A 140,712-nucleotide genomic window follows, 5' to 3' on the forward strand; every position below is an offset into this window, starting at 1 on the left:
ATAAATGCCATACAAATAAATTCAATATAAAACTCGAATACATTACCTATCCCTCTAGGTAAAATAAAATCCTAATCAATAAAGGCGAGGGAACTCTATAAAAACAACTTAACTTTTAAACAATTCCAACTATTCGTTCACGGCCTCATCCTGAGTCTTCGAACGTGTATCACTAAAAGGGTGGAAGATTTTGAGGTGAGAACAAACCACACGTTCTTAATGGGGAATGGGAATGCCGTAAAAGTAATGAATAAAATGCGAATAATTAACATACTCAAGGAAACTATAGTTTTATCAAACTTTTTTAAAATACTCTTGGTTTTACTTTAATTAATTAATTACCTCTTTCAAAATTTCTAAACCCAAAACAAATTTTAAATCTAAGACTAGTCAAATTAACCATTTCTCAACCACATAATTAATTCTCAATCAAAACATCAGTTCCTAATCACATTATTAATAGTACAAATAGGAGCTTCAGTTCAACATACAGGCAAGTCGCAATAAGACAAGCAGCATAATCATAACGAAGTAATACAAGCAAACACAATCAAATGCATATGCGCAAACATTATGATGCATGTCTGTCCTAAGCAGGCCATGAGCTCATGTGTCGGTTGCCTACCCGCTCCCGACATTACCCGGGCACAAGTCCCAGATATGGCTTTCCAGATGCATACAGTGTGCTTATAAGTCTTACGGCTAGGCCGCATACAGTATGACTTTCAAATCAATGAACTTACATCTGGAAAACAGTTCTCAGTGTGTGGGCGTCCCTACTATACATTTGGCACTAAGGCCCAAACAAAATCGCATCTGCTCTCCTGTGGCAGACATTCCTTTAATTAATATATTCCTTTAATCTTTGTTCTCTACTCTCCTGTGGCAGAGATTCCTTTAATTATCTCTCTTTTCTTTACTTTTCGTTCTTCTTCTTTTCTTTCTTATCAAACCAAAATCAAAACATAACTTAAAGCAAAATTCCTTCTCAAAATATTGAGTTTAAAATATTATACTTTTCTTAATAAATCGAATTGAAAACAAAATTCTTTTCGTAATAAATTGAAATTAAATAATATTCTTAAATCAGATTTGCTTTTAAATAACACTTTAAATAAAATTTTAGAGTTTTATAAAAATTTGGCAGCATTTCCTCTAAAATTCGGGGTATGCCACCCTTTCAAGATCCTAACTAAACAATCTCTAAATCATTTCGAATATCAAATCCTTTGCTCTTGAATCAAACCAATAGTTACTAACGAATCAAACCAATATTTTTCTCAAACTCTTTTCAACAGTTTCAAATTCAAGTCACCCTGTAATATAATTGTATAACTCAAATTTTGAATATAGAATTTTTTACTCAATATAAGTAAGTGTAAAAACTAGGTCTTTTCTAACATAGAATTATTTTTCAGATCAACAATCCAACCAAGATATTGGCATAACCAGAATTTCTAACATCAATTACAACCTCAATTCAAATTTAGTTTATATTTTTCATTCAATAAGCAATACCAAATTTATCACCATTCACAACCATAAAATTTTTTTAGAGAGAATTAGTTTAATTATTCATTTTAAATATTATATTTTTAGAATTAAATTTGTAGGCACGCGTACAAACGATTTTATTATCAAATCTTGTATCCGGTGGAAATTGAACCCCAACACAAAAAATAATCATGACTTTTTGTTCTTGTTTAGCTAGCTAGTTGATCTCCTTGTATAACATAACACATTCTCCTTAGAATAATCTCAATTTTTTTTGGTAGCATGAGTATACTTCAATTGGGAAGAACACATACAAAAAAAAAAAAAATCTATGGTCACGGTGAAAAACCGTTACCATAGCTATAGCTAGTGAAAAGGTGATCATAGGTCTATGATCACGGTTTTTGACCTATAGTCACGATTTTTTTACTATGGCCTATTCTACCGTGGTCATAGACCTATGGTCATATTTTTTTTTTATCTATGATCACAGTTTTTATTGTCACAGTTGTAATATTAAAATTTTGGCACTTTAAACTACATTTTTTTACCGTCATCATAAGTTAATCTATGGTCACGCGTAAAAATCGTGACCATAGTCTCTATGGTCACCCTATTTTAAAATCGTGACCATAGCCTCTATGATCATCCCACCTAAAACCGTGATCATAACCTTATTTATGGTCATGATTTTCACAGTGACTATAGTCTCTATAGTCACTTCTTCTTAAAATCGTGACTATAGATAAAAAATAGATATTGTTATTCTCATTCTAATACTTGAAACAAGTTTTCAATTAAAATATTAAATTATGATATACTTATAAAAGAATTAATACTGCTATATTAATAATGTCATTTCCTTCCTTCTCACTTAAGAACCTCATAACAAATAGAAAATAAATAAGAAAAAACAAGAAGAGAAAAGTATAGCCATCATATACTTAACAAAATAAGTAGTTCACAATAAGTTAGGATTAGGATTCACATTCTTCCACTCCGATCCCCGGGCGGAGTTCTTTTTCCTAGCTTTTTTTTCCATGCTTTGAGAATTGATTCAATTTCTCCAAATAGATGGGAGTATAGGACTTCAGCAGCATTTTGAATAATTAATTTGCCACGAAATAAGATAAAAGTGGGTGATTTGGTTACTATAATTTGGTAACTATAGGTTATAATTCGAAAATTTGATAAAAAAAATGTTAGAATTTTCATGACTTATAAATAACTACTATTTATGTTGTTAATATAATTCGACTGTTACAACATGATCCATCCCGTATTATTTGATAATTGTCACTTATTATTTGAAGAACAAAATTTGATCCATTACTTATAATTCAGCTAATGAAACTTTTAATTCGGCCCAAAGAATTGAAGTTATAATATAACTCGTCTCATAACTCAAAAATATGATAATACTTAATACAACGGTATAATGACTCCATCATATGTCGTTATCAATAATTTAATAAAATAGTCAAAACAAATACTAAGAATATTAAGATAATCATATGTTAGTTCTGATCACAACTGTAGCTTATGATTCACTAAATGAGCATATTCAAAATGTTTAGTCTCTATTCAGTCTATATAAAGTAACATGTGACGGATTTAAGGAAGGGCTTAAGGTGGCTATGGTCCCCCAAATTTTAAAAAAAAAATAGTACTATTAGTTTATTATTATTATATAATTTATATATATATATATATATATTATTAAATATATTTTTGTATATTACACACTAAAAAAAGTTTACACATTAATAATTTAATATATATAAATTATGATGTGTATTATAATATATTAGTAGTAATTAATAAATAGGTTTAAAAAACAATAAAAGCCTATAAATATATAAATAATTAAAAAGTTATTGAAAAATATAGGTTTAGATTAATGTAAAAAATAATAATTATAAAAAAAATTATTATTTTGACTCTTTCTATAACAACAGTAACAACTGAATAGATTTTTTAAATAATAAAAATTATTAAAACAATACTTTAAAACAAGATTAAAGACAAACTTTTAGCATATTATATGATTGTATATGTTAACAAAGAGAATGCTTTAAAATTTATTTTAGATAGTAAATTAATAATTTTAGTTATATGAAGTATCGCAGACCAAATTCAAAAATACTAAAATTCTAAAGTACGTAGTTGAATGTTAATTTTTATATAATATAATTATTAATTTTTATCTATATACTATAAATTATATTTTGTTGACTTTTTATTATGTTATATTTTAATTTATTTTGTATTTAATTTAGCTTCACTCTTATAAAATTTCTGGATTCACCACTGGTCATGGCAAAAGATATCCAAAAACTTAATACTCACTTAAGTTATTATCATTCTCTTCTTTAAATTATTACTAATTTAAGTGTTGGAATATTTTTTGTAGATGCTTATCCGAGTGTTCTTTGAAATCCGATATATAATTCATTTGTGAAAAAAATAGGATGACATTTCTCCTTTTACAAAAAACCATATTTTGGACAAATCTCTTAACTGCAAGAAGAATGGATATATATATTGGAATGACATATTATCACTTAAGTATTGAATGTAATCACTTTTTTTTTGGATATCAGTTAAGATTATATGTTAAAATAATGGTAAAAACTCATATATGGCTATTTTTACATAAAATTAATAATTAAAAATTATTAAATAATAATTTAATTAAATATATTAAATTATTTAATAATTTTTAATTAATAATTTCACATAAACATAACTGTGAGTTTCACCTAAAATAATCGGACACTATTGTTTATAGCCAACATTTCGTAATTCTTGTTGTACCAACTTCATAATTTAGACAAATCTATCATTTAAGCTTTACTTGTTTAGTTGTATTTCAATTTGTAAATTTAGATGTTTTTAATAATAGATATATTCAGCACTTCACTCTGGCTGCGTCATGTTTCTAGTTATAGGAGAGATTCTATTCGTATCTGACAGCACATCTTCTTGTTTTATTATTTATTTTTTTTCGTCGGTAAGCGTTGGAATCATAACGAACTAATTATAAGTAGTTTACAATCATTTGAGACATTATTATGTTATTTTGGTATGATAAATACTGATGTGTAAATGGATTATTAATGATGCAGGAGAATTTAAGAATGACAAATTGACAATTTATTAAGACTACATTAATATAATTTTGTACTATCATATTATATATAAAAAAGCAACTATATAATAGATTAACATTTTGACATAGTTAATAATTAACATCTGCATTTGATATAGAAATTTCTTATATATACATCCACTCTTGCCATATGTTTATGAATATTGGCATCTTCTGAGTTGGTAAACTAATTAAGATATAATTGAAACTTTATATGATTTGTTGACGCTACCGGTACATTATAAATTCTACATATTTACAAGTCAAAGGTTTTAACTTTATTTCAATACATCAAAATCTTTTAAAATAAAAAATTAATAAAATAATAAAATAAAAAATTAATTACTCTTATAACCGTTAAATTAACTCAAATAATATAATCTCTCCTCTTCATCTAAAAATTTAAGATTTGAATTTTACTTCTAACTTAAAAAAAAATTGAATATACAAAAAGAAAGAAATATCAAATGCGATTTATGAAGATAATAAAAAAAAAAGTGGCAGGTCCAAATCATTAATTAATCAATGCACCATCGTTATATTCCATCAATTACACTTTTTATTTTAAAAAACAATGAAATTTACAATAAAAAAAAATTTTTGGTCTCTAAATTTTAATTTTTATGTGTGAGACTGTTTAACATTTCTATCAATATTTTTTTTCATATTAATGAAATAAATTTATATAGTATGTTAAATTGTTAATTTATTCATTAAGAGCCAATTAAAATTGATAAATTTTTTTGTTAAGAATATCGTTGTCTTTTAAAAATAATTGTTTGTTTTTTTTTATTGTTTTTTGTAAATACATTATTAACTAAATTTATTGTGTAAAACTAAAAAATATTAATAATTTTTAAATTATTTTTACTTATAAAAATTAAATAAATGATATATTAATAATTAACGAGTTTTATAAATATATTCTAGTGAGAAATCGTTGACAAAAAGACTAATTAATCTCACCAAGTTAATTATAAGGAATCAAAATAAAAATTTGTTTTTTAAAAAATCTCATAATCCTTCAAAAAATTATTAAGAACCAAAATGGATATTCATCCTAATATAATTTTATGTTATCTAAACTCCATTTTTAAAGTTAAATTGCTACTGCTAAAAATTCACGCAGGAATATTAGCATGTATACAGTGGCGAAATTTAGTTTAGACAAGGGGTCATGCCCTTTCCAAATTTTTTAAGTTTTTATAAAAAATTTAGTAGTACTTTTTTAAGTTCAATTGACTTAAATATTTTACAATGACTTAAAGTATCTAATAAGTTTAATAAACAACATTCTCTCTATCTTTAAGTTTAAATATAAAAAATTAGATATTTTTTATTTATTTAATTTAATATTATTTTATATTTTACTATTTATTTAATTTAATTTTTATATGATAAAAAATAATAAAATATTCAATAAGTATTAATATTATTGTATTTGTATAAATTGATAAAAAAATTCAATAAATATTATAAATTTTAATATTTATCCTTCTAATTTTTTCTTTATATATTTTATAGGATATATATTCAAATTTTTATATAAAATAATAATAAAAAATCAAAGAATTGATACATTTTTTAAGAGAAAGACTAATATTTAAGAAGGAGAACATATAACTTTTACAATATCAACATCTGTAGATAGTTCTTCTACTTTAATGAATAACGAAGAAAGTGAGATATAACCTTCAAAAGTTCAAAAAGTTACATCTGATGATTTTAACCTTAACTTTTTGGAACGAGATCTTGAAAAATGGTTTTAAATTTGTCAATATCACCCAAATCAAAAAGATGAAATTAGACGAACTTATCTTAAATGGAGTTCATATCAAAAATATTTTAACAATTATTTTCTATCTGTCCTCCCTAAAATTTTGTTTCAAGTTCCGTCACTGCATGTATATATTAGTTTACTTATTTGTTCACAGACTACTTTAGTCCTTTTGTATTGCAATATAGATATTAGATGGCATGTCCATTGCCGTTGACAGTAATATAGCAATTAGTAGTAGAACCAAAGACAACTGAAATCATTGACAAATATACTTCTTTTAAGTTTCTCTCACCTAACAATTTAAGTGGCTTAACTCAATAATCTGTGGATTATTAGTAACAAAGCCAGCTATTAGTTAATTAATGATCGATAATTCATCAGTTGTTATGTTGACCTTATTCCACATTGCCCCCACAAACTTCTGTTATGTCTCAAGTTTTTTTTCTTTTGCCCCCCTTTTTTGGTGTTCAAGCTTCGTACTTATATCCACATATAAAATATTATAAAATAGCATATGCCTTACTAATATAAAATTTAGTTAATGATATAAGAATATGTTAAGACTATTAATATTAAACATTTAAATTTTATATATTTTTTATAAAAAAAATGTTTCAATTGATAATCTTAATTTATATTTTTAAAGTATATTAATTAAATCCAATAAAAATATATTAATTTCATGGGAGTAAATGAAACCTTAGGGTACAAATAAACTAATTAGGACATATCACTTGTTTAAAGTGTCAAGCTCACCAAAAATTTAGGGTTGTGAATTGTGAGTTGTGACTGTGATTGTTCATTTGTTCATAGCTCGGGAGAGGGCCAGTTGGGGCTGTAGGCGGCGGCGCTATCCTTTAGACGGTGTCACAGATTGGCTTTGGTTCGTTTATTGTACCTGATCAAGTCTAAAGTTTTTCAAGTTAAATAATTGAATTCTAATAGATAAAATATAAGTAACCAAATTCTTTTTATTCAAGATGTAAGCAAAGCAACAACATGAGTGTTCCAATCCAAATGGACTCGAATAAAATTGTTCCTCCAATCTAATTCAAACTAAAAATTATTAAAATTGTACTAATTTAAATTAGGTTAGATTTTTTTTTTACCAATTCCATAAATTTGATCGAAATATTATTCTTTTATTATTAAATTAAAATTTATTTATAATATATTTAATTTCTTACATATTTTTATTCATATATTATTATTATTTAGTGAGTATTTATTAAATATAAAATAAGACTTATTTATTTCACCAACTTAAAATTATTTTTGTTTTTAATAATAAAATTTAAAATTTTTATTTTTTAAAAATCAAATAGACCGATCTAATCCAACTACAATAATTTAGATCGAATTGGATTGGCCTTAAAAATAAAATAAAACCGATCCAATATAACTACAACAAATTATATATTCAGATCGGATTGAATTTTTTTTTGTCAAAACCGTTTCAAATTATATTGCAAACATTCCTAGTGAACAACAATTCTTATTTTTCTTTTTTTTTTAAATATATTAATTACAAAAATTATTGGTTACTATATCATTTAATCTTTACAAAAGTAATTGATTAAAAAAAAAGGTGAAAATTTACCTACAATTATCTTCATATGAAGTTGCTAATGAAAAATCTTTAAATAATAATTTAGTTAAAAATATCAAATTATTTAACGATTTTTAACTAACAACTTTATCAACTAACAACTTTATAAAAGACTTTTATGTGAGTTTCCACCAAAAGAAATTGATTTGTAGCAAAACAGATTTGAATAATAGAATTTTAAAAAGGTTGAATTATTATGCTGGTTCTATAGTTTTGCAAAATTTTCGATTGAGTTCCTATATTTTTTTTCTTTTAATTGAGTCTTTGCACCAAATTTTTTTTTAGTTGAGTCCCTATACCTTTTTTTTTCCTTTTATTTAGGTCCATGTATTAAATTTTTTTTTAGTTGGGTCTCTATAAAATTAAGCCAATTATTACTAAGAGTGACTTAATTGAAAAAAAAAGTTGGTGCAAGAACTCAATTAAAAAAAAAAAAAAAGCATAATAACCTAATTAAAAATTTCACAAAATTATAGAACCAATAGAGTAACTAAAGCTTTTAAAAATGAAATGTTTAGCATGCGGAGGCGGAGACGGAGACGGCATAATATAAAGTATAAACTATGAAGTGATAGTGACTAGTAAGCACCCCCTCCAGGCCTCCACCATCCTCTAACCATAACCGTAATCCACCACGTCCTCACTTCAATTAAACCAATGTGTTGTTCTAGTCAAATTCAGTTATTTTTAGAATCTCCCTTGACTTCATCCTTTCATTCATTCTACGGGTTTTGCAGTCCTGCTTATTACTTAATTTGAAGTTCGGAATTGCTCTATGCCTCAATATATAATTTATTGTGTCAGGTAAGAAATTCAACAAATTAACGTAAGTCAATTACTAATACCTGTACATGTTGCCCACATTCATGCAATTGAAGGGTCTAAATTAAACTTGAACGCAGACAACACACAAAACTTGTAAGCAAAGCTACGAACGGTTCAAAAGTTACCGCACTAACCAATAGTAATAACCATGGTCCTCAAATATCAATATTATGTATTAGTTGGCAGAAAGACCCATTTGCTTTGTAATTTGACCTTTCTGGAGTCTGGACCTGTTATCTCCCTCTAAATAAGTTTCAGCTAAATCGATCAATGCCTTCAATTTTATATGGTAATATTTTTAGTTAGTATATTCCATTGCTAAATAAATTTGATTTTGGCTTTGTATGCAGAACTTGAGGCGTTACCTTTTTTGACACTGAATTTTGGGTAGGGAGATGCCACCTTCCTTAGCAATGAGATTCTCTCCGGGGAAAGAACCAAGACAAGACATTCACAAGCGTGGCCACTGTCTCGGAGGCGGATTGCTATTCAGGGAGAGACGAGATGATGATGATGATGATCTTGCTTTGTTCAATGAAATGGAGTCCAAAGAGAATTTTCTACTTCAGCCATCGGATGACTTTGAAGATCCATTTTGTAATCTTCTATATCTTTTTTCTTTTTAATTGGTTTATTTAGGTAATACTCATGAATTCGTTCCTTTTATCTTGAATTTTAATTCATACAGCTATGCAGTTGAGGCATTTTCCGGATACCAAGGTTAGGATTTCCATTCATGGCCAAGGAGAAACCAGTGACTTGCTCAATGCAGATGATGACAAAAATGACTATGACTGGTGTGTTGTCTTTTCTTCTGCTATTTCAACTCTACTTGTTCTGTTATGTGAACATATGTTGTGATTCTGGATCCACCTTGTGCAGAATTGGTTTTTCTTCCGAAGAAAATATTTAAAGCTAATTTCTTGATCACAAGGCTTTTGATACTTAACATGTGCATAAGTTGATTACTGGTATTGGCTCATTACTAATGTGCTAAATGTCTGTTTTATTCATGTATAGGTTGTTCACACCACCTGACACACCACTGTTTCCTTCATTAGATGATGAACCACAACAAATAAATGTTGTAGGCAGAGGAAGTCCTCAGAGTAAACCCATTTCCATATCAAGATCTTCTACGGTGGGACTTTGAATCCATTTATATAGTAATGCTTATGAATACTTATGCAAATTCATCTAAACTTTGTTTCATCCTTTTGAAAAATGCAGTAGTTGTTATTCTTATAATCCATCTTATGTTGGATAGCCTTTTCTTTCAGATGGAGAGAAGTTATGTAAGCAGGAGAAGTTCAACTCCTACCCCTCGGAGGACCAGCACTGGCTCCGTTGGTCCTGCAATCTCATCAGGGATTAGAGGAGCTTCGCCTGTTAAGACAAGCCGTGGGAACTTTGCTTCACCAAAGATAAGAGCATGGCAAACTAGTTCTTCCAATTTCTCTTGTGCTGCTCCTCCCAATCTCTGTACTTCTTTGGCTGATCGACCAAAAATTCCAGCATCCCGAAATGGTAGGGATTCAACCAGCAAATTCAGTAGGCAATCAATGTCTCCTACTGCTTCTTGGAGTAGCAGCTCTTTTCTCAGTCAAGATCGAGATCAATTCAGTTCATACAGCAAGGATTCTGTTGCATCATCTGGCTGTGATGATGTAGACTCTCTTCAGTCTATCCCAATGGGAAGTTTAGATAGAGCAAATTCAATAAAGGGGGGTTCACATTCCAATGTCAAATATCCTACTTCCAAGAAATCGTCCAGCATGGCGTCCCCAAATTCTGCTCCTAAAAGATCATTTGATTCTGCTCTCCGGCAAATGGTATTGTATTGTCTACTTCTCTCAAATTCCTCTTCTCAATACTTGTGTGATTTACTGTCTGTTTGTAGCGATTATGCCATTTAGACCTTGATTTGTCTTAATAAGGTTGTCATTCTTGCTTTACAATATCATATTTGGAATTAGTTTATCTCATTTGTGCACTTTACTTTGAATCAGCCGTCTTAGATCATTCTATGCTGTTAACAACCAACACTTCAATATAATATTTGCTATATCTATCTTTGAGTAATATGTTGTACAATGCTTTTTTGGTTCTTTTCTCCTCAACAAAATTTTAAATTACTCTTGAATATACAACTCTTCCAAGTACATAGTTTCATGTTTTTCATCCTTGACTTTGTCTGGATACTGCTAATAATGTTGAATGCTTGTACTAGCATGATTGTTACAAGTTATAACCAGGTTTTTCTTTCGATTGGTTAACACATCTTCAGTTCCTAGTGATAGAGAATATCAATATGTGGTTATGTATGGTGTGCATACTATTGTTTATAATCCTCTGTTTTCCTAAGAGTTGTGCATTCCTCCCTACATATCGCCGTCTTTTGCTATTGTTTTCTTTATAGTCTCTTTTTTATCGTTGTTTATGATCACTCTACAAACTCTTGTTAATTACCTTGTAATGGCATGCAGGATAGAAAAAGTCATCAGAAAATGTTCAGACCACTTCTATCTAGTGTGCCAAGTACAACTTTTTATGTTGGGAAAGCAAATTCGGCAAAATGTTCCCTTGTATATAGCGATTCTTCTGCTACTTCAACCAGCAATATGAGCTCTGATCATGGAAGACGTTGTGCACAAGATACCAAAGGGAGTGACCAAAATCAAGATGACAGGGTAAAGGGAACTGAGAAGATATTATATTCTGATATTCATGAAGAAGTATTTTCCTTTGATGAAATCGATATATTAAATGAAAATATTGGATGTGTAATCAAGGATGAATCAATTGATCTCCTGCACAATGAAACTATACAGCCTAAGATTAATTTAGATCCTGCTGAATCTAAAGATTCTACCCATCATGATATTGATACAGAATTAAATGTAACTTCAAAAACTTCCAATGTCAGAGGTGATATTTCTGAACCTGCCTGTTTTGAAAATATAGCAACTTGTTCTAGTTGTGGTTGTTGCTATGAGGTCACCGAACAAGCTGAGAAGTATATCAAGCTTTGTCCGCAGTGCAGCAGGGAAAACACCTTATTGAGACATAACATTGCAGAGACAAATTTGGAAGTTTCCAACGACTCTTCAGAGAGTTCTACAAATTTCCCTGCAGAACAAAAACCATTAGCTGAAATAGATCAACAACCAGTTGGGTCTGAACTGCCTCAAGAGTCTGATGCGGGTAACATGAGAGTTTTTCTTGATGAACAAGAAGCCAAGGGAAGTCAATCTTTGTCCCCTGAAGTAATTCAGGGTCACTTGCAACAAGGTCCTACTCCAAGTTCATCTGTGGAGGAAAGTGCACAGATGCACTCCTGCCAGCCAGAGGTGGATCAATCAGGGATTGATTACAAGAAGCCAGATAATCATCATACGGATCAAGAGTTATGTCATTCCCAGGATCGCCCAAATTTGAAAGTGAACCACCTCTTGGAAGGCAATGGCATTTCTGTATTGTTGAGAAGGTCAAGGAGCAGCAGAGGAACCATAGTTCAGGGCAGGACTGTCACTGCCGCAACCTTATCTTATGATGATCTTTATTTTCCAAGAGGCAGTGTAAATGGTATAAGAAGATCAATTGGGCATCATAGTTATTCTGCCTTATCATCTGTTGATTTCAGCCCAGCAAAACATTCTGAATTTCATGTTCAAAGGCAGTCAATTGGCAAGAAATTCGATGTTGACCGCAAATATGACCCAAGGATCAAGTGTCCAAGCACTGCTTCATCTATCTCTGGAACGTCAAACCATTCTCACCATGGTTTAGATTTTATGGTACCAGAAACTTCTATCAATACAGATTATAGCAGAGTAACTGATGCTTCTGAAACAGAAATGTTAAGCCAGGTTATTGGTGTACGGTCAGATGACAATTCGGTAACATCTTTTCGAAATTATGGAGATTGTATTTCATACAGTTATGTTGACGACCATCCAGATCATGCTAGCAGCATCTCAAATACAGAAGCATCGCTTAAGGATCCAATGTCATCTCTTGATGAGAAAAATGGTGTCAAAATCACCAATGTTGATGGAATGGATGCTTTGGTTAGTACCAACAATTCTGCAATTATAAAATCAGAAATAGAAGGAGAAAACTGTTGCCAGAATGATAGTGGTGTGGCAGATGGGAATCTGTCAATGGTATCAAAGTGCACTGTGGATAAATCTCAGGAACATTCTGTCCTACATTCTTCCAATGATTCTCCTAGAGATTTTGTTTCTGAGCTCAATACGGCAGAATATTCCCATGGCATAGGTATGAATATAGCAATTTAAGGACCTACATGAATTCTTACAATGACATTCGTTTGTAGCTTCATCTGATTTAGAAGGCTTTTTCGTGGATCAAGTTAAGAATAAGAGTTCTATTAGTGTAGTTTCTAACTTTATTATGACATATTTTTAATGCTTTATTATGGCAGAGGGATCAACAATTACAGTGGAGTGTCAAGGTGCTGGCAACACTAGAAGCCTTACACTTGAAGAAGCAACAGATACCATACTCTTTTGCAGCTCTATAATCCACGATCTTGCATATCAGGCTGCAACAATAGCAATGGAAAAGGAACTCTTAGACCCTCTTGAAGGTTCTGAACCAACACTGACTATATTGGAGAAGGCCAATTCTGATAAAAAGGATTCTCGAAACCCAATGGATAGCAAGCGCCCTTCCAAACCCCAAAAAGTGAAGCCAACACCACCGGAAACTGATGTAAAATCTCTTTTTGCTAATAAGACTGAGAACGATGAAAACGTGCACAAGTCTTTGCCACGCACCATTGGGCTTCTCGATAAGGTAGACGGCCTGAAGCCACCCCCTAATAAGCTTGAATCAAAGTGTAATTGCATTATAATGTGAGTGCAAAGTTGAGCAGCATTTTCGGAATTTCGGCTCTTCAAGTTTGACTATATAATATACAATTATACACTAGAGCTTAGCTAAGTGCTTGTGCAGAATAGCCATTTGGTTTTTATGTTGGTTACATTACAACCCTGTTTCACACAATTGTAAAGTTAATTATTTTCTTTTCCCCATTTTTATTGGAAGGCCGATCAGTTAGAGGCATGTAGATGATTGCTTTCCCTCCGTGTTCTGCATATTATTGTTTGATTTGATTTCATTCTCAATTAAGTGATCCACTATTGACCAGTGGAAGTGTGCATTACAAACTCACTTGTACATATTCATTAAGATTGTGATAAAAGTTTATGTTTTCCTTCCTTTTGAGTTATTCTTCATTATTTTTGGCATTATATTCTATATTGTATATAACTATATATACATAACATAGCACAAGTACAATATCAGCTGAAATTTAATTTTGTTCGCAAGTATTAGTAGCTGTAAGAAGAAAAAAATTGGATGTACTTTTTGTAAATATATATTGGGGAGAAAATAGATATACTAATTGTCTAGTTTGGATAAATTTAAATATTGATAAGAGTTTAATTTTTTATATGTAACTCTTAAAGAAGTCATTAAGATCTTAGGGATGATGATTAATGAATAAGAAATTTTTTTATCCTATTTAATTTGTAATTAGTTTTTTTTTTTTGAATTTTTTTAATCCTGTTATAATACCAACAAAAAAGATAATTTGTACCTTTTGAAAAAAAAAGGGTATCTACCATAAATATGAATGGCTAAAAAAGTGTATGCATAATTGTTTTCTAAACAATTTTAGTTAAAAAATTAAGATTTATATATATCTTAGGAGAATAAAGCTTTTATACAATAATATATTTATAGCCATTAAATTTTTTTTTTTGGGTTAATGTAGATGATTAAGATTAGGCAATTACCTTTTTGGGGGCCGGGGGGGGGGGGACAGGAGCAATTACTTATTAATGGGCTTAGTTTTGAACAAATGCACTAATAAATTTGGAAAGCCCGATGTAGCCCATAATTTAAGCCCCAAGGGAGTTAAGTCCGCTAAGCTCCCGGTAAAAAGGAAAAGATCCGACCAAAAAAAAGAAAGGGCAAAAACGAAAAAAGCAAGAAATTGGCGGGAACGTGCCCTGTGAACATTGAAAATTCTGGCTCGCCTGAAACAATGGTATGGTAGTATGGTAGAACTACCGCGTAGGGCAACGACAATCACTCAGAGAGCTGAGTCATTCAGCCCATCCCGCAGCCGCTCCCCGCCTCGGCGCCTCCCCTGCATTCTTCTTCTTCGTGCTCCAGCCGCCACCATCCACTCACAGGTAAACGTTGATTGCAATTTGCTGAAGTTCAAGAATTGTTGAATCTGTTGTGCTTACTCCATCAGTTAATTGATTATGTTGTACTTTAGTTCTTACTCCAGCAGCTGAAGATTTAATTTGTATGGGAGGAGACCCTGGTTGTGTTGCAACCCTGCTATTTAACTTCTTACGATTGTGCTCCGACCCTACCAACAAAGATGGACTCCGATTCTGACTCTGACGGATCCCATGTCTCTGCAACCCCTCCACGACGAGCAACTCCATCACCGCCGCCACCACAACCTCCGCCGCCGCCACAACCACCTCGTGTTCCTTCCGGAAAATCTAGAATCAGAACCAAAACCTCGAGCTCCAAGAAGCGCCCTTCTGCACCCGATAAAACCCAATCCAAACACGATCCGCTACCCGAACCAACCCACCAACTCCAAGACTCTTTCTCCCTCCCGACCGCTCTACCGTTTCAAATTCGTCGGTCCTCCGAGTGTGACCCCACACCCCCTTCCACTTCCCAGCCCCTCGAAACCCTCCCGGCGGGGTTCTTCTCCAAATCCGCTTCCTTCTCGAAGATCCGAAGACATTCTATAAGTTTTGAAGCTTCTGGAAACGAACCGCTACTCAATTCTACGTCCAATCTGGGCACCAATGTTGGACTTGATTATGCTCGTGCTTTCCCCGAAGGGGAAAAGGGGAAATGTGGAAGGAGAGAAGAAGAAGGACTCGGGTTTGGTTCCAGAGATAAGAGGAAATTTGGAAAGATAGAAGAAGAGGAAGAAAGAGGAGGACTTGGAGCTGTTTCTAGAGAAAAGGAGAACTTTGGAAAGAGAGAAGAAGCAGAAGACAGATTTGGAGTTGGTTCTAGAGTAAAGGGGACATCCGGGAAGAGGCAGCATCCTAACCTGATAGGGGCAAATGCACCATTGCCAGCCGTGAAGCTGCGAAAATGTGGTGGGGAAGGGAACTTTGTGAAATTGAACTTGAGTGGTGGTGGTAAGAGGAGGAAGTTTATGAACAAGGGGTACAAGAAAAGTGGGAGATTTTCTGGCGGTAGAAGGTACACAAGAAGAAGTAGAGGTAAAGTGGGACGTCAAGGGAAGGAGGATCAAGAGGAACTTGGTTTTGATGATGAAGAAGGGTTGGTTACAGAGAGTGGACAAAAGAAGCAAAAGCGGACTTGCAGAGCTAGTGAGGTTCAGTTGAAATTGGTGGACGAGGCAGTGTCTGCTGCTCAAGCTGAGCCTTCGGATGAGAATTTGGTGAACTTGCTGAGCTTGGTTTATGGCTATGATAGTTTTCGAGATGGGCAGCTGGAGGCAATCAAGATGGTTCTTACCGGGAAGTCTACCATGCTTATTTTGCCAACTGGTGCAGGGAAGTCACTCTGCTATCAGCTGCCTGCCTTGATTTTGCCTGGGATTACCCTAGTTGTCAGTCCATTGGTGGCCTTGATGATTGATCAGCTAAGGCAACTGCCCCCTGTGATTAGGGGTGGTTGTTTAAGCAGCAGTCAGGTATTTCATCTGATATAATTTACTTATTCTGATGGATGTATGGGACGTGGTTATTTAATCTTTTTGTTTGGTTCGTTGTTAAACAATTGTAGACATCTGAGGAAGCAGCTGAAACACTGAACCAGCTTAGACAAGGTGCAGTGAAGGTGAGTTTCTGCAACTGAATGCTACTTTGGTTTGGTTTTGATAGTGAAGAAAAAAGTTGAACTCTTGCAGTGTGGTTGCTTTTATTGCACAAGATGCAATAACTTTTGTTTTTAGGCCATTGCAGATGATAGATTTGCATGCCAGTTTTATTTACTGGTGATGGTAGTACTTGTTAGTTGTTACATATGGCTAATGTTTGCAATTCTAATTCATATAGGTGCTTTTTGTTTCCCCAGAGCGCTTCCTAAATGAGGAGTTTCTGTCTGTTATTTCTGGTATGTCAGGCATCTCACTTCTTGTTGTTGACGAAGCACACTGTATTTCTGAATGGTGAGGGGTTCGGATGTATTTTGTTCATATTAATGTTTCCTCTTTGATCTGCTTCCCTGTTGATCTTGTGATTAACGTTTCTACAGGTCTCACAATTTCCGACCATCATTCATGAGACTTAGAGCATCTTTGCTCCGTAAAAGGCTTAACATAGGTACTATTCTTGCAATGACAGCAACTGCTACAAACACAACTTTAGATGCCATCATGTCTGCTCTAAATATTCCTTGCACAAATCTTATTCAAAAGGCACAACTAAGGGACAATTTTCATTTATCGGTGTCTTTGCTGAAAAATAGGCAAGTTAGATGCTTTGATTTTCTGCTTTAACCTGCATTTTTTCCTTGCCTTATCTGAACTTTGGTTAACTTATACATACTTACTGAACATAATAGAATGAAAGACCTTCTGGTTCTCATGAAGTCTTCTCCTTTTGCCGAAGTTCAAAGCATTATCATATACTGCAAATTTCAGGTGTGTATATGGATTGCTTTATTCCAACTTTCAACTCCAGGATACTATGAATGTCTTGAACCCATTTGTCAGTTGTAAATTATCCCTTCTTCCATTCAGTATTGAAAATGTGTAGTATTGCTTGCTGTTCCTAATTGTTCAGTTAGAAGATAGTTAATTACATAAGTTCGCTTTCTTTAGTGGTGATGTTATAATGCTTTTCTTGTTGGAAATCAATTATTTCTTTTCTTGTTGCAGTCTGAAACTGATATGATTAGCCGATACTTGAATGATAACAATATCTCGGCAAAGGTTAGCTGTGCATTTCTCTTTCAATATATAGATAATTCTGTTAAGCCTTGCTGCTGAATTATAAATCTGATGCTTGACTTGGATTAAAATAGAGTTATCATGGTGGTATGAGTTCAAAGGAACGCAACTATGTCCAAGAGTTGTTTACCTCCAACAAGATCAGAGTGGTAAGATAAAAATTTTTGTTCTAATTTCCAGTTTTGTCAATTTTGTGGTGCTTAAATTCATTGTTCTATAATATTTTCATCATGTTTTCTCCTGTTGGTGCTTCAGACACAAATTTATTTGCCAACTGACTCCTTGTGACTTTTTATGAAGGTTGTTGCAACTGTGGCATTTGGTATGGGACTGGATAAAAGTGATGTTGGAGCTGTAAGGATTATTAACATATTATGCTTTTCTGCATCAATTTCTATGAATATTCACATTCCTATATAAATATCTTGTATGTCAAACTAAATCATTCTGGAAACCCATGTCATATTTGTGTTCAGGTAATTCATTATAGTCTCCCTAAAAGTCTGGAGGAGTATGTGCAGGTATATGATTTTTTTTTTAAACTAGTAAAAATATAGCAAAATGTTCTTTCATAGGTCTTTTTGAATATTTGGATTGGCCTTTTTAGGAGATAGGCCGTGCTGGAAGGGATGGGAGGTTGTCCTATTGTCACCTATTCTATGATGATGAAACATATTTCAAACTTCGCAGTCTAATGTACAGGTAATAAAATTATTTTTTCTTTCTTTCTTATTGTCAAAGTGTTCTTCATTTAATCCAAATCTTAATCCTCAGTGAAGGAGTAGATGAATACACAGTGAACAAATTTCTGCATGAAGTGTTTCCTGCTGAGAAGAGCTCCTGTGGGAGAATATGTTCGTTAATTAAAGAATCTTCTTCACGCAAGTTTGATATGAAAGAAGAGGTCTCTCCTCAGTACTATTGTGTCTTTCAATTTATGAATTTGATACTTCATAAGCCCATATGATTGATTTTCTGTTAAAAATTAGAAAGCATTCTTGATAGCCTGTTGCAGAACGAATTGTGCTAATAATGACACATCTTTTTATATTTTTATTTTTTATGCACATACTTATAACAAAAATGGTTCTTGTAGGGCTTGTTATTTATGCATTACCTTTGTCGAGTATTAGTCTACAGCTTATCCGTCTTCAATATTTTCATTTACCAGGTGATGCTAACAATTTTGACACGCTTGGAGTTGGGAGATGTGAAGTACTTGTATTTACTTCCACAGATAAATTCAACTTGCAATTTGACATTTCATAAGGTGTGTACAGACTCCCCTTTGACTGCACATAGATGTCATATGAGACAAATAATAAAACATGCTTTTTATATACATTAATTTATAAATAAATCCTGTATGACCTTCTAATCACATGGTTACTTATTTTGATTTTTGGCCATTAATGCAGACTCCCCCACCTATGCTTGCCCAAAGGAATTCTGCTGTTGCTGTTATTCTGAAGAGGTGATAAGAAGCATATTCGGTTTCTTGGCTTTTCTCTGTTTCAAATGTTTTCCTGTTTCTACCAGATGGTCATTGCATTATTTTAATGTTCATAACGTCAACTCTCTAGATTGAGTTTGATTCCAAACGTTCAATTCCCATAAAGTCCTACTCCTACCTGCTGATGGCTCTTGGTTGTTGAAAACAGTTTTGCAGTTGTTCTCTGCTTTCCCTCATGCATTTCTTGTTTATCTGAATTATTGCTGTCACCCTTTCAGATCTGAATATAAGCAAGGGCTGTATGTTTTTGATATTCCATCCGTGGCAAATGACGTGGGGGTTACAGCAGTTGAGTTAACAAATCAGTTGTACAATCTCAAGGTTTGGATTAGTGGTTATATTTTTTCTTGTGTTCACATGCACTCAGAAAATGTCTATATTGTGTATGAGGGAGCCTTCTTTGTTTTTATTTAAATAAATTTGAGTATACTCTAAAGCAATTATCTTATTTGGTTCTAGTTTGGAACATAAAAAATGCAGTAATCTTTGTTCTCTATTTAGTTAGCTCTGGCTGTTGTATGTGTATTGAAAGCAATGTATATATTTGATCTAACCATGTCATTCGTGAAAAATTTCAGTTAACGGGAGAAATAACTTATGAAATGAAGGACTTGGCCTACTGTTATAAGATTGTTCAAGTCCCGACGGACTTTTTCTCGCTATCAACAGCTGTTACCCAATGGTTATCAGATGTTGAAAGTTGTAAGGTATGTAAACTTTAGTACTGACAGATCAAGCTTATCACACATTTATTCCTCCGCATGGTTGTCTTTTGTTTTATGGGATTCAAACACACAGATTATGGCATTGACTCGTTGTGATGTCCCATGTTCTTCTCAATAATCACATATTCTGAACCATGCATTTGTTGTAGTTTTACCGTCTGAGTTATTACTGATTGATCATTTTCTGGCGGCTTTACTATAGGTACAAAAGATAGATGTAATGCTTAATGCTGCAAATTTTGCCATAAATTTATGTGACAAGATGCATGGTTGCAGTGATAACAATCACACACCATGCTTGCAAACGAAAATATTGGATTACTTTGCTGGAGTTGATGATAACAATGATTCCTGCAAGAAAATTGGTCAAAGCAGGTGCTTATTAATTATTATTACTAAATTTTTTAGTATTGAGCTTATGTAATGACAAGGTTATACTTCTTCCTTGGGAGGACAATGAATTTACACACTTAAAAATGTTTACAACCACTCATTTTAATTTATAATGTTAAAATATTGAATCAAAATGAGTAGTTTTAGATATTTTTGGAATGAATATTAGATATATTACAAGAACATATGAAAATCGAAAATTAGATACTAAGATAAGATTGTTATATGTGACAACATACTTACTGATTCTCTGTTTACGTGTGCAGCCCTTTCCTGCGGGCTGATATTAAGGTAAGTTGTCATTTCACTGATGGCATCAACCATCAGGCATGGGCATTCTTTGAATCTTTGGTAAAATTTTTGGAGAAAAATTGTAAAATAACTTGTTTTTTGGGAATCATCAGGTCTTTCTTCAGAGCAATTCACAAGCAAAATTTACACCAAGAGCTTTGGCCAGGATAATGCACGGAATTGCAAGCCCGGCATATCCTTCTACCATTTGGTGTAGAACCCATTTTTGGTACATCGATATTTGAACTTTTAACTTGGATGACTTTTTAATACTTTTTATCGGTAGTAAGTGGTAACAAATAAAACAAGAAAGTTGGCTACTTGAAATGGTGTGTTTTGTTAAATTTCTGTACAGACACATGCACCAATAGCAATGTAGGTAAACCTAATTCGATAAAGGTATAGTTAACAAGTTTCTCTTCGTTAACTGCAATATAATATAGTTTCTTTTTGTGACCAACTTCAGTGACGGAGTCTATTTTAACATGCGCTCACATGCAGAGTAATAAATATATAGTGTTAAAAAAAATTCCTCCTAAACCTTATCCTAATAGTAAATAAAATTCGTGAATATGATTGATATTTTTGGAATCTTAGAAAAGAGGGGTTTTAATTTGAATACACTGGTAATGTTTGTCATCAATAAACTTTTAATTGTGAATGCAGGGGAAGGTATACACATATAGACTTCAAGGTGGTGATGGAAGCAGCAAAGGCAGAACTGAAGAATTTGGTTGGAAAAGATACGCTCTAGCCATTTAGCCTTATACTTTAGATTTGGGGTCTTAATATTAAATCGAATCCAATCCAAGGTGGTCAGAAAAAGCTCCTTCTTTATGTCCTGTCCGTGGCTTAATGTTATAGTGGAGTGTGGCAGCACCTCTACTCTGTTTCCACTGGTTGAGACAGAAGGCAAACAAAATTTGAAGCTCTACCTCATTTATGATACAATTATCTTCCTAGGGCGGGAGGAATCAGTGATTTGCAATCCTAGAGAGTGAACTCTCAGGCCTAAAGAAAAAGGAAAAGCTCTTTTAGGATTGTGTGTTGGAAAATTATCAACTGTGTTTGCTAGTGAACAGGAAAAATAAATTCCCAGTCATGTATATAAGCTCACTTGAAATTGTCCCCATTATTGTGGGAGTATAATGGTCCCTCTTCATTATTATCATAGTCTTTACATATAGTTCAACCCTTTTCTTAGATTTGAAAAAGGCTTTAAAAAATGTTCCATTATTGTCACCGCCATGATTATTACCACTGTGCTTGTCTATTTGTCCTTTTAAATTACCTTGGACATCAATTAATATTGTATTCTTTTCTAAGTGACTACTTATTTTATTTATTTTTAAAATATTTTTTTGTGCTTAAAAAGATAGAAATATAAAATAAATATTCTTTTTTGTATTTTTTGAAAAGCAATTGAAGAGAGATTTTATTTAGAAAAAAGTTACGATTACAAATATATTTATTATCCTAAAAAATGGTATGTGATTTTTCTATTGCATTTTTCTAAAAAAAAAACGATTAAGTTATGTTATGGACTTATGGTCAATATTTATTAAATCTAAAAATTTTATTTCATTTAAAAAAAAGTGTACTAGATTGTGTGTATACACTCAAGTGGGTGTATACATACAAATACAATAATCTTGGTCGAAACACGTGTACTAGATAGTTTTTTCTTGATCCAAAAAATTTCAGTTTTCTTGCGAGAAAAATAAAATTCGTGATATTTTTCTTCACGAAAATATTCTTTCATTTTAAGAGAGCAATCAAATATAGATTTTTTTTTTTCGTCATAAGAGCCGGCTCGGCAGTTGGCGGCTATAGACTTATGAAAGAGAAAATAATTTCCAGAAATAATATTCTAGAAAATCCAATAAAAATAATACAACACTATCGAGAAAAAAAAAAGAAAAAGAAAAAAAGGGGAGTGGATTCAGTTATGATGAGAAAGGTAAGGTATGACCGTTAGTTAGCCTTTGATGAATGAAAGAACAAGTAACAGAACTAAACTCTGAGAAGGCGTTGATCATCGATCATCATCATGAATACGATTTTAGCTAGATCCCTTATCATATAAGAAACCTCAGTGCATGCAATGCATTATTACAAATTCCCAATCATGCATTCATCAATCTTTACCAATTATCCTCTCATTTCCTCCATCGTTGCTTTCTTCATTGCTCAATCCATCAAGTTTTTCACCACTTGGTTCGTTTCTTTCACTCTCTCTCTCTCTCTCTTGATCCGTTAAGTCCTCAAGATCCCCTCATATGTCTCTCATATTCTTGGACACGTGAATTTTTCTTTTAATTTGAAAACGGATTACAATTGTTAATTAATCTGATATCTCATATTTGATAGATATGCAGGTACAAGGAAAGAAGATGGGATGTGAAGCAATTTGTTGGGTCTGGTGGAATGCCATCTTCTCATTCAGCAACTGTCACTGCTCTCACTGCTTCCGTTGGCTTCCAAGAAGGATTTGGAGGACCTCTTTTTGCCACCGCCTTGGTTTTAGCTCTTATTGTAACAATCTCTTCTCTTCCCCTCAAACAATTAGGGTTACGACCATTCATGTTTACTAGATAGAAAGGTTAATTGTTTTATAATCCAAATCTCAAAAATGTTAGTGTATAGTTTGATGTAAAGAAGGATCAATCTATTCTTTATTATGCATAGCTCTACTTGCATGACTAGCTAGGCATGTATGTTTAGAATATAAATCAGTTTCTAAGTTAGGATTAAGAAATGTTTAAACAAACAGGTTCATATTTTGGCAGGTGATGTATGATGCCACCGGTGTAAGATTGCAGGCAGGACGCCAAGCAGAGGTTTCATTCATGTCTATTTCTTCTTTCTTATTTATTTGTTTTGAATGGTTTTAACTTTTAACTGAATTGAAATGGCAAAAACTTTCACAGGTTCTGAACCAAATTGTATACGAACTTCCTGCTGAACATCCCTTGGCCGAAAGCAGACCACTTCGTGAGCTTCTTGGACACACACCCCCTCAGGTTCATCATCACTTTTCATTTGATTTCCCTGTAACCAACCATTTGGTGGATCCTAACTTAAAGGAATTTATGCCACCATTTCAAAATTAAAGGCTAAGGTTCACGGAGCTTATATATTTAATTTGATTGATTCCTACACAAGTACACATTAAGGATTCCATCACATTCAATGCTGCCAAGAGAATGAGACATTTTAAGTTATAAATAGAGTTTAATTTTGATGCACTGATAGTATAAAGTATTTTACACAGTTGTGCAATCACATTCGTTATTTTGAAAGACTATTCACGCGATCAATGTGAAAGATATTTATAATTACTCATGTGACATTATGTAATTGGATGCACATGTAAAACTATTTTATACTCACAATGCATCAAAAAAAAATTTTTGAATGAAAAAGCTCAACACAACAAATGGAGCAACGAAAGCAAAGAAACAGGAAAAACACCAGTTAAAGGCATAAACTATTCGGCAAAACTACATGATATCCCTTGTCATCTTCGGAATTACCATATCCACACCTAATCACTCCTTAAACTTCATGAAAGACTGGTGAATAATATCAAAATTAAATTGTTATAAATATGTGTTCATCCTAGTATATAATTATAATTAGGTTATAGCATTTGCTAGATTATACTTTATTGCACAGATTCCACATGTGTCACTGTCTTTCTTAATTCATTGTCTATCATTGAAAGAAACAAATATAAAAGACCAAATAGGCGTTTCTTTTAATTTTATGGTAAGTAATGAAAGAGAGAAAGGAAGAGAGGGGGGGGGGAGGTTTTAGAAATAAACATTAAGTTGGAATAATAAAAAATCTTGGTTCTTTTCTTATTACTTTTGTCTATCATGGTGCAGGTCATGGCCGGTGGGTTACTTGGAATATTAACTGCAGTGGGGGGGGGGGGGGGGGGGGGGGGGGAGGTTTTAGAAATAAACATTAAGTTGGAATAATAAAAAATCTTGGTTCTTTTCTTATTACTTTTGTCTATCATGGTGCAGGTCATGGCCGGTGGGTTACTTGGAATATTAACTGCAGTAATTGGTCACCTAATAACCGTGGCTAGTAGTTAAAATTCAGGTCATGCCATAGTATAGAAATGGAAACGCTACTCTCTAGTCTTAAACCGTCTTCACTCAAAAACAAGTCACCATTTTCATACACTTGACATATTACAGTATTTTCATGTAATGGAAATATCTGTTATGGAGCCATTTTTTTTTTAACTTCTCTTCTATTTAGTGTGTTATGTTTCATAAATTTACAATGGAACTTTGTGCTTACCTTGATTAAGATTAAGTAGTCCCTCTTGTATTCCACTCTGGTTACTTTGATTAAAGACAGAATGTAGTTGTTTGCTTCTCCACAAAACTCATTTCAGTATTTTGTGGTTAAGAAAATGTGAAATTTGGATACAAATTGGAAAACCAGCCCATTAAACGGTTCAATGGTTCATGGTCCTTACTTTTTATGTTATTTCAATTAGTATCAAAGATTGTAAGGTGTAATATTCAATCTGACAAAACAACCATGTGGCTTACTTCAGTAACTTCATGTATGAGAAATTTTACTCATTATTCTATGTGATGGAAAAGGACTATAATTGGCTAGACATATAACAAAATGACCAAATGGATCACCAGTTTGGTAAGGTCAACAAGAGACAAGCATTGTAAGGTGAAAGAATAAAAACAAATAAATAAAACAATAGAAAGGTCTTTTCATCATGGTTCTTAGAATTGGAATGAATGAACCAATTCAATTGGATTAACTCAACTGAGAACCAACCATCAAACCGATCCGACTTAAGGTAAAAACAGTTGCAAATGAACGAATGAAAAATCAATAAAACCATTTTAAAAATTGGTAAATCTAATGGAATGGTCTGATTTTTTAGCTGATAAAATAGTTTAAATAATAAAAAAACAAAAAGTTCTTTTAAAAAAAAACATTATACATATTATTTTATTATATTCGATTTAATCTGATTAGATGTTGAATATTGAATATTGAATGTTGAAAATTTAGCTGATACCTAACTATGCTTTCTTCCACATGTCCTTGCCGATGCTTAGTAACAAAGAATGGTTCAACCTTCATATGATATTCCTCTAGCTCAAAAACAAAATAAAGGGAAAGAAAAGTGCTACAGTTCATTGTAATAACATAATAAGTAATGCAATGCAATGCTAATCTAGTTTTAACTCAGGTGGTGGTGAACAATTTCACTAACCTCACCCATTTACATGCAATAAAGGGAGAATTGTAGCATAGATATGTATGTACCAAATAAAAAAGTGAAGAGACAATTGTTGTGGAGTCCATCTTTCTAATCTAACATGTAAGTGGACATATAATCTTAAGTACAAATTTAGCATTCTCCGTACTTGAATGAGTACATACTACATAATTAACTCGTCATAAGGACCAGTCATAATCCGTGGCACTGTGGCAGTGCAACTTCTACTAGACATGGAACTGTCCTCTCTCTATCACTTTCGCCATAAATTAAATATTGTTTGGTATAAAATAATTATTTTTTATACTATGAATGAAACTGTGTAATATATATTAATATAAAATTAAATGTGTATTTTATAAGTGTAATGCACAATAAAATTATGAGTATCGATTTGTATAACAAGAAAAATTAAAATCGTGATTCATAATTTTTTATCATTTTTTGTCTTATTTAAAATTATAATTCATAATTTTGAATTATTTTTTAATTTTTTTTTGTGTTATTTAAAATTGTTAGGATTTTTTTATTTCATATATTTTTTATATTATTATATTACACAAAAACATCGTAATATTAACAAAAATCACCAATAATATTTTAATATAAAAAAATAGTAGATATTATTATAAAAATTTTATAATTATTTTTATATGAAGATACATCTTTTTTATTATTAGATGATAAGTTGTAGACTTTAATTTTAATATGTTATAAAAATATTAACTATTTTTAGAGTATGTCAAACAAACAAATACACTTTTAACACATTGCTCTTTATAAAAAAATATTTTTAACATTTTTATTTAAATAAATGTCTAAAAAATAGCCGCATACAATTATATACATTAATTCACGTAGCATAGAAATAAAGGATTGGTTGAAAATATTAAAAATGAAACAATTATTACCCATCTATGATCTATTATGTGCTGCTTTTTTTTTTTCATTTATTATCTCAGACTGACATCAGCCTCAAAAGCAGATTTAGCAGTCAATTCATACAACAAAGTAATAACTTCATTCCATAAATTTCACAACTACCGTACCTTAATAGAACACAATCTTGGATCTCTTCACCATGGCACCATCAAAGCATGTGCCCAATCCAACAGAAAGGACATTGCCCCATGTTAAACGAAATATAAGATCAATGGGAACTCTTCCAATGATCTCTTAAACTTCTCTTTTTTTTTTTTCATGCTCGAATGATTGTAGGTGAATGTTAATGTGAGGCTCAAATGATCGTAATAAAAGTTTTAGGAGAGTAATTAACATATAAATGAGGAATTTAATTAAATTATAATTTTTTGGCTAGGTTGGTAATTTAGAGGGTTATTTACCTATTTAAAATAAATAAAAAAAATTTACTCAATTACAACAATTGAGAATTAGTTATTTATACAGAAATTATTTTTAATATGAAAATAGAGATGGTGTTTTGGTTAAATATTGATATTTGAAGTGTATTACAATATGTTGTCACGTGTTGCACCACGCCCCCACGTGTTGGCTAGGATGTTGCCACGTGTCCAACACGCTCCCATGTGTTGGCCAGGATGTTGCCATGTGTCTAACACGCCTCCACGTGTTGCACCACGCCCCCACGTGTTGACCTTTTTACCTATAAAATTCACTCATCTGTAATTACACCAAATAATCCCATTTCCCAAAAAAACACCAATATTTCTTCCATATACAAAAAAATCAGCCTTTATTTATATGTCCTAATTTATTTTTATATAATACGTTTTACAACTAATACATAAATCGTGGTAAGCTCCAACGGTTTATAAAAGAAGCATCATAAACATAAATCGTGATAAAACGGATTATGAAGTGAACATTAGGAGGCGTAAACCATGGTAACCTCTCACGGTTTATGAAGAGATCAGTTTGGACATAAACCGTAGTAACCTCCTACGATTTTTCTTTCATTTATTTTAAATAGGTAAATTTTTCCTCCATGTTATTATAAGGGATAAATACTTTTTCGTCCCTAAGGTTTGAGGTCAAAATCAAAATCGTTTCCGATCTTTTTTTCTTATTAAAATCATCCTCAACATTACAAAACGTTATAAAATTGTTATTTTCTACTTCAATTATATTTTTTTGACCAAATTACCCTTAACTATTAATAAAAATAATATTAAAAAAAAATAAAACCCCACCCCACCCACACCCAGCATCTCTTCGTCTCTCCCTCCACCCCAAACCCACCCCCAATTTTCCTTCCTCCTACTCTCTGACCCTCCACCCCCAAATCCCATCCCATTCCATCATCATCATCAGTTTTCACATTTCATCTTCTTCTTCTCATATCTTCTTTCTTTTTCATCATCTTCTTCTTCTCATTCACAACAACAACCCTTCATTTTCTTCTTCATCTTCTTCATCTTCACTTCCATGCGATGCAGAGAAGATCAAGCCCATTCACTATCGGAGCGGCCATGGCCTAGGATGCAGATCTTCTGAAAGAGCCAACGGGTGTCGGAGCCAGATTCGTGGGTTATAAAGACGGTGGCGGTGGGTCCCTTCTCCTCTGCTTCTTTCTCATCCTCGCATGGATCTCCTTCACCATCCACTATTCCTCTTCTTTCTCCACCGTCCGCGTCCAACACTTTCCGTCGCCACTAATGGAATCAGCCCGCGACGCCAACAGAGATGGAAAAAAAGAAAAGCAAAATTGGAAGGAGAAGAGAAAGGAGGGAACGACAGGGAGAGGGTCTGGAATGAAAAATATAACTTCTGAATAGTTGTTGTCATTGAGTTGTTGCTGCCAAGTTTTTTTCTCCTTTTTCACTTCAAAATTGAGTTGTTGTTGCTATTGATGCAGTCAAAGACCATAGAATCATTCCATTTTGCTTAAAGCATGCCACAGTCTTGTTTGAGTCGCATTGCCCATTGGCATCTTCGAGTGTCTACTTCCAGCGGATCTGTGGGTATTCAAAGTAGAGTTTCAGGGTTTCGTTCTTCCAATTTTGCAAGCTTTCTTGATATCCCTTCGTTAACCTTTTTTAATTCAGCTACCAGTAAATCCTATTGTTTGAGGAACTCTGCATCTTTTTTTGTTATAGATGGATGAAGAATGGTGTGGTGGTGGCAGTGGTGATGACTAATGATGCAGGGGATAATGTCATAGTGGTGAGAATGGGGAGGATTTTTTTATTATTTTTGTTCAAGGGCAAAATTGTCCGAAAAATATTATTTATGGACAAAAGGACGATTGTATAACGTTTTGTAATGTTGGGGATGATTTTAATAAGAAAAAAAAGTCGGAGACGATTTTGATTTTGACCTCAAACCTTAGGGACGAAAAAAGTACGTATCCCTTATTATAAAGTTGGCTATATATAAATACGTACTATTATTTATGTTGTCACAATATTAACTAGTGCTTACATTGCAATATTATAGAAAATTCAAGTGTCATTAATTAGTTAAGAATGATTTTGGTGTCTCATTTTATATATTATCAACACATGAGTAAAACTAAATGCAAATAGTCACCAAAAACAAAAACTAAATACAAATTATTAAATTTTTGGGTTCACCAATCTAATAAAGGTGAATTTTATCTTATCTTCTTTCAAATAAAAGATAAATTATCTCTTATAATAAGTGGTTATTAATAAATTATCTTTCAACCAAAACTCCAAAACTCCAAAACTCGAACAAGATCGTTCAATCCCATCACCATCTCAAATCAAGAGCAATGTAGTTCTAAAAGTAAGAGACTAACATGGAATCCAAAATGCCATTTTTGATTTGCTTCAATAGTTTGAGTCTCATCATCAATATTCCTATATATATGTCTCGGCAATGAACATTCAACTGAAGATTATTTTCTAAATTATTGATTATACCAACGATGACTGTGCCTCCGAGAGGTGGGATATTACTCTCCCAATCATTAAAATTCTAAGAAAAAATCAGGGTTAATAGCATAGGAATTGATAATACAGTTTTATATTGGAGGCCATTATTAGAACAATTTATTTCCTTTGCACAATAATGGTTCGTTTGATTTGTACAATATTATTTTATACAAGATTCTCGTTTCTCCTTATATATTATGACAGGAAGAAAATAGAGTTAAAAAACTAATAGACGTGTTCGTTGAAATTGAAAATTGAGAACATATGAACAAGTTTAAAACCCTAATGTACAAGAAGTCACCTGCACAGGTTGTGAAAAGGGTTGAGGATCCGCCGGTCTTGATGGCGATGGGTTGAATTCTTGGAGCGATGGGGGTAGTACCTGCAAAGACATTCTGACACTCAAATTAAAATGGATCTGAGAGATATGAATATAGATTACGATTGTGAAACGTATCTGAAGGGAGGCTCTGGCCTCCTTTTATAGAGTTTGGGGTAGTTATCTTATCTTAGCTTATTTTATTTAGCTAAGATAAGGGGGAGATTTGAATTTGAATGTTAGGTTAGGATATTGGTGGTTATTAAGTTGTTTTGGACTGTGAGGGTGGCCCAACTCAGGATAACTGGGTTTGGTGACCGTTCTGAGGAGGCACCCAGAGATCGGATCCAGAACACCTAACTTAATTGATTGGAAATAGTGATTAAATTTGGGAGGATTAGGGTTTTAAAATTGGGAAAGAAGAGATGTGTTTTGTGGGAAGAAGAGGTGTGTGCTTAAGCGGTCCTCGGACGCCGAGTCCAAGGCTGCCGTTCTACTGGCAGAGGCGAAGGCTTTGAGGGTTGAGGTAGGGAAGTTGAAGAAGGAGAAGGGAGAGCTGGTGGAGGATGTTAAGGGCGCTATCTCGGCTACCGAAGAGACGATGAGAGGCCAAGCTCAGGTCCTGGCCCCGGGTGTGGACGTGTCTTTAATGGGAGCATTTCGAACCGTTAAGGATGGTCAAATCGTGGACTTGGAGTGACTTTGTTTGTTTGTATTCTTTTCCTTAAGTTTGTAAGCCGTTTAGGCATGACATTTGCTGTTTTGTAAGCTGTTTGTTCAGCATCTATGTTTTGTGAATTTTCGTTTAGAAAATTGTTTGGCCATTTTCTCGGCTTCTTTGGAAGTGGCCCCTTGGTGGGGCGTATTACTTGTTTAATTTTTTGTGGATATTCGTTTGCTTTGGCCTCGGGAGTGATCGGTCCCCGAGGTAGCCATATTTTGTTCGTGCCATTGGTTTGGTTAGAACGCGTAGTTGGTGATTTTGAAAGAAAAGATGTATAAATAATTGTATTAAAATTTGGGCCTCGTTAAAACCTCCTGTTGTGGACAGGAAAGAGTACTCGTAAAAGAAATCACATGACAAATAATAAATCAAGCAATGAAGGAAAATAAAGAAAAATATAAAACGACTTTGGTCTTATGTCTCGGGTGTCCGCTTGGAAGGATGTACCTATTTTTAGTAGCGTCATATGTTAGTAGCATTCCAAGGCCTCGGAAGCTCAGTTTCGTTGTAAGAACCGAGACTAATTAATTGTTTAAGTAAATAATTAATATTTCCCAAAATAGGATCCGAAAAGTTAGAATGAGAATTTAAGGATTTAAATATGATTTTTGGACTCAGTGGATTTTTCTGAGTCAGAAAATGTAATTTATGCGAAAAATTGAAAAAAACCGCGAATCGGTAGCTGAACCAGTCAAACCAGTTTAAGTCTGTCCAGTACTGTGCGAAAAAAATTAAAAACAGTAGAAAACCTCAGGAAAATATTTAAAGTTGAAAACCGGGCGTTAATTTTAAATGTTTGGCCCAAAGTTGGGCCAAACAGGCTAAAAACGCTAACGGGTTAGACTGAACCCAAGTTGGGACCAAGCTTAATATATAAATACACTCACATGAACCCTAACACAGCCCATAACCTCATTAAACACCAAACTTGCAGCTGCATTGAGAGGAGAGGGAGAAGAGAGCTAAAACACTATTCACTCATCTCTTCTGGTGGTCATATCTTGAGCTACAGTGTTCCGATTCACATGCCGTCAGCGGCTACGCAAAGCTCTCGCTGAGTCCGTCACTTCTAGCTAAGTCTTGTGGTAAGTTTCTTGAAATTCGCTGCCCAATTTCCTGCCCTAAGAAATTCGAGTTTTTGGGTTTTGTATTGAGTCAAATTTTGTGATTTTGGGTGTTTAAATACACTCTAGCACTTGATTACTATTGGGTTTTGCCCCAATCATCATTGGGTAAGATGAGCAATTCAAATCTCTTGTGGTTTTATGGATTTGATAAACCCTAGGTTGAATTATTATAAATTATGTGTATATAGATTGAGATTGTGATTGTTGGCACTTAATTGGAGTTTTGAAGTAATTGTTGATGCTTGTTGGAGTTGAATGATGGTTTGATTGAGTTTGAAAACTTGTGAAAGCTTGGTTGAGGTCCATTTGGTGATTTAGTGCATATTGAGAATCGGCCAAGGTATGGTTTCGGTTTCCTCTATGTAATATATAATATTTCTGGACACTTAGACTAGTGACCCATAGGATAGGCTTGGATTGATATGATTGTTGAATTTGGTTGGTTGATGATGTATGAGGAATTGATGTTGTTGATGTTGTTGAATAATGTTGTTGATGTATGATGTGTGATGAATTTGAATGAGAAATATTATTGATGTTGTTAAACAATGTTGAATTATTGATATTGAGAATGAATGAGGTTGATGTTGATGGTTGAAAGTGGTAAAATGATTATTAAGTTTGATGGATGAGAAGAGGTTTTAGTGTGAAATCGTGGATAATTGGTTTGAGAATTTGATGATATGAGTAGTGGATTGTAGCATAAAGGGTAAAATATGATGTGGGATGGAGTTAATGTGGTTTTGGTTTGGTTTTGGTTGTGAATTTAGAAAATTGAGAACCTTGTGAAATTTTGGTAAAAATGGACTTTTTGTAAACTTTGACGGATCATAACTTGAGCCTCAGTTTTCAAAATTTGTTGAAATTTATTTTAAATTAAAGTTCATTGAAAAATATTTAAATGGATATAAAGTTTGTAAAAATTGGATTTTTGTAGTGGAAGTTATGATCATTCAAAGTTTGGTGTCAAAATCTGAATTCTGTGAATGCTGCAGAATTTGTGATTTCTGGTTTGTGTGCGCACGCACACCCCTGTGAGTTTTTGAACCTGTGCACATGCACAGTTTTGTGCGTACACACACGCAGGGGAAGACTTGCTGTTGAGAGCGCTAGCACGACCCGTGCGCACACACAACCAACAAAGTTTTGCAAGCTGTGCGCACGCACACGTTGGAAGGTGCATTCTGTTGAGGGCGTTCGCATGCCTTATGCAAATGAACAGAACTGGAAAATTTTACACCTGTGCGTACGTACACCTCTATGCGTATGCACACATTTTGAAAATCCTCCTGGGCGTGCCCACGCACACCCCTGTGCATACGCACATGCCCTATTTTTCAACTAAATTTTTGTTTTTAATTATTTCACCTTCCCAACAAGCTTGTACACTTCTGTGACACCTATTTAAGACTCGTTGGCTCATTTTCAGGTATCAAAATATGGGAAAAGATCCTAGGAGATTTAACTTGGTTATACCTTAGAAAGTTAGAGAACGGAAGCTTAGGTTTCTGGTGTATTGAGGATGGGTTGGTAGAGTGAGAAGGGAGAAAGATGTATGAATTGAGAATTGATGAACTAATGAGTTCGGAAAGGAAATTGTGAATTGACAGTGGTTGAAATGAGTCGAGGACTCAGAGTTTGAAATGATGAATCATTGATATCATGAAATAATAAATTTTTCAAAACCACTGATGTAACATTTTTAAATTGAGATTATTGAGATGTTATGCGCCCGGCAGGGACGGCGGTTGGATCCCGCCTGTCGAGGTAGCAGCGGCAGCGTAAGGGCGGTGGTTTGTCCCGCTTGCGTTGAGATGTGAGATCCGTGGCAAGAGTATCCCGCTCGCATCCCTTCGGATCACTAGAGTGTGCAGGCACAAAATCCTGGACGGTGTTCCGAGCACCATATCTCAAGGGTTCCCATTATGATTCCGAAGGGCGACATCTCCATGGAGATGTGTCGGGTTGGCAGTTGAACCGACAATATGATATCACAGCCAGTAAGACATGCATTCATCATATGCATTTTCTATCTGTTTGTATGCTTTGTCGACTTGAAATTGTTTGCCTAATTGTATAACATGTCTAATTGTCTATTTGAATTACTTGATGTATATGCCTATACTTGTGTTTTACTTACATTGTAATTAATTGTGTTTTCTACTGGGATTGAGGAGGTTCGGAAGGCAGTGGTGATGGAATTGCATGGAGGATAGGTGGGTGAAAGCTGTGGGACAGTAGAGAACTGTTAGATTAGAAAATTCCCTAAGTTAGATTACCCCTTTTTAATATGTTAAGGTTTTACGTTATGCTTTACTATTTTAGTTATGCTTTAAGATGAATCTTGTGATGGATATGAAGTTCTAGGATTGCCTCTGGCATCCTTGAGTCTTATATCTTACATCACTGGCCACTGTTACCATACTGAGAACCTCTGGTTCTCATACCATATTCTGTTGTTATTTTTCAGATGAAGGTCACAACCCACCTCGGTGAGTTGCTTTGATGGTGACAGAGCGGAGGATCCTGGATATATTTTGAACTCTTTTTGCTTATTTTGTTTATATCTCTCGTCTTTTGTATTTAATTTTGTCTAGAGATTTACTTTGAGAGAAAAACTTGTATAAGTTTTTTTAACTTTTAGACTTCTGTATTGTCTGTATATAGCTAGCCGGCTTAAACTCCGCGAGCTGTGGCTAGATCTTTACATTATTATACTCTAATATTTTGCAATATTACATCTATATCTTGTGTGTTAAGTTTGTAGTTTCGTGTGTACGTTTTGCGCTTTTCAAATCCTATTTTTTAGCTGTATCCTTCATCGGGCTTCTAGAATATATTATTTCTTCTATATATGAATATGAATATGTATAAGCTTTAGAATTGTCGTAACCTTTGATTAACCTTTGCTTTACGACGCGAGGTAAGACTTAGGCTAATTAGGGTGTTACACCCGTCTAGTCGTTTGAGCTTGTAAGCTCCCTTCCCGATCATGGACTTTACTCGGTAAGGCCCCTCCTAGTTAGGCATGAGCTTTCCTTCCCCCGAGGCGGGGGCCCGTGATGATGAAGATTTGTTGTGATGGTATAGAATTTCTCAAAATTAACTCTCGTTCCAAGTATAGTTCTATACCAACAAACAATTCTCCCAATCAAAAATTTGGTTTTGTCACATGTACAAACCCCAATAAGAATTAACTGAAGTATTTAGACTCTGGGTCGTCTCACAAGGAATTGCAATGAAGTGGTCAATTATTGGCTATGAAAATGCAAGGGGATTTGATTTGTAGTCAACAAGAAAAGTAAATAACAAGAAAGTAAATGACAAGAATTAATAAAGAAAGGCAAACAACTCTTGGCTAAGACATGGGAAGTTGAGATCACCATCCTTGTCCATAAACCATGTATTGACAATTATGAGGAACCAAACTCATTAGGTCTACTCACTAAAGCCTTAAGCACGTAATATCTACCCCTAGGCTTGGAGTACGTCAAATGGCTTGATCAACATCAATCCATAGGTCCTAACCTAGCTATCAATTAGCTTAGTAGTGAGTTAGTATCAATGGATATCAAATTGATCACCAAGGGTTTTCAATTCATCAATTTGATGAAACCCAATGGCTCAAGATCACTTAATTTCCTTAGCCTAGGCCAAGAGTAAAAGAAACTACTCAAAAATCAAAAGAAACGTTCTATCAAACACCTAGTGTGCAATAAAAGTAAACATCACAAAATGCAAGAATTAACAAGATCCATAACTAACATAAGCAAGAAATCAACAAGAGCAATTAAGATGAACATAAAAGAGATATGGAAACATAAAATTGCATTAAGGGAAATCAAGATCCAACAATTTTTCATCAACATAAAAGAGAGCAAAATGAAAATTTAACAAGAGAAACTAAGAAGATCAAGACAATAGAATGCTAAAATGTAAAGCAAACAAGATGAAATCAAGTAATCAAATCTAGATCCAAGAGAAATTAACCTAACCCTAACATAATTCTAGAGAGAAGAGGGAGCTTCTCTCTCTAGAAAACTAACTAAAGGCTCATCATGACTAACTAAGTGCTCCCCCTTGCTCAATCTTCAATTCTGCATCAAATACCCTCAGAAACAAGTTAGATTTAGGCCTGGGCAACTCAGAAATTGCCCCCAGCATTTTGCCTTTAAGTGAGTCACGTGCGAGCATCGACGCGTACGCGTGGGTCACGTGTGCGCGTCGCTTGGCAATTTTCCTATCCACGCGTACGCGTACGCGTCGCCATGCAACTTCACTTCCACGCGTGCGCATCTGTTGCGCGTGCGTGTGGATTGATGTACTCCAAATCATTGTTTTCTAATGCATTCTCCACTTTGTATACTTTTCTCTTCATTTCTTCCATCCAATACTTGCCTTATGGACCTTAAATCACTCAACAAACACATTAAGGCATCGAATGGAATTAAAGTGAATTAAAATCATCCATTTAAGGGCCTAAAAAGCATGTTTTTACACTTAAGCATAATTTACGGGAGAATTATAAAACCATGCTATTTCATTGAATAAATGTGGAAAAAGATGATAAAACCCCCCCCCTAAAATAAGTACAAGATAAACCACAAAATTGGGGTTTATCAGCCCGATGTCGTTGCGTCGCAAGATGAGGTCTCAAGAAAAAAAGATATACCTCAATCAAGAATAGCTATTATCAAACACTCCTTGTGCCTGATTAGCGTTGTTTGTGGGCTTGGTTTTCTTCAATTACTACTGAATTGAAGTACACTTTTTGTATCCTTTTTCAGGGCTTAATAGTATCACATATGAGAGTTTATGCTAGGGTAGAACCTTTGGTGGACGAAGAGGGCGTTGAAGCACCGTATATTACGATCTGTAGTCAACGAATATCATAAAATATTTCTTTGCTATAGTGCTATTATTAATATGTTTTATTGTGCTATTATTAATATGTTGGGTCTCTCCTATTAATCATACTTAACTTTCTTATTTCTTTCTTAGTTATGATTGCGGAACATATGTGATGAAATGGCTGGAAAAAATTGATCCTGAAAAGATAAAAAATGGAAAATATAAATGTAAAAACTGGAAACAGTTACATAATTTCTGAATTAATAAATTTCGATTCATTTCTTATTTCATTTGGGTTCAAATTAAGTAATTCCTTTCAATTGAATTGTAGGAAGAAATAGATGCCTTCAGGTGGGAATATGGTCCAACCATTCTCTTGGAAATAAATTGAGAAATAAAGCCATTGAGGCATTTGAAGCAATAAGACTCCCAAAGCTATCCACTGCCCTCTCAAGCTCTTTTTGTAAATTCTCATATGGAGATATAGAAAGTAAATAGGTTATAGCTTCAATCTTTGACTCGTTGTAAGGAATTATAATTAACACTAATTTATAAGGAATTGTAAAAAAGCAAACACTTTTTCTTTGACTCGTTGTAAATGTTAATGTATATATTTAAAAATCTTTTCTTTAATTCCTTTTGATTTATTTGTTAGAACTGTATGGGCTGTATTGAATGAATTAGGTTCACAGGGAATAGATTCAATGAATTTATTAAAAATTAAGAACGCCAAAAACACAAATGAACCGAAGTTATTACACGAAATGAACCGAAAAAAATGTATATATGACTATTCAATTTCAGAAACACCTAAACTGTTTGACATAACACAATTGCAGAAGCTAATTTAAAAAACAAAAAAGTGACTATTCAATAAACGTAACATAAATAAAAAATCAACCCTCATTATATGACCAGAACCCAAATGAACCAAAATTTAGGCATACATGAATCGAAATTTATATTAATAAAAATTGAAACTTCTAAAATCCTCTCCGAGATAATTTATATCCTGTGCTTTATAAAGGTTGGAGCTTGACTGAATCATTGATCCATCATCTAAAAGGTTCAACTGCAAAAAGAAAATAAATCATATATTAGCAAAATGTACAAACGAATTTTTCTCTAATCAAAAGTAAATCAATGTTATCTCGCTTAGAGCTGGCTTTTTCTTTTTCTTTGTTGCATTTACGATCTTTTTTACCATATTTGATTCCAATCTGTTCTTAGGACGTCCTCTTGTTCTAACACGTGGGGGGCTTTGAAGGTCATTAAAAGCACTCAACGTAGCGTCTTCGTGAGATAACAAACTTTTACCTTTGCTTTTCACTTAATATTCTTGCATCTCAACCATGACATTATCAAAAGTCCGATGCAGAATTCCAGTCAGCTCTTCAGATTTTGACGCAAATTTGCAAATATAGTGCGACCGAAACACCAAAATTGTCGAATCTTTTACTTCTCAGCTCCAATAGAGGCTCGTCTTGACTGCTCTTGATATGTGTGTGCCTCCTCTTTATGTTCTTACTCCAGCGTTCCAATATATATTTTGGTGCCACTTTATCTACTCGCTCAAAGTTTAAGACACTCAGAGAATGACGGTACAGTATACCCCTTGACTCAAACAACAAGCACTGGCACTTTACTTCGCGTGATATTGCGTCGTAAGTAACAATAAACTTGTTGAATGTTGAGTTAAAACCTCCTCTACAACTTCATATGACGTAAAACCAAGAGTGAAATGCATTGATCTTGTGATGCACTTCACCTTTCCTCTAGATTGTGCTTGAACTTTCCTGAACTTTTCATGAGTATACACGTGCTGAAATTGAGCCTCTATTGGTGATTTTGTTGCACACGGTATCACGGTGTAAAAATCTGCAGCATCAAATTCTCTCTCTCTCTTTGCTCTCTGCTTCCTAGGCAATTATCATATTGCTTCACAAATTGAATTAAGGAGCTATTGCGTGTGATAAACTTGTTAAGAAAAGCATGCATGCTCTCGCTCCTTTGTGTGCTTCTCATCCCAACCCAAAAGTGGTGATCGAGATAAACTAGAATCCATAAATGACGATATTCAAATAGCTCTGCAAATGAATCAAAAATCAGACACAAATGAACCGAAAGTTATATTCGTTTTCACCGAAAAAGTAACAACATCAATTAATTCGAATGAAATCTCGGTTACCTAAAAGCCACTTATTGTCATCCAACACCATACTTGGTGAGAAAATCATTCCAATTTCTGTTAAATGCGTCTTTTGTATACGAGTTCCAAACAACATGACTCATCTCTTGTTCGATTTTTTCTTGTCGCTTGTAGCCATTTAATTTGCTTGGGATCTTCTTCATGGTATGCCAAATGCACCACCAGTGAATTATTGTTGGTATACAGGTCTCAATAGCCATTAGTATTGATGCACATTGATCGGTAAGAATCCCTTTTGGTGCCTTCCTTCCCATGCAACGAAGCCAACATTCGAATAATCATTTGAATGACTAGATGTCCTCATTTTTCATCAAAGCACATCCGAGAAATGTCGACTGACCGTGGTAATTCACACGCACAAAAGAACCAAAAACCATATTGTACCTGCAAAAATGGACACTCACAATCTTTATAAACCGAAATTTGTTAGCTATATGAACCGAAAACTATATTGCAGTGAACTAAATACCTATTTGTGTTGTAAGTGGTATCAAATGAAACAACATCTCCAAAATACTTGTATGCAGTCTTGCTTCTTACATCGGCCCAAAATGCATTTTTGATGGAGTGATCAGCTTTAAGATTAAGCTCAAAAAAGAAATTTTGATTCTTCTCTTTCATTCTTAAAAAGTACTTGCCAAATTATTTGGCATCGTCTTGTTCGGAAACATTCCGTACTTTCCTTGTAATGTAATTTCGCACATCTTTTTTCAATAAAACTTAGTTCCCGATGACTCCTATAAATGACTGATATGTTTTACTTGGTCTGGTTCTGGCTTTCTCATTGTTTTCAGTGGTATGACACACAAACATGCTTAGCTCTCTGTGTTGTTTAAGCATCTCTACTCGATCTAGACAGCAAGAGTGTGAATGATTCAGAACAACTTTCGAAATTATCTAAAGACCAACGTCCTTCAATATATGTGTATATAAATCCTGGCTGGACAGTTTATTCCAGCTGAGGGGTTTGTCTTCAAAGTTGGAGATATCTTGGATTTCCACTTCCCCTCTTTACTACATGTAATTAGTTGATTCTTAATCTTATCTCCCTTCCGAGTGGTGTTCCTTATTTTCGTAAAAAAAAAAAAAAAAAACCAGCAAATTTGGAATAATCTTTGTAGAACTTTCCAGCTTCTTCCAATGACTTAAAAGTCATCCCAACTTTTGGGACAAATTGTTCATCCACAACACATCTGGACTATAAAATGAACCAAAATATTATCATAACAACACCATTGTATAATAACCAATAAACCGAAACATATGCATTCTGTAAATTCAGAAACTTCAGCATTCTATCCAAATTCTATTTATTATCATTTCATTCAATTGCATTCCATTGTATTCAATTCAAAATCATTGAAGAATGAACAGAAAATATTATCAAACCGAAATCATTGTATAAAACTAAATGAATCGAAAATTGTTCATTATATAAATTCAAATTCAGAAACACCTGCGTCTCGAATGAACCGAAAATATTATCAAAAGAAACCGTTGTATAATACCAAGTGAACCGAAAATGGTGTTCATAAACAACTTGATTTAGCAATTGTATTCCATTCAATTCAAAATTAAATCATCCAAACCTCGTCCACTTTATTCGATTCAAAAGAATAATCCAAATTGCTCTCATTCAACTGATTTATATATATCAAGAATGTTATTCGTACACTAAAATCAGCCACTAATATATTTATGTATGAATATATGTATGGTTAATGTATATTTATATTTTAACATATATTTTATATTAATAACTAATTTTAGTGACTGATTTTAGTGTACATGTAATATATATATATATATATAACATTTCAAAAGAATATACTTTCACAAAAATATATGAGATTTGACAGAAAAAAAAATTTAATAGTAACCAAAAATATATAAAAAAAAAAACCACCACGTAAATAAAATATACTCTCACTAATTTACTAGACGCGCAGATCTTATTATCACGATTAGGATGTTACAGTTAGGTAAAAGATACTGATAACGAAAGAAAGAAATATTTTTGAAAGAAAAAGATGAAATAAGTTATCAAAACATTATAGACATTAAAAACATCTCCTACTAATTGTGTTTTCATCTTGTCACACAGGAAATTTCCCATTTTAATGTGTCAGTATTGTCCGTTGGCGCTTGGCACACTCTATGACAGATTCGCAGTTGTCAATATGGGTTAGGGACCCATGCAATTCCACGTCCTTGGCTCCTTGCATTTGCAATTGCCATTATTCCTCTAAAAAGATCTTAGAATCTTTTATCAAAGAAAATAAGTACCAGGGTCCAGGGTACTAATTATGATATTATTATCACTAATGAATGACCACCGTTGGACCAATGACCAAACTCATATCATTGTACTTTATCCCAACCACCATGACTCCCATATTTATAAAAAGTTTTGGTCTCAAAATTCCTATATTAAAGTAAATACTCATATTTCTTTAAATCAATTTAATTTAGGATCATGATACGAGTGTCAAATGCAATAAATAACTGAGGATAAGCTCATGTCTCATGTATGTCCAATTTTATGAGTTAATTAATTTATGGCCAAAATGGGGTCCCTAAGAAAAACAATCCTAATTTATGAAAAGTGTCCGTACTATCGCAGAAGTATCGGTAAGACTGTAGCCAAGCCTTAAGGCCACGTGAAAAGGGTCAGAAGCCTCCATTATCAAATATCGATTCAGGCCTTAGTCCAAGACAGCATCACAGCTTCATCTATGCGCTAACTATAATCTCCCACCGTCCACGTGTCAAACTCTCCCACAGTATCCATAACTAGATCTAGTAGCCGTTAAAAGGACAATAAGAACATTAACACCCTCCTTTCTCTCTTCGGAAGAGTACAGTACAATAACGTTTTCCCATAGTAGCAATTATAGTGTATATTTTACTAACTAATTTGGTTAGAGAAATTACAGTATAAACTTTTCTATAATTTGAACAACTGGATAAATATCTTTATGTATATTTTTTTTAAAGTTAGCTGGTTAGTATCATAATTACATGAAATGTGATACGTTTTGGTACGAGAACAAAAATACGGTATACTTAAAATGTTTCCATATATAGATAAATTGTGAATTGTTAAGTGTAAATTAGAATACTTAGATTAGTACAGTGGATATGTAATGTACACATAAGCCAAGAAACTGCTTGGAATCCATGATTCCTCTGCCGACTTGAGAGTGAGGATGAAGTGTGGAGTTGCACCCCACATGGCACCTGCATTACTCAGTAATAATAAAAACTCTCCCCGGCAACCATTTCCCAAGGTAAAATTTTACTTATTCTATGCCTCTTTCCCTCTCTTTCTCAGCTTTTCACCACTATCTATTGTTGTCATATTCTAAGGAGAGTGAGAGATCCTTTTTTTTCCCCTTCTTGAAATCTGAATCATGCAAAGCATGTTGTATTGTTGTTAGTATTATTATATTTTATTTTAATATACTTTTTATGTTCAACGGATCTGGAATTCACCTTTGCCTCTGCGACTCTCAGAATTTCACGGTTTGAATAAGGTATTATTCTCTGAAATAAGCTTCACCTCTCTGAATTCCTTCTCTCTTGTTGTCTTTACTTGAGCTACTGTGTTTGACTGCCTCTAAATTACTCTGTTTTGCATAATAAAGGTTCATTATTTAAAGTTTAAACCCTCATTTTCAACTTAGTCGAAATTTCTCAAGGATTTCTCACACTTACTAGTTCAATTTGTTTGGGGGAAACAGAGTTTCAAATATCTTTGCTTCCCTAGCTTGTTCTCTTGATTGTTTCTTTGATGTCATTGTGATTTTTCAGTATATAGGATCTGAAGCAAGACCTTGTGTAGACCCTGAAATTTTCTGTTTGTAGAGATTATTGAACAGGTTTCAGGTCAAATTAGTCCTTGTGTGAGGGTGAGGCACATGTTTGAGGATGAGATACTTGGAGGATAAAGGGTGCTACAACAACCATGGACCAACGGCACAAGATACCCCAAATAGCAGTGCAATGTACTCAGATTTTCACAAAGGAAACAATGCTGCCGCCGCGGCTTGCGGTTCTTCCCATCAACAACACAGAACAACCATGGGGAAACCAACACCTTCTAAGTGGGATGATGCACAAAAATGGCTTGTAGGATTGTCGAAAGGCGGAGGCGAGAAGAGCCACCAATCGAAATCAAGCAAGCCAAGAGACTCAAATGCAGATGACCTTAGATTGATAGCACCAGTTCCACAGAAGGAGAATGGTTATTCAAGCGCTAGTGAGAAAGAGGATGAAGATCAAGAACATGATGGAAGAGAAACCATGAAGATAGAGTGTTGTGATGAGTCACTTTGGAGAACCAACTACAACAATAACAATAAGGGTTCTTCAACCAACAGTAACAGCATAGCAGTGCAGTCAATATGCTTTAGAGATATGGGGACTGAGATGACACCAATTGCTAGCCAAGAGCCTTCAAGAACTGCTACGCCGATTCGAGCCACTACTCCGGCAACTAGGAGTCCAATTCACTCTGGGGCTTCAACTCCGGTGAGGCCCCAAAATGGTGGGATGGAATCTCATTCTGGTGAGGGTCATCAAGGATCATCAAACCCTTCTTGCAAGGTGTCTGAGAAGAAGGCTGAAGATCATGCAAGGAAGTTGAGCCCTCTTGAAAGCCGAGCATTGGCTTGGGATGAAGCAGAACGTGCTAAGTATATGGCCAGGTATATTATTATTTACATCATATGATCTGAACTTGTTTTGCGGCGATGATTCTACTAGTTTGTTTAATATTTCAACCCTTTAACTTGATATAAACTTTTCAATTTTTTAAATTTCTCTTATAAAAATATTCCTTAGTCTAGGTGAGTTTTCAGAAGTAGCCAATGAATTGATACAGTTTGTTTGTGAAAAATTGAATGTGTAGGTTCAAGCGTGAAGAGGTGAGGATTCAAGCATGGGAAAACCATCAGATAAGGAAAGCTGAAATGGAAATGAAGAAAACGGAGGTACCAACTTTCCTACTTTAGTTCTTGGCAGCTTGTTCCTTAGAATAATAGCTGCTACTATTTAGAATTTCACAGGCCCAAATGCTGAATAATCTCTTCACAGCTTTTCTGAATGGTAGTGGTGTTGATTGGCACTGTACTGTAGAACAATGTTTTTTTCCATTCAATTGTTGCCAATGATTTTAACCATTTACAATGCTGTAGAATAGTGACACCTCATCTTTTCACGTGCTGCTTTTTCTGTTAGTGGCATAGCACATAAGTGTATAGTTGAAAGTTCTTTGAATCAGACTGACGGAGCAATATTCCTGAAAAGAAAAGAAACATGGGCATTGCAGGGATCTTTCATGTTTTCAGTGTAATTCTTTCCCAGTGTAGCGAATAGGAAGAATATTTACACTGTAATGCGCTTCATGGTCAAAAGATAAAGGGCCAAATTACTCTTATTGTGTATTTTGATCACTTCAAAACGAGGCATTGGAGTAAACTAGTTATGCTCTATAAAGTAAGAAAGAAAAATAAAATTGTAGATAGATATAGTGGAAGAGGAAATTGATTTACACCATGGAGCTAAAGAATTTTACTTTTAGAACAGTAAACCGCTTGCACATGTACATATAACATGATTGATGTTGTATAGTGATACTTCATCCATTCCCTCTTATATGATATTATCACTTTTTTGGTACTTTTGCAGATCAATTATTAGGATAGCATTCTTGAATCAAATGTATTTAAATATTATATCTAGATACATAGAATTAAAAATGTATTAAATATTGACAATGTCAAATAAAGAGAACAAAAAGAGTATATCATTCATGAGTTGGCTCCTATGGCCCAAAATTTAATGAGTGAATCTTGTCATTTAATACCTACAATTTCACGAGTATAGTCATAAATCTTGTGACTCTTAAGTACTTCTAAGCATTGATACTTAAATATTATTATGATTACTAGGTGAAAGCCGAGAGAATGAAAGCTCTGGCACAAGAAAAGTTAGCAAATAAACTTGCTGCAACAAGAAGAATAGCTGAAGAGAAGAGAGCTAATGCACAAGTGAAGCTGAATGAGAAAGCATTGAGAACTACAGAACGAGCAGATTATATAAGAAGAACAGGACAAGTTCCATCTGCGTTCTCTTTCAGTTTCAACTGCAAGTTCCCTTCCCTTTGTTGCTGCTGGTAGCAACTAGGAACCAACTATATGTGATGTATAATATTAAGGGATAAAATATCTTATGTTAAGTATAGAGCCTTCTGATTTTAGCTCATTATACTCGTGTTTCTTTGTGAAATGATTTTATTACCTAAGTGATGTTATTCTTCCTCTATTCCGATGTCCTGAGAAAAAAACAAAGTACTAATGTTTACCATACATGGTACAAAGCTAGCTGGGAAATAAAAAGATGCCCTTCTTTCAACATTCAAGAGATATTCTAGGCATTTTTGGTTTATGTTCATGTCACGGATTTGTTATTACTTGTGTATCTAGATTCGCGTTTGTCAAACTGAAGTTTAAATGAAAGTGATTTTATATAATTAATTTTGGATAAAAGTGGGTTTGTGTCAACATAATTTATGTTTGGTAACTCTATACCTAAATTGATTTTGATAAAATAAATATTGTTATATAATTGGTGCGCGAAATTAGAACTCGCTCAACTTCTCCAGCAAGTGCACCGGGTCGTCCAAGTAATACCTCAGGTGAGTGAGGGTCGATCTCACGATGATTGTTGGATTGAGCAAGCAATAGTTATCTTGCTGGACTTAGGCGAAAAGAGAATTGTTGTTGTTGTAAGCGCATAAAACAAGAAAGTAAAGAAAAACAATTAAAGGTTGTTGTATAGATAATATATGAAAGCAGTTAAGGTCTCGGAGATGTTTATCTTTCTGAATTAATACTTCATACTAACTACTTTAACAATGAATGATTCATTCCATGGCAAACTGTAAGTGATTAAACCCTAATTCCTTAGCAATTTAATCTCCTCTGATTCTCATCAAAAGCCAGGGTCAATGGTCATTCAATTTGAACGAGGGTGAAGCTCAGCATTCTAGTTTATACCACAAAGGTCCTAATCACCCCAAATCCCGGCTGAACAGATGTTCACATGTCCCCAACGAGTTGTAGATTAGCTGTCTAGGAGATGTAGTCTCAAGCTGTAGTTCAATACTATCCTTTCAGGGACTCGCAAGAACTCATGTAGAAAAAGGGTCATACTTCCGTTCCACCCAGTTTCATTTAGATTGAAGAACGAAAATACATCTTAGAATGGAATCAAACATATATTAAAATAGAAAAGTAATAATATCAATCCATAGAAATAAATAGAGCTCCTAACCTTAACCAGAGGGTTTAGTTGCTCATGACTTACAGAGAAAACAGAGTTAAAAATAAAAGAAGATCTGAAGTAATGTGTTTGTAAACCTAAGTGATCTCCCTTTAAATAGTAAATACAAACCCTAAAAGATGTTAATTTTAATTTAAAAGTTACAAGGATAAGATAAAATAAGTTGAGGAGTGCTAAAATCCACTTTGGGGTCTACTTGGTTATGTGCTTCGGTTGATGCCTGGCGTTCCACTTTGGTTCTGGGCGTTGAACGCCCATAGGGGGCGTGCTAGCTGTTTCCTTGCTCTCTGGCTGGCGTTGAACGCTAATTTTGGGCGTTCAACGTTGGACTTGCTTCTTTTTGGGCGTTAAACACCAGGTATGGACGTTTAATACCAGTTTTGGCAGTGATTCTGGATAAGAAGTATAGACTATCATATATCGTTGGAAAGCTTTGAAAGTTAGCTTTCTAACACCATTAAGACTGCGTTAATTGGATCTCTATAGCTCAAGATATGCTCATTGGAATGCATGGAGGTCAGGATTGACAGCATCTGCTATCCTTTTTTCGTCTCTGAACAAGATTCTGCCAAATTCGCCCAAAATTCACCTAAAATTATAAAAATAACACAAAAACTGAAAGTAACATCCAAAGATGAATTTTAAACTAAAACATGGTAAAACTTAATAAAATATAACTAAAAACTACTAGAAAATGCTATGAAAAAGGGTATAAGATGCTCACGCATCACAACACCAAACTTAAACTGTTGTTTGTCCTCAAACAACCAAAAATAAGATAGGACTAATTGGAAGAGAAAAATACATCAGGTTTGAGTTGTCAATAAAGCTCAAGTCCAATTACTGAATGGGGCTATTAACTCTCTATTTTTGAATAGTTTTGGCATCTCAGTTTCCTTTGAAGCTCAGAAATATTAGCTTCCTTTTAGAATTAGAATTCGGATGATATTATTAATTCTATTTTTTAAGGTTTTCTTTATTCTTGACCACAACTTTTCTTTTCTTTTGGTGCTTTACACCTTTGAGCCTAGTCGTGACTCTAATTATTTTGTTTGAGGTACCAAATCGGTACCTGAAAGATTCTGACGCTGACAAAATGGTACCTGACTTTTGTTATTGACAAAATAGTTCTTCAAAGATTTTAAAATTTGACAAGCGTACCCACAAGTTCGCCGGAGTACATCTCCGACAAGTACAATGCTGACATGACCACTACGTTTTAATGACATGGCAAAAACCCTCCCCAACCCTAATCCTTCCCCTTCAACGCACTTCCCCTTTCCCTTCTCCTTCCCCAACGCACTCCCCTCCCCCCTTCTCCCTCCCCAACGCACTCCCTCCGTCCCCTTCCCTAACCCTAATCCCCCTCCCCAATGCACTTCCCCCTTCCCCAATCCAAAATCTCACCATCTGAATTCTAATCCCCTTCCTTTGTCCCTTTGAACCCTAATCCCCTATTCCCAATGCACTGTCTTACACTCTCAACTCACTCTCCCCCAAAACGGTAGTGGAGCTCAACCTTCTCAGTCTTACAGAGCTAGTGTCACCGACACCTTACTGTCGCCATCTTGTCGTTCGGGTTTTCTGCGTCTGCCAGCGTCGGTTGTCTCCTTCATCGGCCTCGTCTCCATCACCTCTGCTCGCTGCTCACTGCCAGTTGCTGCTTGTATCTGCTTGCTGCTCGCCCCCAGTCGCTGTCCTGCCTTCTCTGTCTGTGTTCCATCTTGGCTCCGTCGTGCTGTGCCTCCTCTGTCTCTGGTGTTCTTCTTCTGACCTTGTCTAAATATGCTTCTTGCTCTGTTGGTGTCTGTATTAAGTTTTATTTTATTTTATTTTGATTATTGGATATAAATTTGTTTGCTTTCTCTGAGTTTTATTGTTATTAATCTTTTTAAATTATAAATTAATCTAAAAATTTGGGACAATTCATGATTTGGGACAATTCTGTTGATGTTGAGGTTATTGTTGCTGCGAGTGGTGGTGTTGAGGAAGGAGAGAGGAGTGTGCGTTGGGAAAGGGGGAATAGTGGAGATTGTTGTTGCTGTTGATGTTGAGATTGTTGTTGCTGCTGCGAGTGGTGGGGTTGAGGGAGGGAGGGGTAGTGTACGTTGGGGAGGGAGAGTGGTGGAGGTTGTTATTGCTATTGATGTTAAGGTTGTTGTTGTTGCGAATGGTGGTGTTGAGGGAGGAAAGGGGAGAGTGTACGTTGGAGAGGGGGTTGTGATAGGGCGGGGGCTTGCGATGGGGGGAGAAGTGTGCGTTGGGATGGGGGTTGGGACGGGGAGGGAGAGGGAAGGGGAGGGAGTGTGCGTTGGGAGGGGGATTTGGGGGTGGTTTGCCAGGTCACCAAAACACGGTGGTCACGTTAACATTGTGTTTGTTAGAGATTTGCTCCGGCGAGCTTGAGGACACGCTTGTCAAATTTTAAAATCTTTTAGGGACTATTTTGTCAATAACAAAAGTAAAGTACCATTTTATCAGCACCAGAATCTTTCGGGTACCGATTTAGTATTTACCTCGTTTTGTTTTCAGGTATTACCACTTGATACATAAACACCACAAGCACTTAACTAGGGGAACCCTTTGAATTCGAATTTAGCTTTGCTTAAATTTCCAGATAGTGGTGCTCAGAGCCTTAAGCATACTCTTTATAGCATTAGGAATACCAATAGAACGATTTAAACGTTAGAGATATAAAAAGAACTTACCCTAAACGTTTGGGACAAAAACAATATTTTACTCATTTTTTATGTGAAACAAATAAAAAATAATGATTTAAACTCCTTTGAGAATTCTAATTCTCACTTTTTCTTCGTTTACAAATCAGACCAAAAGAAGTCTGATTTGAAATCATTTTTTATACTAATTTAACTTAACATGTCAAATATAAAAAATATTTCTATTTAAATAAATGAATGTTTAATAAAATAAATTTATTAAAAAAAATTAAAAAAAAATTAATTCATGTAAAAATTATTTTAAATTAAAGAATTAAATTCTATTGTATTAGTATATTAAAATCATTCTAAAGTATAGAATTAAATTTTAAATAGAAATAAATTCTTTTTTTTTATAAAATAGAATTTCTTTTTTTATCCTTAAATACTTTTTAAACAAATTCTTAGAATTAATGACTGAATCCTAATTATTGAAATGGAGAAACTAAGCATGATTGCTTTCTGTGAACGTAGTATAAAACCTCTTATGCATTAATAAACCAAAAAAAAAAGAAGCTAAATTAAAAATTAAAATTTTTAAAAAATTTAAAGGTACTTTTTTATTTTCAAATGTAAAAACCAACACATCCTTAATTCTTACCGATAAAGTTTATCGATGAAACAAAGTAATTTGTCAACTCGGTGAATAATCCAACGTATGGTTTGCAGAGCCATTTTTTGTAGGCCCAAGTTATGGCTGATGGCATGTGAAAAAATAGCAGAAATCATATCAAGTAGGGATGTCAATAGGGCAGGGCAAGGGTGGGGAATGTCTCCCTGTTTTCTATTTCCGTGGAGGAATATTGCTCCCCATCTTCATTCTCTACGGTCCCATTTTCTGCGGGACCCTATTCTCCATCTATATAATAGTTCAAACTAATTATTAATTTCCATATGAATAGAGCTGTAAGTATCTATCTTATACAAAAAGATTTTATACAAAAAGTCTAAATAACACGATGGTAACTTCTTTCGAAATAACGCAATGGAGGAACGCAACGACGAGCCAAAGGAAATAGCAGTGGACGAGGTGGGAGACGCGGCAACAGAGAAGAGAATAGACATGACGGTAGAGTTACGAAAAGAAACGCCGCAAATAGAAATTACGACGCGGTAAGGGTGATGGCACGGTGAGGTGTGACGATGTGGTGAGAAGGGTGACGAAAGGATGACTACAGAGAAGTTAGATGGAGTATGGACAGCCTTAGGGATCTCTGAATTGAAGAAGGGTTATGCAAATAAAGATTATGTGTTTTGGATTTCTATATATATATATGTGTGTGTGAGAAATGACTAAAAAACATATATGAGAAATAAACTATTAAGAATAATTCAAGAAATTCATAAATTTCGGGGAATAGCGGAGACGGGACGGGAACCCCCGCTCGGGTCCCCACACTTGCTTCAGGAGAATTTTGTCCCCCATTCTCATCCCTGCAAAAAAAATTCTCCACAATCGGATCCTCGTTCGGAGCAGTCCCCGCAGGGATCACCGCGTCTCGGAAAATTTTGCCATCCCTAATATCAAGTTTTCTTCGCCAAATGTTATTAGTCAAAAGACTAATGTATTGGATTAAATTATTATCTAATAATTTTTAATTGTTAATTTTATATAAAAATAATTATATATGAATATTTAAAAAAAATTAAATTAAAAAAATATTTTATTACAATCGAAGAAAAAGAAAACGGTTTTTTTTTTTTTATGTTGAATGCGGATATTTTATTTATTAACAATAAAACAATAGTCTAAAAAAATTATCTGTCGTTTAGTCAATTGGGGGCATCTGTTTAAACTTTAAATAGGTGTGAGAAGTTTAAAATATATATATATATATATATATATATATATATATATATTAATTTATAATAGATTTTTAAATAATTCGATAAATTTAATAAAATATATATTAATATTTAAATTATTATTTTTATAAATAATTTTTTTTTTCATTTCCCATGTTTTAACAAAGATATTGTAAGATAGAGAATAAAGATATTATCCGTAAACAAAGTTATTTATTTAATCAATCACCTAATTTAAAATTAAAAAATAAATTAAATACATAAAATATAAAATTATAATTAAATTTAAATCCTAAAATTGTTTGATTTGAGACAAATTTTTATAAAATTAATTAAATTATTTAAAATTATAATATTAAAAAAATTTTAGGAGTTAAATGATGAATGAAAGAAAGAAAGATCTTCGTTTTGTCAATTAAATGTAGTTGCTATCGAATTGAGGCAAATCAAGCACGTCTTTACACTCTTTCGTTCATTGTGTTCTTTTTCCTCCTCCCCATACCGTCGCGCTATTTTTTTCCCCTTTTTTTTTGTGTTTCTTTTTCTCCCTCCTCCTTTTTTCTTCTTGTCATCGCGTTGATCTATCGGTTCGCTATTTCCCTTTCAATATATCAAATTCGTTATCGGTAAGCCCCTTAAATTCTCTATCATCAATTCTTCTGCCGTTTAATTTCCCCCTTTTGCTCTTTCAATTTTGACCGTCCTTAATTTCTAGGGTTTCGTTTCTAATCCCCTCTGTACCCTCCTATTTTCGTTTCTAGCCATCGTATCTCTCGTTTACTTTGTTATTCGTTATCGAATTGTCGTCGGATCTTACTTCATTCGTGTCTAGGGTTTGTGCTTGTTTTCTTCGAATCTGAGATTTGGGGATTCGTTTTCGTATTGGGTTTAGGGTTCTATAAAATACACAAAAAAAAGCTTCTGTTGGTATTGGAGGGGATTAGGTATTTTTCTTAGTTGGATTTATAGTTTGTATATGGCGGCTGGTAGGCATGGCGGCTATCGTGACAACGAGTTTAGGGACCGTGAGTCGAATTTGGATGTTTCAAGGCGCGGTTTCGCGAATTCGAAGGAAGATTACGATCGGGTTAGGAATGGAGGCCGTGACGTTGTGAGGGGTGGGAGCAGGGATGCAAGAGATAGGATTAGGGTTAGGCAGAAGGATATTAGGGAGAGAGAAGCTTCCAATGGCGGTCACCGGTCATCTTCTAGTAGGAGTGATTCTGGCAGCAGCGGAGGTGGTGGTAGTGATGGTGGCGGGCTTGGGCCCCGACGGTGTGGCTTTTCTGCCAAGACCATGGATAGGGAGCCTGGTGAACTTTCCAGTGAGAGTGGGTCTGATGGTGCTATTGAACCAGAGTCAATGATGAAAGACAGCGAGGTTGCGAATGTTGAACATAATAGGACTCGATCCCCGCCCCCACCAGAGAAGAAAAGGAAGTTTTCACCGATTGTGTGGGATCAGGATGACAAGGAAGTGAGCGAGCCATCTAAAACTAAATCTAAGGTTTCCACTGCTCCAGTGACTGCTCTTCCACCTCCGCCTCCACTGCCAAAATCATTTGTGCGGTCACCTAATGTTCCATATGGTGGAGTTGAGATACATCCTGTTAAAAAGAGTGAAACTAAGGATGTTGAATTACCGGAAGCTACTAGGGCCACTATGCCTTCTCCAGGATCGCATTCCATGTCTCCAAAACAGGCTTGGCATAATGATCGTGAAGCTGAGCAACAAGAAGGTGAGGATTATGTTCCTAGTCATAATATATCATCTTCGAGATGGGCAGCTGTAGATAACTCTCCCGGTGATGAGGGTGAAATCATCGATGATGAAGAATTGCCTAGGAGGAAGAGGAGGCTGTCTCCTGAGTTATTGGATACAAAACTACGGAACAAACTATTAAGCCCAGTGGAAGCTAAAAAAGAAGGATTTGATGGTGGCAGAGCTAAATCATCTGAATCTGATGAACGAGGTAGCCATGGGAGAACGTCCAGTGGGGATGATCATCCCGGAACTGCGTCGGAGAAGGATGACTACATGGAGATTGATGCTCAAGGTGGAAAAAGTGATACTAGTATTAATCATTCTGAGACGGATTCTGAGGACGAGGATGATAGGAGGGAGACTCCAGAACCTCCAGCGCCACCACAAAGAATGGTCAACATGCTTCAGGGTTGTAGAAGTGTTGATGAGTTTGAGAGACTTAACAAGATAGATGAAGGAACTTACGGTGTTGTATATAGGGCCAGAGATAAGAAGACTGGAGAAATTGTAGCATTGAAGAAAGTCAAGATGGAGAAGGAAAGAGAAGGATTCCCACTGACTTCACTTAGGGAAATAAACATTCTTCTTTCTTTCCACCACCCATCCATAGTTGATGTTAAGGAAGTAGTGGTAGGGAGTAGCCTTGATAGTATTTTCATGGTTATGGAATACATGGAGCATGATCTTAAAGGTCTGATGGAAGCAATGAAGCAACCATTTAGCCAGAGTGAAGTAAAGTGCTTAATGATCCAGCTTTTAGAAGGTGTTAAGTATCTTCACGATAATTGGGTGCTTCATAGGGATTTAAAAACTTCTAACCTCCTTTTGAATAATAGAGGTGAACTAAAGATATGTGATTTTGGTTTGGCTCGACAGTATGGGAGTCCATTGAAACCATACACACATCTCGTGGTTACTCTTTGGTACAGGTGAGTGTGATTTGCTTGTCATTGTTTCACTTGTTTCTATATTTTCTTTCTTCCCTTTGCATAGGCTAATTTATGTTACCCTATTCGTCTTAGTTGTTTTTTGGGTGAACTTACATGTATGCTGTAATGTATAGAGCATTGAAATTGTACTTCATTGTTGTTTCAGGCTATTATGCCATAATCATTATTTGTTGATTTTGTAAACTTGATGTTTATTATGTTGTCTTCTCCCATTTAGGTGGACGTATTATCCTTTTTATTTGATAGCAATGCTTTTGGTGAGGACATCCATCATCTTACTAGTTAGAATAATTTGCATTTACCTTATTTACAATTGATTTGTCTCCGTGTGACCTTTCCTCAAGGTCACGGGTTCAAGCCGTGGAAACAGCCACTGATGTAATTATCGGGTTAGGTTGCATACATTATGCCCTTTGGGTGCGACCGGGCTGCCCTTTTTACCTTTATTTACAATTGGATTTTAACACGAGTCTTGCTTCATTTGCTTGCAGTGATAAGACATCATTGTATTGATGGTTGTGTATCTGTTTCACAGGGCACCTGAACTTCTTCTAGGGTCAAAACAATATTCAACAGCCATTGACATGTGGTCTCTAGGTTGTATCATGGCGGAACTTTTGTCCAAAGAACCACTATTCAATGGGAAAACAGAATTTGATCAGCTTGATAAGGTATATATTAGATGTCATTTTCTAATGTAGCAGGTCATTCTTACTCTTGTATTTTTCTATCCTTTTAACTTCTTATCCCTTTTTAACTTGGCCCTAAATGTGGTTGCTAGTCCGTGGTTGCTAGTCCAATGATATTTTGTCTCCCTTTTTGAGCAGATTTTTAAGATTCTTGGCACACCAAACGAAACAATTTGGCCTGGGTTTTCAAAATTACCTGGAGTCAAGGTCAATTTTGTTAAGCACCAGTGAGTACTTTTTATTTCCTTTATTTAAGACATTGTTTGTTTGATTACACTGTTCTTATGTTTTGTCACTGTTTTCCCAGGCTTCCAACTTTGGGTGGTTCTGGTCTGGCTATCTGGCCTCTCTTGGTGATTTGTCCTATTTCTGAACTTTCTGGTTTGTATTGACAATTGGACTATGCCTTTCAGGTATAACCTCCTGCGCAAAAAGTTTCCTGCCACTTCGTTCACTGGTTCCCCAGTCCTTTCTGATGCTGGATTTGATTTGTTGAACAAGCTTCTTACTTATGACCCTGAAAAGGTAACGTTGCATGAGATGCTCGAGTTAATCTGACAATCACATTGTTTCTAAAGTATTATAAAACATGAACAAAAAACCTGTTTTTATGTACAGCGGATCACGGCTGAAGCTGCTCTCAATCATGAATGGTTCCATGAAGTTCCTCTTCCCAAGAGCAAAGAATTTATGCCAACCTTTCCTGCTCAACATGCTCAAGACAGGTATTTTGCCCTCATAAGAAACTAGTTTTGCAATTTTATTGTGGCTGCCCCAAAGATGATCATAGTAGGCAATTCCAGTTACTGTAAAATCCTTGTCAAGTTTTGGTTACCATTCATAATCATCATTCATTTGATGCCTATGCTTTATGATGCAAACAGGCGGATGCGGAGAGTATTAAAGAGTCCGGATCCTTTAGAGGAGCAGCGCCGTAAGGAGTTGCAGCAGGGTGAATCAGGCACAGGTGGAATTTTTGGCTAGTAATCGTGAACTCTAAACTTGTCACAACAATCATTCTAACTCACACCACTGAAATGTTTGCATGTATGAGGTGAGAGTATGAACTGAAAGGAAGTTGCAACCATTGTTTGTTAGACGATCACTTGTGCTGTTTTTTAGCAGGGATTTGTTGGGTTGTGAAGAGATTTATTCATTTTGCCAGATTAAATTCAGGTTAACCTTCATGCTTGGTCATTATATACAAATGCATCTGGGACGCTGCTTTCAGCTTAAGGTGTGGCATAATTGCCTTCTGAAAATAGGAATAGTCAATGTCTGCTGAAACTTGTTATGTAACATATTTCCATTGGCATATTGTTGTAAACAAATTTTATCTGATTTTGAGTATTAAAATAGTATGGATTTTCTATCAACTATTAGTTCCTTCCTTTTAATATTCACATTGTGTTTGCAAGAGGCGGTTGGTGTGAAGTGGATGATGGCTTTCTGTGCATTTCATTGAAGAAATTGACAGTGACTTAGTGCCTTAAAAGGTAATTCATTCCTTTGATATCTTGGATATTAAGGAATGAGGATAATGTTGTGAGAGATAATGTCTAGATTCTAGAGACAAATGTATCATGATAGCTTAGACTGATGCTTAATGCCTGTTAATTAGTTTTGTATTTTGATTATCATTTCTTTTTTCTTTTTTTAAAAAAAAACTTGTAGGGATGTAGGCAGGGTCAATTAGATGGGTAAATTGTTTTCATAATACTAGTTCATGCACAAATTCTTGTTCTTGTATAGGAAGTCTTTAATTGAGATTTATTTTTGGAAGGCATGATTTGTCATGGATTTTTTTAATAATAATTTGTAGACATGATCAATTTCTTGTTCTCAGAGCTCTAGTACTAGCTCTTCCAAGGAATTACGCTTTCATTTTTTCTTTCTCCCAAAAGAAATATTTCTGAAGTCATGAGTACTGCTGGAAGGGTATTATGTTGAACTGAAATGAATTTCCAAGAATGGTGGAACTTGTGTAAATTAATGTAGGCTGACGGTATAACATTGTTGACCTAGTGTTTTTTTCATTTTATGGGCTATTTGCCGTTGGTTTTTTATTTGGGCTCTAGATTGTGAACACACACACACACAAAGTGCTGGATGTCAAATTCCTCTCTCGCGCTTAATGTAATAACTATTAATATTTGATATCCGTTGCACCAACATGTGTAAGCTTTTTTGTGCACTTAATGATCTGAAAAATACGATTACTATCTGATGATATTGCCACTTTTTTTTTAATAATTTTATAATGCCGGGTGTATTGTGGTCAAATTGTCAAAATGAACTATTTCTAGTTTCCTTGAATTTGTTGCTTCATTTATTTTTATTTTTCATTTCCAATCCATTTGGTAGTGTATTTTTGAGTTTTTCTTTCCAAATTTTATTTTTAACGCAGTGTTCTACTAACATTTTTCTTCTCCATGACAAGAAAAAATGTGCTATCCACTTTTAGCTTTGTTACCATCAATAGACTGGTGTCTTTGTAAAACACAAGCCTAAAACCCATCTCAAAAGCAAAAGAGAAGGAATTATATAACGTGCCACTTCTATATATATATTCATCATCTGAAGATTGAAGTTTTGACAAATACAAGAATTCTTTTATGACATTTGTCTGCAAATGTCACTGCAGTATCAAAGCAAGCATGTTGAGGACGTTAGCAGTGTATCCTAAAGTATAAAACTCACTTAGTTGTTGCTTCAGGCTCTCTAGAGGTACAATGCGGCCCTTGGTTTGTTATAATGTGTTTCCGATGTTCTTTTATCCCTGTGGATTTTAAGATCATATTTACATTTCTTATCCGTGCTATAGTAATTCTTTCTTATATGTATATATTTGTCTTCTCCATAAATTTATGTGGGATAGATTATGATTCTTGTTTGCTGTTATGTTTTCTTTTAGCATTCATGATCAGGTGCATTATTAAATAAATAACTTAGCTTCGAGGGCATATCCTAAGTCCTAACTCCTAACTGTGTTTTCCTGGGGAAGTCATCTACCTCCCCAAGGGTAACGGTGGTGAGAATTAACCTCAGTATTTCGGTGAAAACTGACCTTGGTCAAATTTAGAATGTCACTCCTTGGGGCTCTGTCAGTAGGTAGATCGTTCATCTGATTCAGCAGTTTGTTTCAGCCACATTATAATCCATACCTAGGGTCATACAAGTGGCTGATCATTATATCATTATCATTATCATATTATTAATTTGCAACACTCTAGTTAGGTTTCGGTCTTTCGGACTCATGTTTCTGGCCATGTTCTAGAGTTTTAAAATAATTCCTGTCCAAGAGTCCATCCATACGTGTGCTCTTGATTGCAAATCACTTGGAGCCTTATACCTTTCTCCTTTTTGTGATGTGCCTAATTTTTGGTGATTAAACTGAGACTTGCATGCAAAGTTGAATAAAATGATTGTTGTCATGTTAGCTGTGATTTTTTTTTCTCTTGTTCAGGTTACTTTTTACCCCTTAAAGCACTCAACATCTGTAGCAGCTTCTGTGCATTTGCTGTGGTAGAATTAAAATATTTTAGTTTGAATATACAGGTGTTGTAGATGTGTAAAAACCAAGTAACTTTTTATTACCACCACCTTGATCTTGTGGGTTTAACCTAATATGGGCTAAGGTTGCTTCCCTTGTTGAGTTTGCAAATATTGATGCATTTTTATAATGCTCACTATTGAATAATTTATAATTCTATTAATTGGTACAGCTGGGAGAGATGGGTTTGCTTGGAGTTGCAAAGCATCCACTTCCCACTCAACACCATTAACTGGATCCAAGATTTAGTAAGCAAGAGCTGTGTAGCCTTTTGTTACTCTTCTTACCGTTGCCATTAAGCAGGTGCTGTACGTTAGAATGTTCAATTATTTTTTACTCAAGTGATCTTTGGGCATTGAGATATATAGTCATATGGGAATATGGGATCACATTTGATAGAAGATGAGAACTGTTAAATTATATTTAGGACTTTTGGAGTTGGATAATTAAAATGGACTTGGTAGTTCTGTTGAGTTTGTTGTATCTTGCAGAATTAGACTGTCGATATTTGCTTTGCACATTCTCCCGTGTGCTTTCCTGCATCTGACTTTGAGAGTTGGGTTAGGATATAACCACGTTACTCGTCAATCCAAATAGCGGTGCCCTGAACATTGCCAAATTGTTGTGGTGGTGATGATGCTTGCAGAGGCTGTTCAGCATATCGATGAGTTCTGTTGTCTCTTCTCTTAACTGCTTTATCTGTGTTCAATTTTCTATTTCGGAGTCCATGACGGTTTTATGCTTTTTGCATATACTATGCATGTCAATCGACGAAAGGAAGGGTGTCAACGAGCACACGTGTGGACTGAAGGAGCTAATGAATTATGGGGAAGCACAAATAAAGGGTGTATTAAAAAAAAAAGGAGGAAATGCAAATATTTGTAGAGTAACTGAATTATTTTATCTTTTGAACACTTATAGTTTTTGTTCCCCAACTCTATACTCTAAGGTGCTGGCATCTTTAACTGAGATATAAGATAACACGAGCAAATAGTCACTTTGACAAAATAGAGTTTAACATTTTCTTTCGACAAAATGAACCCCAAATATATATTCGGTTTGACAAATTGATCCCAACGTATAATTAACAGTTAATTTATGTACTCAATCATTAAATTTTTATAAAATTATTACATTGTTCTTACTTTTTATTATAAAATTACAAATATCTTCTTCAGCATCACACTACTTTGTCAAACCATCATCTTACCTCCACCTTTATCAACAATGGCAACCCACAAATCAATGGATTTGGATTTTCTAAAGTTTGATTTTACTTTAGAGAGTAAAGTGTGATTCACCATTGATTTTATAGGTGGGACCAATAATAAATATAAAAGAGAAACTATTTAAGGGGAGAAGATCACATTTTACTCTCTAAAGTAAAATTCAAACTTTAGAGGATCCAAATCCAATTGGATAAGCGCGCCATTGGGAAATGAAGTAAACGGTTTGAAACTTTGAATTGAAGTTTAAGTTATTTTCTTATTGAATTCATCTTAACATCAAGGGTTTTTCGTGCTGAAATACTACATAGGTTTCGCAGCGAATTGTGTCATTGCAAATTTGTTTTTGCTAAATGTATTCTCGCAAATTGTAGAATTATTTGTGGTAGAAAAATAGAGTGAATGCTTATCTCAAATCTATAATTTGTTTGAAGGACTACAAGATATTTGATAAAAAAAAAAAAAAACTCTTTTCGGTGTTTGATATTTAATTTTATAAGACTAGTTAACTCTTTTGTCAATGATTTTTTTTTAGAACATACTTATGTGATATGTTAATCATTAATATATCTTTCATTTAATTTTTATAAGTAAAAATAATTTGAAAATTACTAATATTTCTTAGTTTTACACAATAAATTTAACTAATGTATTTGAAATAGGTAATAAAAAAATAAAAAACTAAATGGCTTTGACAATTATTTTTAAAAGACAACAAAACTCTCGACAAAAAAATTTGTCAATCCTAATTAGTTCTTAATGGATAAATCAACAGTTTAATATGTAAACTTATTCTGTTAATACAGAAAAAATATTGATAAAAGAGCTAATCAGTTTCATAGAAGTAAAGATCAGAGGTCGAAAAAATATTTTTATTAGGAGCTTTATTGTTTTTTGAAGTAATTGTGAGACTTTTTAAAATTTTTTCTCTAGAAAAATATTAATCCAAGCCGTTCATTGAAACTTTAATAGTCTAAACTCTAAATTTTGGAACCAAATTGGTATATAGTTCGAAGAATATTATATATATTATTGTATATATGTTTTTATACTTTAATTTTGGTATTAAAAATTATTAATAAGAATTTTGAATAGATAAAATTGTCTTTTATATTATAAAAAAATTGATACAAAAGAGATCTATACAAAAAATAGTATAATATATATTTTTCATTTATTTAGTTACAACACCGTTTATTGAGATTTAAATATTAGCACACTGAGCTCTTGAAGTGCGTATGGATCACGGAAGAAAGCAACCTTTTTGTTCTTAGTAAATAACTTAATAAACACATGGCACGTGCACTTCAACATGCGAAAAAAAAAAGTGAAGAAAAGGGTGGAAATTCTTCGAGAAAAAAACTGAGATATGTACATCATCTAACTTCTCAGGTCTTTGTTCAACTTTCTCATTTCAGCAAACAGGAAAGTTTCCACTAGGTTGGGTGGGGAATCCTATTCACATAATTCAAACTAAGCCTTCGTCTAGTAGTCATCTCCTATGCCTTGCAATGAGTCACATGGGTTCAAAACTTGGCTGATGCCAAGTAGTGATAGAACCCTTAATATTGTGAGTGAGTATGGTGTGGGTGAGTGGATAATGCCTAGGATTGAGGGTTGTCTAATCCATTTGACCCCAAAAAAAAAAAAAAAAAAGACTAAGCCTTAATTAGATGCATTCTACTTCTTTCGAACTCAACTGCACGCACGCTCTTAAACATGCCTGTTCTTCTGAGACTGAAATCTTCAACACAAAAGTAGGCATGATCAGTTTCTCAAATTATTCCAGTTTTATGATAGATATGCAACTTTGATTACGTATTAGGACAATATTAATACTGCTGCTCTGGAGAATTGGAGCTCAAGTCGTTAGATGAAACCCCCCATCAATCTTCAAAGCTGAGAATAAATTCAGGGAGAGTCGTTAGCTTGCACCATGAAAAATCCCAAGACCACTGATGGTGAAGAACATGAATGACTGATGAGAGGAATGAAAATCATGAACAGAATTCTGGAGACATGACTTACTTGGGTAGAAGCAAAGCACCTTGAACAGAAACGTCACAGAGCTCAGTTCCATAGATTGACAGATATAACTTGGTCCCTACCTTTCTACCTTCATGCATGGTTCGCTGCCGTGTCCGTGTTACGTGCTGGCATGGCTTGAGCAAAGTTATTAACATCAGTCGCCAGAAAAAGTTATGGCTATTTGTGGCCATTTTCCAGCAAAATGATAACGCTAAGCCAGAAGAACTAAATTTAGAAGGTTTCTTCTTGTTCTTGGTGTCTGCTTGCAATCTTCTTTTCCTCCTTAAATTATTGTCTTGCTGAGAACAAAGGTAACTAGACTTAATTCAAGGAAAAAAATTGTGTTGACAAGGGACCGATCAACTGTCCATCCAAATATAGTGATTCCTCCAGGATTAGTTTGCAAGTACATCACTGCATATTCAAAGGAATGAATGAGCATGATATCCCAGTATATATAAAACATGCTAGCAGTTTGCATAACTATTCCAACCAGAACTCCAGAAGTGGGTTCCACAGGGCAAGTCTCATTAAGATGAAAGATCAATATGGAGGTAAATGAAGTCAGACTAATGATACGTTCATGATTCATCAAACAAGAAAACTTCTTAGGACTAAATCTAGTAAATTCAAACGTTCACAGACAGAATGTGGTTGAATTACGTACCAAAGGCTTGCCTCTTGTGGTGTGAGGACATATAGGAAGCCAACTGGGTATTCGTAGGCATTCCAGCATAATCCATTGACTCCAAATCACTCTCAGAATAGTCTAATTGTATCGAGTTTAAATGGTTTACAGCCTCCAAGCTCCCTGTACTGGCAGAGCTTCTTAGTTGAGATGCATCAGAAGAGCATGTCAACAGTGCATGCCACCTGCTTGCTAGTGAAACAACACCCTGAGCTCTGTGAGATATTCTTGTTGCCGCATGCAGACAAATAATGATGCCAACAACTTGAACAAGTGTAGATACCTAAAAGAAAGCCCAGTAAACGGGAAAGCAAACATAAATAATGTAACTTAGAGCCATTTGGTTTTCAGATAGCTGTTAAAAGGCGGAATGGGGTGGAATATAATGAAATGACTAACTGCATCTTTTGAGTTTTTGAGGTAATAATAGAATGTAATGGTAGGGCATTGCATTGCATTCCATCCCCCATTCTTTCATCGTCGAATTTCTGGAAATGGAATGGAATTTGAGTGAATAACTTCAAATTTTCCCATTTCCCCCTTCAACAATATTCAAACTAAGGGAGTGAGAAATTAATTATTCCATTCTTTGATATTGGAAAATGGCATGGGATTTTTGTTCCATGATTCCATCTCATCCCATTCTATGCCAAATGAAAGACTGATAACATGAAAGATCCATCAATCTAAATGCATAAACTCCAAAGACAAAGAATTGAACTTACAGCAAAATCTCCACCATTTAAGAAAGTGAGCATGCCACCGTATCCCGTAACCTGCAATAGAGTGACAAATTGGCTTGCTGTGACAACCAAGAACTGTAGAAGAAGATATATTCTGAACCTATGGCTTATCTTGGAGAGATGATAGCGCAACCGAATGTGCTCCTCCATGAAAACTAGAACGTCACTCTCCCTTTGCAAGAGTTTCCCATAATCATCAAAGTGGATAACTTGCAAATTGCAGACCAAGTGAAACATAATAGTAGCCGACAAAGAGACTGCACTCACATAAGTCCAAGATATAATCAAAGCAAAGAAAATAGCAACTGAGAGTATCCAGGACTCATGCTGCACATTTGAAATGCGAATGATTTCTCGCGCTGTCTTCACAAAGAAGCACGGCAACATCCATATAATGAGCAAACGCAAAGATCCCTGAGAATAGAAAATTGAAGGGGGGAAATCAGCACTCCCAGAAGTAGAACTCCTTCTAGGTATGTTTAAATAGTCAGAGAGCAATTTAATGAAGACAGTGTAAATTTTTTGCACTTTAAGATAACCTAAAACTGTAAAATCATTGCAAGGGCATTGAAGTGCATGCGAACAAAACAGAGCAAGTTATGGCTTACAGTGAGAAGCATAAAATACTAAAATAGTAAAATATTTTCTATAAAATAACGCCAATCATACTCTCAACACCATCGATCGCTGCACACACTACACTAGCCTCAGATCGGAAACAGAGCAACCACAACAACATATAAAAACTTAACCAAATATAATTGAAGTGAAAAAATGAGGGTTTAATCACCTTAGATAGTAGAGCATAGAATGAAACTTATTAATTCAACGTTGATTTACCAATCCCCTCGCACATGAAAATCAAATTGAAATAAAATCCTTAAGCAAGAATCTGGAAGGTTCCCTCACCTGAATCTGGTTGACGTAATCGCGGTGAAAGCAATGCAACTGTCCGCTGTGGCGGTCAACGAAGAGGAACCTCCTGACGCCGTACTTCCTCAGGTTGTGCGAGAGGCACAGCAGTGAGACGGCAGCAAGGCACGCCTGGAACGCCACGATCGCCATCTCGAATGCCGGAACCTGGTATTTCTCGCAGTGGCTGCGGCCGTCAGAGCACTCGGAAAGAGCCAGCGCCACCAGCGGCATCGTGGTGCCAACCACCGCGAAGACGGTCCATGAGACGGCAAAGCTGAAAACGGTTCGCTGGTTGAAGCCAAGCAAAGTGAGAAGCGCTTCCAAACTCGCCAGCGTTCGATCGAACTCACTCTCCTCATTACCATCATTATTATTGTTGCTATTTTTAGTAATACATTGATTTTGAGGGTTTTGATTTGAATTGGAAGTTAGTAGAGGCGTATGAGCGGGAGGGGGTTCCTCTGTTTGTATTTGGAGATTGCTGTTTGACATTGCGTTTTCTATTGTCAAGGTAAAACAACAAAATCAGGTTTTCTCTCAGCCTCTAATATACTTGTGATTTTGATTTTGTAGACAGGCCTTTTTGTCTTTCCCTTTAGCAAGGAAGTAGTGATACAGTGTGGCATGGTTCATGGGGCGAGGGGTTCCGTGGGTAATATGAAGCGTTGGATGAGCTGGGTAGTTTATGGTGGACCCGGGAGGTAGGTAGTTTATGTTTTATGTTAATTATATTCCTAGTTTGCTTGTTTAAGAGTATTTTCTTAATCTGAAAGGCTGGGCAGAGGGTGACATGGGAAATCGAATCCATTATTTTCCCAACTTTCGTGGGGAATGCAGATGCCTGTCCAAATATATATATTTGGTGAGAGATAGGTGTGGATGCGATTAAATTTGGTGCCGGTTGTCCTTTTCCCACTTGGGGTTTCTCTTGTGATTACTTAATTAGAATTTACAAGTCTGAGAGCGGTAAGTCGGGGACCACACCATGAGTTCAGAACAACAGAAGCATCAAGCATGTGCATGCTTCGGCTTCGCGATTTATGCGCATAGTGTCTCTATCTGAGGGCGATGGATCAAGTTGCCCTTTAGGACATACAGCTATCTGATGATCGGTATAGCAGTTCTTTTTTTTCTTTTTTTTAAATTAATTTGGGATTTTATTCTTATTTTTTTATGTATTATATCCTTACTTGCTTCTTTGTTGCATCCAATCACATAAAAGGATTCATCAATTTCGACTATCCATAAAAAAATTATGCATGATTAGTTGATTACATACATAGCATATACACGGTTTCTTTCAATATAAGACATGATAAGCAACAGAAGATTATGGGAACCAACCCTATAAATTATTCATATAGATATGCTGTTGGGAATTCCACGACCAGTTACACCTGGACCTGACGATGGAAGCAACAGTTCATAGGGTGGGACACCTGCACCGGTTCTGTTTTTCAATTTTGGCTCCTTATTCCTTGCATTGATTATTTCCTCTATCTCCACCAATCTAGCAGAGAATTTGTTGAACATTTTCAACACTTGATGATCATTGATCCAATGAGAGTGAAGAGGGTTCACTTGCCCCAAGTACTCTTCATCAGGGGAATGTGTGGAAAGTGTGTCCTGAACAGCCATCACTTTTGTAGCTTGGAGTTGCGTAGGCAGTGATGACAAGAATGCATGCTGAGGATTTTCAATGAACTTTTTGTATTCAGGGTCATTCTCTTGAGGAATGAGTCTTCTCATTAGGGTAGGACGGTTAGGAACATACCCTCCAAAAGGGTATTGCCCAAAATTTATTGCAGCATGTTGACCTGAAGCAACCCATATCATTATGGTGAGGATACCTGACAGGTCCTCCTTTGTATCCAGTTTAGGCCACCAGGGTTCATTCCTTTTGTCATAGTGACCCTTGAATTTGATCTCATTCCACCATGCTTGGAGCTCAACATCAGATGTCACGGAATTCGGATCTGAGTAGAAGTGTACAACATAAGACTCTACCCATTCCTTTATAGCAGACCAGATTAAGAGTCCATCTGAGGCATAAGGGTAGTCATCAAGCACAAGTTTCAGACCAAAGGGCATTGAAGGGTCTTCTTCTGCCATGCCCCTGAAAAGAAAATTAAGAAATTAGTGAAATCTCTTGTTAATGTAGCCGGGGAGGATTTGAAAAGCTTGGGGGGCTTCAAACTCAAAGCCTTGGGATCAAAGTTACCTCCGAATAAGATCTGCTGGCAATGACTCCATATCGAAGCGCCACATGCTTTCGTAAGCTGATGAACTAAGCTCCATGGCATACTTTCCTGGACTGAAAGATGCCTCAATTATACCACCTCCATTTATTAGACTTTGTCGAGCAAGTGCATTGATTTCTAATGTATAGCGCATATGAGGGTGTAGCAGCTTGTAAATGGGATGCATTGAGCTCAGTTGTCTATGAGTAGCAATTATATATGGCTCCATGCATGCATGAGTCCTTAACCTGAACATCACAAATACAAAAGTATTCTTTCTCTCAGCCAAATGTGAGAAAATTCATATAAGTTTGCTCAAATAAACTGCATGATGAATTGTCTTACCAGTGATTTACTAGTTGATGGACGCCAGCATCATTTGAGCAAACATGAGCTTTTGCTAACTTCCAAATCCAGTGTGTCGTGGCATCATGACCGTGTGTGTAAACTCGCTTATTTTGCGCAGATGAAGGAGTTTGGGGAAGTGAAAGCTCAATAGCTATAGGACACAGCATACCAGTCTTTGCATAGAAGAGAATAGTCCTGGATGCATAAGCTTTCCTCCCAGGCAAGGAGTTCATCTTCTTCATGAATGGCAGAAGCATGTCATGATAATCAATGATAAATAGTCTCTTCTCCTCCATAGCCTATCAACATAAAAATGAAAGGTATTAGAGATAACTGAGTTTAAGACAAACATGCCAAACAACAGTGGATGAAATATAGATCAAACCTTTTCAAAGCTCATTCCACCAAGTTCTTGCTCTAATAGTTCCTTTGTGATGGCTGATTCCGGAGGGCCATACACAGCAGGATCTAGTTTGCTGCGGATAGGAAATTCCTGTGGAAACTAGAGAGATTAAGTAAACAAACCAAAAGTAAACAATACAAGAAAGTTATGAAAACAACCTTCAACAGCTCAATATTCACTGGATTGACCCCAGCTAAGGCTTGCCTTGCAAATTCATTGTCCCGCAACCAAGAAAATCTATCCCCTGTAACAGAACACAAACAAGTGAAAAAAGAGTGTATTGAGAAGTACAAGCTTGTGTAATGAGGCCTACAGGCACTAGCATTAGCATACTTTTAATTACAGCAGGGATTTCATATTTCAATAATCGCTCTCCAGCACTGATGACTTGATTCATGACCTTTCCGAGCAAGAGATCTTGTACTCCACCTCTCTGCTGCTCTTCATCTCTCAAAACAACACCATCCGTGTAAAGCTTGTCGATGTCGGAGAAACAGTTGAAAGAAATGTCTGATCTGGACATGGTGGCTGCTATTGAAGGTATAAGATTGTGGAACAAGGCCTTCAACCTCCCAGCAGAGAATGTGTTCTGTTTAATTTCTTCAAAAGTTTCATCCCTTGGCACATACACAGGGTGAGGCTTCTCAATTCTACTCTCACATAGTGGATCTAACATCATCCATCACACAACAAAACATCATGCACACTCCATTGGACAAGCTATGAGAAATTGCATGTCTCATATGACAACTGCTATATTTTATCCCACTAGATAGGGTCGGTTACATACCTGAAGCGGTGTGAGGTCTGCCGGATCTACATCGGCGAGGATAAGGCCTCTCTGGACCCCCTAGAACTGGCCTAGCAAGTTCCTCGTCCTTATCAGGGTTGCCTAAGTCATTGTAGGTAGCATAGTCATAGATTCTATCATGCTGCTTTCTCTCACCTTTGCCAGTTCCCCTTATGCTTAATAAGTCCTCAAGCCTAAGATCTTTGATTCCAGGTGGTGTCTGCCAAGGTAAGTATGTCTATCCACAAACACAAAACACAACACAATAATGTTATAGACTCTAGATTTATGTCTTTTTTATTACCACATTCATCCACTAATAAGTATCAATTAGACTGAAGGAATAATGTTGTCACTGACTTGGTTGTTGAATATGATTCTGCTTTTGGGGTTGTCGTTTCGTGAATGAATCCATGTGTTGGCTGGGAAGAAAATGGGTCCTCCGCTGAATCCATGAATGACAACATTCAAGAGGTAGAACTCTTTGGCGTGGAGGTTGGTGATGAGAAGAGCTCCGGGGCTCCCAAAGTCACTTGGCACTCTCAACTCAGCAGAGTATTCCACAATGTAGGAAACCTTTGAAGGTTTTGGTAGCCACCCTTTGACGTAGGATTCTACGCTTTTTCTCGAATTTGTAACTGAAAATAACGATAATAACAGAATCAATGAGAACATTTATTACAGGCAAGAAATTTAGAAATCTAAGGAAAATGTTTTTGCTTTTGTCTATTCCATATATTAGATTTTAAGCTGTTTTTGTGTTTATTAGTGTTTTCTTTTTCTCATTCTCAAAATAATTATCTGTTTTCCTTTTAAAATTTATTGAAAAAATTAATATATCTACAAAATTATTTTAAAAGAAGAAATATGTTACTAAAACCAATCATTAAATTCTGAATGAAAAATAACACCAACGAAAAGCTTTTATGAATTTCACATAATTAATTAGTTCATGTTTTTTAAATGTTTTATTAGCCTGGAAAAGTGTAAAGTATGTTTCCCTTAAGTCAGCTGAAGGAAAAAGTATAATGCCCTTTTTAACCTCTCAATCATGAGTTCAAATAATGTGTATAGATATAGATCATCTCATGTCTAATTGATTTTTTATTTCTTCGAAACTGGATCATCTCCAATAAAAAAAAAAATAGATGGTATTCAGTATTTAATTTCATCTTCCATATCTAAAGATAAATTAAACATTTTCTCCGTTGAAACTTTGCACTGTAATGATCCAAACTTATGCCGCGTGGCTAGTCTAAGGTAGAAGCCAAATAAAAATCCATAAACAAAACACATCACGATTAACAAGTGGACGATAGAATAATAAATAAACGCAACACACGCAATTCAGAACTCAACAAAACTAACCTTTAGAAATTATTAAGAAGTAAGATAGGAAATGATAAATAAATAACTTTTGCCTAAAATAATATCAACAGTGCTAGGAATCCCGCACGTATTGTAATTTATAATTATTAATTAGTCATCATTAATATTTTTATAATTTTACTAAAAAAATAATAAAAAAATTTGATAATATAAATAATAGACTGTTTATTTAGCTCAATAAAAATAAAAAATAAAAATTACTCTACAAATTATCCTAAATTTAAAAATCTCGTTTAGTTATTTCAAAAATAACCATCTAAACCCTAAATAACCATCTAAATTTAAAAATCGCTGGCACATCGATCCGGGTTCTGGCTCTGATACCATCTGTAACAGCCCAGACCACCCGCTAGCACGATATTGTCCGCTTTGGCACACAAGGCCTCACGGTTTTGCCTTTGACGATAGGGATGATGGCCAAAGCCCCCCACACTCACTCGTCAAAACGCGTCATGCTAGGGAGAGGTATCCACACCCTTATAAGGCATGCTTCGTTCCCCTCTCCAACCGATGTGGGCCTTACACTTCCAAAGACAATGAAAAATGGATTCAGAACCATTCTGACACCAATGACAAGTGTTAGATAAAGCTAAGCCATGACCCAAATGAAACTCTGCCGTATTTGAATTTAAAATAATAATTATTAAAAATTAATTAAATTAATTATCATATGATCTTAATTTCTAATTAATCAAAGGAAAAATATAGGTAGACAATGAAAATACTAAACAATGTGAATAATAGATATATCGGATGTTCATTTCACTAGATGTACGGATGGTTATTTTAATATTAAGATTTAGATGATAATTTAGAAATGTAGTGTGTTTTTAATTGATTGGTAGTTGTTCATATTGTTCAAAATGGTCATTGTTTACCTATTCTATTACTCCCCTTAATCAAAACATGCCTATTATTAGCAGTAAAGATATAACTTTGTCAAAAGCTGGTGCAGAGTGCAGATCGAACCAGTTTTACTCTTTATATAAGTTCAATTATTCTTTAAGATTTAGATATGAAATCAAAACCTTAGGATTGTAAATTTGTAAACAAAGCTAGCTAGGCTTAGGATCTAAATAAGCACACAATTAGGAAGCTATTACCGGTGTCAATTTGGTCACTGATGAGTTGAATCTGAATGCCTTGACCAACACCGTTGATGAAGTATTCCCACTGATCCTCCAATTTATCAGTGAGATTCTCCTTTATCTTCTTCCTTATTGTCATCACAGCCTTCACTTCTATCCCCTCATCACTCCTTCCAGAAGAAACCACGGAACCATTGCTGTCTTTGCTCGTCTCCAATAACGAAGAATAAGTTGATGTTACTGTCTGACTCTGACTCTGACCCTGACCTGCACCTCCGCTGCCGATCTCAGCTTTGACCACCGGCCTCCGCCGGGAAGGAAGTAAAGGAATCCTCCTGTAGGCGGAGAAGGGCGGAGATGGGCGGCAGAGGGCATTGTTGTGATGAGAGAGGTTGGAGAAGTTAGGAGGATTGAGCACAAACATGTTCTGTTTAGTTAAGTTGACGAAACGAGCCAATAATAAGAATAGTGAGCATATGATTTATGTGATATTTATTATATTAATACTGAATTGAATAGTCATCACATGACGTCGTCGTGTGTCCTTTCTTGTTTATTTAATGGATTTGATCGTCTGGGAGTTATGGAACGGCTGTGTCGAGTGCAGAGTACATTGCACAATGTTTGCTTGCTTTTAGATTGTTCATTGTTGTGATGGATTCTGACACCACACATTGGAGTGTGAACTGTGAAGTGGATGTGCCATTATTCGGTAAATAGACTACTACTACTGCCACCCTAAACGTGCAAAATGATTAAAATGGGAAGAGTTTTTAATAAATTAAATATATTGATAATGCATTAATTAAAGGGGGGAATAGTCTATCATTTAAACTAAGCACGGGTTGATATAAATTAGAGGAGTGCTAGGGCCAGCACTTTTGTTAAATTCTGGCCAGCACTTAACCATCAAAAGAAAATTAAATGATTCTACACTATTAGATGCAATCTCACACCATTAAAAATATCATTGATGGCTAATTGATGGTTAAAAATCGCAAAATCTGCTGCCCATAGACTTTCTCTTGATTTAAACAAGTATCTTAGGGTGTGTTTGATAATCACGTTTGAAGAAAAAAAGCACGTTAGAGCTTCTTGAAAGCTTCACTTTTTTGTTTGGCTAAATTTCTTCTTTACAAACGCAGAAGTGATTTTGTTCATAAAATCACGTTTACAAGAAGCAATAATTTCTAGCTTCTCCGTTGCACTAACGTGCTTTTAGTCAATACCTTCAATATTTATTTTTCTTTTACCAACTTTATCTTTTATACATGTTATTGCATTATTTATAGAATTCTTATTATTCTTCTCTATATGAGTTCTTTTTTTATTATTTATTATTTATATTTTTTATTAATTTTTTTATTTGACATTATATATTTTTATAGTTATAATTTTTGTGTATTATATTTATTATTATCTTTTATAATAGAATTTATTGATCCCATTAAGTAAAATAAATTAAATAAAAAAATTAATCATAAATAATAATAATAGTTAAAAATTATAATGTACTAAAAAATAGTACTAAGAGTATTAAAAATATACTATATAAAAAACATATAAGAAAAAAGTATAAAAAAATTAAACATGTATAAAAAAATAATATTATAATTTAATGTCATGTCCTTTTAAGTAATTATCTATCTAAAAGTGATTTTAACTAATATTATCCAAACAATATTTATTTTATCAAAATCAATTTTGGTAAAAAATTGCCAAACATAAATCATGTTGACACAAACTTACTTCTATCCAAAATCAATTCTATAAAATCACTTTTATTCAAACTCCAATTTGACCAACCACAATCCAAACACACACTTAATATCTTAAAAGTGTACATCTATTCCACATATTACGTGATAGATAGATAGTTGTTAAGGTATATACATCTCAATGCATTGTTAAAAGAAGGGTCTTGATGCAATTGCACAAGAAGATGCATTCCAATTTCCAGCTCCATGAAGAGTTTCTAATTTAGTTATATTGACATGTTTTGTGTACTTAATAGTTCCGGTGTAGTATGCGCAAAATGGTTGAATTGCTTACTAGTCTTTTTCTCTTCAATATTACTATTGTTTTTTGTATATAACTGCAGATGAAAGTGGATATTCTATTTCAAATCAGAACATGTAATAATACACTTCAATGACTTACGGTTAAAAAATGTATTGCAGGAACTGAAGCATTTCACGTGATTTAATAAATAAAAAAAAAGAAAAAATATATTACCTCGAGTCAAGTTAAACCTCCTTGATGATAGTGGGTAATGCTATTTATAAGAATTCGTAAGTCGTAACTCTGCAAGGACTACAATTATAGAATGAAAATTGTTAATTTTGTGCACTTTCAGCTAATAAAATTAGCCCATTACACATCATAATTCGTTATTTTCTTGAAATTTTTATTACCTGACAATTTAAAACTTATTAGCTATCGTTTATAAAAATTAATCTCATAATAAAATCTGGAGTACTATATGCTGCACCTAAGTATTTCCAATCTAAACGTGCTCAATAATGGAGTCAACGGATGATTAAAGTATTTACATAGTCGACGACGCAGACTGATTCCACAAACATTGCTTTTCCAATTTTCAAGTGATTGATCATTTTGTGTAATTTTTCCTTTGTCATTTTATGAGTTTTTCATTTTTTTCTTTATTCATAATTTTATCTTTTATTTGGATGATTCATTGAATTATTTCTGTCTAATGCTAATAAAAACTAAAAAGGCGATGCTGATTGCTGACTAAATCTGGATAACACTTAGCATGCGTATGCGTATGTGGTCCTTATATGAAAATAACATTAGTATTGATAGCACCGAAAAACTTGTTCCCCTAATCACCTTACAAGAAAGAAACGATTGTTGCTTGAATCAATTTGAATTCGCACTTTGTCAGAAATGGAAAATTGAAAATTGTGTAGTTTTTGCCCTTTAACAACGATGATTAACACCTACTAAACGAAACAGTACAATTTTGGTTATAACAGTAGCACTTTACAATAACTTGCTGATAAGACTAATTTGCAAATTCAAGATAATCTTATTTAGAACTAGAGAATAGATACATAGACAGACTTCCAAGAATGTTTCAATATCACAAATAAAAATTAGAACTTTCTTGTAGAAGTGCCATTAAAAATTAACTATATCAAGTTATCAACATGACGTCTGTAATACAGTTGCATTCCAAAATCCCTGCTAGTTGTTCAATTACTTGTCAAAAGGATATGGAGTTTGTTCACTCCCTTTCCCGTCCTATTTCTTCTTTTCTTCCCCAACTTTGGGAACATTTCAGTGCCCAAGATCATGACATGATAATTAATATTATACATGGTGAACAAAAGTATATATACTTTTTCAGCCACTCACACAACTTTGCATAGCCATACCAAGCCCAACATCACTTGCTCTTGGTCAAATTTCCAATGTTAACATCAGAGCACAAAAAAAATAGAAATGGTAACAACATTGAAACTCAGAAGTCTCATTTTATCTTGGTCCAGTGTCCTTTCAGAAATTTTAGCACCGACCTACCTGTTGAGCAGAATGCCTGACAAGTCCAGATCATCATCTCAGCTATATCTTCGCTCATTTCTTGCCTTTACGAGCAAGAAATCGTTCTCTAGCAGCTTGGATTCTACTTTCACTGTCATCAACACCAGCAGTAACTTCAACAATTTTCTTCGGCAAATCTGGTACATTTCTCTCGGTCTCCTCCTCAACAGGACCAGTTCCACCACTGATTCAGACAATGGAATTAGTGCCAACAATCGCATCCTTTTAAAACCCAAAAGAAGAAGGGAAAAAGAAAAAAGCTCCAATTGCGGTATTTTATTCAAAGCTCAGAGACATCAAACTGAGTTACCTTAGTTTGTATACATCAAGTGTCTTAAGCTTGTTAATAACAGGTACAACCCATCTCATCTCAACAGAACATACATTTCTCATGTATGGACGTGGAGTTGCAATTAGCTCATGGTACACAACATAGTCTGGAAACTTCCCCAGATCATCAGCTTTCAGAACAGATGATGGATGTACCTAGTACACATTACAGATGCAGGTATCTAAATATCTATCATTTAGTTAAAATTGAAAACAGTGAAGTGTATGGATTTAAGGGAAGCCATTTAAAGAATAAGTATAAAAGTAAAAGCTCGCCAACACAACATGAAATAATATTTAGCAATGTGTTGCTAAAAGCAATGTGACATGCAATAGCAAGTGATCGGTCAAGAACTATCTATTCCAAAAGCTTAAGTTGATGGGTAGTGAGTAAACTTGCTCTCATTAATATTACCTGGACTACTTGGCCTTGAAAACCCAAAGTTCGATAACCATTGTGATGCATTTTCCTTTCAGCCAGCTGATTTGCATATCCCACACATAGAGCCTTCCTCAAATTTCGATAATCTTGTCGAGACTCTCCCCTTCTCCTACTTGACCTTATATCGAGTGGTCCTATTGCAAGGTTGAAAAATGTAGGTAAAGGGGTGGAAAGGGAAACAGGAGAAGGAAATACACATAGACACACAAAAGAAAAGAGATCTTCTTTCCCCGTGATGTAATTCCACTTTTATTATTATTTTATTATTATTTATCTTTTTTTGACAAAGGGGTAATATTAGATTGGATATCATCATATGCTAAAGTGGAAACCAATAGTTTCTGTAGATCTTTACTGAAAACAGCATGATAATACTAGAAACAACTAACTGAGCCCTGAATGCAAGAAAACCATCAATTACTTTCTATCCACTTTTATTAGTTTAAGCATGTATGACAAGTAACAAAAATGAGATTTGACCAGGATACCCTTAGATTATAAGATAATTATGTGCAAAGGAGACTAACACAGTTCTCAACTTGAAGATGCTTTATTGTCAAACCAAATAGATCCAACTGTTAGTATGAACTTATACTATTTAGTTTTCAACAGAAAGTGTATTCTACAGTCTACACCGTACAAAGCAACGCTTAGAAAGTATTACAGTAAACACAACTTGTTCAAGCAACATTACTGTTGATGAATATAAATCTAAAAACTGACATTCTAAAATTAATGTTCAAAAGTTCATTCTATTCATAAATCATTCAACAAAATTGCCCAAGTTCACATCAACAGAAGTAGGATGAACTGGAAGCAGACAGAAAAGAGCTACTACAACATGTCCCATTTAAATTTCAGTCAACCACTATTTCACACTTCTTTTAAATGCACAAATTGCCACATGAGTTTGTCAAAAATAATCCATTAAACAAAAAATTTCAAAATCAGGCATAAAGTCACTTTCTGCATGCAGTTTCCTCAGGAATATGGAACACAAACCTTTTGCTATTTTCTGCATTATCTGAGATAACTGCTTACGGACATCTCTAACAAACAGCATCCCTCGCACCTGCAATTAGTTAATTCCAGAATAATCACATATACCATTCATTAAGTAAAACACCCAAAAAAATGTCTAAGATGTGTTTCCCTTCGTTTTTTATATGGGACTCCTGAAAACAGGAAATTTTAGATGAATGTTACTGAAGTAGAACTGCAAACATGCATTCTCATCAACATCAAGAACTAACAATAAATGTCTTTATCCAAAGCCAGGAAGATCTTATATATCTGCACAGCCAGCTGTTTTGATTATGTGACAAGGAATACCCTAATACTCCACAAGAGTGGTAAACTTGAGACTAAATATTCATCAACAGACTTCCTAGGGTTACCTGTAAGCCATTGTCTTTGCACCAACCAATGTCATAATCAGTTTGATCCCAGCACTCAAATATCTGCAGCAATTGTATGTGATCACCCAAGCCAAAGCCATCAGGAAGGTTGGGCTCTGGGTGTTTCCTCTTTTTCTCAGTTTTGCTGAATCAGTGAAAAGTTGTAACAGCTCAGTCAGTCAGTCCTTGAAAAAGGAAACTGCACAAAACTATATGCAAGGCGTATTCCAGAATTTTGATAGTTGCTATATGCATTATCCATCCATTACTATTGTAAAACATGTTTTATAAGATGCAGTCTGTTAAAATTCAATCATGTGTATTTATTTGTAGGGAATGCTAACCTCGTCACTTGTGTGCTGGTGTTAGCATCCACACTTTAGACAGGACCAAGAAATAATTTTCTTTCATTTTAAGAGTGTGCAAGACTTGTGGATAAGAGGTACTTTGTCCATAAATTGAAAGGAAAGACCAACATGGCTGAGGCTTTTCAGAGACAAAGTGTGAATTTACAGCACGGTTAACTTTATGTTTATGAGAGAGGATTCTGTAACAACAAAAGAAAGTCTAATCCCTCTAGATGGGATTAACTACATAGATTAGATTATTTCATAAATGATATCAATTGTTAAACATGTAAAAGTCTTTAAACCCTTTGATGATTTCACCTTCTAACTTGCTCTGTTACCTTTCACCAAATCTACCCTTCCTGTTGGGACTTCTACAGAACTTCTTCAAACACGTGCATATCACCTAAGGCGAAATTATACCATCTTTTCACAATAGGTCCCATATGAGCTTTTCCTCTAATGCATTTGTCCTTGATCCTAGGATGTCAAACTAATCAACACAATTTTTGTGGTATATTATCTTTTCACAGATATGTGACTTGTGGTATAATATCTTCCCTGATTTTACCTCTAAGCTACAATTTTTGTACCTTGATATTTTTTTTTTTTTTTACATTCCCAATACTCTATGTTACTTCTACTTTTGAAATCATGTGATTCCAAAGCCTATCTCTGCAGCTCTATCTTTTCATTATCTCCTCTCTTAATTCTTTCAATAGTAATATATCATCAGCTATCATGATTTCTATAAGCCAGGAAAAATAAAATGCCTTAATATACACAAGTTTTGTGCATTTATGCAAAAGGAAAGAGAGTGGTTTGTTATCTAGTTGAAAATGCATGAGAGAGAGAACCTCCGCGCTGGTAGCAATGTAGTTTCAGCTGATAACATGGCAGCAACAGTCAAAGCCTCAGGTATGCAACCATAATCATTTGCCTCCATCAAGGTTCGTGATAAGGAAGGTTCTAATGGAAGCTCTGCATAGAATTTTAAAACAAAATTAAAATTAAAATTAATAAAGTTAGAAAAAAAATAGTGCACAAGGAACTTGTACTCATTCAGACTGACATCTCATGATGAAGATAATGATAGTGAAATGCATGATTTCTCCAGACTAATTTAAAATTCAACCAAAAAAAGAAAAGGGGAAATAACTACCAGCCATTTTCTGTCCAATACTTGTAATTGCACCATTTTCATCAATAGCATCAATCAGATATAATTGCTTCAAGGCATCTTGTAAGGACTCAGCTGCAGAAAAGCCAGTCATTCATCGCCAAGTTATAGTCGAGTAAAATCCACTAAATCACTATTTGTCATGGAAGATGGAACAGGAAGATTAAAATCAAGAGAAACTAAACATATGCATTAAAATCAGTTGGGAACAGAACTCTGGGCCGATAAAAAGAACAAGGGTAACAGTAGAACACCATTGAAGAAGCCACAGAAAGAATTCAAAAACTTTTGAAATAACAAGTGAAAAAAGAAAAAGAGATAAAGCAACTTACCACAATCAAATGAGAATCAAGTTCAGTTATTTAACATTACTAAGAAAGAAAAAAAGAACAATTTAGTAAACTTTCAAATAAGAAAAAAGTATCTTACATGAAGGAGGATCAAGAAAATCAAATTTCAGGATGTCAATATCTGGAAGGTCCAATGACTTCAAGTAAAGAACACTACCAGCAAGAGAAGATCTCTGTATTTCGGGAACAGTAACATCCAAGAACTCATCATTGTAAACTTGGGAAGGATACAGACGGTAGCATTTTCCAGGACGGGTTCGTCCCGCTCGGCCTGCACGCTGATTTGCTTGCACTCTGCAATTTAAGATATTACTTTTAAAGCACATAAATTGCTTCCTGGACTGTAAAAGCATTGCATCACTGCATCCATGCTTCAAGTCAAAATGAAATGGTAATAATGATGCTTACTTGCTAATTTGAACAATATCAAGAGAATACATGCCGGTAGATGGATTATACTGCCTTTGCTTTACATACCCAGAGTCAATAACATACCTAAAATTCACAACGTATGTTCAGAAACCGTACGGAGACAACTTATTGTGCTTGATCTAAACAAGAAAACTATTTCTATGTACAATCAAATCAACAAATGTACACATTCAATTGTGATGGGCATTCATCATAAATAAAATAAAAAATAAACAAAAAATTGCATCTCATAAAATGCAAAGGAATTAGAATATCATTAATTTATTTTCTTTGTATAGGAATTTGCATTACAAATTTAAAAAAGAAAAAGACATGCATTTTAAAGAACAAGTTAAACTAGCACCACATTACTACATGTGATTTTCCACTGTGTCAAAAGAAATAAAATGCATTGTCAGCTATACTATATATTGAGCACTCATTCTTGTTTTGGCGACAATATTTTCATCCTCTTCAGGGTGCTGCCCTAGGTGATATTCACACTGCTTTTACAGAAATAGTTTAATCATGGCATTAATCAGCTTCTTGTCACATTCAAGAAATGAATTATCGGGTTGTCATTTCAAACAAGTTTAGGCTTTTTCTGACAAATACAATAATAAATAGCTACACTGAACACTGCAGAGAAATAAGAATCATTTATTATTATTACAATAAGTAATAACAGTTCCCTTGGCCTGCAATAAGCAACACATCCACTGAAGTTTTAATTTTAACACAATAAACTTTGACAAAATATTAGTTCCCTTACACAACACCGTCAACAGTCAAAGAAGTTTCAGCAATGTTTGTTGCAACAATAATTCGCCTACAACTTGGAGGTGGGGGATTAAATACACGCACCTGTAAGATTATACAAGATACGGATGAGCTTAAAATGCATGAAAAATATATATTATCTGGATCTTTAGTTTTGATGAATACCTCAAACATAACTGTTGAATAGTCCCAAAACAAAGAGCAATCTCATGCATCTAATTTTTAATTTCAGGCTGAGTAATATTCTTTTGCATATGATTAGGAAACAAACATGATAAACAGCAACTTGAAAGCGGAAATACCTAGAGAATTCCCTCACTGCAGTTTGTTACTAACTTATTTCCAGAAGCCTAAGAACTATGTCCATTATACCTTCCAAAATATACTTTATATCGGTTCATATAGAAGTTATAGTATTTGCAACTTGCACTGAATAACTCAAGCCAGTGGTAAGCACAGTTCTCAATTAGGAAGATTGAATCAGAACAAAAATTACTAGCCTGCAATTCAGGTGGCAAGGAACCATGTAGGGGGAGGATTATAGCATCCATACAAGAACCTTCCTCCAGAGACCGCACTTTATCTTCTAACTTAGATACCAATTTCTCTATATCATCCTGTGAAATTATTTAGGCATGCTCAACCATTGCGTCATTTTAGAAAATAAAGGATTGAAATTACACTCTAGAGTATAAGGTATATACCATATGATGAAAAGTTCACCTGTCCAGTCATGAATATCAAGACATCCCCTTCCGGTTCGCGAACATGTATATCTGCAAAACCAATACAATTATTTTAACCATGATCATCTTCTTCCTCGAAGAAAAGACCAGTTTTCATGAGACGTTATCTCAATACATGATAAATAGACATGTTAATATGTTATGCAGGAATCCATCAAAATGCAATCAGAAAATTTTAGTTATACACCCTTGCTAGAAAGATTATTAACAATTGATACAATTTAAACCAATATACATTGCAATGCAGCTGAGGTTAATATGTCATTTCATACCAATAGCCGTTTTCAGAGAAGACTCGAGATAGCTTGACGGACGCTCCTTGCTATAAAGTATCTCAACCGGGTACAGTTTTCCTGGGATGGTCAACACAGGACAGTCCCTAAAGAAATTTGAAACTTTATTACCATCAAGAGTGGCCGATGTGATCAAGACTTTGAGATTGGAAGTACGAATTTTAGCCAAGCGTTTCATCAGCCCCATCAATATATCCCTGAAACAAAATACCAATCAAGATTACATAAACAAACTCCACTGATTCAAACAAATATACAATCCAAAGCTAACACCTCGGACTATACTACAAAGTCTGCAGATACAACTGAAATGCAACATGTCTTACGTGTTCAAGCTCCGTTCATGAGCTTCGTCCAATATGACGACAGAATACTCATTCAGCTCAGGATTCACCAGACTCTCGCGGAGCAGAACCCCGTCGGTAAGATATCTAACCAAAATCAAATAAAATCAAATCAATCGCCACCATTCATCCAGTCAGAAACCAATTGAAATAAAAGCCAAACCAACTCAAACGGTGAACAAAGAATTATAGAATGCCATTACTTTATGCGCGTGCGGTGTGAAGTTCTATCCTCGAATCGAATGGCATATCCAACTTCCTCTCCAAGCTGAACGCCAAGCTCCTGCGCAACGCGCCTGCGATGAAGTAAGAGCCAAAACGACGGCGTATTAGCGAAAGCGAAGCTCAGAAATTTGTTTGGGATTTTAGTGGAGAGAGAGAGAGAGGAGTTGGTTAATTACCTTGCGACGGTGACCGCAGCGACACGGCGGGGCTGAGTGACGACGATTCTGGCGGAATCGGCGTAGCCGCGGCGGTAGAGCATCTGAGAGAGCTGGGTGCTCTTTCCGGAACCGGTTTCTCCGATGACAACAACGACGGGATTGCGCTCAATAGTTTCAATGATCTTTTCTTCATATTGCACTATTGGAAGTGTTGCCATCGAATCCAGCAAGTGAAACCGAAAGAAACCGCAAGTTGGACTCCCAGAGTCTTAAATAGTAAATACTAAATACTCTCTGCTGAAGACTGGCCTCCTAAACTGAGAGGGAGCAAGTTATTGCATTTGTTTCAAATTCTACATTGTAAATTTTATTAAAAGAATTCGTTACGAGCTAATGGAATAAGTATACAATGTGATAATAGGCTGATTTTTTGCCCAATATGAATAAAAAATTAAAATTAAACATCTGTTATCCTATGAGGTAAAATGCTATTAATTTATCAAACACAATACACTCATATTATGCAGAATAATCATTCGAGTACATAATAAATATCTGATATCCTATTAAATCGAATACCCAATTTAAAATACTTGAAATTGATTACACAAATACACTTTTACTATTCTAAAATAAGTATATGTGAATAACTTTAAATAAACATCCGATACTTTAATTTTAATTTGAAATTAACCACTATTGTATGCATTGTAAGGCACATGTATTGGCTCCCTATACTTTTTTTTTTTTTTTACCAAAGATATGAGACTCGAACCCACAACTTCTTAATTGAGTATGCCATTTGAACTATTACTCATTCGCGGCTCCCTATACTTTCTCTTATTAAAAACTTTGTTTTTATTTTAGAGATATCACATATCACAAATTTTAATTATCGAATTATTCTCTAATTTTTTATTTTGTTATATTAAATTTTGGTAAAAAAAATTAGACCAGTTTTTATCATTATAAATAAAGGTGGAAACTCAGGTGCAGTCAACTTCACGTGAATTTGCTACCTGAGAGCCGTTAAATAATTTGATTGATTTGACTAAATTTTCATCTAACGGCTCTCAGATATCAACTTCAAGTGAAATCGACTTCAGGTGAGTTTTTACCATAAATAAAATGTATAATTAATTTGTATAACAAAATACAATTTTAAGTACTAATTGGATAATAAAATTTGTGAAAAAACTAAAATGTCTTACTATTTTTTTTTTTTTTAGAAATTTGAATATTAATGTCTATCTTATTCTATACAAATTTGACTACTTCAATATCGGAGCTGCTAGGAAAATGAACTTTGGGGCAAGTTAATTGTTCAATTTTTGGAACTTATAAGGTCTTTAATTATTTTGTGTGTATATATATATTTAAGTAGTTGGTCCAACATTGCAAACGAAATGATGATAGATCTATACATTATTTGAAAGGGGCAACTTATTTGCTGTTTGCTGACTCTTATCATCTTCTAGCTTCTGCACCAATATCACAAATAATGCCTACATCCATTCTCCCTTCCCAAGTAAGTCTCAAAATCTTGTAGATGATCGATTTTATCAATCGTTTCTATCAAATCTTGATGGTTTTTCTTTTTAAAAAAATTACTATTTTATCTTTTATTTATAAGGATATATTGTTTATTTAACTGCGTTACTAATTGTTCGCTACAATGGAATTCATTCTCGTTGGTTTTCATAAGATGGATTGAACAAACAGAAAACAATAGTAAGGGCATGCATGAACCATGGGGGCATAATTAATTAATAATGAGATGCATGAAACAAATTTGCCATAGAATGTCAAGATTTAGGAACAGTTACACATATTAAGACCAATGCAAAATTAATTTGTGTTGTCCCACGTTCATGAGTTTTGTTCTCTTGTGATTTCTCAGAATGGAAACACAAGAACCACAAAAATGAGTTCAAGGCAACGTCCATTACATGCATGTGGAGTTTCCATGATAGCAATGGCAGAAATTGCGATTGGAAAAACCCAGAATGTCAATGGTCCATTGGGTGCAAACTTGAGAAGGATAATTGCAAAACTTTCGAGATCCACCACACCCCTTATTTATGCAATGCAATGCCAATTGCTAGCCATACTATCCTTCATGGATGATCACATCATAACAGCAGAGAAAATCTCCGAGAAATTGTTCCCATCCTCTGCGGTGGCCTTCGACAAAGTCGATGAACTAGTCCTAATCATAGCCTCCATGCCAGAGAAATTTGATGGGGCAGTGAACAAGGTCTCAACAGTGATCCACAAAGTGCCATTGCTAGAACGGGCAATGACCCTTTTCATATCAATGTTGAATGGTTTTGCTTCTATCTTGGATCATTATTGGGGGCGTGGAGATTCAATAAGCACAAAGGAGAAAACCATAGGTGTTGATTCATCTTCTTCTTCTGGATACATTTCCTTGGAAAACTTTCCTCCCATATCGGAGGCCGAAATCAAAGGGACTCACGACAAGAAGGCAGCGGCAGTGTTGCCGAGTTGCGCAAAAGGGTCTTACAAGCAGGCATTACTGGAGAGTGGTAACAAAGAAGGGAACAATCCACATGATGATGATGATGAGAAGGAGGTTGATGGAGGTGAATTGTGTGAAGTTAGTGAAGAAGGGGAAAAGAAGCAAGATGATAGAAGAAGTGAAGTTGAAGAGAATGATAAGTGTGAAAGTAACAAGGGTGGTGATGTTCTTTTGAAATTGTTTGATTCATGGCTCATGAACCCAGGTCGTTTCTAGAAAACCATGAAGAATAATGCAATTAGCTAGCTAGCTAACTAGAATCTCCATTTCTAGTAATTTTTTTTTATTGATTTATTTGTTTTGCAGTTTTGTTTCAATGTTACCCAAACATTCTTGAAAGTAGCTTGTTACTTAATTTTGTCCAACAAAGCAATCAAGTCCGTTCTTACCACTTATTGAGTTACAGTGTATATATAGGCAATGATTTACTTAGTATAATAATACAAATTTATTGATTTTGTATGTGTGAATCTTTCAATTCCAACAATAGAGGAGAACTATAGGATGTTGAGAAATTAATAACATAGCAGTCTCCTTATCAATGAAGCTAAGGGGCTATTGAGTGTTGAGGGTACAATAGAACTAATCACAAAATAAAATAATTCGTCTAGGAATTATTCCGGGAAGATAGGCACTTGGTGCGTCCATCTGCATGTTGCAAAGTCAACACCCAACAGAGAAGAATATCCATTTTAGTTTTGGTTGCTGTATGTTTGGATCCTGAGTGTGACAAAGTCAAATCATCATGATCGTCATCAATAACGATGTTCCTGAATTCTGATAGTGCTTCACGGATTCCCTCTGATCTACGTTCAAGTTGGCTTGATGACATAACCACAAATGAAGCAACTGTGCTAAGAATGAATTCGCACCTTAGGACAATTTCTTACGTTGGATATTTGACTCCAACAACTGAACCATCACATGATACCGTTACGAAAAGGCAATTCTTGACCACAGATCAGGCAACTTGACATTTTTAACACCCAAAAGTTCTCAATCAAATTAATAAAGGTAAGAAAGAAAGAATCTACGTTTTAATGTAGAAAACAGACAAAAAACTCAAAAAATCAGAAATCAAATGCAGAGTCTGGATGTTCGGAAACCTTCTTTTAATATCAGTGTCTTTTAATTTAATCTTAATCATAGAAACCAATATCAATAAAAGAATGTACACTCTGCACACTCCGAACCAATAATTACGGGCCAAAGACGACGTAGGAGAGACATGAAGTTGAGGCTTGAATTGAAGCAAATGGATTTATGAGAAGGAAAAGTCTAGGGAGCCAGCAACTTTGTTAAATTCTGGCCAGCATGTAACCAGCAAAAAAAATTGAGCCATTGGATGAAATCTCACACCAATCTCACACTATTAAAACTATTATTGATGACTATTTGATGGCTACAAATCACAAAAGTTGCTAGCCCCTAGCATTCCTCTTATGAGAATATGCTTACTTAGCTTCTTTCCAAAACAGAAACACCGTAATTTACATTATTCAGGTTTGTCGTAAGCCCGTAGCTGGAAAAAAGCAAATCTTACACTTTGAGCCTCGATGAAATACCCCCGGAAAAAAATTAATGAGAGAGAGAGAGAGAGAGAGAGAGAGAGAACAAAATCCATAGATTACACAGGCCTGTACATCACTTCTTCGCTTTGGAAACCAAAAAATAAGCAGCACCCATTGGAAGCGAAATGCAGAGATTTACAAGTTACAAACCTTTGGAGCTTAACACTGGTAGACAGAATAGCTCTTGCTTTTCCAGAAAAAGCTAAAAGCTTTCCCTGTCTTACTTCTAGACATTGACTTGCATTGCGGCTTCATTTCAGAAGGCGGCATTGACAAATCGCTAGTTTCAGGAGGGCAATGATGTGCGTCAGCTTGCACTGGCGGATGGTCTCGTTGCCGCTGCTCTCGAAACAACATCAGGAGTTTCTGAGCTTTATCTCTCCCTCTTGGATTTCCATTCACTGATATTGAAACCAATGCAGGGATGACACCTTCTTGTAGCACCATCTCACAACATTTCTCACTTCTATTGCATAGAAGCAGGAGGCAAGAGACAGCTTGCTCCTGCTCTAGGAGCTCGCCTGTGTCCAATATTGAAGCTAATGCGCCTATAATTCCTGGAGTCGATAACATTTCCTCCATCCCATCTTGGGAAGAAGCCAAATTTATCAAAATAGCTATACATTTTTCTATCCAACTACAATCGCCCTGGTCCACAAGAAGAATTTGTAGGCCGCCAACGATGCCGGATGAAAGGAGGTAAGGAATGTTGGAGGTTACAGTGGAAAGATTATAGAGAGCATGGAGAGAATCCTGCTTGCATTGAATATCAGTGTCAGCTTGAAGAAGCTCGATTAAGAACTGAACAGCCTGACTCACACCAATCAAACGCTTGGCCTCTTCAAGGGAAGATAGATTCACGTATAAGGCAGTTGCACAACCATACGAAGGAGTATTTGAAACCATTTCCTCCAACAATGATAATACTCCTGCCGCCAACATGATTTCCTTATTTCTGTTGAGAAGTTAAAAGCATAAAATTTAAGTCGATGATTTTCACCTTGTTAAACGTAATTGTGAATATTCAGATGTTAACACAATTTTTAAGTAGACATAAGTTAATATTATGCATGTTCTGGAAAAGCTAACGAACCATAAACAGTACTGTATCTTGGGAAACTCCGCCCACATTTATAATTGGAAAATGTTAACTTCATGTACAATGTCATTCTCTTTCTGTTTAAATATGACAATGAAGAACCAGAGCGCATAAATGCTACAGAAATTATGTATATCCATGTGCATGTGGAAGGAATAGTGGAGGGAATTATTACATCGAAACATATTACCTAATAAATCAGACAAACTGTGGAACTCATTATCAATACTTTTTAATAAAATCAATTTACTTTCAATATGAAGCATAAAAGCATTTTCAATAACAATATTGCTAGCTTCTGTCCAAGTGCAGGAATCCAAACAAAAGCTGCTATATGCCAATGATGTGAAACAGGATAAAATGGTTTACTAGGAACTACATTAATGGTTCAAAACAATTTAAAAAATAGAGGGGAAAAAAGAAGCAGCAAACCTGTCATTATTTACAGCCAGGTTGAAAAGAGCCATTGCTCCATGCTCCTGAGCCATCAAATTTCCTTCACGCACAGCTGATTGTAAAAACCGCAAAAGTACTTCAACGAAGCCATTAGCCCCCATAAAAATCCTTGCTTCTTCATCATCCTTCAGCAACAGCCTTAATCGTTCAACCACTTTACATTTCCTCTTCAAACTATTAGCCTCAGTCAAGATTTCCAGAAGACTTAAGTACTGTGCAATATCTTCCTCTTGTGTAGACACACTTTCAGCCCTATTTCCCCCAATTTCCTCAAAGGTACCCCTTTCTTCTAATGGAACCACTTTAATACCCTTCAACTTGCAAGAGCTGACACTGTTTGCAGATCTTGAATTTGTGGATTCAGACTCATTGAATGCCAATCTCCAGTAATTAAGATCAAGAGATTCAGGAGGGCCTTCGGGAATATTAACTCCATTCTGTTCACACCAACTAGCAACAAGACCTTTCACACAGTAATTAGGAGTCAAACAGAGATGTGTGAGCTTCTGTTGGGTCTTTGGGCAAGTGCTGTGGCCATCACTAAACCATTTTTCTATACATAACCTTTCGTAAGTTTGCCCAGAAGCAATGATTACAGGATCGTACATAAGTTGCAAAGATATTGGGCACCTTAGCTCTTCAGGGGGAAGGGGCATGTGCTCTGATTTCATATCATTTGGCTTAAAACAAAAGGAACCAAGTTTAGAAAACTGTCTGTCAAAGGCCTGACAATGAACACCGGGAACACCATCCTCAATGGATCCCTGAACAGTGGGAGAACAAGGTGCAGAACCCTGAGAATCATTGTCATCTGAGAACTCATTTCTAAATAATTTTGAGTATTTCTTCATAAGATGCAAAAGATAAGCAACAATTGATTCCTTCCGCTTGTCTTCCTCTGCCCGAGCCCTTTCTATGACCTTCTTGAGAGCTCTTCTTTCAGCAAGAGCTGCTCTAGAAGATGTAATTCCAAGCCTGCTAGCAGCCTGATGAAAAGATTCAAGTTCATTGCTGTCATTAGAGTCATTAAACTTTCTTCCCTGCTGAAGCAATGCAATTAAATCATCACCAATTTTCTTCTCTGATGGATCAAGTGCAAATGACACACTTGCAAGTTCATTGACAATCTCCTGAATCTGAACAAATAAATTCAAACCAAAGCTCAACTTAAGTATTGACACAAAAACAGTAAATTTGTGAATATGCATTTATATAAACAGCAATCTTCAAGTTTAGTACCTGACACCCAATAGATTGTGGAACAATATCTTCCACCCGTTTAAGACCATCTTTGAGAGAACATTTAGCCCTCTCAAATTTTAGAAGAATAGAATCTGCAGTTATAGCCTGCATCGTAAGTATTGCCGTTTGTGAGATAATGACTTTAGACCAGCCAACAAATGAATAACCTGATGAACAAGCTAAAAAGAATCATCAGATACCCAGAGATCAGGTCATAATGGAGAAATAAATCATACCAGGTAAAGTTTACTACATTCTGTGCAGTGCTGAAGAATGTTTTTAGTCTTCTCTATGGCCATGTGCAGAGAACATAATGCTTGAATTCCAGATTTGCTCCTAGGCCGAGCTGCTTCCAAGGAAGGAAATACCGACAATATTTTGCAATATATCAGAGAAAGCGCCTTGCACATCTGTCCATGTAACTGCATCAGAAACCAAATAAATATTGCTTAGATTACATTACAGAAAATTAAAGAAACAATTACATAAAACTTGTAACAGACAGGAAACCATGACACTAAAACCAGAGAAAGACCGATCATTAACACTTTTCTTTTTTCATTTGGTCAGTGACGCAAATATTTGCTAAAGTAGCCATAGTGATAAACCGAATAAAAAAAACCTGTCCAGTAGTGCAGATTCAACTGTTTGTAATAGCCACTCAATAACAATCAATAAATTTCCGAAAAAGAAAATGTTTGTCTCGATTTTCCACTTAATTGAATCCAAAAAATGTAAAGAAACAAATATTTACCAAATTCGAGTCCTCAAATAGACCTTGCCATATCGACTGTTCATATAGTCAAAGCAATTACTGCTCAATCATCATACCTTGGCATCACTTGCTGAAAACTGTTTTTCCTCATACTCAGCTACATCCATAGTTCAAATCTCCCTGTAAACTCTGGGTGCTAACCAATCTCAACTGTTTTAGCCAATGAATCAAATGCAAACAAGAAAAAATCAGAAAAGAGCCAAAAAAAAATAGAAAATAGAAAATCTTAGCAATTCGGAATCAAAACGGCATCAGTCCATATCGCTGCAGTCAACTAAAATTTTCAGCAGTTTTTTCGTTCCAAATAGTATGCAATTAATTAACACTTTCCTTCAAGAATTGAAGAGACAACAGCTAACAGAAAATACAGTACGTAACTACACGCTGCTCAAATTTTGAAAATAAACTTTGAGGGATCAGAGAATAAATCCAAAAGACGAAAAGGATATCTCAAATTCGAAATAAATCATCTCCGTGAAGCTTAATCCATCGAAACTAATTTTCACTTAACACCTTAATGATTTCAACAAAAAAAAAAGAACTCGGGCTTAAGTTTCCAGCTAAGATCTTCACTTACACAACTTCAGCGCTTGAAGAAGTATAGAAAGGTTGAAACACAAAAACCGTTAACAGCTTAAAAAACCATTAAATAACTATTCAAGAGAAGTATCAGATTCAGAAGCCAAGTGACGTAGGTAAGTTAAGTAGAAGGAGCAAGGATTGGATATTGGACAGCAAAACGACGACGTACCAAGCAGAAACTTCAAATCGCGGCCAAGGAGGCTTCATTTAGAAAAAAAAAAAAGAAACAGAGAGAAAGAGTTGTAGAATGGAAGAAATTTTAGAGTTGAGTAAGAAGATGAAGAGAGATTTGTACAGAGTGAAACACGCTGAGAGTGAAATCGAAAGCAAAATAGAGCGAAGTTTGTGAGAGAAAGAGAGAGGAGAAGAATGAAGGAAGATAGGGGAGGGAGATGGAGATTTGGTTATGCTGTGAGACTCAGTGACTGTCTGACTGAGTCTAATTATTAAAATTTTTTAGTTAGTTAATATATAATATAATATTAATTATTTGAAAATTAAAGATGTAATCATGTAATTATATTATATTATATTATTATGTGTCCGTTTTATTCGTTTTATTTTTGGAATAAAATTATTAGACTAGAGCGCTCTGTCTTGGAGGGATGAAATTATTGTTGTTTACTTTTTTTTTTTTTAATTTTGGAAACAAAGAAAATGGATTGAAAGGGAAGGGAGTTAGAATTTTCACTGCTTTTTTCTCTCTCCCTTTCCCGGTTCATCGGCCGACAGTTGCCGACCTCTTCGTTTGTCGCCACGCAGTCTTGTATAATGACATTTTTGTCCTTTTGCACTCCACATGGTATTTAAATTAAAAGTTTGATTTAGGCTTCTATAGTATGTTAAAAGTGTTGTCCAGGGTATATAATCACATTCAAATCTAAAAATTTGGGTCATTTAATATTTTTTTATAAAAATTATTAAAAGCAATATTAAATAATTAAATTTTTTTGGTTTAAAATTATTCTGTTTATGTTAAATTCTGAATCTTAAATTATAAATTTTAAATTTAACACTCTAAAATATAAATATTAAATTTTAAAATTGATTAATGTTACCTAACTAAAAGTTAATTCTCTCAATTTTTTATTTATTAAACATTACATTTTTATTTTAATTTATGCAGTTAACAAGAATCGACATATGAGATGAACTTAAAATATATAATAGTAGAAATTTTTAGGCCTAACGGAAAAAAAAAATCATTTTTAGAGTAAATTAATAGAAGATTATATTTTAGCTTAAATATTCTTTTTCAGTTTATAAAATTTTAGATTTAAATTTTGATTTTTCAGTTTATAAAATTTTAGATTTAAATTTTGATATTATAGATATAATTTGTTGTTTTAACTAGGACATTTGATAAGTATTTAGTTTTTGTCTCCATACTAATTTTATTAGTTTTGTTATACATATAAGTTTTTTGATAATTAAATCTAATTAATTTGGTCAAATTCAACAAAAATTAATTTTATTGGTGAAAATATGAATACACGTTCTAACTATTCTCACTAATGTAAACGTTTATATTCCGCATTTATCCTCCTCTTTTTTTTTTGTGTTGATTTTTTCTTCGCATACTTTCTCTTTATCGTCGTTCTTTTATTGCTAATGTTGTTGACTTGTTGCTGCATTTTTTTTTTCTTTTTTTCTCCTCCTCTTCTTGGTGATTTTGCAGAATTATATGTTTTTTCTTTTTATTTGTTTTATTTTTTCTTGTTTTTTTATTCTTGTTAAGACGATAAAATAAGAAAAATTATAAGAAAGTAAAATAAGAAATATAAGATGAACAAGAAAAAAAGATGAGGAGTTTTGAGTTATGCAAAATATATCAGAAAATAGCATCGAATTTTTTTAATTTTGACACCAAAATTTTTCTATAAAAACACATAAATGTCTTCTTTAATACTACATTTTTTTTCTTCTTATTATTCCTCTTTCTTTATTTCTTTCTTTATTTTCCAAGATTGCGAGAATCGAACCAATCATCGAACCGGTCAAGTGACTGATTCAATGATTCAACCAGATCGAACCGTAGTTGAATCGGTTTAATTAAATATAGAGTAAAATTATAAAAAAAATTAATATATAATTTTAAATATTTAAATTTAATAATTCATACACTAATAAAATTTAAAATTTGACAATTTCACACGATGAGTTATCCATAATTTATCATTAAAATTTCATAAACAACTTCAAATATCAAAGTTTATAACTAAAGAAAATCAAAACGCACATAAATGACAAACACAAAATATTTTACAACCAAAAGAAACAACATTGGACAAACAATATTTCAACTAAACAAAGACACTACTCATTAGAAGTCATAATAATCATTAAGTGTTCTGATGTCTCCATCATAAACCGATAATCCAAAGCTACCATCTTCAGAAGTACCACCAAAAGAAGTATTTGAGGATTCAATTACAACATTAGGCATATCCACTTCAATTTTCATGTCTCCTCCATCTAATAAAATAGAAAAAAAAAACCCAATAAAAAATTAATATTAATGACATATATTTTTATAGAATGAAACAAAATTTGCTATGTCATTCACCATTAAGATACGAAGGCATAGCATTATCAATGTATATTAAACTTTCAATGCTTTCAACATCTCCGTTAGTAAATTCAGGATCATCCTCATCTGCCATTACCCAAAAATCTACCGTGTTAATGTTTTGAATGTCAATTGGATCATAATTCCTCTTCTTTCAATGCAACCTAGATTGAAAGCATAGATTATAGGTCACATAAATAATGTCACTTAACCTTTGATGCTCTAACTGGTTCCTCCTCTTTGAATGAATATGTTCAAAAAGACTCCAGTTTCTCTCACATCCAGATGAAGAAGATGTTTGATCAAGAAGATGGATTACCATTTTTTGTAAATTAGGAGCACTCCTACTATGTAGCATCCACCATTCACCTACATAAATACAAAAATCAAATACTTTTGAATGGTTATCACGCAACATATTAAACTTTCAAACTAAATTGAACTTGGAAATAAAATAATTTACTAGGGTTGAGTCTTGTTGTTGCTCTCTTAGCACTTTTCTTCCCAAAACTTTCTTTACAATCTCGATACAGTTGTATCTCTTGCATTGCGGCAACTGAGTCATCGTAAAGTATTTCAATATCACGCAAATCAAGTAAAGATCTCAAGATATTTACCTTCTTAACAAAACCCTCACTATAGAAAAACGCTGGATTTAAAAAGTACGCTGTCGCATGGAGATCGCGCTTCAAATGCTTATCCCACCGCATTTTCAAGATACTTGTGTATGGCATATAAGCAGCTTTTTTATTTCTAAACATTGTTTTGATAGCTTTTTTGGCTCTTTGCATGTCTTCATACACATATCCCAAAGAGGGTTCTCATCAGCATCAACAATCCTCAACAACTTAATAAGAGGACCAACAATTTTTACAGAAATAATACAATCTTGTCAAAACTTACTATCCAAGATAATTGAACTAACAATCTTTTCATTAGCACTTTTGGCTAATTTATGAGAAGTAAAATATTTGTCCACGTACCATTAATGCCTGTAAATCTTTCTTGTGATCATATATACTTTTCAAAGTAATGAAAACAGTGGAAAAATGTGTGACTCCTGGTCGAACAATTTCTTTCAAACTTTTTATTTTTCTAAGCCAAGACAAGAAGATCATATGATTGTAAACAAACACAGTCACTTTTGAAGCACGGGAAGCAAGGTCTGCTATATATGTGAGGAATACTTGCAATATCTTTCAAAATAAGATTGATACAATGGACAGCACAAGGAGACCAAAAAATATTTGGATATTTTTCATGAATGAGTTTTTCAGCAGATACATAATTAGCAACATTATCAATGACCACCTACACAATGTTACTAGGCCCAACCCACTCAATAACATCAGCAAACAAATTAAACATGGTATCGGCAGTTTTTATCACATCAGAAGCATCAACAGACTTAACAAATAACATACCAGCAGGACAATAAACTAGAAAGTTAATTAAAGTTTGTTGCCTTTAATCAGTCTACCCATCTGTCATCAGCATACAACCGGTGCTTTTCCATGAATTCTTATACTTTTCAACAAGTAACTGACACTCTTTCTTAAGATCGGCTAGTAAATAAACTTTCATTTCATTATATGATGGTCCCTTGAAACTAGGTCCAATTGCAGCAATACCATCCAATACAGGTTGAAAGTAAGGTGGTTGAATTGTATTGAAAGGAATACGTGCATCAACGATTCATTTAGCAAGTCCCAACTTAGCCCTTATTGGTGATCAACTCTCATACACCCATTAGAATCACTAGGGTATTGTAGAGCCTCAAACACAATAAGGACAACTTCCTCTTCATTAACCCTCAGAGTCAATTCACCCTTTTGCACATCAATAAGGACTCTCCCTATAGCTAAAAAGGGTCTCCCCAAAATAATAGTGGCATTCTTGCCATCTTCCATATCCAGTATGACAAAATCAACAAAAAAAATAAATGGTCCTACTTTCACTAGTAAATTCTCAACTCCCAAAGAAAACTTAATTGAACGGTCAGCAAGTTAAAGAGAAATACGAGTGCGTTTTACCTCATCAATTTGAAGCTTTCTCATCAAAGAAAGTAGCATGAGGTTGATGCTAGCTCCAAGGTCACATAATACCTTCTTAATAGTGATGTCTTCAATGGTACAAGAAATCAAAAAGCTTCCTAAATCTTGCATCTTCTCAGGGAGATCCTGCTGAATAATGGCACTGCATTCCTTTGTTAGCATCACTGTCTCACTTTCTTTCCAGTTCTTCTTATTAGTCAACAACTCCTTCATGAACTTGGCATAAAGAGGCATTTGCTCAAGGGCTTCTGCAAAAAGAATGTTGATCTGATACTTTCTGAAGACCTCTAGAAATCTGGAAAACTGCTTGTCTTTGGAGGCCTTCTGAAGTCTCTGAAGATATGGCATCTTAGGCTTGTACTCAAATGCTTTAGGCTTCACCGGATATTGCTCAAGATCAACTAGAAAGGGATTATCAAGATGCCTTGGAGGGTCATGCTCCACTTTGCTATTGGCCTCCTCTGGAGCTTCTTTTTCAATCGGCTCCTCACTAACTTTTGCTTCTGAATCTGTTAGTTTACCACTTCTCAAATGTATGACCTTGCACTCTTCTCTTGAATTAGTCACTGTGTCACTAGGAAGAGTATTAGGAGGCCTCTCGAGTGCTTGTTTGCTCAACTGACCCACTTGAATCTCCAAGTTTCTGAGTAAAATTCTGGTCTCCTGCATAAAACTATGAGTACTCTTGGAGAGTTCTACAACTATAGATTCCAAGTCATAAGATTTCTGAGGCTAAAAGGGTGCTTGTTGTGGCTGAGAGGGCTGAAACTGATGGTTGTTGAAGTTGTTCTGATTAAAATTGCTCTGGGAGTTATTGTTGAAATTTTGTTGCCTCTGTGGTTGATTTTTCCACCCAAAATTTGGGTGATTCCTCCACCCCGAATTGTAAGTCTTAGAGAAATTATCATTACTGGGGAGTTTAGAAGAATTGCCCATGTATTGACCTATTCAGGGAGAAATTGGCCATAATCATGATTCTCGCATTGAGGGAAGCCACCACTCATGTCATAGGAGGTATCTTGAGTATTGACGGCTGAGACTTGCATTCCATTCAAGTGTTGAGTAATAGCACTAATCTGTTGAGACATGGCCTTATTCTAAGCAAGAATTACGTCCAAAGCATCTAATTCTATGACTCATTTCTTCACATATGTCCTTTCAGAGGAATACAAATAGTGGTTATTAGCAACCATCTCAATAAGATCTAAAGCTTCCTCAGGAACCTTTTTCATGTGGAGAGACCTGCCTGCAGAATTATCTAAGATATTTTGGCAGCCTCAGTAACTCCATCATAAAAGATCTATAACTGGATCCAGTTTGAAAATATATCAGGAGGACACTTTTTGAGCATCATCTTGTACCTCTCACAGGCTTCATAAAGAGATTTACCTTCTCTTTGCCTGAAAGTATGAACATCAGTCCTCAACTTAGTCAGTTTTTGAGGTGGAAAGAACTTGGTCAAGAATCTATTGACCAACTTGTCCCATGTATCTAGACTCTCCTTGGGTTGTGTGTCAAGCCACTGCTTGGCTCTATCCCGTACAGCAAATGGAAAGAGCAACAACCTATAAATATCAGGGTAAACTCCATTGGTCTTCACTGTATCACATATTTGTAGGAAGTTAGAGATAAATAAGTTTGGGTCTTTTTGCGAGAGTCCATGAAACTGACAATTCTGTTGCACCAGAGAAATGAGTTGAGGCTTCACCTCAAAGTTGTTAGCCCCAACAGAAGGGACAACAATGCTATTGTCATAGAAGTTGAGATTTGGAGCAGTGTAGGATCCAAGAGTCTTTCTAGATTGCTCAGGCATATTAGGAGCATTGAGAGCATTAGGATTAACAACATTATTGTTGTTGTTTGGATCCATAGTGAACTCTTCAACTTCCCTCTCAAAATTGTCCTTTAGATTCTCAGCAGCTCTGTAAGCTCTAGCCTGCTGTAAACGCCTTCTCAAAGTCCTCTCAATCTCAGGATCAAATTCAAGAAGAGATTCCTTGTCTCTATTCCTACTCATAAATAAATAGAAAATAAGAAAAAGTGAAAATCTCTACGTCAGAGTGAAGAGAATTCCAGCAAGGTACGCTGAGTAAAAGAAATAAAACAAAATAAACTAAATTAATTAAGCTAAAAATTTTGGAAATTAATAAGAAAAATAAACTAAAAATTCCGAAAATAATGAGGAAAAATAATTAAGAAGAATAAAATAAAGAAACTAAGGGGACACCAAACTTAATTTCAAAATTAAGGGAAAATTTTTAATAAATTTAAACTATATTTTTGAAAAATTAAGGAAGAGAATTAAACAAAATTAAAGCAAAGAACGTCTAATATAAGCAATCAAACAACGGGTACTTGTCGATCACAGTTAATCCCCGGCAACGGCGCCAAAAATTTGGTGCGGATTTAGAGAACAACAACTGAACCAGCAAGTGCACCGGGTCATACCAAGTAATACCTCAGGTGAGTGAGGGTCGATCCCATAGAAATTGATGGACCAGGCAACAATAATTGAGTGATTCACTTAGTCAGACAAGCAAAAAGAGGTGTTTTGAGTTTAAATAGCATTAAATAGTAATTCAGAAATTAAGAAAGCAAATAATGACTTGGGTGTGAAAAGTATATGAAAAACACTTAAGGTTTTAGAGAGATTTGCTTTTTTGGATTAACAATTCTTACCAACTACTTTAATCATGCAAGATTCAATTCATGGTAAACTGTGATTGATTAAACCCTAATTCCTTAGTGATTTAATCTTCTTTAACCTAATCAACCGCCAATTTCTTGTTCACTTAATTTAGATTAAAAGTTTAAGTCCAATTCTAGTTTATTAGCCATAGGAACCCTAATTACCCAAAGCTAAGGTAATTATATGTCACATATCATGTTAAGTCCAGATAACCAGAGAATCACGAGAAATTACTTTCAAGCTATTATTCAAGCGAGTTAACTTTTTCAAGATTCAACAAGAATTCAAGTAGAAAAAGAGTTATCTTCCAATATACCCTAATTCCTAGGATGAAGAACCAAAGTAATTCTTGAAATTAAATTAATACATTAATTAGAAGTAGAATGACAATAGTATTAATCTATAGAGTATATAGAGCTCTTAACCTTAACATAGAAGGTTTAGTTGCTTATGGTTTAGAGAAAACTAGGGTTCTAAAATTGTGTAAAGTGCGAAATGAGGTAGAGAAGAGGAGAGGAAGCCCGAAGAGCTTAATTTTTTTCCCTTTTATATCTAACCTAATTGATTTGAAAATAAAATAAAATTATAAAATCTAAACCCTAAAAGATTTTGTTTTGTTTTAATAATAATGAAAAGAAAAGAAAATAATTATTAATTTAAAACTAAGCCAACAAAGCCTTTCCATGTAATCCATATACGCGCTACTGGCACTAAACGCTAGACTCGGCGTTTAGTGTCGTTGAGGTAGAGAAGAATTGTGTGGTTTCTAACTTCCTGGCGCTAAACGCCAGGCTCGGCGTTTAGCGCCACGAGCGTGTGGTCTTGGAACTGGTTACGAGGCACTTGGCGCTAAACACCGGGTCGTGGCGTTTAGCGGCCACTCAACAGAAGGCTTGCACGCGATACGAGGTGCCTGGCGCCAAACGCTAGGTAGCGGCGTTTAGTGCCAGCTCAACAGAGTCAAATTTTCTCCTTTTTCTTCTGCACGAATTCTGTTAAATCGTCTGAATTTTTCTTGAAATCAATAAAACCACAATGCGCTTCAAAGTAGTATCCAAACATGCTTCAAACACTAAAATCTCAATAAATTCATATCTAAAATAATAAGAAAATATAGAAAAGATGCTCACGCATCAGCACACAGCAAATACTATAACAGGTATAGTACAATGCATTGTATACATTAAACTTCCTATAGCACTAGCATATTCTAATTGTGGTATAGGTCTTCCCATGTTTTCTTCTAATTTAAAATTAGGATCATAGGGTGTATTGGATTCTTTAATTGTGAGATGATCAAACTTTTCCAATACCTTTTTGATATAATGAGATTGACTTAAAGTAAAACCAACTTCATTTTTATGCACCTTTATGCCTAATATTGTATCAACTTCATTCAAATCTTTCATCTATTGAATTTAAAAGTTACATACTCCTTCGTTACACGAATTCTTTCTAAATTTGTTCTGATTATTAACATATCATCAACATATAGACAAATGATTACTCCATAATCTTTAGTAAATTTTGAGTAAATACATTTATCCGCACTATTATGTGAGAGCTATTTGATAACATCACTGAATCAAACTTCTCATGCCATTGTTTAGGCACTTATTTTAGACCATACAAAGACTTAATCAATTTGCAAACTTTCTTTTCATTTTTATTGGTTTTGTCTTCACTAATATGATTCACTTTAGAACTTTAAGAGAAATACACAGCATCACGTTTTTTAGTTTCCTCCTCTATATGTATATGCCTTAGTAATTTCTCAATTGCGAAGTTCTCACTAAGATGTAAAAGTTTCTTCCTATAACCATTCCAAGATGAAGGTAATTTTAAAATAATTGCTCCAACTTGTAATGATTCAGAGATTACCACTTGTAGATCACAAAATCTACTTATAAGGATTTGTAATTCATGAATTTGATCCATAACAGGCATATTATCATTCATTATAAATTCAAAATATTTAATCATAATAAACTTATCTGTTCCCTGTCATTCGGTATTGTACTTTTCTTTCAAAGACTTCCAAATCTCCAATGGTGATTGAATTGACATGTAGAGATCATAGAGTCAGTCAGATGAAGTGTTGAGAATATGACCTCGACATGTGAAAGTATATTTATCACGTTTCTTCTTCAATTGAACAATCTTTTCTTTCTCTTCTTTCGGTGTGATATTTTCAGCGGCATCGGCAATTGGTGTAGTCTTTAGGTCAATCACATATACAAGATTGAGATACGAAAGAAGAAATATCATCTTGTCCTTCCAACGGTTGAAGTTTATTCCATCAAAGCGATCTAACTTGATAAACTCTAGATTCATGACTTTGAACGTGGTATTTTGATTTTGTGCCATCTTCAAGTAATATCTCTCTAAAATTGTTGGGTATATGAAGATGGTTTTAAGGTACGATTAGATCGCTTTCTTTAGAGAGATATTTGTCCCCTCACTTAGATGCTATAGCATTGATGACAATACTCTCCTAGAATACAATGAAACCTGAGAATTTCTTAATTAGCAATAGTAAGAAATTATCAACTATCTTGAACAAAGAAAATTTCTTCATAAATAAGTAAAGTGTACACTTAGTACTTCTGTATTTAAAATATTAGACAAGGACTTATTTATACATATTGCACGTAGCAATTATAATTTATGTACACAAATGGTTGTGTCTTTTTTATTGTCAATAGATACAATATTTTGAACATACACAATTCTTAAAGAGTTGTGTCCCTTTAGCCAATAGATACAATGTTTTGAATATACACAATTCTTAAAAAGGTTGTATCCCTTTAGCCAAATAGTACTAAACGGTTAGTAACCGTTTATTAATATTAATAATAATATTAATAATAATATCAATAATATTAATAATATTAATTAATCAAATTTGTAAATACCCTTCATTCTCTCTCATCGCGTCATCACTCTGCCGTTCAGTCGACCGTTCCTCCACCACGACAATGCGCCGTTTCCGCTGGTGGGAGCTCTCGCGCGAGGTGCGCGTCTTTTTCTTCTGGTTGTCTACATCACTGTTGCAGAAGAAGCCGCGCTAGACACCGCACTTGGAACGTCAGCGACACTACTCCTATCTCGCGCAATTCTCCCACGATGCCAATGTTGCTGTCTCGCGTCCCTTGCTCGCTCGCCACGGTTGCTGTGTCTCACGCACATCGCAACCTCCGCGGCTTCGTCCTGCGACACGCCACCGCAAGTCCCCCACCGTCCACGCAGCGTCGCGACTCCTCTTCTTCTTCTTGAATGATTCTTTTAATTAGTTTTGGATATTTTTTCTGAATTTCGGATGATTCTTTCTGCTAGTTTTGGATTATTCTTTTTCTTATATTTTAGATGTTTCTTCTTTTTCGGAGTTTGGATGATTTTTTAATAGCTTTGGATGTTTTCTTTCTTAGTTTTTTAATGTTATTTTCTTAATATTTTTTAAAGTTTCGTTTTGTTAGGTTTTGAAATTTTTAAAATCATTGAATATCTCTTTTTTTATTAAGTTTTGGATGTTTATTTTTGTTATGTTTTGAATATTTTAAAATTTTTAAAATAATTTTTTATTTTTTAAAATAATTTTAAATTTTTAAAATGAATTTAAGTGTTTTTTAAAATAATTTTAGATATTTTTTTAAGATTTTGGATGTTCCTTTTTTGTTGTGAATGGGGGATCCGCGGTGGCCAGAAATGATACGCGTTGCGACAGAAAAATCGAAGGTGGTTGATGGAAATATGGGACAGGAATTAGAATTTGTCACATGAATGTGGAAAGAAAAATTAAGATTTGTGTATTAAATAATGAAAGATGAATTAAGATAAAAAGAGATAATTACATTAGAATATTTTTTTTTAAGAAAAATATAGGTAGACAATGAAAATACTAAATAATATGAATAATAGATATATTGGATGTTTATTTTACTAAGTGTACAGATGGTTATTTTAATATTAAGATTTAGATAAATAATTTGGAGGTGTAGTATATTTTTATTTAATTGGTGGTTATTCATATTTTTTTAAATTGTCATTATTTATCTAGTTTTTTTTTTTTTTTTAATATTTAGTGGCCCTTGAATTGCAGTCCAATAAGATGTTGTCTATCATTAGTTATTAGTTACCTAACAGAATTGATATATAAATGGACAAATGGTTGAAAAATTATTATTCTACCTCACCAACGTAATGCGCAAAAAATTTAGGAATTTAATTACTAGAGGTGAAACGGTGGTCTAAGTGACTAAGTGAGTGTTGTATATGTATGGATGGAAAATATGAGAAATATATGAAAATGATATGTGAAAAAAAATATATAGAAGAATTATCAATTTTGCTGTGTCCATATTCTTTATAATAAACTTTGTTTTAACATCAGTATTTTTTAATAATTAAATACATTTTTTATTTTATTAATTAAAAAATAATTTAAATATAGAATTAATTAATAATAATATATTTTATACAAATATTAAGAGTATTTGGTGTATAATAATAAATAGTATTTTTTGAAAATGATTGATTTGCAAAAATTAAAGATAGAAAACAGAGTTTTAGAGAGAAAAAACCTCTATCAAACATTTCTTTTTCTATCAAAAGATCTATCAATTTTTGAGAGAGTTTTAACACCATTTCTATTACGTTTTCCTTTTCAATTTCTCAAACTATATAGTATATACAATAGCATTCGAGAAGCAGTTTTTGGGAAGTCTAAAAATGCCATGGGTTTTAGAAAATATTAAATAGTCTACAGCTTTTTGAGGAGTTACAACTTACAAGAATGTTAAATAAGTTATAGTAGTGTTTAATGTCCTTTAGCTGTGTTAATATATTGAATAAAATTTGTTGAATTTGAGGGAAAAATCCCGTCAAGATTTCGATATATTTTTTAAAAGGTTTAGGTATCAGGAGACAAGAAGTATGAAATAACGGGAATAAAGTTAAGTATGTATAAAACGGTAGTATGATCTCTGAATGCTACATTTCCTAATAAATGCTTGGATTTGCATTATTTCTTATCCATTGGATTGGACCATATATATTATGGCATGGGATTTTTTTTTTCTTTTAGAGAAGACGAAATTGATTGTCAAAATTATTTGGCTAGTGTACACTGTACATAAAATTAGTTAGGATATTATTATATTTGATTTATGAGGATTTAAATTTAAATTTATATGTATATCTTTTAAAGAAAAATTTTACAACCAAGTAATTTATTTAATTAAATCCAATCAAATTGCATAATCATTTTTTATATTCACGAGTGTTTCTTCTTTTTTTTCTTTTTATTTATCTTTTTCTTTTGTTAGTCGTTGTCGTTACTACTATCATTATTATCAATGTCATTTTTCTTCTTTTTCTTTTCTTTTTATTTGAATTTTTTTCTTTCTTTTTTCTCCTCTTCTATCATTATCATTGTAATTCTTGTCATAGCCTTAGATTTGGAGTTTCTATATAGTTGTAGTATTTTTTATGTGATTTAAGTCATGTTAATGAGTTCCTAGTATCATCATTTTCAAGTTTCAGTGTTATTAAAAATTAGATTCATTGTGATTCATGTTTCTATACTTATTTTGAGTTTAGTTTTTTCATGGTGTCATTATTTTAACATTTTTGTATTATTTTGATTTAAATTTAGTGTGATTCTTGTCATAAGCTTGGATTTGAAATCTCTATATAGTTTTTGTATTTCTTATGTGATTTAAACTATATTGATGAATTTTTTGGTGTCATTATTTTTAAAATTTTGTGTTATTATGAGTTAGATTTTTCAATGTAATTCATATTTCTATGCTTGTTTTGAGTTCAGTCTTTTTTGGTATTACCATTTTAAATTTTCAATATTATTTTGATTTAGATTTAATATGATTCTTGTCATAGGCTTGAGTTTAGTGTTTCTATGTAGTATCATCATCCTCTTCATTCTCTTTCTTCTTATTTTCATTATCATAAGAAGAAAAAAATAAATAAATAAATAAAATAAATAATATTGCAATATTACCAAAAAGAGAAAAAGAAAAAAAAAATACAGCAAATGCATGCAGAATAATAAAAATACGAAGAAGAAGGAAGAGGAGAAAGAGCGCAAAGAAAAAGAAAAACTGTGAAGAAGAAGCGCGCAATACCGTTACTGAGAGTTGGAGCATATCTACACGCTTTCACTAATGAAACTTATTTTTGTTGAATTTAAATTAATTTAATTAGATTTAATTGCTAAAAAAATTTAAATGTGTAAACTGTATCGTTTATATTTATAAATTTAATTTAATTTTTATTTATTTTTTATTTAATATTAACACTTTCTGTAGTAAATTTAGTGTACTTGAATTCGATTAACCTTTCTTTAATTAAAATAATCTCTTTACATACTTTATGTATTATTTGAAAATAATTTCATTACCAATAAGACACTACAAGTAGACAATAAGTTAGAGTAAAGAAAACGCAAATTAATTTTATTATGGAGGCAACGTTAGTGTAGGACGCGAATATGGAGAGGAGATGAGCTTTACCAGGCTGTGGTGTTAGGGACACAATAATCAGACCCTGCGAGTTGCTGATAGAAATTCGGACCCTCCGATTTTTTGTAAATTAAAAAAAAAATTCATAAACACAAATTGAATCCAGGGACTATTATAATCAAATATAAAAAAAAAACCAACAAAAAAAACGGACCATCTATTTTGGTGAGGACATATCGCACGATTTGTTCTAGATGAATTTCGTATACTACACGCAAAACAGACCCTCTAATTTGCTTACAAAATTTTCAAAACAAAGAACTTAAAGGGTCCAATTTCTTCTTACCAAAGCTGAATCAAAAGCTGCTCCACATTTTGGTCTAGCACCCCCTCATTTCATAACCCGACACAATACCTATCCCTCCTCCGTAACCAAAAAAATTAGACTAAAGAAAAATACTAAATTCCAAAAATAGATTCATGCGCGCATATATAATAATATATGGTATTTAATAATCACATCATGCATCCATAAGTTGCAATGTGGAGCACATTGACCCCTTGCCATAGGTAGAAATTAAAGCAAAACACTATACAACGTAACTAACAGTGATCACTACTCATTTTCTTTTTCCTACCTAAATTAGATGTCACAAAAATCACACCAGATTTTTTTTATTAAGTCACACGAATGAGCATTGAAAATGACCCTGAACCATGATGCTACTATATATCTATATTATATATAGTTTTAAATTATTAAAGCCATCATGAATTCGAAGAAGGAAGTCACTTAGAATAATTTTAGCCTAATATTATGCATACGGATAAGGTTCAGCTAACTACTGTGACAAATTGCCCGATTTATTTATTACTACTTTTGTATTATAATAATCAAATCACTAAGCTATTATTATTTTAATAAACATATATTAAAACAAATAATGTATGAGTGTATATATAACTAGGCTTAATTTTCGGTTAGATTTGTAAATTAACAATGTTTAGTTTATAAAAGAAATTATATAATCAATAGTAGAAATTGATCATATGAAGATGTCCACAATTTTGTTTACGTTAAGATTCAAATTAAAGTATTGATATGTGTCATACAATTGTCGGTAACTGCTAGTAAAAGATAATAATCCATATTTTGATAAATGATAAACAATCCAAATTTAAAAAAGAACATTATAAAATCCAAAAATATTAACTAAGTTAGTAACATACACTTGAAGTTCATTTATTTTTATTATTCAACTAAAGGGTCAATTTATCGTTAACTAATAATAACATACACTTGAAGTTGATCATTGATAAGTAATCAATTGAGAGTTCGAGATTCTCTTTTCACTGTGCACAATCATTTGCCAGAGTAAAACTCTAGAGTTAAAAATCTTTCCAATAATGAGAGGATCATAAGGGGGTTAATCAAGTTAAATTAAACCACACAAACCATGGACCTTCTATTGAACCACGTCATCTCAATAAAGGGGACCCCATTAAATGTGGTCTCTTTTGACTTTATGTTTCATGATTTTATTTGGAACAAGTGGCTATGGTTTCTATTATTATATGCTATATCTTGTGCCATTTAGGTCTACTTTCACGTTAAGGAATAAGGACATAGGAGGATCAATAATGCTGTCAAATTTATACACGCTTATGGGGGAGCCTAGCATGCTAACAAACTTGACACGGCTTCATAAATATTACGTGTCAAGCTGCTAATTAATACATGTTACTAATGGATTATTAAAAAAGAAATTTATTAGGTAACATTGAGATTAAAGATATATATTAAGGTTATTAATTGAAAAAGTTGTTGTATAAAATATATAAAATTTATAAATTGATGCATTTATTGAAATCAAAATTTAAAACTTCTAAAATATTTTTTTATTAAAGAAAATAAAATGAAATTATTATAAACGAAAATAAGGCCAATTTAAAAGAAAGGAACGAACAAAAAGCTAACTGAACTATATATACTAAAATAATAAGAAAACTTGTTCAAATAAAAAAAAACGTGTATTTTAGTAAATAAAGTTGAAAACTAGGTTTGGTGAAAATAAATATTTTTTATAATTTATTATGAAAAAAATCGAGTAATTATCTAAATCAGTTTTTAAAAATTTTAAAAATGAACATTTTAGTCTCTTAAAAAAATTAATATATAGATCAATTCCTAATATTTTTTTGTGTCATGTATAATAGTCCTTTATCATTTTTTGGTATGACTCACTAAATTCTTCAAATATTTATTAAAAAATATTATTAAATATTATAATCAAATTAACTTTTAAGATTAAGTTAAAACTATTTAATTTTTAATATAGTATTTTTTCAAAAAAAATATTATTAAATAAAAAGATAGAAATAAAAAATATACAAAAGTATATATATTGTCACTCAATAATAATAATAATAATAATAATAACAATAATATTGTTGTTGTTGTTGTTGTTGTTGTTGTTCAATAAAATTATTAGAGATTATTCTATAAAAAATTTAATGTTTAAATCATTTGATATTTTTGTATTTAATATAACTTAGCTTGATGTAATAGTTAAGAATTAAATAACTAAATTATTCTTCTATTTTTACTTGAATCTCAATTTGATCACTAAATTATCAATTAACTCAAAAAACTAACTGAATTTCTACTTTATAATTAGACTAACCTAACTTACACATCCATGTGACACATGCATATTATTTTTCTTTGATTTATAATGTGTGCAAAAATTATGTTAATAAAAAAATATGTCAAATTAAATTTACAACTTAATTTCACATGCTTACCGTCAAATTGTCAACAAGAATCTCACAATGTTCTATTTATTTTGGAAAACATATTTGTATTAAAAGAAAATATTTTAATTTAGATTTTAAAGTATTATTATTCATCTTGTTTATTTTTAACAAAAATAATGTATCAATATATTAGTGTCATTATTTACATATACAAAATTAAACTAATAATAATAAAAGTTGACATATAATAAAAGTAAAAATATATATTTTATTTTATTAAGATATAAGTATAGAACAACTCTCCTGCACGTTATTAAATCCCATTTATTATAAATAGAGTTTTTATTTTAAATAAAGAAGGACCATTTTTAATCTCATCCACTTAACTGACATGTGTGCGATTTTGGTTGCCAATTTAGCATTCTTCATGAGTGAGTTAAGCTGAAAAATAAACAAAAGACTATTATATCTAGTAGTGACGGACCCAGAAAATTTATGTTGGGGGCAAAAATAATACACATTACTATCAAAAGATATATTAATTTAAATTTAAAAATATAAAAATGCACATTAATTATTCGAATAAAAAAAACCAAAAATTACATTAGTCACTAACTTTTTTCGCTTCAATTCTAAGAACTTCTTTTTATTAGAAGAGACTAATAGAATGACTTCAGATTTTATTGGTAACTTTCTTTTGAAATATTTTTTTATTATTATTTCTAAAATAAAAAATATATATTTTAAATTAGTAAATTGATCAATTCACTTTAAAAATTTATATGCAACATAATTACATATAATAGAATAGAACGAAAGATAAACAAATAAATAATAAAATTACTAAATTGAGAATAAAATAAAATATATAAATTCATGAAGAGAATAAAAAAAATAAATTAATACCTAAACTATAATTGTTTATATATATATATATAATTTATTTTTTGTTGAAAAATATGAAATGAGAGTGACGACAAGTGCCCCCTCACTACTATGCATGGGTCCGTGTCTGATGTCTAGTATAATGAAAAAATATTGAAGATTAATGTTTGTATTAATTTTTTTGAGACTAAAAATATTTTTTTTTTAAATTTTTGGAGACTGATTTAAATAATTACTCCATTAAAAAATAAATTAAGAACTAATTTATCTGTAGAAGAGTAACTTCTTAAAAATATTTTTATGTATTAATTTTTGTTAAAAACTAAAATATCCGTATTTAAAATCTTTAGAAATTGATTTGGATAATTATTCTAAAAAATTAAATTTGTTCGTGCGCCAACTTTTTGTATAAAAATATATTATTGAATGTAAAAGTATATGTAGAATTCTTGTGACTACTGTGAGGGATATTACTGTGAACAACTAGGGATATATACATTTGGTTCGACCCGTTTGGGGGTTTGGTTTGGATCCAAATATTTTTGGAATTAATTTAATACGGTTTTACTGAGTTTAAGGTCGGATAAAGATCACAAAAATAAACCTGATTATTATTTAAGTTTAGGTCTGGGTCAAGACGAATTTGACTTCACCCGACTCGTATGCACTTTAAGAAAAAAAAAAAAAAATATATATATATATATATATATATATATAATTAATTCCAATATTATGTTATATTAATTATAAGCTTATTGTTTTGTTTTTAATCATACTTGTTAAATTAGAAAATATATTAAAAAAGTATGAAATTAAAATTTATGGACAAATTCAAACTCAAATATGGATATCAACTTCTCGATAACATGTATGTTTTTTTTCTTTATAAATAAGTACATCATAAATTTTTGACATAAAGTTTATCAAGATCCGATTTTAGTGTGATCCAAAAGTAATGTGGTTTTACCGGGTTTAGGACCAGGTCTAGGTCAAAGCGAATTTGGCTTCACCCGACCCCGTGTACACTCTTATGAACAACTATGTTACGTATTGTTCGTCACCTCGGGTTCCGGATGGGTCGGTGGAACTCTGGAAGCGGAGTGATAAGAACCAGCCTTGGGGTGTAGAGGTTTCACGATCTCCCGAGCTGTTGCGATGTGAGGAGGGGGCGCCACTTGCAATGACACTCCTACGCTCAAGTCAGAAAAGGATACAGATGGCTGCGTGAGTGAGGGTGGTAATGACGTACCTTGGGGGAGGGGTATGACCCTCCCCATACATACCCTGTCAGAGGTGGGTCCCGCAAAGACAGACCCACCTTCCTCGAAGTTTCCCCGCACAGCTGTTGCGTGGTGAGCTGGGGGACAGGTGTCAAGGTCGGTTTCCCGGCTCGGGTTTGACGCCCATTGACTCGGCCGCTCAGGTCGGGTCAGGTTGGACGCCAGCTGGGCTGGGCCGTAACAGTGCCCCCAACGCGCTTACTACGGCCGTGAGCGCCGTTGTTGGTGCGTTATGCTCTCCTTCATATGTCGTCGCTTGGTCGGGCTGTCGTTAGTTGTGGTGAGGGCGTGCCCCCTACGCGCGAGTGAGGCTCATCGCCTTGGGGGATTAACCCACGCTGCCTCGATTTCTGCGCCGAGCATTTAATGCCTTAATGATTGATTTAAACCCCGCGTGAAAGGTCTATTATACCCTTGTCTTTCGCACTTCTTTTTACGCGTCAGTTTCCTTTCAGTTTCGCTTCCACTTTTTCTCTATCACCACATCCCTTTCGTTTCCTCTCATCTCTTCTAAATTCCTCGCTGCGAATCCCTGCTTCATCCAAATCTTCCCCAGTTTTTCAGCCTCCTTCGATCATTATTATTATCCTGGTAAGTTCCTTTTTCCTTTCTCTTACTTTGGCTAGCCTAACCTTACTGTTATGCCACTTGTTCTTCCGTTTCAATCTTGCATGCGTGTTGTACATTTTGTTGAGTGCTTGAATATAGGCATTAGGGGGATAACCATTCTAGGCTTTTGTTGTTTAGGCTTCGCTTTTGAACATAGATTTAGGCCTTGCTTAACCATAGACCTCTGGTAGGCAAACTGTAGTTTTCTGGTATTAGTGCCGGTCTCCCGACCTCCTAGACTGACTTTGAGTGGTGCCCCACTATAGGTATGGCACAACGTCCTGTCATGAGGGTTCCCGCCGTGAGAGCGCAGCCGTCCGACCGGTATGCCTGGGTGACTTCGGATGTGAAGGAATCCCCCAACCAAATGACCCTAGAGGAACTTAACGAGTTCCGACAAGCCGACTATCTCTGCGGAGGGGGCGATGAGGAAGCCAATTACCAGGTTTTCGTCCCTGCCGCTAACGAACAGATATTCCAACTAAACTTACACTCTCCCCGAGTCCCCGATTGGATCTGGATGTACAAGGTGATGTTCACCTACCTGGGGGTTTGCATCCCCTTCTCCCCCTTTCAAATGGCGTTGCTTAATCGCTGTGACGTGGCGCCGTCCCAGTTGCATCGGAACAGTTGGGCTTCTATCCGCTGTTTTGAGATGGTCTGCGAGTACCTAGAGCTGCTAGTCTCTGTCGAGGTATTTTATTCCTTTTTACCTTATCGAATCCTTCCAAAGAGGGGAAGGCCAAAAAAGGCTTCATGTCTTTCCAGTCAGCCCAAGGTCGGAGGATCTTTGGCGTGTTTAAGGATTCGTATCATGGTTTCAAGGATAAATATTTTAAGGTTCGCCCAACTGAAGGTCGGCATCCCTTTTGGTTGACATTGGAGGGAGAACGTCGCATCCCGACCTACTGGAGTTTCGAGGCGGGAGCTAATGCCTTTACCAAGGTGACGTACAAGGGGTTGTCTCCCGAGAACAAGAAGGTCACCGATGTGTTGTTGGCCGTTTTCAGGAAGAATCATGTTAAAGATCGAGATATGGCTAGAAGTTATATACGTGAGTAGTTGTTTAGTGGTGCACCCGTGTTTGCTACCACCCTTGTTTATTTAACCGGTTTAACGACTAACTAGCTTCCATGTTTTGTTTCAGTATCGATGGATGGCGAGCAAGTTGGACTTGACGCTTTGTTTAATACATTCCTTGCTGATGATAGTGATGATGCCTCTGCCACCCCTAACAACGAGCTGCCTCCTAATGACGCCGTCGAGGCCGAGGTTCAATCCCAACCCACCCAGGGTGAGGTGATCAGGACTAATGCAGGTCCGGGTCCCCAATCGGAGGTTGAGGTAGAGGATGAAGAGGTGATTGTTATTCACAACCCAAGAAAGAGGAAACCGTCTTCTAGCCCCGAGGGAGTCCTCACGGTGATGGAAAAGAACTTTGATGTCGGGAACTTCATTGATTCCCAACTGCTCCCCAGCACGGAGGACTTCTTCTATGGTGGGGATCTCTCCTCACATGCCAGATGGATGTACCATACCTTGCTCGGGGGAGCCACCATAGCGAGAAAAGCGGAAACCGCCTTGGCTGGGGCGCGATCGCTGGAGAACAAGCTTGAGTCATCTGTCCAGGCTAATAACAAGTATAAGGTTGAGGTCAAGTCACTCCAGACACAGCTTGCTGCAGCTGAGGAGAAGATTAAGACTTCCGATGCTGTCGTAGCGCGTCTTATCGAGCGGAAGCTTTCCTTGGAGGGTCAGCTCAACGCCGCTCAAGGTCGGGTGAAGCAGCTTGAGAAGGAGCGTGATGAGGCTCTTTCCTCGGCAACCGCAGCCAAGACCGAAGCAGCTGATCTGAAGAAGAAGTACAAAGAGACCGTGAAGCAAGGTAAGAATGCCATCCTGATGATTGAGGAGGCTATCAGGGCTCAGGTGAAGCTGTTAGCTCCCGACTTCGACACCTCTACCATTAGCGTTTTCAAGACCATCAAGGATGGCAAGCTAGTTGATATTCTGAAGAAATGATGTGATCTCCCTTGTACTTTGTTTGGATCTTGTAATTTGTACATCTTTAAATACTTTAGTAGTTTTTGGCGAACTTGTTCGCCGTTTTGTCGGTATGCAACAAACTATTTATTCGCTGCTTTGTCAGTAATTAACTTGTTTGATGTTTTCTTACCACTTTACTGGTAATTAGCTATTTGTTTATACTTGTTTACTGTTCCGTTGGTAATTAATGTAGCCAGGTCATGGCTTTTACCATTCTAGTGGCCGTTTATTATGGCGTTTGCTACTCCAGTGGTTCCCGGGGTGATCAGTCCCGGGATACCGTGTCGTTTGGGCGTCGATTACTTCTACTTGGCAAAGTGACTCAATTAATAAGTATGAAGCAATTAATTAACGATAGAAAAGGGAACAACAAATTCCAATTAAATAATTAATGGCAAATATTCCAAACATAAAGTGATACGGGTCTTATTAAACCGGTCAGACCGGCATTAGGAATAGAACCTTCTTAGGTTGTTCGCGTTCCAGGTTCTCGGCACTTCTCTGCTATCTAATTGTTCCAATTTGTATGCGCCGTTGTCGAGCACTTCCTTTACCCTGTACGGGCCTTCCCAAATTGCCGCCAACTTTCCTTCCCCTAGAGTCAGAAGTCCGACGTCGTTGCATTGTAAGACCAGGTCGCTTTGCTCAAACTCTCTCTTGAGTACTTTGGCGTTGTAACTCAGGGCTATCCTTTATTTCAACGCCGTCTCCGACAAGTGGGACATCTCTCTAGCCTCTTCCACCAAGTCCTTTTCTACGGCCTCTTCTACTCCTCCCAAAAGTAGTCGTGGGCTCGGTTCCCCGATCTCCATAGGTATTATCGCATCTACCCCATAGGTGAGCCAGAAGGGCGTCTCTCCGGTAGACGACTGCTGAGTTGTGCGATAGGACCAGAGGACCGAAGCTAACTCGTCTGCTCATGCTCCCTTCTTTTGGTCAAGTCGCTTCCTGAGGCCTTGTAGGATGACCTTGTTCGCAGCTTCGACTTGGCCGTTGGTTTGAGGGTGCTCAACAGACGAGAATTTTTGCATTATGCCCAAGCCGGCGAGAAACTCTTTGAATTTCTTGTCGACAAACTGTGTCCCATTGTCCGAGATGACGACCTCCGGGACCCCAAATATGGCTATTACTTGTCTCCATGTGAACTTCCGACAATTAGCCGAAGATATGCTGGCCAGCGACTCGGCCTCTATCAACTTGGTATAATAGTCGATGGCGACAATTAGGTACTTGACCTGTCCCGGTCCGACCGGGAAAGGCCCTAACAGATCGACTCCCCATTGTGAGAATGGTCAAGAGGCCATAAGTAGGCTTAGTTCGGCCGCTGGCGCTTTGTGGAAGTTAGCGTTTTCCTGGCATCTTCTGCACTTCTTCACAAACTCTTTAGAATTCGCCATCATTGAGGGCCAGTAATAGCCGGCCCTGACGAGCTTTCGGGCTAAGGCCTTCCCCCCGATGTGGTGGCCACAACATCTCTCATGAACCTCCCTTAACACATAGTCCGTTCGGTCAGGGCACAGACACTTCAATAGGGGTTGACTGAGCCCTTTCTTAAACAGTTGGCCTTGGATTATCGTATACTTGGCCGCTTATCTTCTTAGCACTTTTGCCATCTTGTCGTCATCCGGGAGCTTACCCATTTCCATGATGGACGCCAGCTGGGCTGGGCCGTAACACATATATATTAAAACTAATTATTTGTATACAATATAGATTGAAATATAAAATACATATTGAAAATAAATTAAATAATATATTTATTTATATACAAATACGCGTAAAGATATGATGATTAATTTTGGCGTATAAATAATATTTTTTTAGTATAAATAAATATATAAATGAAAGATATCCAAAGTAATTGTTCCTGAGTAGGGTTGACAATATGTACTCTATCTCCGGATATTCAACTTGATCTAATTCCCGTAGGTATTCAATTCGATCTAATCCGGATAGGATAGGGTGCGGATTTAGGGTATACCCTATCCTATATATTTTACTCTACTCGCACTCCTGATATATTATATAATATGTATTTAAAAATTATATGTGTAGTGAAAAAAGTTGGGTATTAAAGTCACAACTTCTTTTTTGTAAAAACTCAAAGTAACCATTAAACTAATTATTTAAATTATAAATTTAATATGTTTATTATTTAAAGAGTAATATTGCAAGAATTTAGAGTTAGAAGAAGAGTGACAAGACGTTTATTCTTATTTGTATTATTTTAATTTTATTAAAAACTTGATGATCATGCTGTTTATAATTTTATGCGGATTTTTTAAAAATTTTATTTTTTAAATTTTAATTTTAACGTAGTTTTTATTTTTTATTTTATTAATTTATAAGAAATTTTATATTTGTTTAAAATTTTTTTATTTTTTTACGGCTAGAATCAAATAAACTAGGATTGAAAATTTTAGAATGTAAATTAAATTAAAATTGAAAGATTCTCAATCTACAAATAAAATTAAATTAAATTCAAGAAAAAAAATTTTAACTCGTGAATAGAGTTAGAATAGAGTCTAAATTTTTTCTATCTATTTTGAGTCCTATGTATGAGCAAAATTATACATATATAAAGGAGCAATTTGTGGAATCGAATTAATGATGGATCATGGAATGCATGTGATTGTCGCCTATAACCGAGGAAGTAGTGACCACGTCCACGTTCTTTGCATGAAAGATATTACGGCACTCGAAAAAATTGAGATGTGATAATATTTGTTATTTTACAATATTGAAATATTAGTTTTATTTGGCCTACATGTCCAATAAAAATTGAGGTTGTGATGATATACGTACATGATCTCATGACTTGACAATATTGAAATGTGGTCACTTTTGAAACATGATCACAAGTCTAAAGTATGACATATTTGACACAACAATGTAAAATATGATGAACGATAATGTCAATATATGTATCACGAGCATAGACTTTAGAAGGAATAATTCATATGGTGCATGCTATTGGTGAAAAAAAATGGTGAAGAGATAAGGATTCATTTTTATAAATAATTAAAAACTTATTTAAGAAAATACGTTATTTTATTTTATTAATTATTAAAATAAATTTATACACTAGTTATTAAACTACTCTTCTACTTTAGCCCATGACAACAATAAAAAAGTATCGTAACCCACAAATTCAGCCCAACAGAATACAAAAATTCAATTTTAATTTTAGTCTTTATTATATTATCTTTATCTTATCTTTAATTGTTCTTATCTTATCTTTATTTGCTTTTATCTTTCATAGGACAATGCTCTATATATATTTAGTTTTACCCTCATAGTTTACAACACACTTCAGTGCAATTCAATCAATCAACAATCAATAAAAGTTATTTTCTTTTCTTTTCCTATTCTTTCACAATTTTATCATGGTATCAGAACCTTGGTATCTTCCTTGAAGAGGATACATAAGCTATCATCTTTTCGGTGAGAAATCACCCTACATCTTTTTCAACCTCCTCTCACAATGAATAATCAATCTTCCAATTCAGTTCAACCAATCTTTGTTAAAGGCATCCAAGTGAAAATTCTACCACAGTTTTGATTATCCCGGTTCTTTACCAGCAATTCCGTTCTGCGCCTTCTTCTAGCATTTCATCTGCAACTTCTTCCGGGAGTTTCGTCAGTATTCTGTTTCAGCAATTCAATCTGCATCTGTTCTAGCAGTTCAATGTGCATCTGTTCTAGCAGTTCCATATGCACTCTTATTGCGCTCTACGCGCCATTTGAAGACCACTCTTATTGCGCCATACGCGCCCTCTAAAGATCAATCTTGTTGCGTTTTAAACGTTTATTTTTTTATTTTTTATTTTTTCATTCTTTTTTTTATGAAGATCGCTGCTTGCTCTCTCTCGCTCAAGCACAGCATCTCCTTTTATGTATTTTTGTCGTCGGCAGCTCAAGCTCCACCGCACGCAATTGTTTAAAGATCGCTGCTCAAGCACAGCATCTCCTTTTATGTATTTTTGTCATCGGCAGCTCAAGCTCCGCCGCACGCAGTTTTTGAAGATCGCTGCTCAAGCACAGCATCTCCTTTTATGTTTTTGCCGCCGGTAGCTCAAGCTCCGCCGCACCCAGTTTTTGAAGATCGCTGCTCAAGCACAGCATTTCCTTTTATATTTTTGCAGTAGGCAGCTCAAGCTCTGCCGCACGCATCTTCCTCCGCGTCACCACGTCAGACGCGCTTTTCTCAACAATTTTATCGGAACTTATCCAATCTGTGGATTATTGACATCTTCCATCCACCAGCTTGCGGGGGCGTATTAAACTACTCTTCTACTTTAGCCCATGACAACAATAAAGAAGTATCGTGGCCCACAAATTCAACCCAACAGAATACAAAAATTCAATTTTAATTTTAGTCTTTATTATATTATCTTTATCTTATCTTTAATTGTTCTTATCTTATCTTTATTTGCTTTTATCTTTCATAGGACAATGCTCTATATATATTTAGTTTTACCCTCATAGTTTACAACACACTTCAGTACAATTCAATCAATCAACAATCAATAAAAGTTATTTTCTTTGTTTTTCCTATTCTTTCACAATTTTATCACTAGTCTTCATTTTTTTAAATTTCTTCATCATATAATTATTCATAAGTCATATATATATTTCTCAAACGATTTATATTTTTAGGTGATGAGAATGTGAGACGATGATTTTATAATAATATAATTCTAACGAAGAGAAAGAAATATGTTGACATAATTGAATAAATCTATATAACGATAGATATATATAAATAATGATATATTTAGCTTTTGTATTTTTCAAAATAAATAAATAAAATAAAAGGTGCCATAAGTATTTAAAATGTGATAGCTAGTGCACCGGTAAGATTTATACACTATTGGTTTGTAATCAATCACATCGAGATACCAAAAAGAAAAAACAAATTCAATCACATTATAAAGATATTATTTTTTTTTAAAATTTAAATTGATAAAAATAGATTATGAATAGTTATATTTTCAATATGTCTTTTTAAGTAAGATTTTTTTTTTAGATTTATTTGTTTTTTTATAAATTTCTTTTATTTTATTTATTTTATATTATTTTTTTCTTTTAACATTTAATAAAGATTGAATTGTAGATTTTTTGGTAAAAATTATGATATCAAGTTATGTTATTACCTTTTTTAAAAAGCTAAAACTGATAGAAAGAGACAACATGAATAATTATATATTTAATATATATTAATAAAATAAAATTTCAAAAATTATTAAAAATAAATTATTTTTTCAATTTTAGTATATAAAATATCATATTGACAATAGTTTAAAATATTAAAAATAAGTGACAAGTATTTAGTTCTAATATATAAAAGTTGGATAATCCTTTTTTTTTTTGGAAGTTGCCAACTAATGGACCAATGGTAAACAAATTTCTCTAAAATATTTGTTTTATCTTTTGTTTTATACTACTCTCTTAAACCACATTGTAAATATAATTTTCGAGTAAAGAATCATTTCTTATAAAAGATTTGTAGTTGATAAAACTGATAATAAAAAATTAAAACTAAAATTATACTATATAAGATAAGTTTTTTTTGATAAAAATAATTAATTATTAAATTTGTATTGATAATTTTATAAATACTATGTTTTTTCTTTCTTTTTTATCTTCCTTCCATAACTATTAGGGGTGTCAAAAATCTCCAAGAGGCGGGGATCTCCGAGAAGACCCCCGAATGGGCCTCGATAGTGGAAAATTTTTTCCGTGGAGATGGGAATGAGGAGCGAAATTCCCCTAAGATAAGCGCGAAGCCCCGAGCGGGGATCCCCGCCCCATCCCCGATAATTCCCCGAATTGTTAAACTTACTTAAATACTCTTACTTTATTTCTAACATAGGGAGTATTTTAGTAATTTCACCCATTAAAAAACCCTAACCCTATCTTCCCTTCTCACATTTGTTGCTGCGGCGTCTCTAACTCTCTATTCCCACCCAAGCCCCAACTCTCCAGACTCCGGTCACTCACTCACTCTCCACTTTATTCAAACCTCAAAACCCTCACAGCAGCATACGCTGTCGTCGGTCTCCACTCGCCACCGGCCACTATTGCACCGTCACCCTGGCAACTTCACTGCGTCGTTCTCTCTCTTTAGGCGCGGCGTCCTTCCCCTCTCCACTTCTGCGTCTGCGTGTTTGCTTTCATTCTCGTCACTGTATTTTAACATATTTATGTCTCTGTTGTTTTAACAGAGAACATGGAGATGTTTGTTGGAAGTTGTATGCTGACAATGAAAGAATATTGGATGTTAAAGACTTTTATTTAGACTGAAAGTTGTATTTTAGAATTTTATTTTATGGACGATTTGTTATGTTGTATTTTTGGACTTATAATCTTAGATAAGATATGTTTGTGTTTGTAATAATATTTTATAGTTTGTTTTTAGTTTTTTTTTTATATTTTTTACTATAATTTTCATATGAATGTTAAATATAGAGAGATGGAGAATGGGGTCTCGCGAACAACGCAGAGAACACGAAAAACGGGGATGAAACAATTATCCCCCTATAACAAAAAACGGGACAGAAACGGAGATTAATTCTAAGGGTAGAGACGGAGAACAGAGAGACATCCTGCCCCCACCCCACCCTATTGACATCCCTAATAACTACCATTATTTTCGCCGCAAAATTTACCATTCTACCAAGTCTACTCTCAAATGACTATTTAATTTATAATTTTCAAATGCCTATTGCTGATTATAGATCTTATTTATTTTTCTATATTTATTGATATATAACTTTCGAAAACAAGTTTAAAATAGCTAAGTATCCAAAGTTGAAACATTTTTTTTTTTGGTGACTAAAGTTGAAACATTTAAGTTATAGGAAAACATCTGACAAAGAAAAAAGTTATAGAAAAACGATATTGTCATTTTTATTTTGGATGATATTATTTTACACATGATTTTTTGCATTATATAATTAATAATAATAAAAGTAACATTATCAAAATAGGAGTGAAGATATGTCAATATCCATTGTTAAATTATGTTTTTTCTACGTTTTTTAATTATTAAATTTTAAGTAATTGTTACCGTGTCTAAAATTTGGTTTTTGATTTATCAAAAAAAGGTTAATATTTAATTTAAAAATATAAAATAAATAATTTTTAAGTATTTGATATTTATTTTAAAATCTTCTATATTAATGAAAGATTCTTTGTTTTCTTTTTTTTATTTGGATATGTATAAATGAAAAGTTCGAATTTTTACGCTAAGAGCCTAAGACTGAGATTCAACTTTTTTTTTCCTTTATTGCTTTTGTTTTTGTCAGACGTTTTTTTGGTCAGGGGTCAGACTTGAGTATAGCTGACGGACGCTAATAATGGCGTATAAAGGGCTTACATTAGAGTCCAAAACCCATTGATTCCACTATTGGGCTTCTTCCACCATCACACTAGGTGTTTCTTTTTTTTTCGACTTAGTTTATTTATTTTTCTTTCAAGAACGTACGGCCACCCCCGGCGGGAAATTTTCTCGCTATTTCAATTTTTATTTCGTATTTTCGTTTTATTATTTTCATCACCGACTTCGTTTTCTCTGTGTCACTGTGCTTTTCGCCTTCACCACCACCTTAGCGCAATTGCAGATTGCGAACGTGACGGAGCAAGACCTTCACCATCTATTCACTCTTTCTCCGGTTGCGCTTCTATTACGAGTTAGTTTAGTTGAATTTAACTCAGTTTTGTTACTCAGTAAAGTTATTCTCCCTTCTCTTTACATGTTCTTGAATTTGCGATCGGTTGTCTTTGTTGACAGGGAAGAGATTGAACAGCATTGCGTCAAAGAACAAACTGGGGGAATAAATGCCTGTATTATGATTACCACCGAGGTTACAGACACAAAACTCAGGATTGCTTGGATTTGAAAGATGCATTTGAACAAGCCATTAGAGACGGGAAGCTTCCTGAGTTCACGAAAATTATTAGCAAACCCAGGAAACTTGCCCGCGAAAGATCACCTGAAGCAGAAGAAGGGTGAAATCCCAGAACCGTTAGAGCATCCCCTAAAGAGAAAACTGACCTTGATCTCACCATTGTGGTAAATGTCGTGGTCCAACTCCTCTCAAAAGAAGGAGTTCAAAATCCTTGCGGCTATCACCTCGGAACACTAGAAGCCACTCGCATTCTCCAATATAACTTCAGTCCGTAGGACTGCAAACTTAGAAACTTGGCCAACGATTCACCTATATAGTCATTACGGTCAGAGTAAGAATGGGCCTTATAAAGAGAATTTTAGTGGACATGGGTGCCGACTCTAATATACTATTTTGAAATGCTTTCAACGCACTGGGACTAAAAGAAACAGATCTCCAAACCCACCAACACAACGTAGTCGGTCTATGGGACTTCATCAAACCAGATGGGACTGTCAGGCTATTGATTTGCATAGGGAGCAGGAACCAAAAGAGGTCGGTTATGGCCAATTTCGTTGTCCTCAAGGACTCCACTGTATACGCCATTTTGAAAAGAAAAACCATTAATAACTTCTACGCAGTGGTATTCACCAAGTTCTTGATAATGAAGTTTTGGGCGGTTGACGGGATCATAGGTACCATTCACGGTGACGTTGATCTAGCAATACCCTACAACAACGCCAGTCTATCCCTACAAAAAAAATCTCGCAATTCAGTGAGAATATTTGTTTCTAGCCTAGATGCAAGACTTGTGGAGCGTCCTCGCCTAGAGCCAAAAGGGGACCTTGAGAAGGTACAAATAGGCAACATGAAGGAAAAGTTCATATGCCTAAACTGAAACCTACCTTACGAGCTCAAGGGCCCCCTCACGACCATCTTAAATGAAAACGGGGATCTTTTCGCATGGATTCCCATTGACATGTCGAGGTTAGACCCCCGGTTTTATGTCCCACATGCTTTCCATAAAACCACCGGCAACCAAAGTGAAAAGGTAGATTGAACTCACCTAAACCTGCCTATCAAATGTGGTGCTTGTCAAGAAATCCAATAGAAAATGGAGAATGTGTGCAGATTATTCGGACTATAACAAGGCCTGTCTCAAGGACTCCTTCTCACTGTCTAGCATCGACAACCTAGTGGACTTGGCTTCTGGATACAAGTTTCTAAGCTTCATGGATGCTTACTTCGGGTACAACCAGATATCGATGCACTGACCTGATGAATAAAAAACGACGTTCATCATACAAAACGACATCTATTGTTACATAGTAATGCCATTCGACTTGAAAAATTCCAGAGCCATATATCAGCAGCTCATGACAAAGATCTTCTACGATCAAATCAGTAAAACGATGTAGGTATACTTTGACGATATGCTCGTCAAAACCACAGGTACGGGATCTCTGTTGGAAGATTTGCAACTAGTGTTCAAATCCCTCCATTAACACAGGTCTAATTAAACCTGGCAAAATGCCTTCGTAATGGAGGCCAAAAAGTTCCTAGGCTTCATGATAACTCAGCGTGGAGTCGAGGCGAATCCAAAGAAGTGTGATGTGATTATCTAAATGCCCAATTCGGGATCCATAAAAAATGTTCAGAGGCTAATAGGAGGGCTCATCGCCCTCTCCCGATTCCTGGGAGCCTCAGTTCAGAAAGAGTTATCTATCTTTAACTTGATGAAGAAGTGAATCACGTTCCAATGGACAGAAGAGCGCGAGGAAGCCTTCCTCCACTTCGAAAAAATTCTATCGGAACCTGGTGCTAAGCAAGCCAGTAGAAGGAAAACTATTGATTTTATATTTGGCAATTACCAATGAGGTCATGGGAGCGACATTCATCCAAGAAGACGACAAACAACACTTCTTATCTATTTCACTAGTAAAATATTCTAAAACGCAGAAATATGATACTCTCGCCTAAAAAAACTAACCTTTGCCCTGCTTATATCTTCCAGGTGACTAAGGCAATACATCCAGAGTTGCTAGATCATAGTCCGTAAAATCAAGCCATTGATTTCCAACTAAGCATGATGGGAAGAATGATGACTTGGTTTGTGGAGCTCTTACCATTCGACATTGAGTTCCAACCAAGACACGTTATCAAAGTTCAGGCAATGGTGGACTTCTTGGCCAAAATAGCCACCTAGGATCCCGCTCTCCTGACCCAACGATGGAAACTCCACGTCGATGGAGCATCCAACCAATCCTCAGGCGATACAGGAGTAATCCTAAAAAACTCAAACGGCCTCATGTACGAGCAATCCATTAAATACGAGTTCCCAATATCAAATAACCAAGCATAATACATCATAGCAGGGCACTCTGGCCAAATAACTCGGAGCTAAAAGTTTGGAAGTAAACAGCGACTCACAAGTCATGATGTCCCAAATGAATAGAACTTACCAAGCTCGGGACTCCCTACTCCAAAGGTATCTGGAGAAAGCCAATGAGCTATGAACGACTTTCAATGAGACCATGATTTAGCACGTCCTTCGGGAGCGAAACATGAGGGCAAACCTGCTATCGAAACTAGATAACAATACCAAGTCCTCAAGAGGAAATCACTCCCTCATCTAAGAGGCAGTCAAAGAACCTTCCGTCACTTTGGTCCTAAACCAATTGGGGGCCCAGACTGGACAACCCCGATAGGAAGATTCATCGAGGAAGGAGAACTCCCAACCAACCCAACTGAACAAAAGAAACTAAGGGAAGCGACCAAGTATACTATAATCCAGGAAATACTATTTCGGAGAGGCATTTCACAACCACTCCTGAAGTGCCTCTGCTCTGACCTAACAGAGTATGTCATGAAGGAAGTCCATGAGGGTTGTTGCAGTCATTACATGGGTGGAAAAGCCTTGGCCTATAAGCTAATAAGGGCCAGCTATTACTGCCCAACCATTATTCACGACTCAATGCAGCTCGTTAAGTCGTGCATCAAATGCCAGGAAAACGAGAATTTCCACAAGGTCCCAACAGAAGATTTGTCTTCCATCATGGCTTCCTGACTTTTTGCTATGTGGGGAATAGATCTCATGGGGATCTTCTCTACGGCCTCGGGACAACTTAAGTTTCTTATAGTAGCCATCGACTACCATACCAAGTAGATAGAAGTTGAAATCTTGGCTAGCATAATGGTAACCCAATACAGAAAATTCTTTTGGAGGCAAGTGATAAACAGAATTGGTATACCTGAGATCATCATCTCGGACAATGGCACCTAATTTGTCGACAATAAATTCCGTGACTTCCTCGAAAGACTCGAGATCTGGCAACACTTCTTTTTGGTTAAGCACCCCTAAACTAATGGGCAAGTAGAAGCCGCAAACAAGGTTATTCTAAAGGAAATCAAGAAAATCTTAGAGCAGAAAAAGGGTGACTAGGCAGATGAACTAGACTCCGTTTTCTGGTCTTACCATACCAATCAACAGTCGACAACCGAAGAAACACCATTTTTCCTGACCTATGGCACCGAAGAGGTCATACCAGTCGAGATTTGCAAATCAAGCCCAAGGTTCCTCCTTGGAGCCTTCGATCAAGAAATCGAGAAAGACTTAGTTGACGAGGTTCGGGAGCTAGCTCACTCGAGGGAAATAGCCCTTAAGTAAAGACTGGCCTTTAGATACAACCAAAGTGTGAAGAAGTGGATTTAGGAGAAAGGAGATTTGGTGCTTCGTCGCATTGACATAGGGGCTCAAAAACCAGGGGAAGGAAAACTCTTGCCAAATTGGGAAGGCCCCTACCGTATCCGGGAAGCATGTGAGAAAGGAAGCTATCAACTAGAAAATACGGATATCTAAAACAAAAACACATCACGAGTTTGGCAAACTTAATCAAAATACCATAAATATGGTTTAAGTTCCACTTAACCAAAGTATGCATAGAGGTCGGCCCATCGGACATACATGAAAATAGACAAAACAAAATATAAGGAAAAACCTAAGAAACTTAAAGCCTTATTCTCAACGTTAAGATCCACGATCTGGCAGTCCCGGACAGTTTTGAAGGCACCAATGCTGAACACGTCGAAATCGGGAGCAAGGAAAGAGGCCAGTGACTTCAGAGCCTCCTCGGTTGCAGAAATACCCACCTTAGCATTCCTCATAATCTCCCCATTCTTCTTTTTTTCAACCTATTCGCTGCCTCTTTGGCGGCCTTCGTTTTCTTCTCGGCCTCTTCTGTCTGATGCTTTGCCTTGGAAACTTCCACCCTCAACAAAGTCACCAGGTTGGTAAGACACTAAATCTTGTCCCCGACCTCCTTCGCCTCTTTTTCCGCTTTAGCTCGGGCAGTTTCAGCTGCCTCTTTAACACAACTTTCCATCCAAACATGAGACTAGCCAAGCATTATCTTCGCTTTACGAACCATCGTTGTCGAGCGAAGTAGCGAATGATACACCCACTTCGCCTGAGCAGCGAGGTTGCAATCAATGAAAACCCTCTATTCCGGGAAGCAAATGCTTGTCGTGAAATCCGGGACATCAAAAGACTTCTCCATAACCAAGGGAAATGCAACTTCTTTCCCTTTCCACTCCCTTCTGCCTTCCTCTCCTTATGAGACTCGGAATTCGGGATCTCATGGATCTCATCATCACCAGCTGGAATCTCCTCGGCAATACGATTCCCGCTTCCACCCGATGCCACTGCCTCCTCGGATTGGGGATGATCCTCCTCCTCTCTTCATCTTCCACCGCAAGGACGGAAGCCATCAGATTCATCATCATGGTCACGTTTCCCCCGGCCATATTAACTGCAAAAGGAAAGGAACTCATGAGAATGGCGATACAAAAAAGAAGCAACAAAAGGAAAATATGCAGGACCTACCCACATATTGACGGTTGGCCTCCAGATCACCCATTACTTGTCGGGGATTCAACGGCCTATACCCCAGAACAACCAACAACATGGCTATGCTTTTACTCTCTTGACTTAAGCCTTCATACGAAAATTTAATCAAATCAGCGCTAGCCTCGTATTTCCAATACGTCGGGAACTTCTGTTCCCCTTCAAGAGTTAGCCAAAAAGGATGGCACCCCCTAGCCGGCCTTATCTTAAAGTATTCCTCTTTAAACCCGTGAAAGGAGTCCTCGAAAAGGCCAATAATTGTTCGGTTTTGAACAGCTCGGAAGGACATGTACTCCTTCTTATGCATGCCTTTCCGGTTCGGTAAGAAGACTTCCACCACGGCTGGGATCTGAAGGAACTCGCACACAAGCTCAAAGCACCTAATAGTTGCCTAGCTATTAGGATGGAGCTGTGAGGGAGCCACGTTGCACCAATTTAACAAGGTAATCACAAAATCTGAAAAAGGGAAGCAAACCCCCACGACTCTAAATATGGGCCTATAGACCCACATCCAATCTGACACTTGAGGCGCCGACATATTCATATAACAAACGCTTTCTTGCAGATCGGGGAGGAAGAGATCGTAATGGTCCTTTGCGACGCCTCCACCACAGATCGAGTCGGTTTCACGGAGCTCTTGCAAATCCTCCTCACCGAGACACAAAGGGTCCCCACCACATCACTAGTACACCAATTGTAAGTTTGTGGAACCCCATCGTCCAGAAAAACGAACCCCCGAGGTTGAGGATCAACTCTCCTTCGCACCATACCTACAAATTTGGGGGCACCACCACCATAACCCTAATCAGAGAAGCTACAAAGGAAAAATCTAAAAAGAGCACTTTGAGAAACTAGCTTAAATTTAGCAGAGAGGCTGTGGCAACCCCTCTAGCTTATCAGAACACTCACAACTAAGCATCCCCGCCAACTACAGTAAAGGAAGCAAGAAATAGCAGAGGAAAAAGACTTACTCAAAAAATGATAGTTAACAATTGTAAGACTGTAGAAGTGGCGAGTCACAAGCGAGTACCACCCAAAGCATTGTAGTTTTCAAAAATGCCAAATGCGACCCCAACAGTAGAAAAGCATAAACAGGGAAAGAAATGCACACATTTATAAGGAAATTAAGAGAAAATGAATTTGAGAAGGAAAATGGTAGGAGAAAAATGAAAAGAGGAGTAATGGTGCGAAATTTAAAGTCCACAAACTAACCGACAAGTGCACCGAATCGTACCATGTAATACCTCAGGTGAGTGAGGGTCGATCCCACGAGGATTGATGGATCAAGCAACAATGATTGAGTGATTGGCTTAGTCAGACAAACAGAAAATGGTGTTTTGAGATTTTAGAAGCATTAACAGTAAGTCAGAGAATCAGAAAACAAGTAGTAAATTGTTTAGATGAAATATATATGGAGAAAACAGTTAAAGTTTTAGAGATATCTATCTTTCGGATTGACTTTTCTTACTAACTATTTTAATCATGCAAGATTCAATTCATGGCAAACTATATGTGACTAAACCCTAATTCCTTAGACCTTTTTAGTCTCCTCTAACCTTCATCAACTGCCAATTCCTTGGTCACTTAATTCCAATTAGAGGGTGAAGTTCAATTCTAGTTTATATGCCACAGAAACCCTAATTACCCAAATATAAGAGGATGTCACGTATCCCGTTAAGTCCAGATAATTAGAAATTTAGGAGAAATTGTTTTCAAGCTGTTGTTCAAGTAAAGAGCTTTTTCAAGTTATACAAGAACTCAATTAGAACAAGTGTCATACTTCCGTTCCACCCAAATTCATAAGATAATGAACGAAAATAATTCTTGAAATAGAAATCAGTACATGAATTAAAATAGAAAAATAATAGTATTAATCCATAGAATAAACAGAGCTCCTAACCTTAACAATGGAGGTTTAGTTGCTCATGGTTCAGAGAGAAAACTAAGATTCAGAAAAACTGTAAATTGCGGAATGAGAAATAAGAGAGGAGATGAGCCCGAAGGGCTGATTCTTTTCCCTTTTTATATCTAATCCTAATTAATATAAAATATATTTCCTAAAACTAATTAATATCTTTTCCTATTTTAAAATAAAATAAAATTTAATCACGAATAATGTACTCTGCGCGTAGCCTTATATTGGATGAATGGGGACCACTTGGGTTCACTAAGTTGGCGCCTAACTTGAATAGAAGCTGCGCCTAACTTGAAGGGCACAATGAGGAATGGCGTGCATAGCCTAAGTTAGCGCCTAACTTGGTGAGGGAGTGCGCCTAACTTGAAGAAATAAAAACCAATGTTGTGTTGTTGTTGTACCTAGCGCCTAACTTGAGAAATCTCAAGTTAGGCGTAGTCTTGAAAGACTCCTTGGACGCCCCTTGCTTTGTCCTGAATCTCAAGTTAGGCGCCACTTGTGCAGCCTTGGATTCATGTATATAGTTGATCTTGGCGCCTAACTTGAGAAACCTCAAGTTAGGCGCCACCCTTGCTGAATTGGTGGAAAAGAAGTATGGACTATTATACATAGTTAGAAAGCTCTGAAAGTTGACTTTCTAACGCCGCTAGAAGCACATCAATTGGGCCTCTGTAACTCGAGTTATTCAGGTTAGAGTGCAGAGAGGTCATGGTTGATAGCATCATTCGCCTTCTTCTCTTTTTCTACAGAAACTCCATCAAATCCATTCGAATACTACATGAAATAAACAGAATCACACACGACTCAAAGTAGCATCCATAGTGGCCAAAAGATAATTAATTCCTGATTAAACTCAACAATTTGAATACAAATTCACTAGGAAAAGATAGAAAAGATGCTCACGCAATGAGAGAGAGAGAGAGAGAGAGAGAGAGAGAGAGAGAGAGAGAGAGAGAGAGAGAGAGAGAGACGAGCTCGACGATGAGTTTAGGACGATCGACGACGATGAGGATAGAGACAGGCTTGACGAGGACAGAGATGGCGATGCCAACAGCAGCTCCGAACTGACCTTCTGGCGACACGAGGAGAAGAGCACACCTTCGAGAGGCGAGGATGGCAACTGCTGGTTGTTACCGCTGGAGCCGATAATGATGGGGCTGATGGTGTTTCAGTGGCTTGTTGACTTTGCTTATTTGATGCGTTGTGATTGTGAGAGAGAAGGGAGAAGGTTCTGTTGGATTTTTTTTCTTACTTATATAAAAAAGACGCTGTTTTGATTTGGATTAGTGAATCGAAAGCTTTAAAAACCGAATCGGTTCAATTAGTTTATTCGTTAATTATTGGTTTAGCTAATTTTTTTATTAATTTTTTGTAAAATGGTTCTTGACATCAACCGAACCAACTAGAGAACCGATTCTCAGTTAACTTAGTCGAACTAATTAATCTGATCCGATTTTTAGAACTATGATATTTACTATTATTAGTTTATTATTTTTCTTCTTGTCAATCTCTGTCGCTCGTTTGAAATCTAATGATATACCCATTGATGCATTTTAAATGACGTGCTCTTTCAATGTCTAAAACAATAGTATTTATTTATTTATTGAAATTTGATATAAGTTTTACGAATATAAAGTAATAAAAGTTTTGTATGAGCAGTTCTTAGCAAGATTTTTTGATATAATTCTCAATGTAATTGGTTTAGCAATGATAATTTTTTTAATTAAATCTAAATCTAAATGTTTGCACCTATTTATGATATGGTATATTAGTTTTAGTCATTTATGATATGGTATATAATTCTGAGCTTTCAGTCTTAGTATTATATTTTTGTACATTAGCTCAAATGCATAGAGAGTTCACTCATACGAGTCCTTGCCAGGTCCTCAGCAGCACCTACGCGACGTTGTGACTTTGCGATCGAGTGACTGAAACCATAAATGACCGGAAGCGGAAGAAGAACCACTCGGAGCAGAGCCAGATCCTCCGCCGATCCTGACGGCGGAGACGACGATGCCTCACTCCGGGAAGCGAAGTTGAAGCTGAAGCGTCGGAGAGAGAGGAGCAAGTACGGAAGTGCGATTCCGCTATTCAACAATCCGAACCTGAAGGTGGTGCTCCTTATCACCGTGGTGGCATTCTTCGTAATCTTGTTTCTGATCTTTCACCTTGTCAATTCCACCGCCGAACCCGAGCTCCCTCGCGCCGTCACGCCGCTTCCTGCCCCCAAGATTATGGACCTTCCTCAGGTGAAACTCTCGCTTAACATTATTCCCTCCATTATTTAATTGTTATTCTGAGTTTTTTTCCCCATTTTTCTTAACTTTGTGATTCCGAAGATTGACGCGCGTGAATGATTTATTTTTTTTCGCGCTGCAGTTTCAAGGTGAACACAGGGAGAGTTTGTATTGGGGAACTTATCGTCCCCATCTTTATCTTGGAATTCGTGCCAGGTATCGTCTTTATTTGTTTTAGTAAATAGTTTCTGTAAAGAGTTTGGTTAAACAAGGTTGTTCGAGCTGACACGGAAGCGAGACTATTTTGGAGGCTAAATATAAGAATTGTGGGTAAAATGAGTGCCATGTCTGGCTTAGATTTTGTATTTAGGATACTGATATCAACGACATTTGATTCTGCAAGCATTCTAAGTTTCTAACAATATATATTTTTGTTTGTTTGTTTGGTTGGTTGGTTGGTTATGTCAGGACTTCACAGTCTTTGATGGCTGGATTGATGTGGATTGGTGTGAAGGATGGAAGGTATCACTTGCGACATGTCTGCAAAGATGAGGATGATCTTGGCACTTATGGTTGGACAAAGCATGATGGACGTGAATTCGGGCATCAGTTGCTGGCAGATCATGGCATGACTTTGGCTACTGAGTTTTTAAAATCAAAGGTGGGTGGCAGTGGTTACGGAGGGGATTGGGCAGTTCGAATTAGTGTGCACATCAATAAGTAAGTCATGTAATTGCTTTCAAATCACTTTCCACTATAAGTGTTAAGGGTGGAAAAATTTTGTTAGTCGGTTTTTTTGGACAAAGTAGATACTAGCAATCCTGTTAAATCATTTTTGGCTTTTGGTCTGATTTTTCCTCCTAGAAGATGATAACATAAAATCTAACGCTGATCTTAATTTCTGGTCCGAGTTGCTTTTTGTTTCCCAGTATGAGTCTCATATCTGACTATTGATACGTTATGGTGAACTTTATCTTGTGGTCCAATCTCAGGTCTGAGTGGAACGAGGAGTTTGGGAAAGGTGCCCAGCTTTTCTTCTATTTGGCTGATGAAGGTGGTAATGTTCTGGATCTAAGTAGAGAAAAGTTGAACATTCATGAGGATTCTTTGCTTGCATCTGGCTCTCGACTGGATATTGGAAATTGGCAGCTGCATTTAAAATCAACGGTAATGATAGGACATAGTGTTTTGGTTGAATATTCAAGATAACGTTGTTCATACTATGACTTCTTGTTTGTGTTTATGGTTTTCTGGTTATAAATGTCCTACATTTCCTTTAAGTAGCACCTTGAAAGTGCGATTTTCTTCTTTGAAACAGTTTAGGAATAAGCTTGTGAATCTCCATATCTTGAATCATGCATATCACTTGAGCATAACAGCACCTCATGAAAGTTTACTGTCCTTTTTCTTTGGACCTTTAATTTACCTTTATAATCCATTTGTGTTCTTGCCCTAATATACTACATTTAATTTTCAATTTGTCATTCTTTATGATCTGTTATCGTATGCATCCAAGTAACCTGTTATTAACCGAATAATTTTTATTTTACAGGATGATTTAGAGCTGCATTATTCTGGATTTCGCACCCCTCACTTTCATAATTTATCTGATCTTGTTGAGGAAAATCTTGCATCACAAGTATGTTTAGGTGTTCCAGTCCAATTAATTTTGTTGTATAATTTTGGATTTTTTTTTTTTTGCTTTTGGTCTTTCCGTTGACATTTCTGCTGCTGTGCATGTCATAGTAGATAAGAAACCATGCTCGATTACAGCTGTCTGACTCATCAGTTGATTCTCCAAATGTGTTAGTTTTTCAGGTAATATAAACATTTAATTACATATGCTCTTTGTGAGGTCCATTTGACAATTATAAATGTTTAAATTTAGTTTGTCTTACTCTTCAATACACGCACACACACACATACACACACATCTTTTTGCCGCAGATTATCGGTGGATTTCCTTTCACAACAGATATTGCACTTCTTTCTGGAACTGATTCGGAAAGCTCAAGAGTAGACGAGCGTGTTAGTCAGTTAACAGGTTTTTTCCACTTCTATAAATTGTTTCTCAAAAACACGAAATGTAAATGCACTTAAATGAAGGTGAATAAATCTAGAAATTATTATGTTGTGAGAGTTGGCCATTGCTCTGAGCTGCTTGTGGATGGACATTTATACAATTGTGTAACTAATATGTGCTAAATAATATTGAGGCTGAAATTTGAAAGATAATCATTTATGTCTCCTGTGCTTTTAAATTCATTTCTTTTGGCTTTTGGTTTGTCTCTTATGATTCTTTTGCTTTTAAATCTTAATACCTTTAAAGAGAAATTGGCTACTCTTTTCTGATGTAGATTTTTTAATCTTTTTTAAACAACAAAATTCAATTGCAGCTAGCTAAATCAGTGTGTAATTTTTTGTTTGTTTGTTTTTCTCTGCTCAATCTTAGGCACCTCATTGACCAGTCAACTGAATGATAAGAAACAAGCATTTGACAAAAAGTTTGAAGATGTTTTCAGTTTGGCTGAGAAGGTACTAATTTCATTGTCCTTTTCCTTATTCAATTTTTATTTCACTTTATGATTTTCCATAATTTCTTCTCTTCTCAAGGGGGGAAATGTTTGAATCTCAAGTCTTCCCCTTTCTCTCTCAAGATGGGAGAAGTTGTTTGAATCCCAAGTTATCTTTGATTCCAGGTGGATTCAGAATCCATATCTGTTGGTAAGGCTGCTGTAGGGAACTTGTTAGGTGGCATTGGTTACTTTTATGGGCAGTCAGTAATTGCAATTCCGAGAACCCTCGATGTAAGTTACTTTTGTTTATTATTTGTTAGTCCTTATTGAAAAGTATTTACCCCATAGTGCCATATAACACGGCTTGTGGTTATACTAAATATGGACATCTTCACATGTTTTATCTTTCCATAGGTAAATTGATTTTATGCAGAAAACTGTTTTGGTGTCAGTTGATAATCTATACCAATATACCTTTCTTTACCCTTTTCCTTGTTATCTTCTCATCCTAACAGCAGATTTGCTATTCTTTTATTAATATGTGGGTGGTTTTAGTTTTCAATCATAATGCTATCTTGTGCTTTTTGCTACAAGCTATTTGGAACTCGCACTTATGCTGTATGTTGTTTTCGTTTGCAGCTTAAAGAGCATGTTAAGTATGTATCATATTGGCCTGCTGAGCTTTATACAGCTGTACCAGGTCGATCTTCCTTTCCAAGAGGATTTTTATGGGATGAAGGCTTTCATCAACTTCTAATCTGGTTAGGTTCTCATCCTAGTAACATCCTTATCTCAACCATAATCATCATATCTATTTGTTTTGCTTGAATTTCTACTCAGAAAAAAGCACCGTATTTTCTGGATTGTTCAAGACTTATGGGTTTCAAATAACAAAAGATTGTCTATTATATCTATGCTTTCTTTGCACTTATGCACATCAACTAGGCGTTGGGATATTCATATTTCGTTGGATATCATTGGACACTGGTTAGATTTGATGAATGTTGATGGATGGATACCTCGTGAACAAATTCTGGGAGCCGAAGCGCGAAGGTAGTACAACACATTTTCTATAAATTGCTGCATTCATTTTTAGCTTTTAGCTCCCCAAGTGACAAATTCTTCTGATCTTGCAGTCGGGTCCCAGAGGAATTTGTTCCGCAGCATCCAACAAATGGAAATCCTCCAACTCTGTTTTTAGCATTGAATGGTACTTCTGTTTATTGTTATTTCTATGTTTCTCTTTTTCCGTAACCTTTTCATTTCAATCTTATTGTTACAATCATGTTCCCATTGTGTTCAATCAATCATTAACTCCCCAGTCTGATTTTCCTTTTGTTGGGGAATGATAATGAGAAAGTTCTTGTGTGGTTTTGTCTCTGCAATGCCCACTTATCCTTACAACTCCTTTTGATTTGCTTGTTCTTTAAGTAGGGAATCATGCATAATTGTGCTGGGTTACCGAAAATGTTTGTGAAATTAAGTTTATGGAGAGTGGAGACCAAGCTGGACAAATGCAATTATCTCTGTAAACCTCACTTTAGGTCATAAGCATGACTAACATTGGTTTGATGATGTTGAATGCATGTTAATCACAGGGACTGCCAGAAAGAAATTATTATGGTTGTGATGCTATCGTTATTACTTGCGCTGCTTACAAACTTATTCTGTAAAAAAACTGAAAATATGTCCTTCAGAATGAAGCTAGGGTTATTATATCATATATTCATATGGTACATGAAGATTCTGTAGACTCTGAAAAATTTATTTGTCCTGTCTTATATGAAGTTGTGGTCATGACATATTCTTTTTGTTCCTGATTAATTGGTCTGTTCATCTCTACTGCCTTTGAAATATCCCTTTTGTATTATGTGCTAAACAAAGTGGTTAAAAATCTGTTTTGTTTTCCATCAGATATAGTTAACGGCTTGAAGACCAACAAGTTTAATGCAAACGATAGAAGTGATATATCTCTGTTCCTAGAGCGTGCCTTTGTTAGATTGGAAGCATGGTTCCAATGGTTTAATACAACTCAGTCAGGTATATTATAAATCTAATGCCATGTGTGCTTCAGTGCTGAGATGAGTTAGTTTCTTCCTCACCTAGTTTTGGGTTATCATCTCTTTAATACAGGGAATCAGATGGGCAGCTACTACTGGCATGGACGGGACAATAAAACAATACGAGAATTGAATCCCAAGGTTCTGACCTGTTTAGTATATTTAATTTTTAGGGTATATTTGGTTGGCAGTAAAAATGAATTGCAAATTTTTGTGAATGAGTTCATGTATAAAATAACACATACAGTTCATCTTGAAAAATTTCACCCTATTTTAACCCACCAATTAAACATACTATTCATTTTTTCTGGACTCATCTGCACTTCCGATTTAAACTATACATACGTAGGTGACTTGAGTAGAACAGTCATGAGCAAACTGAAAGTGGAAACTGGAAACTATTGTTGGCACAGCCACAATTGAGTTTTATTAGATTTTTATTGTAACATGACATGAACCTACTTAAAGCACAGATCTAAAAACAGTTTTGGCCATTTGTGCTTAATTTATATTACGGTGGTTCTACCATCTGTTTTGACAAGCAAAATAGGCTTCATTTTTCTGGATGATGTTTATTATTAATAGAAACTGAGAAGTCATATCTGACATGCATTGAATGTGTCTGAAACCTTAATTATTGCATGAATATACATTGCATTATGTCCAAGTATCACATTACATTCATTCTGGCATCTTCAGACACTGTCCTCAGGATTGGATGATTATCCACGTGCTTCCCACCCAAGTGGAGATGAGCGCCACTTGGATCTTAGGTGTTGGATGTCACTTGCAGCAGATTGCATGCATTCCATTGAAGAGCTGTTAGATAAGGAAACCAAACCTAGTAAGGTATAATTTAGAAACAAATTTATCATTATGTGGGAATGCATTATATTTATATACTTTTTATACAAATTAGGGGAAATGTAGATAGCTGAATTGTTGAAGCTTCACCCAATTTAACTGACATATTAAATGAAATGGTGCAGAATTATGGTTCTACAGCTAAGTTGCTATCAGATCTTGAGTTAATAAACCAGGTATTACCTGTGTTCTCCATCTTGCTTGATATTTCATTATGCATCTCTGCAAGAAGGTGAGGAATAAAGATAAAAGAAAATAACCACATACCCGTAACAGAAATTAGAAATCTTGTGGAAAGTATGATGTTCAAAAAGGAAACTTGATTCCTTCCTTACACTACTTTATAAAAATTTCCCATTGTCCTTAAATATTAGAAAACAAGGTTTCTCTTTGCTTCTTTGTACTATCTAAATAACCAAAGTATGTCATTTGAGTGAAGCCTAATCATGCTCCTTTTATGCCTTCTCCACACACTCCATGGTGTCTTGACCATTGAGATTTTCAATTTTGCTTCTTCTGTGTAGCAGTCCAAGGATGATTGTCTTTTTATCATAAGATTGTGTGCTGATACTAGAGTCATTTCATGTCTACCATAATTATTCATTCCCATGCCTAATTTGAGCTTCATGTACATACAGATGCATTTTGATGTTGCATATGGTGCGTACTTTGATTTTGGAAATCATACAGAGAAGGTATACTGTCAAACTTATGCAAGATTTTCGATGCTAGTGTCCCCATGCCTGAGAATGTGAATTTCTTTGCATGCTTAACCACGATAGGTTCAACTTAAATGGAAAGAAGTGGCGGTTGGACATAATCAAGCTGCTCGTGAGCTTGTCCGGGAAGTTTTCGAGAGACCCAAGTTGAGATTTGTTCCCCACATTGGTTATGTGAGTTTATTCCCGCTCATGACAAGGATCATTCCATCAGTAAGTAGCATTTCCACATTTTGAAGTTATTCCTTGTCTGAATGATTCCACAATTAGATTCATATTATAATTCGGTACTGTCTTGTTCAGGGATCATGGATTCTGGAAAAGCAGCTTGAACTCATTTCAAATCGAAGCCTCTTGTGGACTGACTATGGACTACGTTCTCTTGCCAAAACAAGGTCCATAACCATTGCTCTGATGAATATTTAATTGAATGATTTTAGTCCTTATAAAGTACTCTCTTTTATGATCCCTATAAATTTTTCTTTAGTCCTGACTTAGTTCGACAAAATGATAATGTGATACATCTTTGCCACGTCAATATTTTTTCTTACCATGTCTACACTTGACCAAAACCAAAAACTCATTTAAACCTTCAATTATTCTAGTTACCTTGTTTAGCACTTGATGATTCTAGTGAACCAAAAATTATATTGTGTTTTGTGTCACAGTTCCATGTACATGAAACGCAACACAGAACATGATGCTCCATATTGGAGAGGTACAATTTGGATAAACATGAATTACAGAATTCTTTCAGCACTCCACCATTACTCGAAAGGTAATTCTGGACAGGCAAAAAAGAAAGTAGCAAATCTTTCAATTTATTAACTTATTGTTAGCCCCCAACCGCTAAAAATCTCATTCCTTCCAGAAACTAATCTTTGGGTTGAATTTTATCTCAGAGAATGGCCCGTATCAGGACAGAGCTAAAGCTATCTACGAAGAATTGAGAAGCAATTTAATTAGGTATTGTTCTAGTGTATTTGGTGCTTTTGGAATCTTATCTTTGATATTAGTTTATAAGAATTACATCTTTCCCATCTCACTGCAGAAATATAGTACGCAATTATCGACAGAGTGGATATCTGTGGGAACAGTATGATCAGGTTAAGGGTAAGGGAAAAGGGGTACACCCATTTACGGGTTGGACATCACTTGTGACATTAATCATGGCAGAGGCTTATGAAAAGATTTAGGCAAAGCAGCAGAGATTACATGCAGCAACACAGATCAAATGTGCTCGGTTCTCTTACTGACCGCCTTCTCTCACCGCAAGATTGTTAGTCACCGAAGGCTGCAAGAGATGTGGCGCACGCTGTTGTATTTGAATATTGACCTTCGTAGATTCTAGAAAATGTTTTTAAGTTTTTAATACCTAGGTCCGAATGTGATTGGTGAAAACCATAAAGCAAGATGCCAATAAACTCATGTAAGGTTAAACTCTTGTCTTCCTAATACATTTTTCTTTTGCCCATTTTTTTTTTGTCGCAAGTTAAATTCACCAATACCTTCTTACCAACTACTAATATCTTCAAAAGCAATGTTTTAAATGTTAAACCATTTTTTAAATATTTTAGAGACCAAATCAGAGTTACGTTTATGTAAATGTCAATAAAAATGAATGTAAAATAAATGAATCGATAAATTCAAATGCATATTCTTTCCAAGATAAAGTATAGCTCAAATGGCATAATCTCTCCATACTCAATTAAGAGGTTGCGGGTTCGAATCTCATATCTTTGGTAAAAAAAAAAAAGTTCTAGATTTGTTTTGACATTTTTTTCTTTATAAACGATTATCTTTAGAACTATTCTCCACTTACAAGTCTTTTACCCATACAAGTTCATATATTTTATTTCATGTGAGACGCACTTCTTCTAGCATGTTGATTTCACACGCTTCTTAATTTAACAGATTTTTCAATCAACGCGCGCACGTTCTTCTTCGTTATCGTCATCACCAACACCATCTCATCCTCCTCTTCCTCCTTTTTTCATTAGAATTTATTTTCCTCTTTCCTTTTCCTCCTTCTTCTCCTTATCTCGTTGTTGAAAATAATGAATAATTCAAGTTTAGATTATCAATTGAACCAAAACGAAATTGATTATTGTTTTGAATCCAATCAAGTAGCTGAAGTGTAGTTTGATTTTAGTTAATTTTTTCGTTAGCAGTTTATGATTCTGTAGGTGAATAATGTTTCATCGTTGATGGTTTGAATTGAATGTAATGTAAAAGTTCTGTATTAAAGAAAATATTTTTCTGTATTTGCAGCAAATTTGGATGTAACACGAAGATATTTGGGTATAACACGAAAATATTTGGGTGTATTCTTTAAGAATTTTCGGTGTATGTGTGTTGATAAATTCTGCATAATTCAAAACTCTTCTTCTCCCTCCTCCTCATCTTCTATTGCTTCTTCTTCTTCTTTTTCATCATCATCATCATCATCTTTTTTTTTTTTTCTTATTCATCTTTTTTTTCTTGTTTTATTTTCTCAAGTTTCTTCTTGTTTTACTCTTTTAACAAGAATAAAAACAAAAAAAAAAATCAAACAAAGAAAAAGAAAAAACATAAAATGGTACAAACTTACTTAGAATATGATGAACTTATATTCGTTCAACTAAAAGAAAGAAATAAATAAGAAAAAAAAAAGAAGAAAAAAAAATACAGCATTAGAGGAAATATTTTTCTATATTTGCAGTAAATTTAGGTGTAACACGAAGATATTTGAGTGTAACACGAAGATATTTGAATATATTGTTTAAGAATTTTCCGTATATTTGTATTGATAAGTTCTTCATAAAATTCTAAAATTTATTTATTTTTATCAAAGTATTTGTTTGCAAGTTCTCATGTAATTACAAATAAAAAACGGAAAATTTTATTCCTTTTAATCTATCAAATAAGATTATTTTATTGGTTTCTTTTCTCCTAGTCAATTCTTACCTTATTTGATTTCGTCCCTGTAGTGAAATATATATAATGGTATTAAATACCTTTTAGATACCTTTTAGTACTTCCAAACATTAGATGTAGGTGCATAGTGTTTATAATTAGGTTATGTAGCAACACTTTTTTAATTTAAAAAATAAAAGTAAAAAGTATTATCGAAATAAAAAATATGATTTTAAGTTTAATAATAATTTTTAAATATTGTTAGAACTCTTTAACTATTGTAACTAAGTGAATACTCAATTTGGTTCATAAACTTATACATGAGTCTCAATTTAATTCTTAAAATTTCAATTGTCTCTATTTAATTTTCAAACTTTACAAACATGATTCACATTAGTTCTAAGGACAATTTTCAATACACAAGGTTAATAAAGCACTAACATGGACCCCTAAATACCAAGCTGTAACTGGTGAAATGTCGTATTAGTTTTAGTGCTCAAATAGCCAAAAAAATAATAGCAAATCACTTGTTTTGAGAAAAAAATTTTCAATAAATACACTTATAATATTTTTGCATAACATTTGACTGTCCACGTCACCGTTCTGTTAACGTTTGTATGTCAAAAATTGTTCTAAGGGCTAACTTGAGTTACATTCAAAAAGTTTAAAAATTAAATAAAAATAATTGAAATTTTAAGAATTAAATTAAAACTAGGCGCAAATCCAAATACCAAATTAAGTGATAATATCTCGTAGTATTCAACTATTCATCTACTAGCTAATTCATAAGCAGAACGACAAGGACTACCTTCACTTTCGCAAACTTTTGAATTAAATCCCAAGAAAATTTACTAAAAAGCATAAATAATTACTCATTAGTATTACGGGAACCGAAAGCCAAATTAGCCCTGATTAAAATATCATAAGAATTTTCTAATAGCGAACAACGCAAACGATGCCCAATTTACTTCCACGATTTACCAACGATGTCTGTGTTCAGCTATAACAGATGGACTGAAACAAAATACAAGCAAAACCAACACTATCATTTAGAAGTATACATAGGAAGCTCAGAATGAATTCCCATTTTCAGTTGCTGTATCCTCAGCCATCATAATTTCCATATCCCTTATATCTCGCTTCAGAACACTGCCAAGTCTTCCTATGGCCTCCGTCTGCTGCTGCAAAACCTGCCCGCAGAAAAGTAGCCAAACTATTACATTAAATTCTTTGAATTTAATATTTTCGAACTTTCTTTTTATATTTGTGCATGGAGATCCAAATTTTAAAGCATAAATCTCAGTTTCATCACAACTTACCTCCTGCAGGTCAGCAAGACTTTGATCATGAATCTTGGCTGATCCTGGAAGATAAACAGAGCCACCAAATCCCATCGAGTTTGCCTGAACACGAGATACTGTTAGAAGGTTTTGTACCCTTCTAGACAGATCAGCTCCAGATCCTCTCAGCTGAAAAGATATTAGCTCAACTTCAGCCATGAATTAATCATTCCAAGACACTCTTATATGTAACATTTACTCACGTTCCATTCAAAAGTATTTCTATGGCTGCAAAACAGTAAATCAAAGGACACAGACCTGCCGGGTAATTGTGGCTAATTTCTCAGCGAGTTCAGCTTCTCCTTTTGTCAGGGGGATGCGACAGCCTTTCCCCTCCAACGCCTCCACTATTCTCATGACCTTATATTAGATACATGAGCAAATAAATTAATGAAATATCAAACAATATATATATATACATATATCCACACACACAATGCAAGGTGATAAAATTCATCAATATGATTATCAGCAACAAATTAACCAAGTCCTACTGAGGGCATACAATTGGAGAGGTGAGGAAGAGTAGGGGTAAACAAAATAAACCCATTTTACAATCTACAGAACAATTCCTTTTCACAAAAAGGAGCCCTTACTCTTAAAAGGCGCCGCTGGAGAATTTGTTCCTTCTGTTTCATTCTTTGAATCCGAGGAAGAGTCTCAGCTTGAAAATGTCTTTGGAGCTGCAAAATGCATTAGATAATTCAGAATAGTCAAAACGTGATTAATATAAAAATCAGTATTACTACAGTACCACTTTAACATTGAACATGGAAAAGCAGAGAAAGAGAAAGAGCAATACCATTTTAACATTGCTTTGGGTTATACGTAATCTCTCTGCATCTGAAACAATGACTTCATCTTGGATCTGCACAACAATGTGAATCAGATATGTATGAACTTCTCATGCATAAAAGGTTCTAATGCTAGCACCAATGTTCATGTGTTAACAAATGTTATGATTCGTTTTGTTAAGAACAAAACCCAACATATAATAGACAATCAACCATATTCCGAAAAAGGTTCAGATATTCAAAGTATGAATGTTATTCTAACAGTTCAACCCTCAAGATAAAAAAATTACAGTAACTTACATTCACTAGAAGCTTAAAATTAAAAGGGATTACCTTAAGGCGTTGTGAAAGATCCTTAAAACCCTGAACAAGTTGGGGCCACAGGCGTTCTCTATCAGCACTTTCCATTCCCTCAAGCTTCCCCATAGCCTCAGCCCACATGATCTGGCAGTATAAACTATTCTCCATAATTAGCCAAGCGGTGGCACAAAGATAACAGCTTGATACATTCCATTACAGACCAAAAACTAACTATTAGAGTCAGTCTGGTATCCCATTAAATTTCAGGGTGTTCATTCCTATCTTCGCCATAATGTTGAAGAGGAAACCAAACTGAGCTCAAGAGTACTTAGAGGAACTGAGGAAATAGCACAAATTTCAAGAAGGGACTTACGTCTGAAACACCAGCAGGCTTAACCCTAAACTGTGGATCCGTTACACTGAACAACAAATGCTGCAGAACAAACACAATGGACCAAAATTAAGATGAACCAGCCCAGCTCTTGGAATTTGAAATGAATAATACAAGATCAAATCCCACAACTGAAAGGGGGGAAATTGCGATTTTCTCAATTTCTTAACTTAGGGGTAAAAAAATTGAGAAATAGTGAGGGAAATACCTTAAAAGCATACTTAAGATTTGTAGGTTCATCCTTGTAAGAATCAACGATTGTCTAAGCGAACAATACAATAAAAACACTCAGGATGAATCAAATGAAACGCACAAATTAACTTGTTTTTTTTTCCCATAAAAAGAAAAAAGAGGGGCTAAGTTATGTTACTTGAATATCCCGATCGGCGAGAGAGAAAGGAACAGGAGCCACATTGGCCATCTGGGTAGTCAACTGAGCATTCGGAAATGGTGTAGGCTGTGCCGGTGTTTGTGGCTGCGGTGCTCCAAAATTGGACTGAAAACCGAACCCAGTGGAAGCCGGTTGCTGAAACAGCGAAGGTGTCTGCTGCTGTGGTTGAGAGGAAAAAGGGGTTGAGAATAGCGAAGAGCCGAATCCGGTAGCGAATGAAGGCGTGGAAGGAGTTCCAAACGCAGGGGTTGAAGACGGAGTACCGAAGACTGGGGCAGAAGAAGGGGTACCGAATGCTGGGGTAGAAGAAGGAGTTCCGAACGCTGGGGTTGAGGAAGGTGCACCGAATGCAGGTGTTGAATTTGGGGTGCCGAATGCAGAAGAAGAAGCCCCGAACATTTTGGTTGCTGTTTAAGAATAGTATAATCAAAGAGATCGATGGGTAACGAAGTTGTTGTTGTTGCTATGCCGGTGTCTGAATTCGGAGGGAAACTATGTCCTTTCCCAGTTGGAGTTGAATTCGCACTCCAAGTGTTCGACGAAAAGAGTGAAAGAGTAAAGAGAGTGGTGATGGTCTGCACTTTGTTTGAACGGACTCCAACGGCGCCAACAAATTAGTGCGAGCTTTCTTTCCTCTCTCCTCACACCGTCACGCGCAGTCGCGCATACCCAAATAAAAAACTATAAAAAAAAATAAAAAAGTATGAGATTAGTGACTACTCACTAGGTAAGTACTAAGTAGGTAGTATCCATGGTTAACGTAGATTTATTGTTTTATTCACATAGTAAACAATAATTTGCCAACATGAAAATAATTGAGAAAGGGTTTTAGTCACCAAAAAATAATTGAGAAAGGGTCTATCTATTCTCTGTGGTTCTGTATCCGTGTTAAAAATATCATAAATTTTTTTGACATTTTAATACACTAAATATTATTATATTTTTTAAATATCTCTTTAGAATAAAAGTTAACCAAGTTCATTGAGATCAATTTCTATTGGTTAATTGTGAGTAGAAATTATACTAATAGTACATATTAATTAAATAAAAAATTCATGTACAGATTAAAAATTAACTATTAAATTAGTTATTGATTATTTATGTATAAATATATAATGTTTAACAAAATAAATATTATCTGTTATATTTATATAAAAAATTAATTATTAACTTAATTATTATATATTTGTATATAAATATATGTGATGTTTAATTTATTTTTAATATATATTTTATATTTTAATATATACTTTATACAAGTGTCTGAATTAATAACTGATTTTTTTTGTTTGTATTATGATATATATTTCATATGAATAATTTAATAATTAATTTTGTGTGCACGAAATATAATTATAATTAAATTAATTTATATTAAAATTCAATCATAAATTCATATTTTAAAATAATATTTTAATCAAATTCTAGTCTTTGTGTCAATTCATGTAT

General features: G+C 34.7%; 13 protein-coding genes across 47 annotated transcripts; 7 read left to right on the forward strand and 6 right to left on the reverse strand.

Annotated features, from left to right (window-relative positions):
• The first annotated feature begins 8,621 nt into the window (after positions 1-8,621).
• LOC112734825 (uncharacterized) lies at positions 8,622-14,112 on the forward strand. Of its 3 annotated transcripts, none has more exons than XM_025784295.3 (7): positions 8,622-8,838; positions 9,210-9,456; positions 9,548-9,656; positions 9,880-10,000; positions 10,140-10,691; positions 11,346-13,140; positions 13,307-14,112. In XM_025784295.3, exons 2-7 carry the CDS (start codon positions 9,255-9,257, stop codon positions 13,741-13,743), a joined length of 3,216 nt encoding a protein of 1,071 aa, XP_025640080.1. In that variant the 5' UTR covers positions 8,622-8,838; positions 9,210-9,254; the 3' UTR covers positions 13,744-14,112. The 3 variants fall into 3 exon arrangements, with proteins under 3 accessions (XP_025640080.1, XP_025640081.1, XP_025640082.1); XM_025784296.3 differs by lacking the exon at positions 8,622-8,838 and adding an exon at positions 9,031-9,148 and having other exon boundaries at positions 9,251-9,456; XM_025784297.2 differs by lacking the exon at positions 8,622-8,838 and having other exon boundaries at positions 9,326-9,456; positions 9,556-9,656.
• A 749-nt stretch (positions 14,113-14,861) lies between these two features.
• Positions 14,862-21,947, forward strand: LOC112734826 (ATP-dependent DNA helicase Q-like 5). Of its 2 annotated transcripts, none has more exons than XM_025784298.2 (20): positions 14,862-15,089; positions 15,179-16,597; positions 16,690-16,743; positions 16,962-17,074; positions 17,161-17,373; positions 17,470-17,548; positions 17,786-17,839; positions 17,932-18,006; positions 18,158-18,211; positions 18,334-18,378; positions 18,465-18,559; positions 18,632-18,761; positions 19,029-19,127; positions 19,276-19,331; positions 19,589-19,691; positions 19,949-20,077; positions 20,298-20,470; positions 20,755-20,779; positions 20,893-21,008; positions 21,446-21,947. In XM_025784298.2, the coding sequence occupies exons 2-20, from the start codon at positions 15,287-15,289 to the stop codon at positions 21,531-21,533; spliced, it is 3,012 nt and encodes a 1,003-aa protein (XP_025640083.1). In that variant the 5' UTR covers positions 14,862-15,089; positions 15,179-15,286; the 3' UTR covers positions 21,534-21,947. The 2 variants fall into 2 exon arrangements, with proteins under 2 accessions (XP_025640083.1, XP_072089836.1); XM_072233735.1 differs by having other exon boundaries at positions 14,955-15,089; positions 15,191-16,597.
• A 661-nt stretch (positions 21,948-22,608) lies between these two features.
• LOC112734827 (uncharacterized) lies at positions 22,609-25,288 on the forward strand. 5 transcript variants are annotated; one of them, XM_072229036.1, is made up of 5 exons: positions 22,609-22,739; positions 23,150-23,314; positions 23,569-23,619; positions 23,710-23,802; positions 24,814-25,288. In XM_072229036.1, exons 1-5 carry the CDS (start codon positions 22,617-22,619, stop codon positions 24,883-24,885), a joined length of 504 nt encoding a protein of 167 aa, XP_072085137.1. In that variant the 5' UTR covers positions 22,609-22,616; the 3' UTR covers positions 24,886-25,288. The 5 variants fall into 5 exon arrangements, with proteins under 5 accessions (XP_072085137.1, XP_072085136.1, XP_072085138.1 ...); XM_072229037.1 differs by having other exon boundaries at positions 22,638-22,996; positions 23,158-23,314; positions 24,670-25,288; XM_025784301.3 differs by having other exon boundaries at positions 22,638-22,996; positions 23,158-23,314.
• A 16,982-nt stretch (positions 25,289-42,270) lies between these two features.
• Positions 42,271-45,583, forward strand: LOC112734829 (uncharacterized). Of its 5 annotated transcripts, XM_025784304.2 has the most exons (5): positions 42,309-42,449; positions 42,676-42,695; positions 43,027-43,868; positions 44,072-44,153; positions 45,114-45,583. In XM_025784304.2, the coding sequence occupies exons 3-5, from the start codon at positions 43,090-43,092 to the stop codon at positions 45,339-45,341; spliced, it is 1,089 nt and encodes a 362-aa protein (XP_025640089.1). In that variant the 5' UTR covers positions 42,309-42,449; positions 42,676-42,695; positions 43,027-43,089; the 3' UTR covers positions 45,342-45,583. The 5 variants fall into 5 exon arrangements, with proteins under 5 accessions (XP_025640088.1, XP_025640092.1, XP_025640089.1 ...); XM_025784303.2 differs by lacking the exon at positions 42,676-42,695 and having other exon boundaries at positions 42,271-42,449; XM_025784307.3 differs by lacking the exon at positions 42,676-42,695 and having other exon boundaries at positions 42,297-42,449; positions 43,041-43,868.
• A 6,207-nt stretch (positions 45,584-51,790) lies between these two features.
• On the forward strand, positions 51,791-58,994 carry LOC112734830 (cyclin-dependent kinase G-2). Of its 21 annotated transcripts, none has more exons than XR_011878198.1 (12): positions 51,847-53,723; positions 54,280-54,415; positions 54,572-54,660; positions 54,741-54,763; positions 54,847-54,958; positions 55,052-55,158; positions 55,318-55,487; positions 55,559-55,670; positions 55,852-55,929; positions 57,078-57,160; positions 58,159-58,289; positions 58,478-58,994. XR_011878198.1 is itself a non-coding variant. In XM_025784310.2 (6 exons), exons 1-6 carry the CDS (start codon positions 52,006-52,008, stop codon positions 55,415-55,417), a joined length of 2,262 nt encoding a protein of 753 aa, XP_025640095.2. In that variant the 5' UTR covers positions 51,847-52,005; the 3' UTR covers positions 55,418-55,809. The 21 variants fall into 21 exon arrangements, 1 of the variants encoding a protein (XP_025640095.2); XR_011878197.1 differs by having other exon boundaries at positions 55,599-55,670; positions 55,854-55,929; XR_011878199.1 differs by having other exon boundaries at positions 55,610-55,670.
• A 1,451-nt stretch (positions 58,995-60,445) lies between these two features.
• LOC112734833 (uncharacterized) lies at positions 60,446-64,213 on the reverse strand. Its single transcript, XM_072229041.1, has 5 exons — positions 63,581-64,213; positions 62,654-63,085; positions 61,908-62,211; positions 61,241-61,654; positions 60,446-61,111 (listed from the first exon to the last, which is right to left on the reverse strand). The coding sequence occupies exons 1-4, from the start codon at positions 64,076-64,078 to the stop codon at positions 61,524-61,526; spliced, it is 1,365 nt and encodes a 454-aa protein (XP_072085142.1). The 5' UTR covers positions 64,079-64,213; the 3' UTR covers positions 60,446-61,111; positions 61,241-61,523.
• Positions 64,214-64,810: 597 nt separating this feature from the next.
• LOC112734832 (lipoxygenase 6, chloroplastic) lies at positions 64,811-70,543 on the reverse strand. The gene is made up of 9 exons (XM_025784321.3): positions 69,860-70,543; positions 67,728-68,005; positions 67,368-67,605; positions 66,911-67,246; positions 66,736-66,821; positions 66,560-66,667; positions 66,172-66,473; positions 65,808-66,074; positions 64,811-65,702 (listed from the first exon to the last, which is right to left on the reverse strand). Exons 1-9 carry the CDS (start codon positions 70,266-70,268, stop codon positions 64,943-64,945), a joined length of 2,784 nt encoding a protein of 927 aa, XP_025640106.1. The 5' UTR covers positions 70,269-70,543; the 3' UTR covers positions 64,811-64,942.
• A 2,333-nt stretch (positions 70,544-72,876) lies between these two features.
• LOC112734835 (probable pre-mRNA-splicing factor ATP-dependent RNA helicase DEAH4) lies at positions 72,877-80,786 on the reverse strand. Its single transcript, XM_025784323.3, has 16 exons — positions 80,433-80,786; positions 80,235-80,327; positions 80,014-80,118; positions 79,667-79,884; positions 79,372-79,424; positions 79,149-79,265; positions 78,641-78,732; positions 77,866-77,952; positions 77,537-77,751; positions 77,090-77,182; positions 76,785-76,908; positions 75,581-75,725; positions 75,186-75,255; positions 74,157-74,317; positions 73,722-73,897; positions 72,877-73,595 (listed from the first exon to the last, which is right to left on the reverse strand). The coding sequence occupies exons 1-16, from the start codon at positions 80,630-80,632 to the stop codon at positions 73,445-73,447; spliced, it is 2,100 nt and encodes a 699-aa protein (XP_025640108.1). The 5' UTR covers positions 80,633-80,786; the 3' UTR covers positions 72,877-73,444.
• Positions 80,787-81,687: 901 nt separating this feature from the next.
• Positions 81,688-83,411, forward strand: LOC112734837 (uncharacterized). The gene is made up of 2 exons (XM_025784327.2): positions 81,688-81,942; positions 82,315-83,411. Exons 1-2 carry the CDS (start codon positions 81,916-81,918, stop codon positions 83,170-83,172), a joined length of 885 nt encoding a protein of 294 aa, XP_025640112.1. The 5' UTR covers positions 81,688-81,915; the 3' UTR covers positions 83,173-83,411.
• Positions 83,412-84,190: 779 nt separating this feature from the next.
• On the reverse strand, positions 84,191-89,352 carry LOC112734836 (U-box domain-containing protein 6). Of its 4 annotated transcripts, none has more exons than XM_025784325.3 (6): positions 88,851-89,352; positions 88,079-88,249; positions 87,561-87,746; positions 87,322-87,429; positions 86,059-87,218; positions 84,191-85,482 (listed from the first exon to the last, which is right to left on the reverse strand). In XM_025784325.3, the coding sequence occupies exons 3-6, from the start codon at positions 87,732-87,734 to the stop codon at positions 84,687-84,689; spliced, it is 2,238 nt and encodes a 745-aa protein (XP_025640110.1). In that variant the 5' UTR covers positions 87,735-87,746; positions 88,079-88,249; positions 88,851-89,352; the 3' UTR covers positions 84,191-84,686. The 4 variants fall into 4 exon arrangements, with proteins under 4 accessions (XP_025640110.1, XP_025640109.1, XP_072085143.1 ...); XM_025784324.3 differs by having other exon boundaries at positions 88,156-88,249; positions 88,851-89,340; XM_072229042.1 differs by having other exon boundaries at positions 88,156-88,249; positions 88,677-89,126.
• Positions 89,353-92,971: 3,619 nt separating this feature from the next.
• LOC112735655 (uncharacterized) lies at positions 92,972-93,973 on the reverse strand. Its single transcript, XM_025785183.1, has 2 exons — positions 93,271-93,973; positions 92,972-93,153 (listed from the first exon to the last, which is right to left on the reverse strand). Exons 1-2 carry the CDS (start codon positions 93,971-93,973, stop codon positions 92,972-92,974), a joined length of 885 nt encoding a protein of 294 aa, XP_025640968.1.
• Positions 93,974-126,540: 32,567 nt separating this feature from the next.
• On the forward strand, positions 126,541-134,626 carry LOC112734839 (mannosyl-oligosaccharide glucosidase GCS1). Its single transcript, XM_025784329.2, has 22 exons — positions 126,541-127,005; positions 127,136-127,209; positions 127,462-127,713; positions 127,986-128,160; positions 128,546-128,632; positions 128,743-128,811; positions 128,941-129,037; positions 129,446-129,528; positions 129,693-129,800; positions 130,149-130,270; positions 130,455-130,562; positions 130,646-130,719; positions 131,424-131,549; positions 131,643-131,710; positions 132,269-132,418; positions 132,559-132,609; positions 133,072-133,128; positions 133,216-133,365; positions 133,456-133,547; positions 133,821-133,930; positions 134,055-134,118; positions 134,204-134,626. Exons 1-22 carry the CDS (start codon positions 126,697-126,699, stop codon positions 134,346-134,348), a joined length of 2,571 nt encoding a protein of 856 aa, XP_025640114.1. The 5' UTR covers positions 126,541-126,696; the 3' UTR covers positions 134,349-134,626.
• Positions 134,627-136,894: 2,268 nt separating this feature from the next.
• Positions 136,895-140,153, reverse strand: LOC112734840 (nuclear pore complex protein NUP54). Its single transcript, XM_025784330.3, has 9 exons — positions 139,243-140,153; positions 139,081-139,134; positions 138,855-138,914; positions 138,515-138,625; positions 138,190-138,255; positions 137,984-138,070; positions 137,646-137,747; positions 137,367-137,516; positions 136,895-137,237 (listed from the first exon to the last, which is right to left on the reverse strand). Exons 1-9 carry the CDS (start codon positions 139,660-139,662, stop codon positions 137,118-137,120), a joined length of 1,170 nt encoding a protein of 389 aa, XP_025640115.1. The 5' UTR covers positions 139,663-140,153; the 3' UTR covers positions 136,895-137,117.
• Between the last annotated feature and the right edge of the window lie 559 nt (positions 140,154-140,712).

The sequence above is a fragment of the Arachis hypogaea genome, chromosome 3 (genome assembly GCF_003086295.3).
Source record: "Arachis hypogaea cultivar Tifrunner chromosome 3, arahy.Tifrunner.gnm2.J5K5, whole genome shotgun sequence".
Taxonomy (NCBI): domain Eukaryota; kingdom Viridiplantae; phylum Streptophyta; class Magnoliopsida; order Fabales; family Fabaceae; genus Arachis; species Arachis hypogaea.

What these genes read in the sequence shown, in the direction of transcription:
- LOC112734840 (XM_025784330.3), bottom strand. Translation starts at nt 139,662, where the DNA reads ATGTTCGGGGCTTCTTCTTCTGCATTCGGCACCCCAAATTCAACACCT. An exon ending in AGCCTGCTGGTGTTTCAGAC is followed by an intron (nt 138,626 to 138,854) that starts GTAAGTCCCTTC and finishes TTATACTGCCAG; the next exon opens with ATCATGTGGGCTGAGGCTAT. An exon ending in TCCAGCGGCGCCTTTTAAGA is followed by an intron (nt 137,748 to 137,983) that starts GTAAGGGCTCCT and finishes ATCTAATATAAG; the next exon opens with GTCATGAGAATAGTGGAGGC.
- LOC112734826 (XM_025784298.2), top strand. Translation starts at nt 15,287, where the DNA reads ATGGACTCCGATTCTGACTCTGACGGATCCCATGTCTCTGCAACCCCT. An exon ending in ATAAAAGTGATGTTGGAGCT is followed by an intron (nt 18,212 to 18,333) that starts GTAAGGATTATT and finishes ATTTGTGTTCAG; the next exon opens with GTAATTCATTATAGTCTCCC. An exon ending in GCAATTTGACATTTCATAAG is followed by an intron (nt 19,128 to 19,275) that starts GTGTGTACAGAC and finishes CCATTAATGCAG; the next exon opens with ACTCCCCCACCTATGCTTGC.
- LOC112734837 (XM_025784327.2), top strand. Translation starts at nt 81,916, where the DNA reads ATGCCTACATCCATTCTCCCTTCCCAA. An exon ending in CATCCATTCTCCCTTCCCAA is followed by an intron (nt 81,943 to 82,314) that starts GTAAGTCTCAAA and finishes GTGATTTCTCAG; the next exon opens with AATGGAAACACAAGAACCAC.
- LOC112734829 (XM_025784303.2), top strand. Translation starts at nt 43,090, where the DNA reads ATGAGATACTTGGAGGATAAAGGGTGCTACAACAACCATGGACCAACG. An exon ending in CGTGCTAAGTATATGGCCAG is followed by an intron (nt 43,869 to 44,071) that starts GTATATTATTAT and finishes TTGAATGTGTAG; the next exon opens with GTTCAAGCGTGAAGAGGTGA. An exon ending in TGGAAATGAAGAAAACGGAG is followed by an intron (nt 44,154 to 45,113) that starts GTACCAACTTTC and finishes TATGATTACTAG; the next exon opens with GTGAAAGCCGAGAGAATGAA.
- LOC112734839 (XM_025784329.2), top strand. Translation starts at nt 126,697, where the DNA reads ATGACCGGAAGCGGAAGAAGAACCACTCGGAGCAGAGCCAGATCCTCC. An exon ending in CAATTCCGAGAACCCTCGAT is followed by an intron (nt 129,801 to 130,148) that starts GTAAGTTACTTT and finishes TTTCGTTTGCAG; the next exon opens with CTTAAAGAGCATGTTAAGTA. An exon ending in ACTCCACCATTACTCGAAAG is followed by an intron (nt 133,931 to 134,054) that starts GTAATTCTGGAC and finishes ATTTTATCTCAG; the next exon opens with AGAATGGCCCGTATCAGGAC.
- LOC112734825 (XM_025784295.3), top strand. Translation starts at nt 9,255, where the DNA reads ATGCCACCTTCCTTAGCAATGAGATTCTCTCCGGGGAAAGAACCAAGA. An exon ending in CCATATCAAGATCTTCTACG is followed by an intron (nt 10,001 to 10,139) that starts GTGGGACTTTGA and finishes CTTTTCTTTCAG; the next exon opens with ATGGAGAGAAGTTATGTAAG. An exon ending in AGAATATTCCCATGGCATAG is followed by an intron (nt 13,141 to 13,306) that starts GTATGAATATAG and finishes TTATTATGGCAG; the next exon opens with AGGGATCAACAATTACAGTG.
- LOC112734827 (XM_072229035.1), top strand. Translation starts at nt 22,617, where the DNA reads ATGAAAGAGAAAATAATTTCCAGAAATAATATTCTAGAAAATCCAATA. An exon ending in CCTTGGTTTTAGCTCTTATT is followed by an intron (nt 23,315 to 23,568) that starts GTAACAATCTCT and finishes ATATTTTGGCAG; the next exon opens with GTGATGTATGATGCCACCGG. An exon ending in AGGCAGGACGCCAAGCAGAG is followed by an intron (nt 23,620 to 23,709) that starts GTTTCATTCATG and finishes AAACTTTCACAG; the next exon opens with GTTCTGAACCAAATTGTATA.
- LOC112734836 (XM_025784324.3), bottom strand. Translation starts at nt 88,206, where the DNA reads ATGGATGTAGCTGAGTATGAGGAAAAACAGTTTTCAGCAAGTGATGCC. An exon ending in AATGTAGTAAACTTTACCTG is followed by an intron (nt 87,430 to 87,560) that starts GTATGATTTATT and finishes CTTACGATGCAG; the next exon opens with GCTATAACTGCAGATTCTAT. An exon ending in CTGGCTGTAAATAATGACAG is followed by an intron (nt 85,483 to 86,058) that starts GTTTGCTGCTTC and finishes ACTTCTCAACAG; the next exon opens with AAATAAGGAAATCATGTTGG.
- LOC112734835 (XM_025784323.3), bottom strand. Translation starts at nt 80,632, where the DNA reads ATGGCAACACTTCCAATAGTGCAATATGAAGAAAAGATCATTGAAACT. An exon ending in TTTTCTTGATCCTCCTTCAT is followed by an intron (nt 77,183 to 77,536) that starts GTAAGATACTTT and finishes GCTTTTCTGCAG; the next exon opens with CTGAGTCCTTACAAGATGCC. An exon ending in TTCAAGGCCAAGTAGTCCAG is followed by an intron (nt 73,898 to 74,156) that starts GTAATATTAATG and finishes AATGTGTACTAG; the next exon opens with GTACATCCATCATCTGTTCT.
- LOC112734830 (XM_025784310.2), top strand. Translation starts at nt 52,006, where the DNA reads ATGGCGGCTGGTAGGCATGGCGGCTATCGTGACAACGAGTTTAGGGAC. An exon ending in GTCAATTTTGTTAAGCACCA is followed by an intron (nt 54,661 to 54,846) that starts GTGAGTACTTTT and finishes TATGCCTTTCAG; the next exon opens with GTATAACCTCCTGCGCAAAA. An exon ending in GCTCAACATGCTCAAGACAG is followed by an intron (nt 55,159 to 55,317) that starts GTATTTTGCCCT and finishes TGATGCAAACAG; the next exon opens with GCGGATGCGGAGAGTATTAA.
- LOC112735655 (XM_025785183.1), bottom strand. Translation starts at nt 93,973, where the DNA reads ATGCAGGAGACCAGAATTTTACTCAGAAACTTGGAGATTCAAGTGGGT. An exon ending in TGATGAGGTAAAACGCACTC is followed by an intron (nt 93,154 to 93,270) that starts GTATTTCTCTTT and finishes TGGATATGGAAG; the next exon opens with ATGGCAAGAATGCCACTATT.
- LOC112734832 (XM_025784321.3), bottom strand. Translation starts at nt 70,268, where the DNA reads ATGTTTGTGCTCAATCCTCCTAACTTCTCCAACCTCTCTCATCACAAC. An exon ending in CAGTGACCAAATTGACACCG is followed by an intron (nt 68,006 to 69,859) that starts GTAATAGCTTCC and finishes CGTTATTTTCAG; the next exon opens with TTACAAATTCGAGAAAAAGC. An exon ending in CAGACCTCACACCGCTTCAG is followed by an intron (nt 67,247 to 67,367) that starts GTATGTAACCGA and finishes GGATGATGTTAG; the next exon opens with ATCCACTATGTGAGAGTAGA.
- LOC112734833 (XM_072229041.1), bottom strand. Translation starts at nt 64,078, where the DNA reads ATGTCAAACAGCAATCTCCAAATACAAACAGAGGAACCCCCTCCCGCT. An exon ending in ATTACGTCAACCAGATTCAG is followed by an intron (nt 63,086 to 63,580) that starts GTGAGGGAACCT and finishes TTCTATTCTCAG; the next exon opens with GGATCTTTGCGTTTGCTCAT. An exon ending in TAAATGGTGGAGATTTTGCT is followed by an intron (nt 62,212 to 62,653) that starts GTAAGTTCAATT and finishes GCTTTCTTTTAG; the next exon opens with GTATCTACACTTGTTCAAGT.